Source organism: Schistocerca gregaria, chromosome 1, assembly GCF_023897955.1.
Source record: "Schistocerca gregaria isolate iqSchGreg1 chromosome 1, iqSchGreg1.2, whole genome shotgun sequence".
Lineage (NCBI taxonomy): Eukaryota > Metazoa > Arthropoda > Insecta > Orthoptera > Acrididae > Schistocerca > Schistocerca gregaria.
The window spans coordinates 793,039,688-793,183,866 of record NC_064920.1 but is presented as its reverse complement, the minus strand read 5'-3'; the positions used below and the strand labels follow the sequence as shown (position 1 = coordinate 793,183,866).

Below are 144,179 nucleotides of genomic sequence, written 5' to 3'. Positions count from 1 at the left end.
TTCTCTAAGTCTACAAATGCTAGAAACGTAGGTTTGCCTTTTCTTAATCTTTCTTCTAAGATAAGTCGTAAGGTCAGTATTGCCTCACGTGTTCCAACATTTCTACGGAATCCAAACTGATCCTCCCCGAGGTCTGCATCTACCAGTTTTTCCATTCGTCTGTAAAGAATTCGCGTTAGTATTTTGCAGCCGTGGCTTATTAAACTGATAGTTCGGTAATTTTCACATCTGTCAGCACCTGCTTTCTTTGGGATTGGAATTATTATATTCTTCTTGAAGTCTGAGGGTATTTCGCCTGTCTCATACATCTTGCTCACCAGCTGGTAGAGTTTTGTCATGATTGGCTCTCCCAAGGCCGTCAGTAGTTCTAATGGAATGTTGTCTACTCCGGGGGCCTTGTTTCGACTCAGGTCTTTCAGTGCTCTGTCAAACTCTTCACGCAGTATCGTATCTCCCATTTCGTCTTCATCTACATCCTCTTCCATTTCCATAATATTGTCCTCAAGTACATCGCCCTTGTATAAACCTTCTATATACTCCATCCACCTTTCTGCCTTCCCTTCTTTGCTTAGAACTGGGCTGCCATCTGAGCTCTTGATATTCATACACGTGGTTCTCTTCTCTCCAAAGGTCTCTTTAATTTTCCTGTAGGCAGTATCTATCTTACCCCTAGTGAGATAAGCTTCTACATCCTTACATTTGTCCTCTAGCCATCCCTGTTTAGCCATTTTGCACTTCCTGTCGATCTCATTTTTGAGACGTTTGTATTCCTTTTTGCCTGCTTCATTTACTGCATTTTTATATTTTCTCCTTTCATCAATTAAATTCAATATTTCTTCTGTTACCCAAGGATTTCTAGCAGCCCTCGTCTTTGTACCTACTTTATCCTCTGCTGCCTTCACTACTACATCCCTCAGAGCTACCCATTCTTCTTCTACTGTATTTCTTTCCCCTATTCCTGTCAATTGTTCCCTTATGCTCTCTCTGAAACTCTGTACAACCTCTGGTTCTTTCAGTTTATCCAGGTCCCATCTCCTTAATTTCCCACATTTTTGCAGTTTCTTCAGTTTTAATCTACAGGTCATAACCAATAGATTGTGGTCAGAGTCCACATCTGCCCCTGGAAATGTCTTACAACTTAAAACCTGGTTCCTAAATCTCTGTTTTACCATTATATAATCTATCTGATACCTTTTAGTATCTCCAGGGTTCTTCCACGTATACAACCTTCTTTCATGATTCTTAAACCAAGTGTTAGCTATGATTAAGTTGTGCTCTGTGCAAAATTCTACTAGGCGGCTTCCTCTTTCATTTCTTAGCCCCAATCCATATTCACCTACTATGTTTCCTTCTCTCCCTTTTCCTACACTCGAATTCCAGTCACCCATTACTATTAAATTTTCGTCTCCCTTCACTATCTGAATAATTTCTTTTATTTCATCGTACCTTTCTTCAATTTCTTCATCATCTGCAGAGCTAGTTGGCATATAAACTTGTACTACTGTAGTAGGTGTGGGCTTCGTATCTATCTTGGCCACAATAATGCGTTCACTATGCTGTTTGTAGTAGCTTACCCGCATTCCTATTTTCCTATTCATTATTAAACCTACTCCTGCATTACCCCTATTTGATTTTGTGTTTATAACCCTGTAGTCACCTGACCAGAAGTCTTGTTCCTCCTGCCACCGAACTTCACTAATTCCCACTATATCTAACTTTAACCTATCCATTTCCCTTTTTAAATTTTCTAACCTACCTGCCCGATTAAGGGATCTGACATTCCACGCTCCGATCCGAAGAACGCCAGTTTTCTTTCTCCTGATAACGACATCCTCCTGAGTAGTCCCCGCCCGGAGATCCGAATGGGGGACTATTTTACCTCCGGAATATTTTACCCAAGAGGATGCCATCATCATTTAATCATACAGTAAAGCTGCATGTCCTCGGGAAAAATTACGGCTGTAGTTTCCCCTTGCTTTCAGCCGTTCGCAGTACCAGCACAGCAAGGCCGTTTTGGTTAATGTTGCAAGGCCAGATCAGTCAACCATCCAGACTGTTGCCCCTGCAACTACTGAAAAGGCTGCTGCCCCTCTTCAGGAACCACACGTTTGTCTGGCCTCTCAACAGATACCCCTCCGTTGTGGTTGCACCTACGGTACGGCCATCTGTATCGCTGAGGCACGCAAGCCTCCCCACCAACGGCAAGGTCCATGGTTCATGGGGGGGAGTTTACGAGTAAGACATCGAAATATGGGTCGGTAGCTTAACTAATTACCTAAAGACAAGAAGAGAGGAGAAAATTTGTCAGTGTATTCATAACCCTTGAATATTCACTTGAGTGGTAATTCAGAAAATGACAGTACAGTTCGACAAAAGTATTAAATTTCAAGTGCATAACACTTACAAGTGAGGTAAAGCACCGAACATTTAAGAACTAATTAATGAATTTCCTTTACGTTACGTCTTTGGTGACAATTTTGTCACCAGACAACCGGTTTCGGTTTAGATTAACCATCTTCAGGTCTGCTTAATGAAGCAGATTTATAAAACGGATCTGAAGATGGTCTTTATAGACCGAAACAGTTAGTGTAATGACAAAAAATTTGTGACCATAGACGTAAAGTAAAGGAAATTTATTCTGTATTCGCGTCACTGTTTTATTCGCGACCGTCACGCAGCTTGTGTGAGAACTATTTGTGTCTTACGTCAAAAGTGACTACAATTTTCCTGATTTGCAGTTTTGACTTTAAACATAAGGCGCAAGGCACCAGAAATAACGTGCAAGACAAGATTTAAGTCAATAGCTTCTAACATAGATTACATGGATGTACATGTTGCCAATAGTTCCGCAGATTACGCATTTGGTAATTTGCATTTCAATCACAAATAGAAATTAACTACGACGAAATCCAAATGCAAAATCATTCCAGGAATAGAGCCCAATCTGCATGTAAAATTTTAGACATTAAATGCAGTGCTGTAGAATTACAAAAAACACATGAATAACAAAATTCGTGAAACTCGAATAGCAGAATTAGATGTGGTTAAAGCGAAACATGTCATAATTTAATAAAAGAACTACAAGGTACTCGCCCCCCCCCCCCCCCACCACCCTCCAAGAGATTCTAGTCGGTATGTAAAACTGTAAAGCTTCAGTTTTAACGGCGAGCAAGCCTAAAAGCTTACACCAAGAACAAACTGAACAGACAAATATAGCAAATTAACAGGATAAATATCAATTTGACAAAATGGATCAAATAAAACAGGCACTCAGCAAATCATAATAAGACATACTTTACTCAGCTGGTCAGCTACACAAATCAATGAACAAATACGCCTAATGATCGATTGCCTTCAAGCTTATCAAACTGGCTCTTCAACATGAATAGCACCAACTTGGTACAGACAGGATATATTATACATGTACAACTCATTCATTATAATGATTCTGCAACAAACTTCGTTAATTCATGTACCACTCACATAACTTTGTGTATCACGTAACTTAAGCAGATTTAAAAAAAAAAAAAAAAAAAAAAAAAAAAGCGAAAACCAAATGAAGCAGATTTTACTAGTGAAAATTTTGATAAATAGGCACCAGCGATCTATATACCTGACACAGATCATAACAACCGCTCTGTAGCAGCATTAAACGGAAAATGAGATCAGCGCATCCTATGGGCAAATAGCACAAATACCGGCTTGGCGGTGCTCCTGAAATATGAAGTGACAACTGCCCACTAGGGTACTTCTAACGGACAACGCAACCGCATACTAAGAGAAACAAGGACTAGAGACTTACCACAGGCTAAAACGAAGATCACCACACGGTATAGCAATCGCGGATATAGCGCACCATTCAGGAGATCTAAAAATAGAAACTCACTACTAGTTGCTACCGGTGGACACACCACACAAATAAGCATCACAAAACAACGGACGTTACGTAAGCCGTGATAGATGACCATTCGGTATGGTTAACTTGACGTTTAAGTACTTTGCACAGGCACACAACTATTCACGTGGTTTCAAAAAATACAGCATAAAAACGTTTCTCAACGCAAGTAGCTACACACCACGGCCAGATAGCACAAATCGCACGTAACTAACAAGGGAATATTCCCAAGTGTCAGTAAACAATCTTGATGAAACTTGTCGAGTGTGTAGGGGGGCAAAATAGCAAAATACATATTTTTTTGTTTGTGCCAACTTTCAGTTTTAAAGGGTAAAACATAGAGGGGATGTCTTCGAAACGATGCTATATAAAAAGTTTTCTCATGAAAGTTTATATGTAATTAATGTTCTTGAAAACTGTACTACTAAGTTTTGTAATAATTTGAAATTTTGCAAAGTACCCCACCACCATTAATTAATTTTGAGAAATGAAAACTTTTGTTTCAACATAAACTCAAGTTTTCGAGAAACGTACAGACCTGTGTAATAATGCTGGTTTCTGAAATTCTGATTTTGAAAAATAGGGTGTACACAATGATTTTTAATATCTCATTAAAATACCTGCACATTCGTTACTATTCTGATTGAGTTTACTCATATTTTTTAAATTTTAAATTGTTATTTTACATTCATGTTTTTGTTTTTTAGTTCACTGTTTTACATACGTGTGTATCGTTAATTGAAAATATTATGGAAAACAGTTGCAATAATGATAATCAGTGAGGAAATGCTTAAAACCTAATGATTTTGCACCATCCACATAAAATGAATCAAATTTCTGCACGTAATATAAAACAAAATTCGATTGGATTTCAAATTGTCACGGGTGATCCTCTAAATATCCCTATTTGCATCAGGCTTATTTCAGTACATTAGTAAGGTTTGGCGAAGAGAACTAATTATATATAGTGACTATATTGTTTCTCAAGTGGAGATTGTCACCGTGATCATTCAACAGAACTAGAGCTGAAAGACTCACAAAGTTCTTCCAACATCGAAAATCTGTACACGCCCTACGGCTGTACCTATGCTGTCAAGCCCGTTGGAATCACAAGATGATGAGGTTCCTTGTCCTCAGGCACGATACTTAAAACGGTTCTTTCACAAAGACCGCCACAAGAGTCTAATAATAATATACAGGGTGAGTCACTAACTAGTGCCACCTAGAATAACTCCGAAAATATAGTAGCTGAAAGGTTTGTTGGACGAATGTTGCATGGGACAACGGGGGCCATAATATGACTGATTTTTTTGTTGCTAGGTGGAATTGCGTCAGAGATATGGCCAGCTTTGTTTTTGTAAATGGGGTACTCTAGTTTGGTACTTATTTTCTGATATCGGCTATCGAGACGAATCCAATGATGTGTAACATAAAGGTCTTTGAAAGTCAACGAAGGTCACAAAGCTGGCATGAACGTCCATTTACAGAAGGTATTCGAAGTGATGACCCTTGGTATCAATGCAGTGCTGCAGTCTTTTTATCATGGATTGAGTGGTATTCCTTATCACATCGACACTTCTCGAAGCACATGCGCTGACAGCTCTCTCTCGTACATCGTGCAGATAGTAAATATTCGTCTAATACGGTATATCCATCTAACGTCCCATTGACATGTAAAAAGCATTCAATGGTTTCGTAACACAACACTAATAGGAATGGTAAGACTACTATCGTCGAGTCAAGCGAATGTGAATGATGTATTCCTTCGAAGAACAAGTCCATATGCTTCTCATGTACGGATAATGTCAATGAAATTCAGTGAGAGCTAGATACTTACACGCTGAAAGATATCCTGAACTTACTCACCCTACACGTCGTACGTTTAAATATATGTGTGATAAATTGAGAGCTGGATCTTTAACGTATCGGAAACATATCTGGCAAAGGACAATTATTAACGAGGAAACGGAAATTGGTACTCTTGTCACTGTGGTTCGAGATCCTTGTTAGTTCGCGTCAAATCGCAAGGGAATCTGGCATGAGCCAGAGTAGTGTTGTTCGCGTTCTGCATCGTCATAAATATCATCCTTACTGTATCAGTCTCCACCAAGAATTAACTGGTACGGATTGTATGCGTCGCATTGAATTCTGCCGATGGTCTAAACTTCAGATTCAGAAGAATGACGCGTTTATTAATTTGATTTTATTTGCTGACGAGGCTACATTCACGAACGATGGAAGTGTTAATTTGCATAACATGAATTATTGGGGAACTGAAAATCCATGTTGGCTGCGGCAAGTTGCACATCAAAAATCATAATCGGTGAATGTACGGTGTGGGATTGTAGAGGTCAGAATTATAGGCCCTTATTTCATCGAAGGAAATCTTAAGTGTAGGAAGTACACCACATTCCTGCTAGAAACATTAGGTGTGTTATTGGAAGAAATGAGTTGCAGAGACAATTCCCAAATCGTTGGATTCGACACGGAGGAGATGTGGTGGCCGGCTCGTTCGCCAGACTTGACGCCTCTGGATTTTTTCTTGTGGGGATTCGGAAAAGACATTGTTTATAAAGACGTTCCAACTGCGCCTGAAGATATGCGAGAGAGAATTGTTAGAGCATGTGCTTCGATAAGTTCCGATGTGATAAGGAATACTACTCAATCCATGATAAGAAGATTGCAGCACTGCATTGATACCAATGGTCATCACTTCGAACACCTTCCTAAATGGACGTTCATATCCAGCTTTGTGACCTTCGTTGACCTTCAACGACCTTACTGATACACAACATTGGATTCGTCTCGGTAGCCGCTATCAGAAAATACGTACCAAACTATAGCATGCCATTTAAAAAAACAAAGTTGACGTTCATATCTCTAAGGTGCCCCTACCTATCAACAAAAAACAAACAGCGTATTATGGCCCCCGTTGCATACAACTTTTGTAACAAAAACTTTTCAGCTCCTATCATACTTTCGTAGTTACTCTTGCTGGCAGTAGGTAGTGACTCATGCTGTATATATTTGTCCCTCAGTTTCAAAGAAAACATCTGTCTAATATCTTATGACCTCGTCGCCGTTTGTTTACCAGATTTCGAAACTTTCAGAAGGACTTTTTGGGATTCAAAAGGAGACTCTTGAATTCTCTGTTCAAATTCATCACTAGTTTCTTTTAAAAATATGAAAAGGAGGGAGATCAACGTGAAAAAACAAAAGAATAATTTTGAGCATCGTACAAGAGGACAAGAAACTGATGTAATCAAAGTTCAAAATATTATGATTGTGGTTTATAATTTGGAGCTTGTGTAACTTGTTATAGTAAAGTCGAGATTGTTGCTTTTTTTATAACAGTGATCATGTGCATATTTCAGAGAACTGGCTATACACTAATTTTTCAACTGACAATAGAACTGATTACATGTGGGAGAAGGTTCTCATACAGTACAGCCAATGAAACTTACATCGGTCTGTGCAAGCGACGTCGATCAATGGCCGCCTGCTCCAATGGATAAATACCTGCATGTTTCATAGGATCCCCACATATGCTCGATGATGGCACGTAGCTGGTATTCGTTTTTGATATATCGCAAGAGAGGTGCGGTAAAAATCTATCGGATGAAATTAAGGGAGCTTTTACATTTCGTAATTTTTCTCTGCTGGATGGTGAATAATAACGATGATGAATGTTTGGGTGATGGACGTGAATGGATCCTGAGGGACGTGCATATGTTTCAATATTGAGTCTTCCTAATTTTCTCAACAAGAGACACAACTGTAACTGTTCGTACTGTCGTCGTGTTGCAGGAGCAGGCTTCATTTGGCACTGACGTTACAAATTGTACACGGATGCCGGAGCAACGTCAGCACATTCCCATTTCCACTGAGCGGTCAAAACACGGTCCTATAGCATTAACTCAGCTCACTCTGTTTCGACACAGATTGCAGAATGTGGTAGACACTGCTCTCTCCAACTTTTGGGTAAAATTGATCTCGCTATCAATTGCTGTGTGTATTACAGCACATCGCCCCATATCAATGGTACCTTTCCCATCCCGACCATCCACTGGGTACGCTGTTGATTACCGCACAGTGATTGACGGAGACCACTCCGTTGAGATGGAGAGAACCTTGGCAGAACACTGGGTATCTGCTACTTGTCGCTGTGGAACATGGGATTAAATGTAGAGGTCATCAACTTATTACAGTTGTTTGGAAGCGGTCCTATTGCTACAGACTCGGCCTATTTCCATATGCTGCGACGCCCTCAACATGTCTTTTTTTTTTACCAATAAAATAACAGTACCTCTTTTTATTTGTGCTGCCTCATGTTGTGAACAGCACCTTCCGGCGATGGTCAACACCAGAACAGTAATCATGTAGACTGCTAGATGAAGGAACAATTCTTTTCGAAGCCGAGCACCGAGACGTCTGCTACCCTGTCGATGGGAAGATGAGATTAACTGTACAGATCATCACGTTCGAATAGCTATTGGAAGCACTCTCCAATACCGCAAACTCTTCCAGTTTCCATATGTTGAAATGTCTTCCACAATTTTGTCAATGAGAAACAACGCCTCTGTGATATATTTTTATAAACTTGTGTTGCGGTAGCTGTATAGTCCATGCCATACGATGTTCAGTTGTCTATGAGAGCCAGAGGATCGAAACTTGTTAATGGCGGTTTATCAGCAGCTGACACAGATCTCTGAGTCATCATAGAAAAAACAAAGTGTATGGGGGTGTACACCGACTGGGTGTGTTACAACCGAAAGAAACAATGTATTTAACTGCTTATGAAGGAACAATACAGGAACCTCTCGTGTGATTGACAGTCTGTTGGACATGGTCATCCTATAGTACAGGCGATGAAACTTTACACCAGTCTGTGAAAGCGACTTCGATCACGAACCACCTGCTCCAATGACCCAATAGCTGTATATTTAATAGGATCGCCACGTACGTTTGGATGATAGGCGCGTATTCACCCCAAGAGCCACAGATCTCCTTTGGACTACCTGTATGTAGTTTGGAGACGTGCTGCAATGCAGTAGAAAATATTCGTCCTTCCTCCATGCCATTTATGATGCGTACTCTCCCTAATTTTCCCAACAAGAAACACCACCATAACTGCTCATACTATCTCTTATATTACCTCGTGTTGCAGAGGAAATCTTCTTTTGGCGCTGGCCTTACACACTGTACACGGTTGGTGGTGCTATGACCCCATGTTCCCACCTCCACCGATTGGTCAAAACGCGCTCCTGCCGCATTAACTCAGCTCATCCCGTTGCGCCGCAGGATGCAGAAGGTCTTCGATACAGCACTCTTCGTCTTCTGTACAGGTCAGAATTAAATCGGGACGATCACATAGACTAAGCTGCAAGGAGGACAGGGAAGAGACTTAGGAGCAGTTACAAGATGCAGAGGGACTGTATAAAAAACAGCGCTGGACTTCTTGGTGTATGCGATCCTTAGCAAAGAGGTTCGGAAAAGAAACAGTGACTCGTTTTCAGATACGAGAGTGGCATGAAATGATTCACCAGTGACTGTAATCATTAAGACATCTCTACAGGATCCAATGCAAATATATGGTTGAATGGATAGGCTTGATTCCAAATTGCAGACAGCATTTCTGCCTGAAAGCGCAACACTGTCAGTGAGCTGTGTGGTCCTGTAGACTCAAGACCACTTTTTATGCAGAATGATGGCAACATAGGCGCTATGTTCGTATTTTTTAACAGCGCAGTCCTTACGTGAAATGTATGTTGTGGGTTGTAGAATCCCTCTGTGGTCAGCTTCAGATGTTATTTCTCAATAGTGTTCCTCGAAAAGAGCATCGTGTTCCGTCTACGGATTCCCAGTTGTCCTTCTTGGCGAGTGAAATCCGACTGCTGAAAAAAAATTACTCGCCATACAAAGTGACTCTCATAACCAATTTAATTAATTAGCCTATCAAATTGATTTCAGTGACGTGCCGCCTGGCGGGTGGAAGAATGGAAGAGGTGGCTAGGCCCCCACGGAATGAGTCTTGGCCAGTGTTTCCTTTTTTTTCCGTTTAACGAAATTTCAGTCTCCCATCTACACAGGACGAGACAGGCTCTCCCGATTTGTTTTGTAAACGCTGGTATTATATAGCATCACATTGGTAGAAGACGACCTGTCATAGTGTACAAAACAGCAACGTTCTTTTGAATTATAGCTTCTTGTTGTCAAACATAACATGATTGTGTTTCTTTTGACATGTGAGCCAAAGACGAGAAAGAATGTATTCCCTAACGTTATTTCATGTGCACGACAGTTAACTTACAGACACCGAACGCAAGAGACGCTCTCAGATGGTGTAATTTGTCCAACAGGCTGAAAGAAATTGCTTAATATAGATTTTTTCTCTTTAGAGTTTAAATTATCGCTTTTTCTTTTCTCTGATGACGGTTTCGAAACATCTGGACTTTTTGAGTGTTGGGGGTGCACTTGGGCTTTCCATCCAGTAGAATCAGGATTTGAATCTCAGAAAAGTTACAGCCCTTTTTAATTTCCCGTCAATCCCAAGTGCCTCTGGTGGTTTAATTGTGTTAGGGGGGTACACTTGGGCTTTCTGCACAGGGAGGCCAAGGTTTGAGTCCCGGAAAGGGCACTGACAATCTTAATTTCCCGTCAATTCCCTAGTGTGGGGTGGGGTGTTAGCACAGCCCTGGGACAAAGAAATTCCCACCAACATTAGAAATTCCCGCCAAAATCAAAAATTTTCATCAATGGGCAAGTTGGGGGAGGTGGTGAGGCGGGATGAGGAGAAGGGGGGGGGGGCAGCAGGGGCACACATGCAGCTGAGAAAAACACATAACGTCATCTGGAGGCGGGGGTGGGCGTGACTGTATGCGGTGGTGGGGGGCGTGGAGGCGGTGAACGGGAGTCATTCATTGATCAATTTGATTAATTCACATGTCAATTTGATCTCAAAATTGCACTCGTAGCTACTCTATGCTACAACTAATAGCTCATGTGCCACCATACGGGACAAAATGGCGCTATCCAAATCCACCAGCGAGGCAGCTGATGTGCACCAGGCCATAGATGCCAGGGATGAACGACGGCTGTGGAGATGTGTATGTGCGAACAGACATGCAACTGACCACCCAGATAAGTCAAGGTGCTACCAGCAGTGGTTCCTCAACGACCGTTCAGTGAATGTTGCTGCTTATGGACATCAACGGTAGGCATCTGGCTCATGCACCATGCTGTCGTTCATCAGCGACGAAGGCTAGAACTTGCGCGCCAGTACCGACCTCTACTGGACGTCCATTGAGTGGCAACAGGTGGCATTTTCAGGTGAATACGTTCTATGATCCATAAGACAGATGGCCGTTAGTGTGGAAGACGTGACACATCTGAAAGCAAACACTCTACAATATCCATCGGAAGATTTCACTCCAGAGGTGAGAGCGTTATGGTCTGGGGAATATTTTTATCGTATTCCCTGAGTGGTCTCGTCATTTTGGAAGGCATGATGGATCAGCGCAATTATGAATCTATTCTTTGGGACCATATCCATCCCCATATGCAGTTTGTTTTTCTTCGTGCACGATGGCCTCTTCCAGCAGGACAATGCAATGTGTTATACAGCTCGCAAAGTTAGTGTGTCGTTTGAGGAGCACCAGGATGAATTTACCGTACTCCCCTGGCCACTAAACTCCTTCGAAACCTATCGCAGCTGACCATGGCTTTGGAGCCGGCATGGCAACACATCCCTGTTGGTACCTTCCAGATCCTCACTGATTCGCTTCCTGCACCTCTTGAAGCGGTTCACAATGGAAAAGATGGTTATTCAGACTTTTGACACGCGGTGAAATGCCTGGTCTAGCAGGCCAGAGCGGATTAGGTTGTGGAAAGGGGCCAAAATTAAGTTGTTGTCAGACCTGAGTTTCTCCTGGCGTATACAACTTTCAAATAACTTCCGGGAATTCAGCCAGGTAACACTTACAGCGACCGCCGATACTTCGGAGGGAGAACACCAACACCCCGCCATTTTCAAGGCAAACTGCAACGGACAGGCGACGTACATGCAAATTTAAAACCTCGGTTCTCGGACTGAAGCAGGAAAGATAACACACACACTGAACACTAGTGCCACCAAAGATGACCAAAGTAAGATCTACCGATAGTGAGACTATGAATTCGCAGGTCAGGTAGCATTGACCCTCTGTTTTTTGACAAGGGAGAGAGCCGGATTCCAAACAGAGTTTAAACAGAAACCTCCATCCCTGTTAACAATGTTGCTCGCTAATTTAATCTCAACTGCCTCCCTAATAATACTGTCCCAATAGCTGGACGTGCATGCCAATATCTCGGTGTTATTATATAACATGGGGTGACCAGTATCCAAGCAATGTTCGGCAATATCAGATCTACTTGACTGCTGTAATCGTGTGTGCCGTTTATGCTCAGTACATCCGTCCTCCACGGTCCTGGACCGATGTACTGAGCATAAACGGCACACACGATTACAGCAGCCAAGTAGATCTGCTATTGCCGAACATGGATTGGGTACTGGTCACCCCATGTTATATAATAACACCGAGATATTGGCATGCACGTCCAGCTATTGGGACAGTGTTATTAGGGAGGCCGTTGAGATTAAATTAGCGAGCAACACGTGTAAAGGTAATCTCAGGAGTACTAAAGGAAGTGTGATAGGGCCCTTATTGTTTATGACATACTGTATGTTGTCGCTATAAGTGCAGATATTTGTATTGATGACTGAGGACAGCGTACTGAACAACATTAGATCAGAATTAACTTTATTTGCAGAATAATGATAGCAGCTATTACGAGAGGGCAGCAGATCAGATATTTTAGGGTGGACAATGGCTCTAAGTACTATGGGACTTAACAACTGAGGTCATCAGTCCGCTAGACTTCGAACTACTTAAATCTAACTAACCTAAGGACAACACACACATCCATGCCCGAGACGGGATTCGAACCTGCGACCGTAGAAGCAGTGCGGTTCCGGACTTAAGCGCCTAGAACCGCTCGGCCACAGCGGCCGACTTATTTTGGACATATAGACGCAAAACGCACAGTCTATACTGACAGGCATAGTCTTCCATTTTCACTGATGATTCACCTACATAGCTGGTCAGATTCCAAATCTGACTTTAAAAACCCACGCTACGCGAATTTCGTCGATGCTTACGAGCCATATGTCATCTCTTACAGGAAACATGGGCTGGATCGAGTGTCGTCTTAGACACAACAATAGTGCAGGGGGCGGGGGGTACACAAGCACTTAAGACGAAACACTAAGCTGGCCTTTCGTTGTTCATCAGAGTCTTCTCGGCGGGCCACAATGTCTGGTACCCTGATATCTGCTCACATTAAAAGCAGTTGTTATGAGATAGAAATGCAACCAGTGTTGCACATATCCAGAAAATCGTTCGATAAAAGATAAAAATTATTCAGATAGTTACGGAGAGGAAAGTTTAATTGTGGCTGGAGAGAAGAATACAAAAATGGTACGTTCCCTCTATCTTGATGCGTGTATCAACGCATTTGTAAAGCAAGCTGAGGTAGTACGTATATCTGTTATTTCAGCACGTGTATAATGTGAATAACCACTCTCTTCAAATTCATGAAATAAATAAGAAAAACACAGAATTTTATTTACTGGACATTACAGTATTTTGATACGGAATGTGCATTTTTCCGGAACAGGTCACTGGACTTTAACGTGCCTCCTGTCGTTCATTACGAGCACGAACAGTTTTACAGCACTCACTTTAACCAACGAAGAAAATTGCTTTAACGTTCTTGTGGTAATTACTAGCGCCAGGCTCACAAGCGCTAATTCCTCCAGTTACTAAAAGAAACCGACGAAATTTAAAGTACAGTGCCAAATTCTTGCACTGAGAGGATGCCAAAGCAGACTCACTTTACCGTAACTTGTTTAGAGAATGTTACCAAATTTGCGTTTTCACTTTGCCGATTATGGACACAGCATTTAACACTGTCTTAAAAATAAAATATAAAACTATTTTGGAACTCTCTATCATTTTTTTGGTAGTATTTCGCAAACACATACCACTACACGTTCTACCTTGCTCTCTAACAATGAATTTTCGAAGTGCTTACCAATGTATTGAACGAAATGTTGCAGTAATTAGACAACGGGACTCGCATTAGTTATCAGAAGGGCCTAGATACCCATCTGGCAATCCTGATTTACGTTTTTCGCGGCTTCTCTAAACGAGATGAGGTAAATAGTGAGATAGCCTATCTAATGGAAAAAATGAATACAGAAGACAAGCTCGGATGTCACTGTAATTTCGTACACGTATACATCGTCAGCAGGTATGTAAATTATGCCAACGACCTCGTCACAATGGTAGCACCTGTTCCTGTCAGATCACCGAAGTTAAGCGCTGTCGCACTTGACTCGCACTTGGATGGGTCACCTTCCGTGTCGTCCGACTGATGTTGGCAAGCGAGGTGCACACAGCCCTTGTGAGGCCAATTGAGGAACTACTTGACAGAGAAGTACCGACGCCGGTCACAAAAATTGACAACTGCCGGGAGAGAGATTTGCTGAGCACAAGCCATTCCGTATCCGCATCCGGTGACGCCTAAGGGCTGGGGACGGCACGGTGGCCGATCGGTACAGTTGAGCCTTCAAGAACTGTTTGGACGGTGTTTGTTAGTGTATGTAAATGATTAGTTAAAATTCTCTGTGACGCGTAGAACGGCCATCAGAGTGCATTAGTGTCTCCGTGTTTGGTATTGTTACCAAGACTGGTAGGATATACAAAGAAGAGCCAAAGAAACTGGCACAACTGCCTAATATCGTGAATGGTCCACGCGAGCACGCAGAAGTGCAGAAACACGACATGGAATGGACTCGTGTGAAGTAGCACTGGAAGCAATTGACATAATGAATCCTGCAGGGCTGTCCATAAATCCGTAAGAGTACGAGGAGGTGGAGATCACTTTCTAACAGCACGTTGCAAGGCATCACAGATATGCTCAATAATGTTCATGTCTGGGGAGTTTGGTGGCCAGCGGAAGCGTTTAAACTCAGAAGAGTGTTCCTGGCGACACTCCGTAGCAATTCTGGACGTGTGGTGTGTCGCTTTGTCCTGCTGGAATCGTCCAAGTCCGTCGGAATGCACAAGGGACATGAAGGATGCAAGTGATCAGGTAGCATGCTTACATATGTGTGTCCTGTCAGAGTCATATCTAGACATATAAGGGATCTCATGTTGTTGTTGTTGTTGTTGTGGTCTTCAGTCCTGAGACTGGTTTGATGCAGCTCTCCATGCTACTCTATCCTGTGCAAGCTTCTTCATCTCACAGTACCTACTGCAACCTACATCCTTCTGAATCTGTTTAGGGTATTCATCTCCTCGTCTCCCTCTACCATTTTTACCCTCCTCGCTGCCCTCCAATACTAAATTGGTGATCCCTTGATGCCTCAGAACATGTCCTACCAACCGATCTCTTCTTCTGGTCAAGTTGTGCCACAAACTCCTCTTCTCCCCAATCCTGTTCAATACCTCCTCATTAGTTATATGATATACCCATCTAATCTTCAGCATTATTCTGTAGCACCACATTTCGAAAGCTTCTATTCTCTTCTTGTCCAAACTATTTATCGTCCATGCTTCACTTCCATACATGGCTACACTCCATACAAATACTATCAGAAATGACTTCCTGACACTTAAATCTAGACTCGATGTTAACAAATTTCTCTTCTTCAGAAACGCTTTCCTTGCCGTTGCCAGTCTACTTTTTACATCCTCTCTACTTCGACCATCATCAGTTATTTTGCTCCCCAAATAGCAAAACCCCTTTACTACATTAAGTGTCACATTTCCTAATCTAATTCCCCCGCATCACCCGACTTAATTGTACTACATTCCATTATCCTCGTTTTGCTTTTGTTGATGTTCATCTTATATACTCCTCTCAAGACACTGTCCATTCCGTTCAACTGCTCTTCCAAGTCCTTTGCTGTCTCTGACAGAATTACAATGTCTTCGGCGAACCTTTAAGTTTTTATTTCTGCTCCATGGATTTTAATACCTACTCCGAATTTTTCTTTTGTTTCCTTCACTGCTTGCTCAATATACACAATAATAAAAGGGATCTCATGTCACTCCCATTGAACATGCCCCACACCATTACAGAGCCTTCACCAGCTGAAATGCAGGGCCCATGGATTCATGAGGTTGTCTCCATACCCGTACACCTCCATCCGCTCGATACAATTTGAAACGAGACGCGTCCGACCAGGCAACATGTTTCCAGTCATCAATAGTCTAAAGCCGGTGTTGATGGGCCCAGGAGAGGCGTAAAGCTTTGTGTTGTGTAGTCATAAAGGTTACACGAATGGGCTTTCAGCTCCGAAAGTCCATATCGATGAGGTTTCGTTGAATGGTTCCCACGCTGACACCTGTTGACAGCCCAGCATTGAAATATACAGCAGTTTGCGGAAGGGTTGCACTTCTGTCACGCTGAGCGATTCTCCTCAGTCGTCGTTGGTCCCGTTCTTGCAGGATCTTTTTCCAGCCAGAGTGATGTCGTAGATTTGATGTTTTACAGGATTCCTCATATTCACAGTACACCCGTAAATGGTCGTACGGGAAAATCCCCACTTCATCGCTATCTCGGAGATACTGTGTCGCATCGCTCGTGCGCCGACTATAACACTACGTTCAAACTCACTTAAATCTTAATAACCAGTCATTGTAGCAGCAGTAACCGATCTACGATAATTGCACCGGGCACTTGTTGTCTTATATGGGCGTTGCAGATCGCAGCGTCGTATTCTGCCTGTTTACATTTATCTGTATTTGAATACGCATGCCTGTACCAGTTTCCTTGGCGTTTCAGTGTATAAGGGGCGTGAGCAGCGCCAGCTGTTGAGTGATTACTGTGAGGCACATGGAAATGCCGTGTACTCGTGTGAGACAGCGTTACCAGCACCTTACAGAGTTTGAAATTTGAATTTTGGCCGGTTGGCCGAGTCGAGCAATATCCAGGTTTATGGGGAATTCGGACATCACAGTGACCCGGTATTGGACTTCGTGGGAAATGAGGGGCAGCGTACTCGTCGTAAAGGTCCCGGTCGACCACGTTCGACCACCTGAATGAAGGATCGCTGTGCTGTGCACTAAATACACAGCCATGCCTGCCACCCGAGAACAAATACGAGGTGCATTCAAGTTCTAAGGCCTCCGATTTTTTTTCTAATTAACTACTCACCCGAAATCGATGAAACTGGCGTTACTTCTCGACGTAATCGCCCTGCAGACGTACACATTTTTCACAACGCTGACGCCATGATTCCATGGCTGCGGGATACGGCTTCTTTAGGAGTCTGTTTTGACCACTGGAAAATCGTTGTGGCAATAGCAGCACGGCTGGTGAATGTGCGGCCACGGAGAGTGTCTTTCATTGTTGGAAAAAGCCAAAAGTCACTAGGAGCCAGGTCAGGTGAGTAGGGAGCATGAGGAATCACTTCAAAGTTGTTATCACGAAGAAACTGTTGCGTAACGTTAGCTCGATGTGCGGGTGCGTTGTCTTGGTGAAACAGCACACGCGCAGCCCTTCCCGGGCGATTTTGTTTGCAGTGCCGGAAGGAATTTGTTCTTCAAAACATTTTCGTAGGATGCAACTGTTACCGTAGTGCCCTTTGGAACGCAATGGGTAAGGATTACGCCCTCGCTGTCCCAGAACGTGGACGCCATCATTTTTTCAGCCCTGGTGGTTACCCAAAATTTTTTTTGGTGGCGGTGAATCTGTGTGCTTCCATTGAGCTGACTGGCGCTGTGTTTCTGGACTGAAAAATGGCAGCCACGTCTCATCCATTGCCACAACCGACGAAAAGAAAGTCCCTTTCATGCTGTCGTTGCGCGTCAACATTGCTTGGCAACATGCCACACGGGCAGCCATGTTGTCGTCCGTCAGCATTCGTGACACCCACCTGGATGACACTTTTCGCATTTTCAGGTCGTCATGCAGGATTGTGTGCACAGAACCCACAGAAATGCCAACTCTGGAGGCGATCTGTTCAACAGTCATTCGGCGATCCCCCAAAACAATTCTCTCCACTTTCTCGATCATGTCGTCAGACCGGCTTGTGCGAGCCCGAGGTTGTTTCGATTTGTTGTCACACGATTTTCTGCCTTCATTAAACTGTCACACCCATGAACGCACTTTCGACACATCCATAACTCAATCACCACATGTCTCCTTCAACTGTCGATGAATTTCAATTGGTTTCACACCACGCAAATTCAGAAAACGAATGATTGCACGCTGTTCAAGTAAGGAAAACGTCGCAATTTTAAGTATTTAAGACAGTTCTCATTCTCGCCGCTGGTGGTAAAATCCATCTGCCGTACGGTGCTGCCATCTCTGGGACGTATTGACAATGAACGCGGCCTCATTTTGAAACAATGCGCATGTTTCTATCTCTTTCCAGCCCAGAGAAAAAAAATCGGAGGCCTTAGAACTTGAATGCACCTCGTAATGGACTCAGTGTCACGTTATGTGTCACCCCGCACGATTGGTCGAATGCTAGCAGCAGATGGGCTAGAGAATTAGAGAATTACTGCCCCGTGCGTAAGCTGCCGTTAACACTGCAACACAAACGACTGCGTTGTTTTTGGTGCCGTGACCGGGAAGCATGCAATGTTAAAGAGTGACTTCGAATTGTTCAGCGATGAATGGAGGTTCTGCACTATCCTGGATGACTATCGTCGGCGAGTGTGTCAGCAGCTGGAGAGAGCTCCCATTCTTCCAACATTTTGGAGAGGCACAGTGATGTTACTCCTGCCGTCATGGTGTAGGGAACAATCAATCGGGAGTGACTACAGGCCGCGGCTAGTAATGATGGAGCGAACTCTGACGGTGCAAAGGTACGTCACACACACCCTGCGTCCCCCTGTATTACTTCTCATGCGACAGTATCGTGGTGGAATTCGTGAACAGGGCAGTGCTCGTCTAACGTGGCATGTATCTCAATTAACCGTCCGCGTCATGCTGAAGTAATCCTGTTGCCTGTAAGATCTTCAGACATGTCCTCGATAGAACGTTTGTGGGACCAATAAGGACGTCAGCTCCGTCCTGGTGTCAGTATCCATGATATCAAGGACCATTAACAGTAATTGTAGGCCAGCGAGCCTTAGGCGAGGATACAACGGCTTTATGGCACCCTTCCCAACCGTATCAGTTCATGCATCAAGGCCGGGGGAGGAGGGGGGGGGGGGGGGGGAGCGGCACAACGTTACACAAATAAGTGCCAGCGGGAGTGGCCGAGCGGTTCTAAGCGCTACAGTCTGGAACCGCGAGACCGCTACGGTCGCAGGTTCGAATCCTGCCTCGGTCATGGATGTGTGTGACGTCCTTAGGTTAGTTAGGTTTAAGTAGTTCTAAGTTCTATGGGATTGATGACCTTAGAAGTTCAGTCCCATAATGCTCAGAGCCATTTATCCTCTAAACAAATAAGTGAGCTCATATTGTCAAGTTCTTTGTAAATTCGAATCGATTTTGTTATCACTAAAATAGCCCTACATATTCTCTCAACCCGTGATGTTTCATTTCTTTTTTTTTCTCCCCTTAGGGTGCATCTTTTTTTTTTTTTTGTCAGGTAGTGTATTTCAGAAAATAAGACAAGAGCCATTTTCTTTTTCGTTGCGTGCCAGTACAACCTCTTTGTTCGAAATATAGCGCTTACTTGAATGCGCGATGCTTTTAATAACTTACACAACGGAATTCTGTCTCGAAATCTGGCAGAAAACCCAAAGAGATTCTGGTCATACATAATGCACACCAGTGGCAAGACGCAATCAATACCTTCACTGCGCGATAACAACGGTGAAGTCACTGAGGAAAGTGCACTAAAGCAGAGTTATTAAACACGGTTTTCCAAAACTCCTTCACCAAAGAAGACGAAGTAAATATTGCCGAATTCTAATCAAGAACAACTGCCAAGATGAGAAACATAGAAGTAGATATCCTCGGTGTAACAAAGCAGCTTAAATCACTTAATAAAGGCAAGACCTCCGGTCCAGATTGTATACCAGTCAGGTTCCTCTCAGAGTATGCTAATAAAATAGCTCCATATTTAGCAATTATATACAACCACTCGCTCACAGAATGATCCGTACCTAAAGACTGGAAAATTGGTCAAGTCAGACCAATACCCAAAAGGGGAAGTAGGAGTAATCCGCTGAATTACAGGCCTATATCACTAACGTCGATTTGCAGTAGGCTTTTAGAACATATACTGTATTTGAACGTTATGAAGTACCTCGAAGATGATTTATTGACATATAGTCAGCACAGTCACAGGAAATATCGTTCTTGTGAAACACGACTAGCTCTTTATACTCATGAAGTAATAAGTGCTATCGACAGGGGATGTCAAATTAATTCCATATTTTTAGATTTCCAGAAGGCTTTCTCACAAGCGTCTTCTAACCAAACTGCGTCCCTACGGAGTATCGCCTCAGTTGTGAGACTGGATTCGTGATTTCCTGCCAGAAAGGTCACAGTTCGTAGTAACAGACGGAAACTTATGGAGTAAAACAGAAGTAATATCCGGCGTTCCCCAAGAAGTGCTATAGGCTCTCTATTATTCCTGGTCTATATTACCAACATAGGAGACAATCTGAGTAACCGTCTTAGATTGTTTGTAGATGATGCTGTTATTTACCGTCCTGTAAAGTCATCAGATGATCAAAACGACTTGCAAAATTATTTAGATAAGATATCTGTGTGGTGCGAAAAGTGTCAATTGACCTTGAATAAAGAAAAGTGTGAAGTTATTCACATGAGTACTAAAAGAAATCAGCTAAGTTTCGATTACGCGATAAGTCACACAAATCTGAGGGCTGTTAAGTTCAACTCAATAATTAGGGATTACAATTACAAATAACCTAAATTGGAACGATCACATACATATTGTGGGTAGAGCAAACCAAAGATTGCGATTCATTGGCTGAACACTTAGAAGGTGCAACAGGTCTACCAAAGAGACTGCTTACACTACGCTTGTCCGTCCTATTCTGGAGTGTTGCTGTACGGTGTGAACCCGCATCAGGTGGTACAAAAAATGGCTCTGAGCACTATGGGACTTAACATCTGTGGTCATCAGTCCCCTAGAACTTAGAACTACTTAAACCTAACTAACCTAAGGACTTCACACACATCCATGCCCGAGGCAGGATTCGAACCTGCGACCGTAGCAGTCACGCGGTTCCGGACTGAGCGCCTTAACCGCGAGACCACCGCGGCCGGCGCATCAGGTGGGACTGACAGATGACATCGATGAAGTACTAAGAAGGGCAGATCGTTTTGTATTATCGCGAAATAGGGGAGATAGTGTCACAGACATAATACGTGAATTGGAGTGGCAATCATTAAAACAAAGGCGAGTTTCGTTGCGACGGGATCTTCTCGTGAAATTTCGATCACCAGTTTTCTCCTCTGATTGCGAAAACATTCTGTTTGCACCCACCTACACAGGGAGAAATGATCATCACGATAAAGTAAGAGAAATCAGAAGTCGCACGGAAAAATTTAAGTGCTCGTTTTTCGAGAGTGGAACGGTAGAGAGACAGCATGAGGGTGGTTCATTGAACCCTCCGCCAGGCACTTTATTGTGAATAACAGAGTAATCACGTAGAGTAGATGTTGTAGACTGTCCGCAGAAACTCTAATCTTCACTGAGTCGTTCCACAATGGTGAAACTCTGGGTTTGCATTGAGGAAGACGTCGGTTCAAATCTCCATCTGGTCATCCAGACATGTGTTCTACGGTTTCTCTAAATACCTTTGAGTAGAAACGTGGATAATGACGATACGACCGATTTTCGTTCCCATCCTTCCCTAACCCTAGCTTGTGCTTCGTCTCTAATGATGTTGTCGTCGAAGGGACACCAAACACTTCCTTCCTTTCGTTTCGTCTCTTTGCGTTCACAACCAACTTCAAACTAAATTTTCGTTCATATATCATAGCTTCTGAGCGTTTTCATTGGAGAGTACCGTTTGAAATTTAACTTCGTTATACAAACTGTAGTATTATGGTCAGGAATAACATTATTCGGATACAAATAAAGATTGCTTTCACGCCACCTTTGCGAAGCCGTTGAGTACAGAACATTGGTATATGACTACCACGAGGACATTATTTCATTATTTTTTGTGAAATTTCATTTAAGTCGTTCTCAAACATTTTACACTACAATGAAGGGAGAACCGATATAGGTACTCAAGGTACCCTCCGCCACACACCGTCAGGTGGCTTGCGGAGCATGGATGTAGATGTAGATGTAAAAATTAATCACATACACCCAATTCATTTTAAACTGTCTCTGATCGAAAGAATATTTCTTATAATTTGCACTGAAATTTTGTTTGTTTTTATTCAACATAAACATTTGTTTACAAAGTATCAGATTCTCAAACCAGCTATGAACTACTCCATTGTATATTCTCGATAAATTAAAAAACAAAGAAGAATTACTTCTACGTCCAGGCAATGCTTTACAAGTAATCAGACAGCGCATAAATGAGGGTTTGAAGACTACGTCCGTCTCGGCCCAGATACGTTCACTTACGATGAATTAATGTGTTCCTTGGAAGTCTGTCAGCATCACGTGTAGTGTTTAGGTGCTGCAATTTCATATTGATAAGACACTGGATTTATATTCGATACATGTCCAAACATTGCTCACTTTCAAACTATCTAGATTTAACTTGATGGTCTCCGTAGATTACTCTTGGAAAATATGGACTGCTTACAGCCTCAGCTTTGTAACTACTCGATAAGAGCTCGATATCTTATGATTAGCGGCTCTAAAGCAAACGGTAAAATAGACGTCAATAGCTGAAATACTGAATTCGGTTACAAAATGTTCACACACAAAGTAACATAAAGGAAAGGGTCAATATTCATTACTGACTATTACGGCGGTAAGTGACAGTAATGTCATAAATTGTATTGAAATGTGGCTGAAATCTTCGAATCTCAACAGTGGACCTCAGTACGCAATTAGAAATTGGTCAGCTAGATTGTATTTAAAAAATACATTAAATACAAAAGCGAAACGTATCAGAATCAGCATCTTGTATCAATTAAAACAATCATGTAAGCTCAGTATGAGGTAAAACAAGTAGCAGGAATTATTTCAGTGCTAACATAGTGGGAAAATGAAGTTTCTATAAGAAAAACATTTATACGGCCTACAACTCAAGTTGACCGCAACACTATCTTTGGAAATTCTGATGGTGTCATAGATAAAATATAGAGAGCGAAAAGTTATCCACAGCTCGTACAGAAACCAGACAATGATTATAAGAGGCGAAGGACATGAAAGGATAGCAGTACTTAAGAAAAGAGTGAGACAGGGTTCTAGCCTCTCCTCGATGGTATTCAATGTGTACACTGAGCAAGCAGTGAAGGATACCAACGAGAAATTTCGAGAGGAAATTGAAGTTCAGGGTAAAGAAATCAAAATTAGGGGGTATACTAAAGACAGTATAACTCTGTCACAGAGGACAAAGGGCTTGGATAATCAGCAGACTGGAATGGATAATGCCTTGTGCAGAAATGAAACATGAACGGTAAACATCGCAGACAAGAAGAGGTAGAAGCTTTTTAAATATGATGATATACAAGAAAAGCGAAGGTTAGATGAGTAGATCGAATAACTAATAAGAAGGTACGAAATCAAATTGGAAAAAAAGAGTCATGAAGAAATCGTCAGTTTAGCAATGAAGAAAGTGTGTGTGTGGGGGGGGGGGGGGGGGGAGGGAGGAGGAAGAGGAGGATGCTTGAGTATAGTCAGAAGGTAGTGTGGAGAACTGCGTCATACCAATCTTTGAAATGAAGACCAAAACAACAACAAAACATCTCAAGTGTGCTAGATTCATATCAGTATGGCCTTAAAGAGGAACTCAACTTAGATAACGCGCAAAAGGCCATGGTCCTATTTGACGGCAGAGGAAATATAAATACTGTAAAATGTGAACTGACAGGCACTTGATGAAAGAAGATCATCCTGTGAAATCCTATTTACAAAATTACAAAAACGGATTTTAATTAAATCCAGGATCATTTCTTAGGTTTGTAGTTGTTATGGTCTTCAGTCCAGAGACCGGTTTGATGCTGCTCTATCCTGTGCAAGCATCTTCATCTCCGAATAACTACTGAAACTTCATACATCCCTCTGAGTCTGCTTAGCTTATTCATCTCTTGGTCTCCCTCTAAGATTTTTATCTTCCACGCTTCCATGCAGAAGTAAATTGGTGATCGCTTGATGCCTCAGAACGTGATCTACCAACCAATCCCTTCTTCTAGTCAGGTTGTGCCACAAATTCTTCTTCTCCCCAATTATATTCAGTATCTCCTCATTAGTTACGTGATCTACCCATCCAGTCTTCAGCATTCTTCTTCAGTACCACATTTCGAAAGCTTCTATTGTCTTCTTGTCCAACATGGCTGCACTCCATATAAATACTTTCAGAAACGACTTCCTGACATTTAAATCTATACTCGATCATATTAACAAATTTCTCATCTTCAGAAACGTTTTTCTTACCATAGCCAGTCTACTTTTTATACCCTCTCTACTTCGGCTATCATCAGTTATTTTGCTCCCCAAATAGCTAAACTCATTTACTAGTTTAAGAGTCTCATTTCCTAATCTAATTTAATTCGCCTACATTCCATTCTCCTCGTTTTGGTTTTGTTGGTGTTCATCTTATATCCTCCTTTCAAGACATTGTCCATTCCATGCCGCTCTTCCAGGTCCTTTGCTGTCTCTGGCAGGATTGCTACGTCGTCGGCAAACCTCAAAGTTTTTGTTTCTTCCCCATGGACTGTAATTCGTACTCCAAATTTTTCTTTGTTTGCTTTTCTGCTTGCTCAGTATACAGATTGAGTAACATCGGAGATGTGCTACAGTCCTGTCTCACTCCCTTCTCAACCACTGGTTCCCTTTCGTGCTCCTCGACTCTTAAAATTGCAACCTGGTTCCTGTACAATTTTGTAAATAGCCCTTTACTCCCTGTATTTTACCCCTGCCACCTTCAGAAAATTTCTTAGAGACTTCCGTATAAATCATTCTCACATGGAGTACGACTATAAAATACCACAGTAACTGCGTGCACAGAGGCAAAAGGCTTGTCGTACTCCTGTGCTCTGTCCGCCGATGGAATGTGAGGGTACCATCATGTAATGGATATACCGATAACACTTGGACAGATTTTGGGAATATGTTCCTAATATTACAACGAGAAAGATATGATATGTAAAAGTATTGTAGAAATTGTATGTCAGTTATAGAAAGAGTATTGCAATATGTCAAAACATGCATTGACAGTTGTCAACACGCATATGAACACGCTGGATTGCTGTTGCATGCCTCTCCAAGACCCTCACACGATGTTGAAAGCTTTCGTAGCTTTTCGTGACCCTCCGATTACATCTATCATCATTTCACAACTGCGACACCAGATCAAATACTTCTAGCACTTTGGATTTACGTTTGCAAAACAGTAAACCTTTCTCGATCTCCTCAAGTTCAGCGATACCGCTGAGGAACAAATTACTCTGTAGCCTGCGTCTTATCCATATCACTCTCCATTCAAGAGTCAACAGTTATCAGTGGCGTAGCTTTGCTCTCGGCATAACCCAGCCGTTTTACTGCTGTCTAGGAGACGCACTGTAAACTATCTAGGCTTTCCTCATCCCTCTTCATTTTTGTTTCCTTCTTTCCATCTCATCTGCTAACCTTATCATGCTGTTTCTCGCTCCTCTGAGCAGTCAACTTCTTCTCCATATTTATTCTTTCTGTAGTGTTGTCACATGTTTTTGTTAGATATTGCCACACACGTTCGACAACAACGCGATGAGGAAATTGCGTAATGTTAATAATACTGATATTTCTTAAACTCTACATATTCATTATGAGACATATTATCGTTTATTATTATTATTATTATTATTATTATTATTATTATTATTATTAAGGTTTTATGCCACCCACGTAAGGTACGATTTGTATTACGTACTCGCTAAAGAAGTATGTTCAGATGTAAGGAAGGTCCTGAAGCCCCTAATATTTCCAGATGAAATAAATACGGTGATAAAGGAAAAAAATAAACTGATTAAGTATCTATGCGATTAGAGTGTACATTGCATAAACTAATTGTTTTACGTATCTTCGCAAAGCGCAGAGAAACTGGTTCACCATTATCCCTCTTTCTTCCATGATAAATACGAGCCAGTACACCTCAAATAACGCAACTTCAGTGTGCTGGCGTGACCCATCATACATAAACCGCTAGATTATTATCATTACCTTGTCAGTAGTCGCTCTGTAGAAATTGTTCGTATGTAAGAATTGTTCGAACATACGAAACTTCTAGGTAACAACTGAGCTTTAGTTGCTCCTAGTGTCCAAGTTGATTAAATACGTCTAGGGTTTTATTCCAGGCCGGCGCTACAGTCTGGAACCGCGCGACCGCTACGGTCGCAGGTCCGAATCCTGCCTCGGGCATAGATGTGTGTGATGTCCTTAGGTTAGTTAGATTTAGGTAGTTCTAAGTTCTAGGGGACTGATGACCTCAGAAGTTAAGTCCCATAGTGCTCAGAGTCATTTTGTTATTCCAGAAGTGTTCTTAGTGAAAATTTACTAGAAAAGAAAATTTGCTATAACATCTCTTCCAAATATTGCACGTATTAACAAGACGGAGAACCCAAACGATGTACTGTGTTTAATTTCAATAACTTTTACTCGGAATTTAATTTCTGCAGTAAAAGCTCACATACTTTCCTCTCTTTTCGTATTGATATTGAATAACTGCGAACTGAATAAAAATGACGATTGGGCACTTAAACACAACGTCTTTATTGAAACCAAAACATATGTTTAAAATAGGTGGCGCACGTCATCACGCCGTTAACAGAAACAGTATTTATACAAACGTTTGTCCTTTTATTCATTATATACTTGGGCCATAGCGCTAGAAAATTTGAACAATAACTGAGTGGGCCGTCTGCAAGAAAAGAAAATTCACGCCAGTATTTGCAATGTGACATGTTACTTAGTGAAGTAATAATAAAATAACAATAGAGTAAATTGTAACTAGTCGTTAGTCTAAGAGAACTAGCTGGACGATGTGCGTTCCGAAAACGCAGTTATGCATCTCACTTGCAAGCATTTGACACAAAATTTTATTTCTCTTTCTTCAAAATTATGATTCTTCAAAACAGTGTAATACCAACTACCAAGCAACACTCGAATACCCTGTTGAAAGATATCCATAACATCAAGTGCAACAACTAATTGAAAACAATGAGAAATATAATGATCTCTCTTCATGACCTGTTGTTGTTGTTGTGGTCTTCAGTCCTGAGACTGGTTTGATGCAGCTCTCCATGTTACTCTATCCTGTGGAAGTTTCTTCATCTCCCAGAACCCACTGCAACCCACATCCTTCTGGATCTGCTTAGTGTATTCATCTCTTGGTCTCCCTCTACGATTTTTACTCTCTACGCTGCCCTCCAATACCAAATTTGTGATCCCTTGATGCCTCAGAACATGTCCTACCAACCGATCTCTTCTTCTGGTCAAGTTGTTCCACAAACTTCTCTTCTCCCCAATCCTATTCAATACTTCCTCATTAGTTATGTGATCTACCCATCTAATCTTCTGCATTATTCTGTAGCACCATATTTCGAAAGCTTCTATTCTCTTCTTGTCCAAACTATTTATCGTCCATGTTTCACTTCCATACATGGCTACACTCCATACAAATACTTTAAGAAATGACTTCCTGACACTTAAATCTAGACTCGATGTTAACAAATTTCTCTTCTTCAGAAACGCTTCCTTGCCATTGCCAATCTACATTTTATATCCTCTCTACTTCGACCATCATCAGTTATTTTGCCCCCCAAATAGCAAAGCTCCTTTACTACTTTAAGTGTCTCATTTCCTAAAATAATTCCCTCAGCCTCACCAGACTTAATTCGACTACATTCCATTATAATCGTTTTGCTTTTGTTGATGTTCATCTTATATCCTCCTTTCAAGACACTATCCATTCCGATCAGCTGCTCTTCCAACTCCTTTGCTGTCTCTGACAAAATTACAATGTCATCGGCGAACCTCAAAGTTTTTATTTCTTCTCCACGAATTTTAATACCTACTCCAAATTTTTCTTTTGTTTCCTTTACTGCTTGCTCAATATACAGATTGAATGACATCGGGGAGAGACTACAACCCTGTCTCACTCTCTTCCCAACCACTGCTTCCCTTTCATGTCCCTCGACTCTTATAACTGCCTTCTAGTTTCTGTACAAATTGTAAATAGCCTTTCGCTCCCTATATTTTACCACTGCCACCTTCAGAATTTGAAAGAGTGTATTCCAGTCACCATTGTCGAAAGCTTCTCTAAGTCTACAAATGCTAGAAACGTAGGTTTGCCCTTCCTTAATCAAGCTTCTAAGATAAGTCGTAGGGAGAGTATTGCCTCACGTGTTCCAACATTTCTACGGAATCCAAACTTATCTTCCCCGAGGTCGGCTTCTACTAGTTTTTCCATTCGTCTGTAAAGAATTCGCGTTAGTATTGAGCAGCTGTGACTTATTAAACTGAGAGTTCGGTAATTTTCACATCTGTCAACACCTGCTTTCTTTGGGATTGGAATTATTATATTCTTCTTGAAGTCTGAGAGTATTTTACCTGTCTCATACATCTTGCTCACCAGGTGGTAGAGTTTTGTCAGGATTGGCTCTCCCAATGCCGTCAGTAGTTCCAATGGAATGTTGTCTACTCCGGGGGCTTTGTTTCGACTCAGGTCATTCAGTGCTCTGTCAAACTCTACACGCAGTATCGTATCTCCCATTTCGTCTTCATCTACATCCTCTTCCATTTCCATAATAATGACCTCAAGTACATCGCCCTTGCATAGACCCTCTATATATTCCTTCCACCTTTCTGCTTTCCCTTCTTTGCTTAGAACTGGTATTCCATCTGAGCTCTTGATGCTCATACAAGTGGTTCTCTTATCTCCAAAGGTCTCTTTAATTTGCCTGTAGGCAGTATCTGTCTTACCAATAGTGAGATAAGCCTCTACATCGTTACATTTGTCCTCTAGCCATCCCTGCTTAGCCATTTTGCACTTCCTGTCGATTTCATTTTTGAGACATTTGTATTCCTTCTTGCCTGCTTCATTTACTGCATTTTTATATTTTCTCCTTTCATTAATTAAATTCAATATTTCTTCTGTTACCCAAAGACTTCTACTAGCCCTCGTCTTTTTACCTACTTGATCTTGAACCAAGTGTTACCTATGATTAAGTTGCGCTCTGTGCAAAATTCTACCAGGCGGCTTCCTCTTTCATTTCTTTGCCCCAGTCCATAATCACCTACTGCGTTTCCTTCACTGCCTTTTCCTATTAACGAATTCCAGTCACCCATGACTATTAAATTTTCATCTCCCTTCACTATCTGAATAATTTCTTTTTTTTTTTCATCATACATTTCTTCAATTTCTTCGTCAACTGCAGAGCTAGTTGGCATATAATCTTGTACTACTGTAGTAGGTGTGGGCTTCGTATCTATCTTGGCCACAATAATGGGTTCACTATGCTGTTTGTAGTAGCTTACCCGCATTCCTATTTTCCTATTTATTATTAAACCTACTCCTGCATTACCCCTATTTGATTTTGTGTTTATAACCCTGTAGTCACCTGACCGGAAGTCTTGTTTCTCCTGCCACCGAACTTCACTAATTCCCACTATATCTAACGTTAACCTATCCATTTCCCTTTTTAAATTTTCTAACCTACCTGCCCGATTAAGGGATCTGACATTCCACGCTCCGATCCGTAGAACGCCAGTTTTCTTTCTCCTGATAACGACATCCTTTTGAGTAGTCCCCGCCCGGAGATCCGAATCGGGGTCTATTTTAACTCTGGAATATTTTACCCAAGAGGACGCCATCATCATTTAGTCATACAGTAAAGCTGCATGCCCTCGGGAAAAATTACGGCCGTAGTTTCCCCTTGCATTCAGCCGTTCGCAGTACTAGCACAGCAAGGCCGTTTTGGTTAATATTACAAGGCCAGATCAGTCAATCATCCAGACTGTTGCTCCTGCAACTACTGAAAAGGCTGCTGCCCCTCTTCAGGAGGCCTCTCAACAGATACCCCTCCGTTGTGGTTGCACCTACGGTACGGCTATCTGTATCGCTGAGGCACGCAAGCCTCCCCACCAAATGCAAGGCCCATGGTTCACCGGGGGATGCTTCATGAACTATTAAAGTTCAAATGATAATTAAATCGTAACCCTTAGCTGCCGATAGGTGTTGTTGATATACATCAATGGGGACAGGTGGATAGAGCGTCCGCCAAGTAATCTGGAGATCTCGGGTTCGAGTCCCGGTCGTGGCACACATTTTAGCTGTCTCCATTGATGTATATAAACAACACCTGTCGGCAGCTAAGAGTTTCGAGTTAATTATCATTTCATTCTAGATTAGCTGCACGGTCAAACCTGGCCTCGACATTAATCCGCCGGGCGGATTCTTGCAAGGGACCGGCACGCCTTGCCGCCCAGAAACCAGTGCGTCAGACAGCACGGCTAACAGGGCTGGCACCGGAAATAGATTAGTGTTGATGTCCTGTCGAAGGTAAAATTATTAGAGATAGGTAGCAAGATCGGATAGGACAAGGGTGGCAAAGAAATCTGTTTCCGAAGAAACCACGACAGTACGTACCGTATGAGAGAGGCGAAATACCCTCAGGCTTCAAGAAGAATATAATAATTCCAATCCCAAAGAAAGCAGGTGTTGACAGATGTGAAAATTACCGAACTATCAGTTTAATTAGTCATGGCTGCAAAATACTAACGCGAATTCTCTACAGACGAATGGAGAAACTAGTAGAAGCCGACCTCGGGGAAGATCAGTTTAGATTCCGTAGAAATATTGGAACACGTGAGGCAATACTAACCCTACGACTTACCTTAGAAGCTAGATTAAGGAAAGGCAAACCTACGTTTCTAGCATATGTAGACTTAGGGAAAGCTTTTGACAATGTTGACTGGAATACCCTCTTTCGAATTCTGAAGGTGGCACGGGTAAAATACAGGGAGCGAAACACTATTTACAATTTGTATAGAAACCAAATGGCAGTTATAAGAGTTGAGGGGCATGAAAGGGAAACAGTGGTTGGGAAGGGAGTGAGACAGGTCTGTAGCCTCTCCCCGATGTTATTCAATCTGTATATTGAGCAAGCAGTGGAGGAAACAAAAGAAAAATTTGGAGTAGGTATTAAAATCCATGGAGAAGAAATAAAAACTTTGAGGTTCGCCGATGACATTGTAATTCTGTCAGAGACAGGAAAGGGCTTGGAAGAGCAGTTGAACGGAATGGATAGTGTCTTGAAAGGAGGATATAAGATGAACATCAACAAAAGCAAAACGAGGATTATGGAATGTAGTCGAATTAAGTCGGGTGATGCTCAGGGAATTATTTTAGGAAATGAGACACTTAAAGTAGTAAAGGAGTTTTGCTATTTGGGGAGCAAAATAACTGATGATGGTCGAAGTAGAGAGGATATAAAATGTAGACTAGCAATGGCAAGGAAAGCGTTTCTGAAGAAGAGAAATTTTTAATATTGCGTATAGATTTAAGTGTCAGGAAGTCGTTTCTGAAAGTATTTGTATGGAGTGTAGCCATGTATGGAAGTGAAACATGGACAATAAATAGTTAGGACAAGAAGAGAATAGAAGCTTTCGAAATGTGGTGCTACAGAATAATGCTGAAGATTAGATGGGTAGATCACATAACTAATGAAGAGGTATTGAATAGAGTTGGGGAGAAGAGGAGCTTGTGGCACAACTTGACTAGAAGAAGGGCTCGGTTGGTAGGACATGTTCTGAGGCATCAAGGGATCACCAATTTAGTATTGGAGGGCAGCGTGGAGGGTAAAAATCGTAGAGGGAGACCAAGAGATGAATACACCAAGCAGATTCAGAAGGATGTAGGTTGCAGTAGGTACCGGGAGATGAAGAAGCTTGTACAGGATAGAGTAGCATGGAGAGCTGCATCAAACCAGTCTCAGGACTGAAGACCACAACAACAACAACAAAATATTTTCCGTAATCGGCTTAGGGGAACCACAATAAAGTTAAATCTGGTTGTCCTGACGGTGAATCCCGCTACCTCCAGACCCTTAACCACTGCTCCACTACACTTGATTTTTCAGGTTCAGAAAATTTTGTAAGAGACATGGGCTTAGACACGGGCGTAAGGGCTTCAGTGAAATAAAGAGACTGAAAAAATTATTGCAATAAATTTTAAGAAATGCCTAATTTCTCTCCCGGACATGAATATTTCTTTCTGAGACTGAGATGCTCCACCCTTTTATGTAAAAAGGTTTTGTGTCACTTAAAACTTCCCTTTTCCGTAGTTCGAAATAATAAAATATATTTGTCCAGTTTAAGCTTCAATTGTTCGCCTTCTAAGATGACCAGTTCAATTAAATTACCATTCGATTAATTCGATTTACTCAGTAATTAAACCAGTTCAGTCTTCAATGTGATAACTGTGGGTGCGTGTGCGTTATTGATACGTATCCTTAGGCAGGTACTAGATGTAATAAAGTCAGAGGTTTTTTGTGAGCTTACACAACTGCCACATATTTTTCCTGTTTCATTTCTTGCGTTCTGACCTTTTATTTTTCTTATAGAGTTAATAAACAACGTTACGTCACTAGAGATAATCGTTTCGCAACTTAGTGATGGACGTAGAAGTGATATTTTGTTTCTGTCATGTAGCAGTAAGATCACCATCTTATCACAACTGAACCGTAGGCAGCATAAAGCCATGTTGTGCAAGCAGTGGAATAAAAAACTTTAACTGCCACATCGCAATCATACGTCACTCCCTCCCCCCCCCCCCTCCGCCAGTGACCAAAAACCTCATCCAATGAGCTACAGTCCAGAATATAACAGCTAAGGCTTCAGACTTCCTCACTTTTTGGCCAACGGTACGATCATCCACGGTGACATCTCTGGAGGTTCAAGTCGTAAGCTGAGGAGTGCAACCTGCCATTATAAGAGAGAAAGCTCTAGGTATGTACACTGTAACGTGTATATTTACATCTGTATCGCCTTTAGTATCCGTCGAAATCATATCTACAATATTTATGAGAGTGTTTAGTCAGCCACCACAGGACTTTAAAAAAAATGGTTCAAATGACTCTGAGTACTATGGGACTTAACATCTATGGTCATCAGTCCCCTAGAACTTAGAACTACTTAAACCTAACTAACCTAAGGACATCACACAACACCCAGCCGTCACGAGACAGAGAAAATCCCTGACCCCGCCGGGAATCGAACCCGGGAACCCGTGCGTGGGAAGCGAGAACGCTACCGCACGACCTTAGGACTTTAAATAGGAAAGCAACTCCTTGACGTGCTAACAGGTAGTTTCCTCTAGACACAGCAGAAGAAACAAACATAACTACATTTCCTGTATTCTTTTCAAGTCTGTGACGGTGACCGTTAACATTCCGTTCTCTGGCCCCGCATTAGTCTTTCGATTAATTCTGTTATGTCCAGACGGTAACAAGCATAGAATGAAATTTATTTTCAATGTACTTAATACGTTTCGGCATGGCATGTGACGTGTCTTATGTACAATATTGCACGAATTTTTAGATAAATTTTTACTTCAGACACAAATTTAAGCATTTGTTCCTTTAGTTCAATAAAATAATAAAAGTAATGAGAATTACAATTCGTTTTGCGCAATGAAAGCTTAATAAAGGCACGAAGTAAAATTTATATTTATCACGCCCATGAGAAGTGACTTTGTTAATAATTTTAAGAGATTCTGCTATAACAGGCGGAATATTCGGGTTACTCTTTAAAAACGTGTTATACTAGTAGCGAAATGTTAAGCATAACCCGGAAAAGAGAAAAATGGGAAGAAAAAACAGCAAGATTTCCGCACGGGGAGAAGTGCTCCGTGCTCCGAATTGGCACTAGATTGAAGGATAAAGAAAAAAATGTGGTTAAAGCAATGTTCCACAGTCTTTGAACGCAGAGATTACTTCTTTAGTGAGCTTTAAATAGTAAACCACGAAGACTTCATTAGTATTATATATTGCAAAGTAGAATCATAGGACGCGTCGAAGCAGGCCAGGCACAGACATCAATCTCAGCGTCGTTGAATACGTCACAATGTCATTTAAATGCCTTAGCGACAATTCCCAGACACACGAAATGTTCCTCTTTCTCCGTGACAAGACAGTTACCTGGCTGTGCAAGAGAATTATGAAATACAACGATGCCTGCTTTGTGTACAGCTGCCTCAGCAGTTAAGAATTTCCCGGAAAACTGTGTATCGAAGGCTCACAGCAGTTCCGTTGGATTTCAGAGATTCGGCACTGTGTGTTTCTCTCAGTAGAGTACAGAACAGGCACCCTTATTATGGAGTCAGCAACGTAGAGATCCCTGGATGAACATACTTATCGCATATATTGGCTAACTGAATCCTGTATAACAGGACTAAGATACATAGGGAAGGCGTATTTCAGCCCAATTGCTGTAACTAAAGGCTCTTACAGATCTAATAGTAGATTCAACTGCAAATAGATCTCTTGATATTCTGAAGCATGCCACCTTTTCTTAAATCGGTCATCAGATTATCATTTGCTCTCCTTATTGACCCGAGAGTACAGTCACTGTGATACACCGTCTGAAGATTACGCCAGATGGCGAACTGTACGCCATGCCGTCACCGTACAGCGGTTCAAAAAGATGTTGTCGCAAAAGATGACTGGCTATTTCATGCTTAGTTTATTTATAACGTTTAGGTATTAACAACGTACATGGGATATTTTTTAACATAATGAATGAAAATTTAATATGGAGGTCGGTGTTTTATAGAATCACGAAATCGTAAGTATCGATGTTTATCTTAATTAATGACAATGAATTTTAAAGGTTTGTTGGCGTATTATGGTTCGATTAATTCATCGAGCGAGGCGGCGCAGTGGTTAGCACACTGGGCTCGTATTCACGATGGCGACAGTTCGAATCCCCATCCGACTATCCACATTTGGCCTCTGATTTCTTTACAAAAGGCGCAGCCGACATTCTTCCCCGTCCTTTCGTAATCGGGGCTTGTAGTCCGTCTTTAACGATCTTGCTGTCGGTGGGACGTTAAACTCCCTTGCTTTTCTTCGATTAGTTTATTTATTGTACTTTTTCCGCGGCAAAGACTGTTGACGAATGTATGTGCTGCCATAAATACAAATGATTTTCTTTTGTTTAGGCAAATAAATTTTTATCATTTCCTTCTGGAGAAACTGAAACTGAAGATAACAAAGCAGAAGCACTAACGTTTAACTCCGTTTTTAAATGTTCCTTCATATTGGAAAACCCAGCTGTAATGCCCCACTTTAATTATTGTATAACTGCAGAGTTGAATTAAATTGATATTAGTGCCAATGGCGTTGAGAAACAGCTGAAGTCGTGAAAACTGAACAGAGCTCTAGGGCCTAAATGACTCCCTATCAGATTCTATAGCGAATTTGAGTCTGAGTTAGCTCCTCTTTTATCAGTAATATACCGAAGATCCTCTGAACAGAAACAGTGGCCGGTGGTTGGAAGAAACCACAGGTCACACCCATCTACAGGAAGGGCAGCAGAAATGATCCGCGGAACTACCGCCCAATACGCTTGACAACCATTTGTTGTAGAGTCTTACAACATACTCTGAGCTCCCACGTCAACCAGCATGAGCTCCGAAAGTATCGATCACGTGAAACCCAACTTGCGATTTTCTCATATGACGACATGACATCCATGGATAAGGCAGTCAGATAGATGCAGTGTTTCTTGACTTCCAAAAAGCAATCACTCAGTACCAAACCTACGGTTATCATCAAAAGTACGGTAATAACGGGTGTCAAGCGAGATTTGTGGATTTCTCGGTGGGGAGCATACAGTAGGTTGTCTTGGTTGGAGACTCTTCGATATGTGTAGAAGTAACTTTAGGTGTTCCCCTGGGATCTTGCTGTTCAATTTCTAAATTAGTGACCATGCCGACAATATTAATTCTAACCTCAAACATTTTGCAGACTATGCAGTTATGTGTAATGAAGCTACACAGATATTCAGTCTGATCTCGACAATATTTCAAATTCAGTCTGATCTCGATAACATTTCAAAGTGGTGCAAAGATGTCGATTTGTTTCAAATGCCCAGAAATATACAAAACGAAAAAGGAGATGGCATCAGTGAGTCATAGTTGGAACCTGTCAATTCACACAAATACTGGAGTGTAACATATTGTAGAGATATGAAATGGAACGATCACATCCTCTCCATTGTAGGTGAAGCTGGTGACAGACTACGGTTCATCGATAAAATAACAGCGAAATGAAGTCGATCTACAAAAGAGACTGCAGACGAAACAGTCGTGCAATCCATCTTAGAATGTTTCTCAAGTACGTGGGACCCGTACCAAATAAGACTAACGGGGATGTACAACGTTTACAAAGAAGGGCAGCAGGACTGGTCAGACGTCTGTTTGTCCCATGGAAGAGTGTGAGGAAGATGCAGCAAGAACGCAATTGGCAAACCTTTAAGATAGTAGAAAACTATCCTGTGAAAGCCTAGTTATGTAGTTTCGAGAACCAACTTTAAAGTGATGAATCTAGGAATGTACTACAACCCCCAAAGTATCACTCTCGTAGGGATCGCAAAATCAACACCAGACTAATTGTAGCGCGTACAGAGCCGTTTAAGCAGTCATTCGTGAATGGAAAGTCCTAATAACTAGTACAGTGGGACGTTCCCTCTGCCACACAATTGACAGGTCTTTGAAGAGTGTGGATATAGATGATGTAGACATAGAATGATTATTTTTCAAGAGTTACTTGAATGAAAAAATTATAACAAGTTTTAGCTCGTACCTGACTTTCCAGCAATCTGGTTTATTACGATTTGACAAGTTCATGTAGTTGATGATCAGTTGTCGTTGATACTACAATTTTTAATTAAGTTCACAAAAGTGACCGATGAAATCCATAAGGAATTGTAAATCACACATGCAGTCTCAATCTCCTGTTTTTGTATCAGATTATGAAACTCTTTTAACATTTCACATACCCTTTACTTCACAACAATAAGACATATCTTAATAATTGGGAAAATCATTTCTGTCAAGTACTACTTAAATTTGGCGGGTGGGGGAGGGGGGGGGGTAGGAGAATTTGGAACACATGACTTGCTAAATTCAATATTTTTATCTACAAAATTTGTCAATATAATTTACTTTGTACACAGCTGTTGTTGGTGAATAGTGCAGTAAAAATTTCATGAATATTACGGGTTGGTCTTTCGAGAAATGTTGGAATTATCTCCTCCCCTATTACTGGGGCCCTATGCATATATCACAGGCCTATAGTGAATTTCATTTAAGCCCAGATCTTTTGAAAACTATATTGGTTCTCAAATAAAACTTCACTTCAGTGAGATAAAAATATTTATCGGCTTATCGAAAAAATAGTCCTGGTTGTGCTGTATCAGAGGCATAAACATTGTAATCAAATCCGTATATAACATACTTAAGAACAGTCTCTTTGTTCGTAGCTAACGTAATTGAATGATGGTCATAAAACAAACGCGTGATGCCGTTAAACTTAATAACGGACACAATCAGTATTGACATCATCTAGTGATGTTATCATTTTAAGCAAGATTTTAACTATGTGTGAAGCCGTAACTGCACCAACACTAATCAAGAATGTTTTGTGATATGATAACGGCTAGATTGTTAGCCGAAACCAGTAACCTAACCAAATAAGGAAGATTCCACGTGCGAGCCTGACTTCATGGGTTCTGAACTCCTAACATAAATAACAAATTTACAGCAGATCGCATATCTCATGATTGACCATGTCAACAATCTTAATTAATAATTTATCGTGGTAAAGTGCTGTTGTCTATGTATTTCTATACTGTAACTACTGTTGCTAATTAAATAAAATGATGATGTTGAGTGAAAGTTTACGTGATATTATGTGTAAAGTGTGACAACTATTGGAAGAAACATATACATGTATGTTCGCTTGACAGCTGACCTGATCTTATTTGTCAGTTCCTAGAAGTGCTACAAGTAAAATAAACATTTCCTCTTACTGCCGCAATGGCGTCATCTTCAATTTCCTCTGCAATTGTAGACAATGAGGTATCTGTCGTTTTCCTGATGAATCAGAAACTTCATTTCTTCAAAGTACCACGTGGCACTACCTCCTGATCTTCTGTCATTTACTTCTTTCAGTTCCTTGTGGAAATTCGTTCGGAGTGAACTGAACTGAACTGAATATCTTTCGGTCTTAGCAGGAACTGATGTGTATTGCGCAATGCCGCCCTCACTGGGCACATTATACTGCACAATATGTAGAACGCACTTCAGTATTTTTAAAGTCTTCCACCATCCTTCAGTCTATTGCGCAAACTGTCAATATCGATCTCAGATAATGGATATTGATTAGTAATATTGAACAGTATTACTCATCAATACTTATTACTGCGCAATACATATTGAGCGTGCAAAGGGCTCTTAACACGTGACATACGATCAGCGACCCTGGACACTTTACTGAGGAATCTTGCTGCTTGCAGTTGCGTGAACGTCTATAAAGCATTAACAGTTGTTGCTAGAGATGCAATGAGGAGCAATTAGCCGACCATATCTACTGCAGCCGTGTTCCATGAGCGATACGTCAGGTATACGCTCACGTAAGAGATCCAGTAGTACCCACAGTTCTATGAAAAAAGGCCATCACTTCCTCGTCACTTGAAGAGAAGCTTGTCATGCTGAAGCATGGCATGTGGAGTGGTTCAAGTACCTCCGCCTCCAAAACCTTCCTGACGTAACGGATGTTGTTCAGACTGCCCTCAATAAACATAAGTCGAGGCTGCATTTCGAACCTAATGGCTTCCGAAACCATTTATCTGCTGTGGCTTTAATAGATGCAGGCCGTCAGAGTGCGGCCACTCCTGCAGAGTGTAACAAGCATGTGGCCACATCCGCGATCCTGACTGAAGTGACACACCCAACTTTAAATGTTACTGGTTAACAAGCCATTCACGGCCACGGCATTCATGTATCCAGCGCAGAATGACACTTTTTGTGGTTTCTTTACAATAAGTCCGAGACAAGCATGCTTATTACTATGATCAAAATTTCGATTTGTGACAGTTAAATATTCTGCCGGCAGATCCCAAAAACGGCCTACGTGTGTACATCGTACTACTCGAAAAGTGCAAGGGAACTGACGCTGGGTTTTGCAACGGTGGACATTCCGCTTGTGACCTTTCGAGCGCTGATTGGAGAAACTAATTTTCAAAGTATGAAGTATCAAACGACGAGCAATATCAATCAGACTGTAGCAATAGGAGCCGCCGATTCACAGTCTTCTACAGGTCCTCCCAACCAATGCGACACTCCAGAGTCAAGAGAATACTGTGGTCGAATAATATAGTGATTTATGGTCGTGGGGACAAGATGGCGGTCATCCCGCGTCCTGATCACATTACGTGGTCAACTACCTCCTCATCGATAACTCCGTCACAACATCACATCCTGAACGAGCTGCAGTGACAAGATATGAGAAACACGTTTTCCGAATCGATCACCCTGCCCTGTTGTAATTCACTCTCATGATGGTTTCGACGAGCCATCGTTGCATCCGCTTTCGCATTTACACTTGGTTTGATGGCCGTTCACAGAATGAGTTTCAAGTAACACGGGCCTTTCCAGTCACGCAAAGGAGAGACGTTGTAGTCCTCCATGCCATTCACATGAAGTCTGAATCGCTTATTGCTGGCACCGCTACGAGTTCTGATGAATTTTGTTTATAGGTATTGCAATTTTCCCCCTAATAAATAAAAATACCCTAATGTAAATTCTTAACCCTACACGAAGGCAGAAGTCTTCAGTGTGACTTGAAAATTAAAATTTGATTAAGTGCCGGTATTAAACAAGCCATAATGCATTTCAGGACCACCGTTTCTATTGCTATCGCTAAGTTGTACAGTAACGTGATGCAGACTCGCCGGAGATTACTCCTTCAAAGATTGTATCCGTATCTAGAGCTGCTGCAGTATTTTTTCTGTATGCATAAGATAACTTGTACACCATCGGGGCTGTCATCTTAATAGGATATTTCGACATCGCACGCTACAAGGCTGTGGCAGACGTGCGACAACTGCTCAAAAAAGATTCAACTTAAGTTTCGATGTTCCTTGCCACTGACTCTTCATATTTTTTGATAGTTTTTCTGCTTTTAGTTCGCTTAATCTTCGGTTTGCACAACTGCGTAGGTCATTGGATGAATTAAAACAAGAAATTCAAAACGAAATTCGAGGTGTCCTAGCTGAGACGTCGCAGCAAGTAATGGGAAATATCGACGACAGGTTACAAGAATGCTTATGGAGAAAGACTCAGTTTATAACCGTGACAGTGTCCTTGATGTCTTTTATAAGACGTGTTGATAACTGGCACTGTTTCAGTTTTAGTCAGTGGAGTGCTTATAAAGTTATATCGCTAATACTCTGTTGATTGCAGATCCATATTTCAACCGTTATGCGGCTATCATCTGTGAGGGAAGATGCAAGTCAAATCAGTTTTTATCGCTTGTCTATACGATCAGCGATAATGATAATCTGACTTGCACCTTACCGCACTGATGACAGCCATACAATGGTTGATATCTAGATCTGCAACAAACAGATTATTAGTGACTGTTTGCTGCACATTTTCTCAGCTACAAACACACACACTCGCTGAACATACCCCTACCATAAGGCAGAGAACCTGTCAACACGTCTATTCGATTTATTTATAATAAAGTATATTATGGAATTAATAATTGCATCTCTTCATTGATCATAAGCCATTCTGCAAACTGAACTGTTTCCTTCATTAAAAGCTCCATAATGTGCATTTACACTTGGAGGCAAATCGATTCTCCTGTGTGTTATGACCTACCAATTATGGTCTTTAACATTCGAAAGCTGAAAAACTTTTCCTTCGTCGCCAGTTGATTTGCATCTAATGAACTTACTATACCAAAAAACCAATTCATTTTCAGGTACCTGGAGGTCTGATGTCTGGGAAGACTATGCCTCTAAACGGCCACACTGTGATGGACGAAACACAGGTAATTCTTTCTGCTGTTCTATTCCGTCTTGGATTACCCGCCCATTTTGTTCATCGTTTGTTCTGAACGACTGTTTTCCCAGGGGAAGACAACCTCTCGCGGAATTATTTAAATATGCTTCTGCCAGGTATTTCAGTGCGATTTTCAGAATATCCATGCAGACGTAGATGTAGAGAATCATTACTAACAAAACGATCGAATTTCGTAAATACTTTTTTGAAATACAGTAACATACCAGAAGATTGAGAAAAGCTGTTGTTATTCCATTATTTAAAAAATGGGATCGCAGAAAATGTGACAATCATCTAGGTATTAGTCTTCTGAACTGTGGATAAAAGATATACCCAAAACTAATAACAAATACACTTAAGATACTTTGGGAAAAGTTTCTTACTGGAGAACAGAATGGGTTTCGGATGGGAAGATCTTTTTAGATACTGTTTTTTCCATTCTGCGAAATTACTGAAAAACACGTAGAACACAATCATCCCTCATATATAGCCTTTATTGACTATGAGAAAGCTTTTGATAAAATTAACAGAGTTCAATTATGGTAAATTTTAGAAAGAGTTGTATACCCTAGCATCTAACAAATGTAATTCAAAGTATGTATACACACAATAAAATTAAAGTACAAAAAGACAGTTCATTTGCGAGAAACATACGTCAAGGAGTGAGACAAGTGTTCCTTCATCACCCACGGTATTTAATATATACATAAATGACGTCGTAATGACATGGAACAATAAAGTAGTGCACCATTATAAGCTTAGTAATAACGTTATAAATAACTTTTTGAAAACACCCACAATTAGCACTTTGTATTTTTTACTTACCGCTTTCCTTCTTCAGATGATGAATTTCATCTTTGTCGCTGTCGATGTCATCGTATGCTACTGTACTTTAAACGTAAATTTAAGTAATATAGTATGGCCAGGTTAATCTTTAGAGCTGCCGGTCAACTTTAAACGCAGTCGTTAATGCTGTCAGGCGACTTCAAACTATAAATTCTTGTGATGCTCTTGTTTATTTGAAGAGCGAAACATGTAAATAAGAAATACAATGAGTGATTTGCGGCGGTTTTGAAAAACTTATTTTTAAAAGTCGCTGCCCCTGGAGTCAATGCCTGGTCTTGCTTAAGTTATAAACACACTTATGTTTCAAGATAATCAAATAATCTTAGCGGACACAGAAGATAAATTACAGAGAGCAATTTGGCTCTTGCACAAGATGGCAGACAATTATAAAATGATAATATCTAAACGTAAAACTAAGATAATGGAATTCCATGGTGTAGAGCAATTAAGACCATAAATAATAACTGATGATAATCTATTAGAAAAATAAATACTTTTAAAGACCTGGGATTTAAGGTCTAATATAGTATGAACAATGATCAAGAATACATACTGAAAAAGTTCCAGCAGTTGGTAGGTACTCCAAATCGCACTCTCCTCAAAGAAGCTAGAAAAGAGACAGTACATTTTTTTTAATGTGATGGCAGTACCAATTGTACCATACGGGTCAGAGACTTGGACCCTAACCGCCAGTCAAAGGAGGAGGGTTGAGACAGCAGAGATGAGATCGTATCTGGTTGCAAACTTATAGATCAGATAAAAAATATTGAAATAAGGAATGAAATGGGTGTCAAAAGCACACTTCAAAAAATAGAGGCGTACAGAAAGAAACGCATCAGCTCATTCACAAGATGTCAGAAGAACGAATACCTAAAATAGTATTCAAATACATACCTGAAGGTAAAATGAATGTTGGGTGTCCTAAGAAGAGATGGAAAGATCAGCTGCAGTCTACTTGGAATTGGAACAAGCGGGATATGATGATGATGATGATGATGTTTCAGTACATTAGGATACATACGCATCATTCGTTATGAAAGTTGCATTTTTGTGTATTCAACGTTCCTCAACTTTAGACCTGAAAACGCCGTATATTCTTACTCTCGGACACGACGCCGTATGTTCTCACTCTCGGATACGAGATATCATTTCGTCCTTGTGTATGAGTAGCGTGTATATGTTTGTATCTGTCGTTTTTGTCTTTAATGCTCTACTATACTGTGGGATTTTGCTATGGAGATCAACTATCTGCACTTCGTATGTTTACGTGTCATTTTATAGTACGCATGCGGATATACACTAATTGTATGATGATAAGAAGCCAACGACGTCAATCCACAAACTTAACGAATTACTAACTCATCACTGCAGTAATATTCAGTTATAATTTTACAAAAAGAAACCTCTGATGGAACGACTATCAACTAGCTATTAATGGAGGAAAATGCAAGATACGGACAAGCAGCGTATCTTTTGACTGCAGGATTGATGGATCAGATTAAAGTCTGTCTTCTCATTCAGATATTTCGAAGTAGATGTGCAGAGACACGAAATTTGACGATCACATAGAATCCGGTGTAGCTAAAAGACTCATCAGTCCTCACTTCATCCTTGAGACTCTGTAAAACAATAGTACGTCCTTTAAAGAGGTTGTACACACGACAATTGTACGGACTGTAATTGAATGCATCTCAAATGCAGGGAACCTATGTCAGGCCAGACTAACTGAAACTATCAAGAAAATATGAACAAGAGATATGCGAATGTTAAGGTTAGAGAGGCTAACAGAATATTGAAAAATCTAAGGTGACAGACACATCGCAAGAACCTGTTAGAAAACTCGAAAATCGAGTTTCCAGTGCGGAAACTTCCATTATTCTCCAGTCCCTCACGATCTGTCCCGCAAAGAGTTAGCAAATAAATCTAGGAAATAACAGTTGGCATAGAAGAGTACAAACGGTCATTCCCAACACGGTCCATCTGTGAATAGTAAAGTAAGAAACAATATAGACCTTATAATTCAGCTTAAATGGAGGTGTAGATACTATCTGCTCAAGAATCTCAGTAACACGTGAAAAGCTGACATCGCAGTTGCAACTTCTTTCACGCGCTGACACTGGATAGCAGAGCAGAACTCATCATGTCAGTTTCACTTTACAGTTCTTCCCAAGAGTTATCGGATATAATTAAAAAGTATCTGAATATAAATTTGAAATACTATATCTGTTTCAAAATCTCGGTAAATGAAAACTTAATAAGAACCGGTTTTGTGTACTAACGTTGAAAGTCCAGTTTCGACATCTTTAAGTCTCCAGGATACACAGAGAGAGGATACAAATATGGGAATACGAAAAACTCGGCACTTTATCATGCCCAATATGGCGCAGAAAACCCGTTGGCATTCAATACAGCTTCCAGTCGTCTCAGAGTGAACAGCTGCAGGTCCTAAATGGTTTTCAAAGAAATCTTATACCAACCTTCCAGCAACGTAGCGGCAACTTCGGGTAACTATGATGGAAGTGGACAGCGATCACACATCCATCTCTCGAAAGCGAATCATAAAGATTCGATAATACTGAGATCTGGTGACTGTGATGATTAGAAGAGATATGACGATTCATCCTCGTGCTCATAAAACCACTCCTGGACGACACAGTATTGGTGAACAGGAGCTGTATCGTCTTGAAACACACCATCACCATGGGGGAACAAACGCTTGACCGTGGGATAGACCTGAGTAGCCGAAATGATCACATAATTTTTGGCAGTAATGCGACCTTGCGGACTAACCATGAGAACCACAAAATAGCGTCATACGGCTGCTTAAATCTTAACTGAAGCCCACTCTAGGGACGTAAACTAGGTCAGAAGTTGAAAACAATGTGAATATTCGTAAGACACATACGACCAAATGACTTTCTACCGCTGCTTCACAGACCTGGTCTTATGATTTTGGCTCCACGTTTCCCCGTTACGGGCATTACCATCACTGCTGAATGGTTTCGGAAATCCAGCTCGCCCTGCATTTCGCTCCTTATGGAGCTCTCTTCGTATTGTTTTGGTGCTGACAGTGTTTGCGAGTGCGACATTCAGTTCTGCAGTGGCTTCTACAGCTGTCGTCCACGTATTTTTAGTCGCAGTTCTCTTCAATGACCGTCTGTCAAGATCCAGCAACAAATACTTTGCTCCGCGTTGTGACTTAGCGGATAATGCATCTTTTCGTTTGCCATGTAAGCGGTATAAATTTTCGATAAGATGCCTCTTGAAACACCAAACACTTCAGCTCTCTGGGTGACGGAAACACCTACCATACGAACACCAACAATTTGCCCTCGAATTCACTTAGCTCCAACATCATGCACTCACAACAGTATAGGACACTGCTCTGGCCATGACTGACAGTTACAATGTATTGAGGACCTTGCACTGGTGACTTTCGTCGTCAAATACAGCAGCGCAAAGTGCAGGCCCGGCTAACGTCTCCATTTATATTTAAGGAAGCATTTCTCGCGGTGTTTCCATATTTTCGTCCAATCCCTGTATCTGATACAGATTACAGAACTCACCCTGTATACAGTGTAGTTCGCAAGATTTTTTACGGGCTATGTCAAAGAGTAGTTTGTAAACATCTCTGCCACAGCTCGCGAATATTACAACGGAAAATTGTGTCACTGTGTTTCTTTGCACGCAATCATACGAGGAAAAGATCAAACATTCTCGCTATGAGAGTGAAAAATAGTATTTTCTTGCGCAAAAACGCCCTAGCCATTTGCAGCGCAGTCTTCTTTTGGGTCAATACGCTTTTTTCATTGTTTTTCAGTAAGAATTTTGCATCCCTCAAGTGCGCTCTGGAAGACCTTGCAAGTTGACTACATTACGTTAAAAACGTTACACCTGTTCACACTTTATATTCTCAGCAAAAATGAATAAAAAACGCAAACACCTTAAATACGAGTCAACATAAATCATGTCTTATGATGTCGGTAGAATATTAATACTGACGTAAAAATAAATTTAAAAAAAAACACTTCATTCCTTGTTCTTGGTATAATGACACATAAATCCATGCAGTAATCACACATGCAGTTGTATGTAAATTCGGTCCACAGACCGATGAACACTGAGTGTCTGAGGTCAACTTAAGAAGACTCGTGAGATGAGTTCGCGCAGTCACGTGCATGTAGCGCTACAATACAAACGTAACGATACAAATATGCATTAGGTGGTGGTGAAAGTATAGTCCATTTCATTTAAGTTTGGGTAAAACCTACAGCTGATTCAGTGATTTACTGGGAAACGCTCTTCAATTGAAAAATGTATCAGTAATCTTTGCAGGACGAAACAGTGTCTAAAACTAAACATTATTTCATTGCAGAATTACATTATAACTTTATTTTATCATATTAGCGAACGTAAGAAAAGCAGAATTCCATCAACTCATTAACACAATCGTCCGCGTAACCCCCTTCACTTCATTGGCTGAAGCGAACGAGCACCGGTACTTTGATAATCCTGACACAGGCGAAACTTTAAGCAGTATAAGGAACCCACTTAGGCCTTATAATTTAAAACATTATTCTGTGAATTAGAGGTAAAAACTGGATATTTATATTGACCACTGAGAATGCTCTGCAATAAAGTGGAAACTATATGATGAAATAGCGTACATTTATCACAGTTGCAAAGGATGTCTTCCTCGAGACGATATGTGCGTTTGGATGTAAAAATATTTAGAGTACAATGCACGTTTGGATGCAATTAGTTATATTCATTCAAGTGCTAGAATATGTGTGCCAATATTTTACTTACCTACAACCAACAGTCTAGGTCTGAAGTTATACTTACAATTGTCCCGTCTATTCCGTTTTCATAGCCCATGAAGATGTTGAGTATATAACGCAATTAGTTGCAGATGTGATAAATGAGCATTCCCATAGTGTGAGTTTACCTTTTCTTCCACATGGGACTTCTGGAATGCGATTCAAGTGACATTGATCCTAATAACACGGAAGTCATGACAATAGTTTGTTTTGGGACATGGAACTACGATCTAGTCACCAATATTTTGAAGTTTGGTACCTTCGAAACTGTATAAAGTATCTCGTTTTGTTTAAAAATACAGTGGGCACAAACGTACACTGTGGTATGTAAGTCGGTCATAATAAGCAAACATTTTATCGCAGTCAATAGGTTCATATGTAGGCCTAATCCTTTTGTTTTTATCAGAGCGCAAAACCCTGTCGACAATGAGTTCGCTAGACGCAGTCAATCTCACTTCTGACAAGATCTTCATCTACGTCTACATCAACATGACTGCTCTGCAATTCACAAATAAGTGCTGGCAGAGATTTCATTCAACCACCTTCAGCCTAGTTCTCCACAATTCTACTCTTATAGAGTGCGCTGGAGAAACAAATACTTAAATCTTGCCGTGAGAGCTCTGGTTTCTCTTATTTTTAATACAACGATCATTTGTCCCTATGTAGGTGGGCGCCGAGGAAATATTTTCGCATTTGGAGGAGAAAGTTGGTGGCATAAATTTCGTGAAAAGATTCTGCCGCAACGAAAAATGCCTTTGTTTTAATGATTACTACTCCAACTCGCCTATCATAACCATGACACTCTCTCGCGTATTTCGCAATAGTACAAAACGAGTTGCCCTTTTATGAATTTTTCGATATCCACCGTTAATCCTATATGGTATGGGTCCCATACAGGGCAGCAATACTCAGAAAGAGGAAGAACAAGTGTAGTGCACGCAGTCTCCAGAGAAGACGTGTTTCATTTTCTAAGTGTTATACCAATAAAAAGCAGTCTTTTATTCGCCTTCCTCACAATATTTTCTGTGTACTCGTTCTAATTTAAATTATTTGTAACCGTAAGCCATAGGTATTTTGTTGAACTGACTGCCTTTTGATTTGTGTGATTGTCGTGTAACCGAAATTTAACGGATTTCTTTTAGTACTCATATGAAAGACTTCACTCATTTCATTATTTAGAGTCAATTGCCTCTTTTTGTACCACAGAGATATCTTGTCTAAATTATTTTGCATTTGCTTTTGACCATCTGATGACTTAACGAGACGACAAATGACATCATCTGCCATCTAAGATGGCTGATCAGGTTGTATCCTAAATAATTTTTACAGATTGGGAACAACAGAGGGCCTGTAGCACTTGGGAAACGGCAGGTATCACTTGTACTTTAGTCGATGAGTTTACGTCTGTTACTACGAACTATGTATGGCTTTTCTGAGAGGATATCATGAATCCAGTCGCATAACTGAGACGATACGCTGTACCCACTCAATGTGATTAAAAGTAAGTTTTGAGGAATTGTGTCAAAAGCTTTCTAGAAATTTAGAAATATGGAATCAGTTTGAGATCCCTTGCCGATAACAGTCATTACTTCATGTGGATAAAGAGCTAGTTTTGTTTCGCAAGAACGATATTTTCTGGGTCCGTGATGTTTTACAGTAAATTGTTTTCTTCGAGGTAATTCATAACGTTCGAACAAGATCGAGGAAAGCTTGCAAATGGCGATTCATGTATGCTTTTAAACTTCTACACTGTATTGTAAAATCTGTTTCTGGAGCATTTTCATCAATAAGCTAAAGAGTTTTCCATCCAAAAGTTGATTTGAACATAAACACACTCTTATTGGTGTTGGTATGTCCCTGCCATCCGAACTCAATCATTTTGTAACACAAAGAGAATTTTGACCACTGTGAACACAGCATTTTTCCAAGTGCATAGTAAGATTGTAGTGGCGAAAATGAAAGTATGAGAAAAATGTTAGGACGGACCGGTGATCGAGACCGAACTTTTGATTTGCAGCCTAACAGTTGTACAGACAGATGACGCAACACTGTCTCAACTTGTTCAACGTAGAGTTTGTCATCCAGTTTTGATTATAGCCCATTACTATCAGAAGGAGGTCTTCGGAGTAATCTATTGCCCATACGACTGACTGGTCATGCTGCAAGAATATGATCAGCGGTTCCGTATTTACATCCCAAACTATAGGCCTACTTGTCGGCCTGTGAGGCAACCATTAGTATTTTCGCAACTGATGCAGCTTGGGATGACAGTTCACCATTTGTGCTTTCAGACAATCATGCAGTAACTGCGCGCATTTTATTTTTCGAGAAAGGAAAGATTGGCAAAGATAATCAGTGAATTTTCTATTTTGATCTGTACTGTTGTTTTTTTAGGTTGACGAATTGAACTTTCAAGTTAATAACGTCTTCCACCGATTTACCTTTACGAAATTGGAACTGTTACTCTCTTTTACTTCGTACAGTGTGCGCTACCATGTAAATCTGCGACATGATTTCTCCCGGCGTCTTGCTCATTACATCAGTTAAACAGATGGGATAGCTTGACGTATTAATAATTGGGTTGTTCTCTGATCTCTTCTTTAATGTCACCATTTCTGTCCGCTTCCAAATACTGGGAAATCTGTCCAGCATAATGATTCATCGTTACTCCTGTTTATAATATATGCTAAATTACTTTATAATCCATGAATAACTACAGTAGGGCTTTGGACCACGACTCCTCTCAGTTACCGTGGATAGCATCTCATGCTCTAATCGGTTAAGGTTTCCCTTGTTATGTCTTTGCACCTTAGGGCCCTAATTGCTGCAATTACCGACGACCACATTTTATTAGTATCCTAGCGGTTCCTCAACAGGTTGTAGATGCTATCACAGGCCTTGATCGATGTATAAAACTTTTTTCTAATGTTTCCTCTCTGATTGCGGGAGACATCTGCAGAGGTGAAGCGGCGAACTGCAAGCAGACCTCCAGGGAGGGCCGAATATGTGGGCAGTGAGGATGGTATCACAGTCCATTACTTGACTTCGTCAACGAGATTATCTTTGGTAACTCCAAAATTCGCGACTGAAGGTAGCCGACCGTCACTCTTACGTTGCAACGCTGACATCCAAATTTTATCTACACTTTTCTGTTGAAATTATTGCGGTGTTAATGCTATACATGCGCACACGATAATGCGACGTTTCCGATATGACGTTCGTCTCACTTTATCTTATTTCATGATCATACTCGTGATAAAATTGTTCCGCTACGGCCCATTTATCCGTATGTCATACGCGCCATTCCTCTTGTGTTCAACCAGACGGGTGTTAACACTTCTTTTCGTGGTACCAAAAACAGTCCACAACTGCAAGTAATTTTATATACACCAGGTGCAGCCAAATGATGTCGTTTATCTTTTACCGATCTTAAACATTCTTTTATCTTCCAGGTAGATCTGAAACTATTTTCCACACCACACTTCTCAACACTTCCGCAACGCAATCTGCAATCTTGTTGACGAACGGGAGGAACGCATTCCCCTTGGGCGACCGTTGTTCCTCTTCGATCCTTATTCTCTTCGCAAAGTGGTCGATCTTTCTCATTGTTAGAACAACTATTCCTCTTGAATGTCGACCATAGATGTTAAATTTCGTATTTTAAATAAATCGATTCACAAATTATGTACGTCTTATCGTCCAAGGTTTTAATGACGCCTCTTTCTTCTCTGATGTGGTGGCTAGATTCCTATCTAAGACAACGGAATCTACGTGGCTTTTCTATACACCCTACGTCGCAAGGTCCTATCCCCTCGTTTGATAACAGACGCATCCAAAAACATTTAGTTGGTGATTATTCTGCTTCTCCATCGTACACTGTATGGATGTATCAGGAAGACATCCAACTCCTCTACAACGTGTGCTCGTACTACGAAGAGATCATCGCAAAAGCGGTACCACCAGGCTGGTCTTTTACTGGCAGACTGCAGCGCCCATTGTTCAAAGGTCTCTACGTATAAGAAAATTGACAATAGCCGTACTAAGAGGACTGCCCCTAGCCTGTCAGTCAGTTCATAAAAATCATTATTGTATTGAAAACAGGTTATGGTGAGGCAGTGTTCGAGCCATTCCACAATATCTGCTGGATACACGAGATAGCTTCGTTCACCGGAATCCCGGTTAATAATTACACAGCATGAAAACTAACAATGATATTACCTGGACCAATAGGCATTTCTTTTAATCTGTCAATGAAACGATATAAATTTTTAATATGACAGTTTTGTTCCACCAATGTAAGGTTGCATCAATAAGCCAAGGTGTCTAGCAAATCAACACCGACAACGGTAGTTCAGGTACACACACCAACGTCGCAAGATGAAGATGAAGAGATAGAGAAGGTATATGAGGATATTGAAAGGGTAGTACAGTACGTAATGGGAGATGAAAATCTAATAGTCATGGGGGACTGGAAAACAGTGGTACGCGTAGGACCGGATGAAATGGTTACAGAAGAATAACGGATTGGGACAAAGAATGAGGGAGGAGAAAGACTAATTGGGTTCTGTAATAAGTGTCAGCTAGTAACAGCAAATACTCTGTTCAAGAATCACAAGAGGAGGAGGTATGCTGGGAAAAGACCGGGTGATGCGGGAAGATTTCCGTCAGGTTACATCATGGTCAGACAGAGATTCCGAAACCAGATACTGGATTGTAAGGTGTCCCCAGCGGCAGATATAGTCTCAGATCACAATGTAGCAGTTTTGAAGAGTAGGCTGAAGTTTAACACATTAGTCAGGAAGAATTAACACGCGAAGAAGAGGGATACAGAAGTACTACGGAACGACGAGATACGCTTGAAGTTCTCTAAGGCTATAGATACAGCAATGAGGAATATCTTCGTGGGCAGCTGTTTGAAGAGGAATGGAAATCTTTAAAAGGGGCAATCACAGAAATTGGAAAGAAAAACATGGATACAAAGAAGGTAACTGCTGCAAAGAAACCATGGATAACGGAAGAAATACTTCTACTGATTGGTGAAAGAAGAAAGTACAAAAATGTTCAGGGAAATTCAAGAATACAGAAATACAATCCACTGAGCCATGAAATAAACAGGAAGTGCAGGGAAGCTAAGACGAAGTGGCTGCATGAAAAATGTGAAGAAATCGAAAAAGAAATGATTTTCGGAAGGACTGACTCAGAATATAGGAAAGTCAAAACAGCCTTCGGTGAATTTGAAAGCAAGGATGGGACATTAAGAGTGCAACGGGAATTCCACTGTTAAATGCAGAGGAGACTGCGGATAGGTAGAAAGAGTAGATTGAAGGCCTCTATCATGGGGAAGATTTGTCTGATGCGATAGAAGGGAAACAGGAGTCGATAGGAGATCCAGTATTAGAATCAGAATGTAAAGCAGCTTTGAAGGAATTAACATCAAATAACGCAGAAGGGAGAAATAACATTCCAACATAATTTCTGAAGTCATTAGGGGAAGTGACAACAAAACGAATATTTACGTTGGTCTGTAGAATGTATGAATCTGGCGACATACTATCTGACTTTTGGAAAAATATCATCCACACTATTCCGAAGACTGTAATAGCTGACTAGTGGGAAAATTATCTCACCATCAGCTTAACAGCTCATGCGTCCAAGTTTCTGTCAAGAATGATATAAAGAAGAATGGTAAAAAATTGAGGATTTGTTGGATGACGATCAGTTTGGCTTTAGAAAACGTAAAGGCACCAGAGAGGCAATTCCGACGTTGTGGTTGATAATGGAAGCAAGACTGAAGAAAAATCAAGACACGTTCATAGGACTTGTAGACCAGGAAAAAGCGTTCACAATTTAAAATGGTGCAAAATGTTCGAAAGTTTGAGAAAAATAGGGGTAAGCTATAGCGAGAGACGGGTAATACACAATATGTACGAGAGCCAAGAGGCAATAATAAGAGTGGCAGTGGACGGATTAAAAAGGATGTAAGACAGGGATGTAGTCTTTCGCCCCTACTGTTCAATCTGTAGGTCGAAAAAGCAATGATAGAAAGAAAAGTAAGGTTTAGGAGTGGAATTAAAATTCAGAATGAAAGGACGTCAATGATCCGATTTGCTGTTGAGATTGCTATTCTCAGTGCAAGTGAAGAGGAGTTGCAACATCTGTTGAATGGAATTAACAACCTAATGAGTACAGAATATGGACTGAGAGTACATTGAAGAAAGACGAGAGTAATGACAAGTAGCAGAAATTAGAACCACGAAAAAATTTACATCAGGACTGAAGGTCATGAAGTGGAGGAAGTTAAGGAATTCGGCTACCAACGCAGCAAAATAACGAATAATGGAAGGAGCAAGTTGGACATCAAAAGCAGACAAGCACTGGCAAAAAGGGCATCCTGGCCAAGAGAGGTCTACTAGTATCAAAACATAGGCTCTAATTTTAGGAAAAATTTCTTAGAATAAACTTTTGGAGCACAGCATTGTATGATAGTGAAACGTGGACTGCGAGAAGACCGGGACAGAAGAGTATCGAAGCATTTGAGATGTGGTGCTACAGACGAATGTTGAAAATTAAGTGGACTCTAAAAGTAAGGAATTAAGAGGTTCGGCACAGAATCGGCGAGGAAAGGAATATGAGGAAAACAGTGACAAGGAGAAGGGACAGGATGATAGGACATCTGTTAAGACATCAGAGAATGGCATCCATGGTCCTAGAGGAAGATGTAGAGGGCTAAAGCTGTAGAGGAAGACAGAGATTTGAATACATCCAGCAAATAAATGAGGACGTGGGTTGTAAGTGCTGCTCTGAGACGAAGAGGTCTGCACAGGAGAGGAGTTCATTCCGCGTCAAACCAGTCAGAAGAAGACTGATGACTCATATACTACTGGTCTTTAAAATTGCTACACCACGAAGATGACGTGCTACATAAGCGAAATTTAACCGACAAGAAGACGATGCTGTGATATACAAATGATTATCTTTTCAGAGAATTCACACAAGATTGGCGCCGGTGGCGACATCTACAACTTACTGACATGAGGAAAGTTTCCAACCGATTTCTCATACACAAACAGCAGGTGACCGGCGTTGCCTGGTGAAACGTTCTTGTCATGTGTACCATCACGTTTCCGACTTTGATAAAGGTCGGATTGTAGCCTATCGCGATTGCGGTTTATCATATCGCGACATTGCTGCTCGCGTTGGTCGAGATTCAATGACTGTTAGCAGAATATGGAATCGGTGGGTTCAGGGGGGTAATATGGAACGCTGTGCTGGATCCCAACGGCCTCGTATAACTAGCAGTCGAGATTACAGGCATCTTACCCGCATGGTTGTAACGGATCGTGCAGCCACGTCTCGATCCCTGAGTCAACAGATGGGGACGTCTGCAAGACGACAACCAGCTGCAGATACAGTTCGACGACGTTTCTAGCAGCATGGACTATCAGCTGCGGTTACCCTTGCCGCTGCATCACAGACAGGAGCACGTGCGATGGTGTCCTCAACGACGAACCTGGGTGCAAGAATGGCAAAACGTCATTTTTTCGGATGAATCCAGGTTCTGTTTACAGCATCATGATGGTCGCATCCGTGTTTGACGACATCGCGGTGAACGCACATTGGAAGCGTGTATTCGTCATCGCCATACTGGCGTATCAACCGCCGTGATGGTATGGGGTGGCATTGGTTACACTTCTCCGTCACCTCTTGCTCGGATTGACGGCACTTTGAACAGTGGACGTTACATATCAGATGTGTTAGGACCCGTGGCTCTCCCCTTGATTCGATCCCTGTGAAACCCTAACATTTCTGCAGTATAATGCACGACCGCATGTTGCAAGTCCTGTACGGGCCTTTCTGGATACAGAAAATATTCGACCGCTACCCTGGCCAGCACATTCTCCAGATCTCTCACCATTTGAAAATGTCTGGTCAATGGTGGCTGAGCAACTGGCTCGTGACAATACGCCAGTCACTACTCTTGAGGAACTGTGGTATCGTGTTGAAGCTTCATGGGCAGCTGTACCTGTACACGCCATCCAAGCTCTGTTTGACTGAATGCCCAGGCGTATCAAGGCCGTTATTACGGCCAGAGGTGGTTGTTCTGGGTACTGATTTCCCAGGATCTATGCACCGAAATTGCGTGAAGTTTATTAGCCGCTCGTTGCTATTGCATAATGGACTGACGGTGGAGGTCGGTTCACAAACCGCGTCCGCCTTATCTGGACTATTTCCGTTCCTGCTGACGGCCAGTAGCGAAAGTCTTGAACACGCGGCGAGGGCGTCCCTGGGCGGCAGCGGTGACCTGCGCGCTGACCCAGGCCGGCCGCCGTGATAAGCGCGGCGGTGAGCGCGCCTCGCGCCACTCCAGCACAGCACCACGGCGCGCACAGACCTCGCTACCTCCCCGCACCCACCCACACGCCAGCAGACATGTACGGCCGGCGCCAGCACCTCGCCACAGAGCAGCAGCTCGATACGGTGAGTCTCTAGTGGCGGAACACTACACTGGTCTAACAGTCGACTGGTCAATGGATAGCTCGTTCTGTCACCCGGATTTTTCAGTTGAATGGAACCACCGATAGTATTTAATGTTTGCGGCCATGTCGACTATATGAATGTATTCACTACTATCTAGGTTTCACTGATTCCACTCAATATGGTAATATGACACAAATGGTTCAAATGGCTCTGAGCACTATGGGACTTAACATCTATGGTCATCAGTCCCCTAGAACTTAGAACTACTTAAAACTAACTAACCTAAGGACATCACACACATCCATGTCCGAGGCAGGATTCGAACCTGCGACCGTAGCAGCCCTGCGGTTCCGGACTGCAGCGCCTGAACCGCACGGCCACCGCGGCCGGCTCCGTCTTGACTCTTGTAGATATTGTGTTACGTGTATTTCCTAACCGACGGCATCCGATCTATTTTCTCCGTACTATCTACCTATCTACTTATAAGAAATACTATCTACTCTCTACCTACGTCAGATGTATGAATGTTTTAACTCAGTTTCCGGGTTTGAGACGTTTAAGTTACTTTACTTTTTCTCGCTTCTCTTCCGTGAACCATTAATAGGGTTCCCATTTATCTTGAGACAAATAACATATCTTATTTCAAGGATTTTATTTCAAGGAGAGCTGAATAAATAGTCTAAATTGGAAATTTGTGGTAAGTAAAACTGAAGTGATACCAGGTGTTCCCCAGGGAAGCGTCCTGGGACCTCTGCTGTTCCTGATCTATATAAATGACCTGGGTGACAATCTGAGCAGTTCTCTTAGACTGTTCGCAGATGATGCTGTAATTTACCGTCTAGTAAGGTCATCGGAAGACCAGTATCAGCTGCAAAGCGATTTAGAAAAGATTGCTGTATGGTGTGTCAGGTGGCAGTTGACGCTAAATAACGAAAAGTGTGAGATGATCCACATGAGTTCCAAAAGAAATCCGTTGGAATTCGATTACTCGATAAATAGTACAATTCTCAAGGCTGTCAATTCAACTAAGTACCTGGCTGTTAAAATTACGAACAACTTCAGTTGGAAGGACCACATAGATAATATTGTCGGGAAGGCGAGCCAAAGGTTGCGTTTCATTGGCAGGACACTTAGCAGATGCAACAAGTCCACTAAAGAGACAGCTTACACTACACTCGTTCGTCCTCTGTTAGAATATTGCTGCGCGGTGTGGGATCCTTACCAGGTGGGATTGACGGAGGACATCGAAAGGGTGCAAAAAAGGGCAGCTCGTTTTGTATTATCGCGTTATGGGGGAGAGAGTGTGGCAGATATGATACATGATTTGGGATGGAAGTCATTACAGCATAGACGTTTTTCGTCGCGGCGAGACCTTTTTACGAAATTTCAGTCACCAACTTTCTCTTCCGAATGCGAAAATATTTTGTTGAGCCCAACCTACATAGGTAGGAATGATCATCAAAATAAAATAAGAGAAATCAGAGCTCGAACAGAAAGGTTTAGGTGTTCGTTTTTCCCTATCGCTGTTCGGGAGTGGAATAGTAGAGAGATAGTATGATTGTGGTTCGATGAACCCTCTGCCAAGCACTTAAATGTGAATTGCAGAGTAGTCATGTAGATGTAGATGTAGATGTAGGACTATGGGACCAAACTGCTGAGGTTATCGGTCTCTATGAATACGCACTACTTAATCTAACTTAAACTGACTTACGCTAAGGACAACACACACACACACACACACAAACACAAACACACACACACACACACACACACACACACACACACACACATGGCCGAAGGAAGACTCGAACCTCCGACCGGGGGAGCCGCGCGAACCGTGACGAGACGCTTGAGACCGCACGGCATCCCCAAACGGCAATAAATAGTCCTTAGGGATAGCATACGGCCACACTGTACCACTGATCTTGCCAAATACAGATTAACATGTCGACACCGTGTAGATGAATCTAGGCAAAGGAAGAAATTTCTTCCAAGCCACGATCCTGAATCGTCAAAGACTTTTTTTTCAACATCGAGGTCGTTCGGAGAATGCACATTATTCATGAACAAACAATAATGGTGCAGGCCATTTACTAAATTGAAGTTGTTCACAAGTAGCTTTACGTTGAGTTACGTCCATTTGAAAATAGCCTTAGCGGCCTTTGCTGTGATGCGTTCTGTGCCATGCCTAATGCGCAACTCGAATAACTCATAAAGAACTGGTTGAAAAAAACTATGTTCTTTAATACAAAATGGTCCTCACTGTGTTATGTAAGTGAGTGGCAGAAGTGACGACGAACGTACTCCACGCCACTGCGCCGCACACTTCGTAAATCTGACTTAAGATGTTATAAGCAGTTCATAACGCCTTTCTGAACTGAGAGAGTGCACGATAGTAGTTATAAATAAAGATTTAGTCGGCACTTTGCAATAAAAATCGACTGGCTCCCCTTCTTCTTCTCTGAGAACACATTTAAAGTGTATATTGACATGTTGTAGCCGTTTATTGTCCTCCGGTTTACTTGTATGTCGATGGGATGTTATTTTCTTAACAAGACGCTGCCCCACCCTCACTGGAGGTGTAAAGCCTGGTGCCTGTCTCGATGTTCCTAATATGCGACTCTGTTTTACAGGCATAATTGGTCCCTTCTACGGCGTTAGCTAATTCATAGATTCAAATTGGATGTTGACTGTATGTGGTGTTTGAGTTTGGAGCAATTTGAGGCCAACGAAATGGTCCTGATGTCTATTTATGAAACACTCACTTTGAAACCTGATTATCAAACACATGTACAACTTAAACTGTGACGAACTAAAATAGATCCAAAATTGTCGCACCGAAAGGCATACGTTTAGCTGAACAAAAACTGTACTGTACTAAACGATACTTGGATGTCAGTTTATTATCAGAACTGTCTACACTGTTTTTGTTTGTCTTCAGTCCAAAAACGTGTTTGAAACAGCTCTCCATGCTAGTCTATTCCGTGCAAGCCTCTGCATCTCCGAAAAACTACTACAACCTAACTACTCCAATATTCCTCCTATTGAATCTGATTACTGTATTCATCTCTTGGTCTCTCTCTACAATTTTTACTCCCCCCTCCCGCCGGTGTGGCCGAGCGGTTCTAGGCGCTTCAGTCTGAAACCGCGCGACCGCTCCGGTCGCAAGTTCTAATCCTGCCTCGGGCATGGATGTGTGTGATATCCTTAGGTTGGTTAGGTTTGTTAAGTCCCATAGCGCTCAGAGCCATTTCAACCCCCCCCCCCCCCCCGCCCTCCCCGTACTTCACTCCAATATTAAATTGGTGAGTCTTTGATGTCTCAGAATGAGTTCTATCTACCTGTCCCTTCTTTTAGCCATGTAGTGCCACAAATTTGTTGTCTCCTCAATTATATTCAGTACCTCCTCCTTAGTTATGTGATCTATCCTTCTAATCTTCAACATTCTTATGTAGCACAAGATTTCAAAAGCTTCTGTTTTCTTCTTGTCTGAACCTTTTTAGCGTCCACGTTTCACTTCCATACATGGCTACACTCTAGACAAATACCTTCAGAAAAGATTTCCTAACACTTACATCTATGTTCGATATTAATAAATTTTTCTCCTTCGGAAATGCATTTCATAAGTTATTTTTCCGCCCAAATGCAAAACTCACCTACTACTTTAAACGTCTCGTTTCCTAATCCAGTTTCCTCAGCTTCAACAAATTTACTTCGACTACATTCAATAATCCTTGTCTCGCTTTTGTTGATGTTCATTTTATATCCTCCCTTCAAGACACTGTTCATTCCGTTTAACTGCTTCTCCAAGTCCTTTACTGTCTCTGACAGAATTACAATGTCATAGGCAAACCTCAAAGTTTTTATTTGTTCTTCCTGAACTTTAATTCCTACTCCAAATTTTTCTTGGGTTTTCTTTACAACTCGCTCAGTGTACAGAATGAATAACATCGGGAATAGGCTACAACCCTGTCCCACTCTCTTCTCAACCGCTGCTTTCCTTTCATGATCTTCGACTATTTTACCTGTGTTCTGATTTCTGTACAACTTGTAAATAGCCTTTCGCTTCCTGTATTATACACCTACTACCTTCAGAATTTCAAAGAGGATATGCCACCCAACACCGTCAAAAGTTTTCTCTAAGTCTAAAAATGCTATAAACATGATTTGCCCTTCCATAACTTATCTTCTGCGAAAAGTCATGGGTCAGTATTGCCTCGCGTGTTCCGACATTTCTCCGAAATCCAAACATCTTCCACGAGTTCAGCTGTCTACACTACCTGATGCAGCTGACGATTTCACTATATTACCACTGTTATAGTTTTGTGGTGCTTTTGTCACATTATTGGTATCTCAGAAAGACTGAAAAGTGAGACTGAAGTCAGCAATAGAGAGCGACACTGTGGAGCACACGTTAGACAGTATTCATACATCCTTTTCAGCTGGAGTGAATCTCTCGAGAAAGTAGCATAGAAGAAGCGTCCACTGGAAGACACACTGATACCAAGTTGCAGGATCATTGTAACTATAAGCAAAGGTGTCTGTTAGCAAATCCAAGCCAGCAAGACGAATGAAAAACAGCAAATTTTATTTATATAAATATTCAAATACAATACTTGTCCAGACAATCTGTCTTAAAATAGTAGTATCAAGTAATCCCATTAGCTAATTGATAAATGCCTACCCCTCACACCACTGAAGCTACTTACAATAACTTCGTTCTCTTAAAACATCGCCTTCAATACTGGTCGAAGCAAACATAGGATGTGTAAGGGCTTCCCAGCGAAACTTGAGCAGTGTACTCGAAACAACAGGCACGCTAGCTCTGGGAAAGTCATTATGACCTTTTTCTTTGACTGGAGGGATCGGCTGTTCATTGACTTTCTGGAACACGGCGCCACAGTTAAAGCACAGCGGTACTTGGACACTTTGCAAAAAATGAAGAGAGCAGTCAACTCCAAACGCTGTAATATTCACGGACGGCATCATTCTGTTGCAGGATGATGTCAGTCCACATCTTGGCAAGCTCTTACGCATTCCACACAGTACCGATTTCTGCCCAACCGATTCCCATATTTTTGGAGCGCCCAAGAAAGGCTTTTATGGCCTTCGATTTACTTCGGACAAAGAGGTGCACGCCTGGATACATTCATGGTTCCGTTGGCAACCACAAACATTTTTCCATGAAGGCACTGACCGTTTTGTCTCACAGAAGGATAAATGTATTAAGAGTTACGACGATTTCTATTGAAATAATAAACAGATTACTTTCTTTTTTGCCGTCTGTCTCGTTTCCATTTGACTGCACTTCACAATTACTTTGCAGAGCTCTGTAGCACATGGAGGTCACAAAAACTTTATGTACCATTTTGAGAATCCTGTCGACCGACTCCCTCATAGCGGATCATTAACCAAACCCTAAGAGTGGCAATCGGAGGAAGCCAGACCTAAGTAAGAAAGGCACACGATAATTTCTGAGACATATTTGTCTGTTTGTAGCATGAGGTCGAGCATGGATGTAATGAATGGTGGACCTAGTAGAGCGGCTGCGAGTAGCGCTCATCACTGACGCTACCCCTGTTTGTCGTAATCACTCCTTTACCCATTCCAGGTTCCTGTAGTTTGGAAGTGAGGACAGGCATCCAAACGGCAATCTCCGGCAATAGTATCCTTAACATGTTTTATATGCCTCTACACGAATTTCAACCATCGTATGATCGCCAAACTTACTCTACAGCGACGATAACGCAGAAGCTCTTTTCTGTAAATTTAGATCAGTCACATTTTGCTGTCGAACAATTGCAACTGTGTTTGCAGGAATTTTCTTACACTACTTGCTGTGCACCTGTATTTCATCATCAGTTCAGTACGTCAAAACAGTTCTGATCATACAGACACCATCAAATTATCAAGGATAGAACGGTAGCTTCAGTTCGACTTCCGTATTTTTAGTATTATTTGACATGTATTATTTTGATAACTCGAGCTATAAAGATTAAAATACTAACTTCCGATTTAAATTGAGTTATTTTAAGAACAGAGAAATTTCATACTCACTGGATATATATTTTGGTGTATTCTTCTAGCCAGAGCTATAGCGTAATGCTTGTTTTCACAACATTTTGTATTTCATGTAATACTATGTTGCATTACGTAAGCAGGATGTAGCGAATTTGTCCGTGTATCGGATATTACAGTACTGTTTAGCCACGTATCGGATATTATATTAATGTTTGCAATGTATCGGATATTAAAATACCGTTTTGTACTCACAAACATCCAAAAACAAACATGTAGATGAAGAAGTAGAAAGGAGGTTACTACCTTGTGGAATTATATAACCTCAAGCTAATGAATTCGTGTGTTGAAAAAGGAAACAAAGTTTCTGACATACGGTCATTACATACGTGTTTGCGACCATTTGCATATCTAAATGTGATATCTTGAGAAGTAATTTGTGGCAGACACTTGACTCACTTCAGCAGACCACGTCTCCTGTAAGAAAATGGATAGTCAATGAGACCATTAGAAAGTACAAACTGATACATAACCTGATGAAACACCTTTAAAGTTTACGTATTTTTAAAAAGTTACAACCCTTCGACTATTTATGTTTGAGTGAAGACCTTAGAGGACAGGGCAAACACAATGCATTTTAGAGTATGTCAAAACTGTTGAACTGGGCTAAAATTCAAATATCAATTGTGTACATTGCATCTCAAATAGAAATTCTGAAAAATGCTGAATTCCCATAAACATTGGAACTACCATCATGTTTCAGTATTTATAACACCGAAAAAATATTTAAAACTTGAATAGTCGTGTTCAGAAAGAAGACACTTAAATTGTAATTTTGTCGTTAGGAGAATCAACAGCAATCACCGTGCTCAACTTCCTTTGGCCATTGAGAACGGGAACGCTACAGTGATTTTATATAGAATGTGATCATCACGAAGAAGAGGAGATACTAGGGGCGTTCAAAAAGTAATGACTGAGAGAGGTAGCGCAGTGTTTAGCACACTGGACTCGCATTCGGGAGGACGACGGTTCAAACCAGCGTCCGGCCATCCAGATTTAGGTTTTCCGCAATTTTCCTACATCTATTCAAGCATATACCTGAATTGTTACTTTGAAAGGGCACGGCTAATTTCCTTCCCCATCCTTCCTTAATCTGAGTTCGCTCTCCGTCTGTAATGACCTTGTTGTTGACGGGACATTAATCGCTAGTCTCCTCCTCCTCTAATAAATAATGCAACACGTTTTTCTGAAAGCAAGTTGGTTTCATTCAGGATTTCAATACACTAGTCTATTCTCCATTGTTCTAGTTAGGATAACCTTATTTTTCAATATAAACACCGTTCCATGTGACGACCATACGCCACCTTACTGGGAGGGTCTGTGTGCCCGCCATGGTACAACTCTACTGGTCGACGCCAGAGCCAACTTCTTGCTGCATCAATAATTCCCCATCTCCCAAATACTGCTTCCCGCGGAGTGCATCCTTCATTGGGCCTAACAGATGGAATGTGCAAGATCCCGACTGCAAGACAGATAAGGAAGAAGAGTCCAAGAAAGGTTTGGTGAACTACTCGAGAATTTTATTTGCATTTTTGTGGCAACGAGCAGGCTGAAGTCGTTTCTTGAACTTGCTGAAAGTAGAACAATACACTTCACCGTTGATCGTTGCACCCACCGTGAGGGAGGACATAAAACATAATAACCGCTTCAGAGTCCCAGAAGACCATCGTAGTGACTTTACCGGCTGAGGGTGCAGCTTCGAACTTTTTCTTCGGAGAAGGTTTGGTGTGAGGCCACTCAATGGATTGCCGTTTCGTCTCCGGTTCGAAGTCATGAACGCATGTTTCATCGCATGTGATGATGTTCAATAAAAATTGTCACGATCAGCCTTCTGTTAGGGGGCGAGAAATCCAGCGGACACACACCTTTGGGTACCCCAATTGTTGGACGAGTGTGTCAGCACTACCAACAGAGATGCACAGTTGAGCAGCGGGATGTCTAACATCTTGAATGAGAGTGTCGGAACGTTCCAACATTTTATCAGTCACAGCTGTGTACGCCTGATAGGGACGCAGCAGGAAGGACAGGTTTGCGCGTTCGTGTTGCGATGATGACAGACGCCTCGCCCAACGACTCACTGTGCTTTTGTTCACTGACAGATGTCCGTAGACATTCGCAAGCGCCTGCGAATACCTGCCATGCTCTGGTTTTCCGCCAAAAGAAACTCAATGACGTCTGTCTGCTTGGAACGCAGCTCCGTTACAGACGCCATTTTGAAGGCTATGTATATCGCCGCCACAAATCGGATCTTCATTAAGTATATGAGCTGAACCGTGAATGTTCCACGGTGTCCGACAGAAAATTCTGCATTTTTATCAACTAAAATTGGCAGAGAAATAAAAGTGTTGCATTACCTATTGAATGTCCTTCGTATTACGTTAAAGTTACGAACATCCGTTTAATACATTGGTGTCCAAAATTTGAGGACGAAAGTAAGTGCCAACTAGATTGCTCGATGAAACTTGATCACTACATAGAAAAAGCTGCTACGGTATAGTACAAGAGGTAACTGAAACCAGTACAAATGTACATTTTCAGTCAAAGATTATAACTGCATTGAAATCACCGCGTTGTATGATGGTCCCCTGGATATCACAAAAGGTGAAACACGGTTCTTAAAAGAAAGTGTGATCACCATGGACGGCAGCGCCTGCTCAGTAGCGAGCTCCCTCTCTGGCCATGAGGGTGGTAAGGACTTCTTGAGGTACGGCTCCCCATTGCTTCACCAGCCGCATTCGAGAACTGCTGGACGGTCCTTCCTGCAAGTGGGCATGCTGCCATACGGCTGCCAAACGTACACTCATTGACGAGAGGTGGGAACACGTAAGGCACCCAAGGACATGGTCGAACATGATCGGTTTGGTGGTTCAGGTGTTGTGCTGTGGATAGGCATAATGAAACGTGAGCGTACTGACCTCCATATCACTGGACACTGTGCAGCCACCGGTTAACGTTTTTGTGTCACTGTACTTCTTCCCCGTGTGCGTCCTTCCAGGCCTTCATTCGACCCTGACTTTATTTTGTGGATGACAACCCACGACAGTCTCGAATTGCGCAAGTGGAGGAGCTCTTCGACCGAGAGGATATTCGGCGAATGGGCTGACTTCCCCATCCCCCTGCCGTAAATTTCATCGAGCACGTCTGGGATGCGTTGGGGAGATGACCTTCAGCACGATAAAGGGCACCAGTGACCGTACAGCAGCTACTGATGACGCTGATGGAGGACTCTAACCCTCTACCACAAGAACTCCTTCCCAACCTTGTGACCAGGATGGGAGCACGTTACGGTTCCTGGTGACAAAACACCCGCCTTTTGCAATGCCCAAGGGGACCATTATGAATCGCGGTGAATTAGTGTAATTACTGTCTTTGAATCAGAGTGTCGTTTCTGTTCATCTCGTTGCGTATTTCTTTCAGTTACCTACAGTAGTTATTTCTATGTATGGGCAAAGTTTCATCGAGCTATGTTACTTAGTAGTGATACATCATTTGAAAGTTACTTTCATCTTCAAGTTTTGCACGGCAGTGTATCTAACCTAAATCTGAACAATTATGAATCTACATAAGGAAGTCCTCGTGAAAAATTGTTTTGAATTTCAAGCTTCAAATGGCTCTAAGAACTATGGGACTTAGCATCTGAGGTCATCAGTCCCCTACACTTAGAACTACTTAAACCTAACTAACCTAAGGACATCACACACATCCATTCCCGAGACAGGACTCGAACCCGCGATCGTAGCGGTCGAGCGGTTCCAGACTGAAGAGCCTAGAACGGCTCGGCCACAGCGGCCGGTGGCTTTCAGGAGTGCCTCGTGTTTGGCACGGGAAAACGGAGAAAGTAGTTGCTTGTCAGAAAGACGTGTCTCGTAATAACTAGGCATGTTAAAGTGTCGCCCAGTGTAGTGGCCATGATGACACTTTAATATATCTGATACATAAGTGGAATAAGAATCGACAAATGAATATTACTAAAATCTCGTAATTACCTTTTCTTAATTTGTTGCAGTTAACATTAAAAATCATTACGTAAATTTGTACAAATCTGCTATTTCGAACCTGGAGATACTAACCAAGCAATTTCGACTTCTACGAGATCATCGACAACAAAACCAAGAATATTGCGGTCCCTCATTTTCTTGGGTGAAAAAGGGGTCGTGCTGAACTCGCGTCAAATGTGGCGACACACTCAAATTCTGTCCAAGATACAGAAGTATGACAATATCACCGTCGCACAGTGACAGAGTTATTAGAACTGTTACGATAAAATTTTGTTCCTCATGGAAGTGGCAGATGCACTTTGTTTGTATGACAACGGCGCAAAAATGTCAATACCAATTGTCTTCAGTCGACACAGTGTTTCATTTTCACTTCGAAATGCGTAGGAATCTTTTAATTCTTCTCCTTCATAGTCTTATTTTTCTTCTGATTTTTCGTCTTCTTTCACCACAAATATAACTTTTCTTTACCTTCGATGTGTTATTGAGGAAATACAGTCAAGATATTTCTTAATGTTAGTGATGTTCTTTCACTATTCTCGAAAGAAAATGCAATGGCGATTCTTCAAACGGCAGAGTGTTGATGATCTCAAAAAAACGGTTCAAATGGCTCTCAGCACTATGGGACTTAACTTCTGATGTCATCAGTCACCTAGAACTTAGAACTACTTAAACCTAACTAACTTAAGAACATCATACACATCCATGCTCGAGGCAGGATTCGAACCTGCGACCGTAGCGGTCGCGTGGTTCCAGATCGCTCGGCCACCCCAGCCGGCCTGATAATCTCATCACCTCTTTCCATAGAAGCAACAAATAGAAGACAGATTTCACCTCTCCTTCCACATGATGTGACGCAGCAATGTAAATTCTAAATAGAGCTTCCTCTGTTTACTTTCTCTTCAACACAAAAATGGTTCAAATGGCTCGGAGCACTACGGGACTTAACATCTATGGTCATCAGTCCCCTAGAACTTAGAACTACTTAAATCTAACTAACCTAAGGACATCACACACATCCATGCCCGCGGCAGGATTCGAACCTGTGACCGTAGCAGTCGCGCGGCTCCGGACTGAGCGCCTAGAACCGCTAGACCACCGTGGCCGGCTCTTCAACACACTTTAACCCTGAAGTCAGCGGCGGAATCGTCCAAATTGGATTGCTTCTTTATCCTATGCCTGAAGCGTAACTGGGAGGGAGTTTGCGAGAGACATGAATGAAAGAACACATCATTCATACCGGCAGTAAATTTGTGTTTCGAAGTCATCGCACTCCCTCCTAGTAGCTCCTTGTCCTCACTCATCACTTCACTGCAGCTCTCTTACCAATGAAAAATCGCTTCCATGATTAGGTATCGAACCTGGATCCTTCGAGTGTGCGGTAAGACACACTAACCTCTGAGACACGACGGGCGATCTCAATAACCAGTTTCAAATTTGCTACTGGAGAGCGTAGTTCTGAAGGCCTGTTGTCGACATCTTGGGTCTTCTACCTTTTGCAGACAAGATGTCATCGGTAATATCAGTTACGCAATAATTAAGTAGCAATTCGTCGTAGTCAGTGAACAGAGGCCGAGTTAAGCAGTAAATTTCTTGATCGTGAGGGTCAAGCAGATCGCCTTGTTCCAAATGGGTCAGTAATTAGAACACGACGCGCCGGTCAATAACGTTCTCCTTGGCCTGGGTGATGCCTGTGCACACACACCCGCGGAGCTGTTCCTCGTAAGAGTACTGTGTACAGACTGCAAACCAAACTCTGACTGCGTTTACTCTCACGGAATAGTGTGCCGTGTTTGAAGACGCAAAAGCTGGCTGCATACGAGTGTTGGCGAGGTGCACAAACACAGCGCGTGGGCCGCCCACGTGCATGCAGACATACGTCTCGGTTAACGATCACCTCGTTCGCGGCTTCAGCACCCCTGGGGCGCTCACTGCGTTATTCGCCGCGGACGGCGTCGTTACTGCCAAGAGCCTGGGCTCGGCTCGTTACGTGACGGCCGGCCGGCGAGAAGGTCAGGAGCACGCGTGAGCTGGCCGCCCAGTGGCGAAATCGCCGCCGACTCGCATCGCGCGCTCGCCGCTAGATAAGGCGCTCTTTATCCTGCGTTACATACGGCGCTAATGTTTACAAATGCGTCTGATGATGGGGCAAGACTGCGTGTTTACGGGATCGGCGACCCTCATTAGGTCCTCTAAACGCCCAGAGGCAGACTGCCGAAATCACGCGTGTCGACCTCGCGATTATGTGACCTCGCGACCCGGCTCGCAGATAGGAGGCGCCGTTTCGTCACAGCGACTAGCCAGCGGCACACTGAGACGCACATTACGCACGAAACGAACCGGTCTCGACAGCTGAAAATAGCTCTTCACCCTCGAGACATTTTTTCCTTTTATAGTTCGAGTGCGTGCGTGTCCGTTATCGACAGCAACTCGTCCGCAGCACAGCGTTCCTTGTGGCAAGTGTTTTGGACCCGGCCTCGGCGGTGTCATAGGAACAGCTAAACTGCTAAAATATTCTGACTAGGCATGTATTATCCATATTTTTCTTACATTCTGACCGAAAGAAACCTGTTATTGCTGAAATCGATAGCTGCATCTTCAACACGTGAGAAACGCTCTACTCTATTACAGTAGATGTACATGCAGAGTACCTCTGCAACTTACGTCTGTGTCCTCCAAAGTTGCATATGCACGAAACACTCGCCTATCCACATTTTCCTAAGTTCAAAAATGGTTCAAATGGCTCTGAGCACTATGGGACTTAACATCCATGGTCATCAGTCCCCTAGAACTTAGAACTACTTAAACCTAGTCATCATGAGGCAGAGAAAATCCCTGACCCCCCCGAACCCGGGAACCCGGGCGCGGAAAGTGAGAATGCTACCGCACGACCACGAGCTGCGGACTTTCCTAAGTTACGTAACACTAATGCTGGTATATGTAAATAAAGAATGACCGTCTTATTCTTTCACTACAATCAGTGCTCTATAGATCTCATCGTCGACGAAACATCTTAAACCCTATCCGTTACAGCTGACTGTTACTCCCATCTGTGATTCGTCAATTGACTGCCTCGCCAATTCATAACCTATTGTCGTTACTCAACACTCCTTTCGTGCCTTCGCGAGTATTAACGGGACGTGACTCAATACTGGAGTGAGTTGGCCATAACGCTCAGCGAGGTATCATTTTGAAAGAAAAAGTGGACCAACGGCTCTTGTACAGATTTCCTTGGTGAATCGTTTCAGTCTGTCAGAGTATACGGTAGCAAATTCAGTCAGCCCTTAGCACTATTCAAGTGCCTGGCAATTCGACGTATTCGGTTTTGGAATCTGTAGCAGAATCGACAACTCGTGGGACAGGCTCACGCAATGCAACTTGCGTCTGTGTCCTCCGGACTGCCCATTCGCATTTCTCACTTAATGATGAGTGTATCATTTGGAAAAGAGATATAGCACATTTCCACTCGCAGCTTGTGACCACTGTGCGTACTGACGTTTCTGAGAAATTCCCGCTTGTGCTGTTCTTACACTGACTACCACGTCCAGTTGATGGGGTGCTGCTGTGTACATCAAATACGCAACTGTAGGTTGTAGGTAATGATGTCACGTGCAGGTTAATTTTCAGTATGACATGTTCGAGCTTATGTGGGAATCGAACAAGCATGGAGCACTATACCAACTCTAGTTAAAAAATCCCATAAAATGGCTCTGAGCACTATGGGACTTAACATCTGTGGTCATCAGTCCCCTAGAACTAAGAACTACTTAAACCTAACTAACCTAAGGACATCACACACATCCATGCCCGAGGCAGAATTCGAATCTGCGACCGTAGCAGTCGCGCGGTTCCGGACTGAGCGCCTAGAACCGCTAGACGACCGCGGCCGGAAAAATCCCATAGTGCCTTCTAATTTGATGCTGCGATCCGATGACCGATTCTTCGACAGTTGCTTACCACTTCCAAAACTTTACATAGTAGTCTGCCACATAAACTAGCGATCAGGAGATATGTGGGAATTCTTTGCTACTGTCACTTCCCAAGTGAAATTTCGATCGTTTTTGTGCAATGATCAGATTAGTCGTGATTTTGGTCTGGCTGGCACTGTCTCGTTCCTAGAGCAACACATGACAACTTTTGTCTACCAAATTTAGAACATTTATTTTTCTCTTATAATATTTCTGTAAGGAAGTTCCACTTAAGTTTGATTACGTAATCTCAAATAACTACATCTCACACCACTGACTACAGAAAAAATAGTGGAGTTATGCAGGTATGCTTAAATGAGCTATACGTTACGAAATTCAAACAACAAAACTTAATTTTTAGTCTATTAACAAGCAGCAGCGGCCAACGCATACGTTCGTTCTAACGAACAGGAACAAAAAGTACGTTTCTGTTATTGTAATGATGAAAACGCCTTTTTTTCTTTTTTATTGACTCGTTCGGATAGATCACAAGCAGCACAAGTGGCCCATTCTTCTGTGCAACCTTGAACTATCAGAAAAATAGAGAAACAATACAAAATGAACTTCTAACTCCGTAGTATGCTGAAATGAGACTTCTGCGTGTTTTTGTATGTATGTATGTGTGTGTGTGTGTGTGTGTGTGTGTGTGTGTGTGTGTGTGTATGTGTGTGCTACCCAGGATTCGGCCCTTGACATTCTCATTCAGTGTTGTACCGACGGAATTATCCAGCCACTCCAAGTGGGTCGCCTCAAAACTTTAGTTTTTCACTGTGACTTTGCACAGTCCCCATTGCGTACCTAGAAAGTACAGCGCCGCTTTGGGAGTGGATACGATGGAGCATGTATTTGACACAGCCTATGGTTGTTTCAACAATATTTCACTGTGCAGTTGAGCATACCCTGATATGAAACTTCCTGAGAAGCTAAAACTGTGAGCTGGACCGTGACTCGAGACCGGGATCATGTGTTTCCCTAGAGATGCTTTTACCAGCAATCAGGTTCACACGGAAGAGCACTACTGCGACTCCATGTGCAACCTCAACTCGCTAAAAATGGTCAACACAGTTGTGTTTCGCCAAGAATAAAAGAAATAATTTCTTTGCTGTGTATGTAGGCTGTTAAGGTTTTTTTATTGGTAACGCCACGTAGCGCTCTGTATGAAAATCACTGGCTGTGCTGTGTGCAGTCTGTGGCCGGGTGGCATTGTTGTAATATTCGCTATTGTAGTGTTGGGCAGCTGGATGTCAACAGCGCGTAGCGTTGCGCAGTCGGAGGTGAGCCGCCAGCAGTGGTGGATGTGGGGAGAGAGATGGCGAAGTTTTGAAATTTGTAAGACTGGATGTCATGAACTGCTATATATATTATGACTATTAAGGTAAATACATTGTTTGTTGTCTATTAAAATCTTTCATTTGCTAACCAAGCATATCAGTAGTTAGTGCCTTCTGTAGTTTGAATCTTTTATTTAGCTGGCAATAGTGGCGCTCGCTGTATTGCAGTAGTTCGAGTAACCAAGATTTTTGTGAGGTAAGTGATATGTGAAACGTATAGGTTAATGTTAGTCAGGGCCATTCTTTTGTAGGGATTATTGAAAGTCATATTGGGTTGCGCTAAAAATATTGTGTGTCAGTTTAAGCACAGTTATGTATAATTTTTCTGAGGGTACGTTTCATAGCTGTAGTTCTGAGGCTCTGGATAAGACAAACTCCCCACTGTATCAGTTCTTTCAGGGGCCCCTCGACCCACAACAATTTTGCAAATTTTGGTGGTATTGAGGCAGAGGCGGCAGCAGGTTAAATCAGTGGGTGACGCAAGCGGAGGAACACCGCCATTAGAGGCGGGTGTCCAGATGCAAGTCCTGAACGACGTTTAGGTTTGGCAGTAGTAATCAAAACTTACTAAGTTACATATACAAAATGATCTGACGACGCTAATATCTTGGTGAACATATATTACTTTATTTTAGTTTTGTGTGAAAAATTTGCACTTTTAAATGAAATTTCGTATTTTATACTATAGCTTTCATTGGAACTGTATTTATTCTTTTTTTCCCTTTATCAATAGCATATCTCCCGGTACTGCATAAAGTACTGACACTTGCACTAACATCTGATTGACAACAGTGCTTTCTATCTTTCAAATCCAGTTTTAGTACCTTTTTACTTTTGTTTTATTTTTTAGTCTTCCAGCTTCTACTCTGGCAATATACACCTTTGCAGTTTAAATTATTTTCTCTCCTAATGGAATTTTAGCCATTGTTTGCATGTAAAAACATTTACTTTTTATTTTAGCTTTCTTTTATATGATTTCTTATTCACATCTTTCTTCATTAATTAGGTTTCAAGTTTTCTTTTTCTACGTAACTCATTGAAACCGATTGTCATATGCTTAGGTGTGCCAGGAATGTTCATTGACCATGTCATATACTCATCATCTGCTGGAATTTTAGAGTGGTCTACATTCTCTGTCTGCCACAGAACGAGTCAATTTTTTCAACATCCCTGTCGTAAGTTTGAACATGTTTACTTTAAATAAATTTTAAAATTTTCTTGTTGCAATTCATCTTTGACAGACGAGAGAGATCGACATCCGTAAGCTCTGTAAAATGCGTAAGATTTAGAAAAATGGGTGGTATCCGCTAATATGTAATATGATCAACGGAAGAGCAAATAATTTTAATTTTAACCTCATCAGAAAAGGTTCGATTGCAAATCATAGAAATTAAAAGAGCAGAACTATTTATCTAACGTCAGAAAAGTTTTGCCCTTTTTTAATGTTACCACATTTTCTTTCGGAATTTTCAACAATAACAGTTCAACTGCCCTTGAAACAGTTACTGTGCAAACTGAAATTTCTCTCTCATGTTCTAAGTCATTTAAGATTCGGAGCCATTCTAACAGCAATATTCGGCTTGCCACTTGAAACATGCAGTACTCGTGACAGAAAAAACTCTTAAAAAATAAGGCAGATAACATCCACGAAACGGTTGGGGCACCTTGCTGACTTGTCAGCTCTTCAGTCTGGAACCGCGTGACCGCTACGGCGCAGGTTCGAATCCTCCTCGGGCATGGATGTGTGTGATGCCCTTAGGTTAGTTAGGTTTAAGTCGTTCTACGTTCTAGGGGAGTGATGACTTCCGCTGTTAAGTCCCATTGCGCTCAGAGCGATTTTTTGACTTTGTCGCTACATTGTCAGAGAAAATCGAATCAGAGACAACAGTATGTCTGATTGTAAGTCGTGTCGTTTTCCAAAATAAAATTTATATTGAAGCAATATCTTCATAGAACAGCGACAAAGACAGACGTCTTTATGGAGAAGTGACAGCTGAAAAATATATTTACGAAGTTAGTTTCAGAAGTACAACAGTTCTTTTCACGTTAAACAAAAGTAAAGCAGTAGGTTTTGAAACCAAGCGATGATAGGCCGTTGCCTTTATCTGACCTGAGACCTGTCTCTGCAAATTATCAGAGGAATACCAAACACAGTGTGGATCGATATTTACCACATATAAGAAGAATTTGCAGGGATTAAAAATTTTTAGGTGCCATAAGATGTAAAGCCAAACTCAAGATGTCTAAACGCTGCTAAGCCGACATACATCCAATGTAGAACCGAATCATACTTACCACTTCTTAAAAGTTCAAAACTCCCAACACATGGGAACACGTACACGGACGAAGGAACACACACACACAACGTAAGTGGCTTCATGCCTGGTGCAGGAAGCCTGCCAAGGTTCTGAAAGCCACACACGGACGTCTACGTATCAGGCGGTTAGCGCTCTGGGTCTGCGGCCAAGGTGAGGAGTCGCCTACGGATATGGGAAATGACGTAAAACGAAATACCCGCTCGCCTTTACTTCCGGCAACAGGAAAGGAAAAACTTGATTATCTGTTTCCCTAGTAGTTTGCAGGAACTTAAGCTGTAGTCATCTTTCCTGCCAACTCGCTTCCGCCTTGCGCCACATACGGAGATTTCCCCGATGAAGCGTATCTGAAGACTCCTTGCACTGCAATCACACTGTCTCGATATGAGGAGTATATCACTAAAGCGGTGGTGGCTTGTGGCTGAGGAAGGAAACAAAGCTTAGACATCAAGGCCATTAGAAAGTAAATTAGAAATTCGCAACTCGTTACCATCGAGGTCGTTAGAGATAGATCACTTGCTTCGTAAAACAAACGACGGAGAAGGAAAGTTATCGTTTTAAGCTTTCGCCTCGACATTCTGCTGAAGTGATCTAGGAATATCGAGGAAAACTTAACTCAGGAAGGCAGAGCGAACATTTGAAGCGTTCGTCGCGAACGCAAGGTCATTAGAAACGAAGTAGACGATCAAGCAAGCAATGAAAAGTCACCGTGGCCTCGCCGGGAAAAATTCCCTCTTTATGCGGTTGAAGCGTTTTAAGGAAACTACTGTTACGGACTACAGTCCGGTTATTGTTGTGATGCAACGCTGCACGCTAATCTGCCCCGTGCACGTCTTTTTCTTTCCGGCTAAGTACTGCGGCCTAAATTTATTTGCACAAGGGGGCCTGTGGGAAACTTTCGCACCTATACAGTTTTAAATTATGACAATATCTGGGATAAGTGTAGTCGTTTGGGTAGGAGTAGTTGTGGAAATGAAAACCGAACGACGTGGAATAACGATTATGTGATACATCCTTGTTTATATATTTTCATGCACATAATTTTGAACAAAGTTATTTACAGTGCATTACAATACTTCGGTGTAAACAATATTTGAGGAAAGAATGTATTCTTTGTGTGCTTTTTGGTTTTCTTACACAAAAATGTTATGTATTGTAATCTTCTTTTGAAAACCAATTTATTTCCCAAGACCTATATGTTAACACAGTTGTTGGATTCCTAGTGACGGCAATATGTTCCGCCACACTCAGATCTGTAAAAACTAAATATGTCGAAATTATAGGCTTACATAAAAAAAATTTACTGGGGCATACACAAAAGCAAAATAACAAAAATTACATACTAATAAAACCGTGTAGTGGCAGTTCATCATAGAATGCTTAGAGAACCCTGTCACGGGAGGACTGAACAATGTACTGTAAAATAACAACTCATGAAATTGTGCTCATATGGACGGATGCAATCCAAAGTCAACACATAAACATGGATACTTGTAATAAATAAAAATTAACACTAATACCATTATAAGGTCGAGGCCTAACAGCGACATGCCAGGTTTTATGACTGAACACTATTCGTCTGAAACTATGGAGGAGCATGTGCTGCTTGGGTAGCTTTATACATTAGTGTATGCATTTATTAATTTATAGACCACTGCGCTTAAACACTAGATAAATACGGTTTACCATTATATTAGGGTCACATTAAGCTTATATTTTCAATTAAAGATAATCAGTTGAGCAAGGAGTTTGCAAAAAACCATACGTTTTACAACGTTCACTATGTATCGTATTGTTAAGTTAACAGAAATAGGTGGCCTTGAAAAATGCGACAGCGCTGGTGGCAGTAATTCTTAATCCAATAGATGACACTACCACATTAATAGTAGCCTATGACAGCCACTGAGAAAAGTCCAAATTTTGATTTTATATTAAAAAACGAGCGCATTCATTTGAAAATGTACTTATTGTCTTCTCTTTTTTTAATGACGTTTGAAAATTACGAGCGGTTTCCCTTGTTTTGTTTCGATCTTAACATCTCTCCTAAACAAACATTCAAGTATTGACCAGTCAGTGATTTAGTATTGACCGTCTCAGCAATTCCCTGGTCGAAAACCAACAAAATACTCTTTTGTGTTTTGCTTTGTATTATGAATTGCCTTCTTTCACGTAAACTCGCTGGAATAATGTCAGTGATTAATGTAAAGCTCCGATCATATCACGAATACAATTTAGCTTTAATTTATTACTATATTTCACTACCTGTGATTGCTATTTTGCCAATTATTGCAAAGAATAACTCTGAAGGTGAGTTAATTCGTGAACACCAATGCTTCGTCAAAACACATTATTTTTCGTTTTTAATTACTTTTTGATTTTTTATTGCTTCTTTTCACCGTCTCTGGCTCCATCAGACACGGTAGCTTCTCTCCTTCTACCGAATCTTTCTCTCTCTGAAGCAGTATGTAACGGTACACTATGCAATCATATCCGTACTTCTTAATTGCACACTGCCTGTAATTCGATCCGTAATCAGTTGAAGCGACACATAATCCGCAACGCAGTGTGCAAAATTATTTTTGCACGTTACAACGGCATGCTCCTTCCACACTCTTAACGAAGGCGTCATATCGATGTTCGTGGCTGTACTTAAGAGTTTATCTTCTTGCGCTAGTGTTGGAAGAACATATATTACGCGTTTTCTATCCATTGCTTATACAACCAGCATATTTGACTGTATGACGGATATGCAGTGGATATAGTAACGTTTTAGTCTCTCATACTAATCATTTTTACAGATATTGTTAGTATGTCTTCATAATGCTGTAGCTAATTGTATGGTATATGCCTTTTATTTTCTTATGTTTGGTTCAAACGCTTCTGTTGTGCACAGGCCACCGAGAAAGAGTCACACGTTTTGTTATTGGTAATCTTAATCCAAACATATGCTTTAAAATTCCGTTCATAAATTCAAAGGTTGTCACCACATGTGAACTGTTTGAATTGTGAATAACTAGCAAGACTGACGATACGCATCTCTTCCTCGAGTGCCGTGGAAAATCCACCTTTTTTTGGCGGCTACTAACTGTAATAAATTTCCTCTGTATTCACCACGTGGGCTTTAAAGTGGTTATTCTAAGCACGGTTTTCTTCGGAAGTGTCGCTGCCTCCGGGGGAAGGAGCTTTCCAGAAAAGAATGAAAATATTGTCGGCTCTATGTGTCAACATCGGTCCACGCAGACAGTCCGCTTGAGCACACAATCACACATTTACACCCAGGTGACCACAAACCACGGTAAAACGCTTTTACCAGAAAATACGTTAAAGGACCTATTAGAAACGACTGATTCAATTACATAATACACTTTATGCTCGGCTGTTTCAGAGGACAATAATGTTCTCTTTAGGAATAGACATGGGTTCTTCAGATAGTGAACTTGTGAAATTCAGCTGACTCTCTTCGTTCATAAAATCCAGAGCGTCGAACGCCATCTAGGTTGATGCCCTGTTCCCTAAACTTCCGCATGTTATTCATACAGTTCCTATCTGATGCTTACAGAACAAAACACGAGCAAGTATCGGGCCAGCTTTGTGGCTGGACTCGGGACTTCCCAGCAGAGAGAACTCAACACGTCGTCCGTGAGGGGCCAAGATCGTCCGACGTAAAAGTAACCTCGAGAACATTCGAAAGGAGTGTTATAGGGCGGTTAGTGTTCACGAAATATGTAGACGATCTACTGATTAATGTCGAAACTCCATAAGGCTGTTCACGACCGATGTTGTTGTTGATAAGACAACTCCTGTGACAGAAAATTGTGATGAAATGCAGGAAGACGTAGAGGATCGACGCTTCGTACAAGGAGTTACAATGGACTGTCTACAAAAATGAATGTAGCCTTTTACGCTTAAATAGGCAGAGAGACGCAATGCTGTTTGGCTACACTGATTGCGAAAAGGCACTGGAAACAGCAACAAAAGCAAATAGCTCTGAGCACTATGCGACTTAACTTCTGAGGTCATTAGTCGCCTAGAACTTAGAACTAATTACACCTAATTAACCTAAGGACATCACACACATCCACGCCCGAGGGAGGATTCGAACCTGCGACCGTAGCGGTCGCTCGGTTCCAGATTGTAGCGCCTAGAACCGCACGGCCACTCCGGCCGGCACAGCAACAATTATAAAACTTTTGGAAGAAACCGTCTGGGGCGACCTACAGTGGTGCAACCATGTAAAACTAGTTGCAGGAAAAGCAGGCTGACATTCACGGAAAGAGTCATTAGAAAATGGTGATTCATCCATGATTGAAGTGGCTTACAAAATACTTGATCGATCTATTGATCCTTGAATGCTGCCCGGCCACCTGGGGCTCTTACGAGGTACGTTTGCTAGAGGAAATAGAGAAGATTCAAAGAAACGGTGGGAGCTCCGTCAGGAATTAGTTTAGAAAACATTAGATCGGTACGTTATTGCTCATCAAACATCTGTGGCATGCACTTAGTGAGGAGCGTTGTGCATCAAGAAAATGTTTCCTTTGGAATTCTTAGTGTGTACGTTCCAAGAAGACTTGCACAACTTATTGCTTCCTACCACACGCATCCCGATAAATGACCAGGACGGGAAAATAAGGAAACCGGAGCTCGTGCAGAGGTTTACCGAAAGCCGTTCTTACTGAGTAGCGTCCGCTAGTGGAACAGTGAGAGCGGTACCAGAAGTACGCTCCACCACACACCGTAAGGTGGTTTACGGTGTGTAGATGTAGTTATAGTTACGACTGAAATGCCAAAATAACTTTAAGGCGATTAAGTTTCACACAAAACAACATTCTGGTCATGTCAGCCCCAAGGCAAAACACAACGACCGATATTTGGAACAGGATATAAATCTGTAGTGTTATGTTGCTGTGGTAATAGCGGCAATCGTGACGGTCAGAGTACAGTTCAACCAGCATCATGCAACTACGAGGCCGGTCCAGAAACTAAGTTACGATTGATCGTGAAATGGAAACCACAGTGGATATCAGAAATGTTTTATTTGTAACAGTTAGCTAAACCTTCCATCTAATTCGCTACGTAGTCGCCGTTCTGACCTAGACATTTGTCGTAGCGTTGTACCAACGTTTCAAGACCCTCATCATAGAAGGCAGCCGCCAGTGCTTTCCGCCAATTCTCCACGCTGGCCTACAGCTCGTTGTCCGTGCCAAAATGATGTCTTCATAGCCAGCGGTTCATGTGAGCAGAGATGAAACTCGGAGGGAGACAATTACTGGCTGTATTGTGAATAATCAAACATTTCCAATTGAGAACGATGCAGGAGCAACTTCATTGCCCCTGCAGAATGCGGCTGAGAATTATCTTGAAGAAGAAACAGCACGACAGTCATGTAATGTTGGCTGCATAGCTTCAGGCGCAATTTGTCACCAGGACCTCGTACTTGGCGGGAGACACTATTTTCTAGACATCTTTACGCGCTAACTGTGAGCTCAAAAATGAGAAGAGCGACGTGATGCTGTGTGAGGTCATACTAGAGACACTGCCCAACACATCTGTGCAGAGCTTTATCTGTTTTTCATAGTCGTTTCCATTTCTCGAGTGATGGGAACTTACTTTCTGGACGCCCTTCGTATTTTCCAAAAGCAGCACTACTCAAACCTTGCCGTACAGTCGTTAACACTGTTAAATGATTGGCAGCAATCGTAGCAGTTGGGACTGTTCGCGCTTGACGAAACACCCACTGCATTTCTCAAACAGTGATTTATGGGGGACATTCAGATTTTCACGTGGACTGACAACTGACACACGATCGGAGTGCCGCACTCTACAGTGGAATGGCCTTCCATACTCTGCTGGTCCCACGATACAACTTAACACTGAGCGTGTCTCCGTATCTTGTATCTCGGTTATATCGTGGCGCGCAGGATGACGGTGGGAGAGGAAAGTGGCTGGGGGCTGCGGAAGCGCTGACTCGCGACCAAATGCAAAACAACTTTATTAAATACCTGAGCAATATAAAAGTGCATGTTGAGAAAGCACGAACCAAGAGTTGTCGTTAAGGTTATCAGATGACCTTGATACCTGGTATAATACAGTAATACTTATGACACTCTTGACCCACTGGAGTAACCAGCCTTGTAAGGCACAAACATGTAAAAAAAAAAAAAGATATCTGATACACAGCATCAGATATCAATATAGGACAGAAAGAAAGTCGTCATGCCATCTGTCTTTTTTATTGTATTGCAGATACAGGTTTCAGCTGACAGTGTAGCTATCAGCATTGCGTAATAAATAGTGATACAGAGTTAAAACACACTGCTGATGACAGCGCTATCAGCTGAAACCTAGATCTGCAATGCAATAGAAAAGACAGATGACATGGCGACCGATGCTGACCTTCTTTCTGTCGCGCATCACATCATGATAGTGAGTCATAGTGATTCCCATGAAATCGAACGTGATGAATATGAATATCTCGTCCTTCTGAGATCGAAACCTTACAATAAAGGGCACACGAATTAGCACATAAAGGAGCAACATACCCATCAACACGATAACACAAAGACACCCAACCAAGGATCTTGTTCCAGAACCCAATAATAAATGCGTCCAACAAAGGTCGACACCTTAAGCAAACATCAGACAGACGACACTAACAGACACAGTTTGCAGTAAAGCATAAATCATACACTGACCGAAAACAATCACAACAACAAAAAGTAATTAATGCTAGTAATGAAATTTGGGGAATATATTTGTCTAGATGAGCTATGTGATTTACTTCGCAGGATCACAAATTCATGTAAGTGCAAGGTAGGCCATTGCACAAGTAAAACGCTGGAACATTAATAACCAGTGTAACTGCCAGAATGTTGAATGTAAGCACGTAAAAGAACATGCATTGTGTTGTACTGGCGCCGGATGACAGTTTGTGGGATGGAGTTCCATGCCTGTTGCACTTGGCCGGTCTTTACAGGGACGATTATAGCTGTTTGTGGATGACGCTGGAGCTATCCTCCAATGATGTCCCATATGTGCTCGATTGGAGACAAATCTGGTGATCGAACAGGCCAAGGCACCATTCCGTCACTGTGTAGAGCATATGGGTTACGACATTGGAACGTGGGAGGGTGTTATCCTGATGGAAAACAGCCCCTGGAATGTTGTTCACTAATGGAAGTGCAACAGGTCGGGTCAGCAGACAGAGGTACAGAGTTGCAGTCTGTGCGTGTGGTAACCACTGTCCTACGAAGTCGCATCTAGCGCGCGCACAAATTGGTTGTAGGTCCTCGACTGGCCTCCTTCTAAGCAACACACTGCCGTGACTGACACCAAGGCAGAACCAGTTTCCATCAGAAAACACAACAGACCTTCACACTGCCCTCCAATGAGCTCTCGCTCGACACCACTGAGGTCGCAAACGGCGATAGTTTGGAATCAATGGAATACACGCTACAGAGACTCTAGGTCGGAGATGTCCTTGAAATAACCGATTTGTAACAGTTCGTTGTGTGGCTGTGCTGGCTCCAGTTGTTGCTCCAGATGCAGTACGATGCGTCAGAGCCATACGTCAGAGACGATAATCTTCCCTCACGAAAGTGCCATGTGGCACACCAGCCTGGTCTTCATGCGACCGTACATTCGTATGATCACAGCTGCCAGCAATGACAAACAATGGTAACATTCCTGCCAAGTCTTTCTGCAGTATTGTAGTAAAGAAAAGTTCTTCCGTAACTAAAGCGGTTGCCATTGGTCCGAAGAGACCAGTGTGTTGGCGGAAAGATTCAGAAACATTGATGATAAAATCTCATGAGTCCCTAGATTGCATCATACTCCTCTTCAGATTTCTTCAATGATCGACGCTTCGATCGGTCTGTTGCACTCTTCTTAGTGAAGTGTTGATAATGACATCTTTATCGCCTTAAGGAAATTCTTGACTGACATCAACTTACCACGTACAGTCTCATAGGTAACGAACCCTCACGAGCCGGCCGGAGTGGCCGTGCGGTTCTAGGCGCTACAGTCTGGAACCGCGCGACCGCTACGGTCGCAGGTTCTAATCCTGCCTCGGGCATGGATGTGTGTGATGTAATTAGGTTAGTTAGGTGTAAGTAGTTTTAAGTTATAGGGGACTGATGACCTCAGATGTTAAGTCCCATAGTTCTCAGAGCCATTTGAACCATTTTGAACCCTCACTACCGGTACAAGTGTCTTTAAAGCAAACCTGATTTGTATCCTCATAGCAGCGCTACTAGCACCACTCTTATGTGGCTGGGCGCGAAATCTGGACAGACATCATGTTTCAGAAGTAGAAACACACCTACCATCTTTCATTTATGTCGGACAACTCCTTCTCGAAGTTGCGATTTTTTTTTCGACAGTGTATGTACATTCTATAGAAGGATGTAAAGAAAAGCAACATTAATAACACGCAACTTGTCCCTAAAATGCAATTCGGTCAGGTATAGTACTGTTCTTGAAATTATAGTCCTAACAGTGGATTTGCTGAGTTTAACCAACGGCATTCCATGGTTACTTAAGCATGCTACCACGAGCTGAACGGTTTGCACGACAATATAGCAGAAGACACTACATTCTGCCTTACACTTGTAATAAATGAAACCACGCTTCAGCTAGCACTTCCCTGCTCTCAGCTGCTCCGTGTCTGCTGGATATAGGTAGGCAAACACCGCCCACTGCTCCAGTAAGAACCATGCCTCGTGTTGACAGCAAGTTGGACCAAGTCTTGGCAGTCCGCCAGCCCAACTGCCTTGCTGCTCTACCCTGATTCCAACTCGACATTCAGGTGTCCGCCCTCGAGCTCCAGCTTGCTGTTTCCGCTTTCTCTGGCTGGCACGAACTCATACTCTTCACCACCTCAGCCTCATCACCCCAACAGTGACAGCCGCTGCCCATCTTCTGTCTATACGGAACTGCGCTGAAACTGGCACATACAGGGTCAGCTACGCCAATATCCAAACCAGCTCGGGTGTCGCGCCATGCATCGGCCCGGCCCGGCGATGTTCTGAAGACTTGTCGGCCGGCCTTCACCCACAGTGGTCCGACACTGGCACCAAGTTGAAGTTGCCACTTCAGTTCCGTTCGTCAGACTCCAGCTCACTTTGAAAGCGCGCTACTACTCGCCCCGCTGTGGCGCTGCACTCGGCAACGGGCACATACCTGAAACCCCTGGCGAATGAGGAAAGTAGGAGCAACGCTTGTGCGACTGTCAGGTGGGGCGACAATTCAAGCGTAAACGTGAAATTGATAATTCGCGGCACCTTACCTAACTCCTAACAGTAAAAGCTATATGACAACAACATCATCGTGAGAGGGACTCATTGGCATGTCTAATAGAGTAAAACTTACCCGTCATTTCAAATTAAAATTTAGCGTTTAATATTTCGTCGACGATGAGATTAGTGAAGACTTAGCACAAGCTCGGGTTGGACAAGGATGGGTCTGTAAATCTGCCAGCAGTGACTTAGAAAAACCCAGGGAAATCTTACTGAGTGCGGTCGGGCATTTTAGTCCTACTACTGCAGAACGGGAGCCGACAGCTCCCTTTATTGTTGCGTGATTCACAGCCGGTCGCAGGCCTCTTTATTCGTCTCCACCTCGGCAGTTGGCGTGTCAATGTCACTGCTTATTCAAGCTGATCTTCAATTGACTTCACGAGGCTTTCTGGCTCCTGTCCCAGACCATCTGTAAGCGGAAAAGTCCGAACAGTTAACCTTGCACGGATAGCAAATGACACTACTCACTAGACCGCATAAACGGTTGTTAACGATATTAATACAAAAACAAACAAAAAAATGGTTCAAATGGCTCTGAGCACTATGGGACTTAACTTCTGAGGTCATCAGTCCCCTAGAACTTAGAACTACTTAAACCTAACTAACCTAAGGACATCACACACATCCATGCCCGAGGCAGGATTCGAACCTACGGCCGTAGCGATCGCGCGGTTCCAGACTGTAGCGCCTAGAACCGCTCGGCCACTCCGGCCGTCAAAAACAAACACTGTGGTAATATTTGCAATATTAGCACGATCATATTTTGATCATGTATGCAAGAATGAGTGACTCACAGCTATCATTAGCAGCATTAGCAGTTATACTAGAAAAATACGGGGCAAAGTAGCTAACGCAAAAGCTTCACTAAACTATTTACATATCCTTTGGTGTAAAACAAACACAATTGAGTAGATAGTTGCATTAAAGGTTATATGCACGTGTGATGGGAAACTAAATAAATAATAAATTTCTGGATACCTTTATTTGCTGACGATGTATTGTAAGAAAGTATTTCGTTTGAACACAATATATAGATAAAATTTGTTTATTCTTACATTTCTATTGTTATCTTGCGTTTCCTTAAGGAATATTATTTACTTACAGCTCCAATACGACGAGGCACAACTCTTTGTTGTTGTTTCTTAATCAATATCGCCATTCAAAGTGATTTTAGTAAATCTTTAATGAGTTCAATTATTTTCATTTTTAAATGAATTTTTTTCATTAATTTGTACAAGGTTAGAGTGAGTCCTGGCGAGGATGGTCAAGGGTGTAGACATCTAAAGGGAGCTACTGTAGTAAAATAGTTCTTTAAAAATTAAGATGATGTTTTCTCGTGACGGTATCCTGTATGGGCGCTAGTTAGCCAGTCAAAGTGATGTTGAAAGAAAGTTATTTTTATTTAGTGTCGAAACAAAGTTCTGAAAATTCACGTAATTGCTAGCTGAAAGCCGGTGCCACAGACACCGTCCAATGCAGCAACAGACAGTAGTCAGCACGTCATTTCTCTCATTCCCTCGCTAGTGGCTACTCACAGCGGTGAATGGTGGCTTGTTTCTACATCCACATGCGTACGCTACAAGCAATAGTACGGTGCGTGGCGGAGGGTACACTGTACCACTATTTGTCGTTTCCTTTCCTGTTCCACTAGCAGATAGAGCGAGGGAAAAACGACTCTTTATGCCTCTCTGTATGAGTCCTGATTACTCGGACCTTATCTTAGTAGTCCTTACGTGAAACGTATGTTGGTGGCAGTAGGATTATTCTGCAGCCAACTTTAAATGCCGATTCTCAAAGTTTTCTCTATAACGTTTATCGAAAACAGCGTCGCTTTCCTTGCAGGGATTCCATTTGAGTTCTCGAAGTATCTCCGAAACACTTGTGTGTTGTTCGAACCTACCGATAATAAATGTAGCAGCCCGCCTCTGGATTGCTTCGATGCCTTCCTTTAACCCGACCTGGCGCGGATCCCAAACACCCTAGTAGTACTCAAGAATAGGTCGCACAAGCATTCTATACCAACGTCACCTAGGTGGCGTTGCCTATACGCGCACGTCAGCACGCTCAACAGGAACGAACAATCTCGATGAAGCGGCGATCCTACTCGCCATGTAGGCCACAATGAATTATACTTGAGCATCGCAGATGAAAATTTAAGTGAAAAATTTGTCATAAGAAATACAAATTTGTAATGTCCCTTAGACCGTCTAGGCGACTTTTACAAAGTCGTTAAACCAAAAATTGTGTAGCGAAATTTTATAGAGTTAAGTTATGAACCTAAAATGCTACCGTTATAGGCTTTTCATTCAATAACTTCTATAAAATAGTATTTTTGCGAAATAGTTAAAATTAAATTTCGTCTGGTAGGGTTTCCTAGGCGATCTATTGATCCCAAATACAGCCTGCACACAAAAGGGAGTACTCTCCTACATTGTACAGCGACACAGAGACACGAGGCTGCCCGCATTACTAAGGAACCATTTCATCTACATCTACATCTACATGGATTCTCTGCAAATCACATTTAAGTGCCTGGCAGAGGGTTCATCGAACCACCTTCACAATTCTCTATTATTCCAATCTCATATAGCGCACGGAAAGAATGAACACCTATATTTACCGTACGAGCTCCGATTTCACTTCTTTTATCATCGTGATCGTTCCTCCCTATGTTGGTCGGTGTCAACAAAAGATTTTCGTGCAATCGGAGAAGAAAGGTGGTGATTGGAATTTCGTGAGAAGTTTCCGTCGCAACGAAAACCACCTTTCTTTTAACGATTTCCAGCCCAAATTCTGTATCATTTCTGTGATACTCTCTCCCATATTTCTCGATAATACAAAACGTGATGCCTTTCTTTGAACTTTTTCGATGTACACCGTCAGTCCTACCTGGTAAGGATCCCACACCGCGCAGCAGTATTCTAAAAGAGGACGGACAAGCTTAGTGAGGCAGTCTCCTTGGTAGGTCTGTTACATTTTCTAAGTATCCTGCCAGTAAAACGCAGTCTTTGGTTAGCCTTACCCACAACATTTTCTGTGTGTTGCTTCCAATTTACTTCGTTCGTAATTGTAGAACCTAGGTATTTAGTTGAATTTACGGCCTTTAGATTTGATTGATTTATCGTGTAACCGAAGTTCAACGAATTCCTTTTAGCACTCATGTGGATGTCCTCACATATTTCATTATTTAGGGTCAACTGCCAGTTTTCGCACCATTCAGATATTTTTTCTAAATCGTTTTATAGTTTGTTTTGATCTTCTGATGACTTAATTAGACGATAAACGACAGCGTCATCTGCAAACAACCGAAGACGGCTGCTCAGATTGTCCCTCGAATCATTTATTTGTTGTGAAACGAGACTGTTTTCTGACCTTTGACGGTGTCCTTAACCTCTTTGCCTCAAAATAGATCACCTCAGTGATAACGAACGAGGAGTATGGTACAGACACGCTCTTGATCCCGCGTGACAATGTTTTGGTAGAGGTAAAACAACATCGTGTGCGGGGTAAAAGACAAGAGACTGAAGCTGCAAATTTGTGTACTTAAAAAGAATGTTGAAATAACGGTGGTCTCCTTTAAAGTAGAACTCATTTAAGTCCACACACAAGTATATTTCTTCGTTTTGCTTCTGATGTCATTTCTGCACCTCGTCTTCCGCGAAAGTGTTCGGGAGATCTGCCTTCTGGCGGAAAACAAAAGCACGCCCGCAATAAAGTCTCTCGCTAGTGCCTCTGAGTTGAGCCATTTTTATTACTGTTTCACACTACAAGCAAAAATTTCACTATGGAAGAGAAGCTGCGCAAAAATACGTCACGCAAAGAGTTCCTTAGCGAGTAACCCCTAATCCGCGACTAGTTAAGGAACCGAACTCCAGTGAGAAACAGATTCAAACGTCTGAATTACTTCGCAAATGAGTTAATATGTTGAATATTTGACGACGCGCTCCGTTTTAGAAAAGCTAGTTTTTCACGTGTTTCTCACTATCGTACAAAGACATATTCTACATCTACATGATGCACATTTTAGTGCTTGGCAGAGGGTTCATCGAACCACAATCATACTATCTCCCTACCATTCCACTCCCGAACAGCGCGCGGGAAAAACGAACACCTAAACCTTTCTGTTCGAGCTCTGATTTCTCTTATTTTATTTTGATGATCATTCCTACCTATGTAGGTTGGGCTCAACAAAATATTTTCGCATTCGCAAGAGAAAGTTGGTGACTGAAATTTCGTAAATAGATGTCGCAGCGACGGAAAACATATTTGCTTTAATGACTTCCATCCCAACTCGCGTATCAAATCGGCCACACTCTCTCCCCTATTACGTGACAATACAAAGCGAGCTGCCCTTTTTTTTGCACCCTTTCGATGTCCTCCGTCAATCCCACCTCGTAAGGATCCCACACCGCGCAGCAATATTCCAACAGAGGACGAACGAGTGTAGTGTAAGCTGTCTCTTTAGTGGACTTGTTGCATCTTCTAAATGTCCTGCTAATGAAACGCAACCTTTGGCTCGCCTTCCCCACAATATGCAGGTAAATTCAGTGGTAGATATGGATACTGACTGCAAAATGTGTTGTAAATAGAGTTAGTAGCGTAGAAGTAATAAATTAAAACGTCATGCTTAATGCTGAAGTTTTACAATACGTACAGCGCAAAGAATGTATTCTCCCCTAGCCGGCTGGATACTTGCAGTGAAAATTTCATCCACGTCCACGACTTGAAGCGGCGTGCCTCCCACTGGAGCACTCGACCTCGGCTACGGTAGCGGGTAGGTCAGTTGGATTATCGACATTTGCGTCTAAAATTTACCAACTGGTTACAATCATTTCCAGTGTGCTGGAAACTGACTGAAACGAACGCTGTTCTTCGACAGCACACCATGCTCACTTGGGTAGAGAATGAACCACTCAAAAAGTAAAATAAAATCTGTTTACATGATTAAGTGTAATTACCTATCAATGAGGAAGAGGAATTTAGGAAGTTGCTATATGATAGCATATCTGAGGCACAAATTTTGAAAGACGAGCCTGGGAAAGACTTTAATTTAACGAGCTGTAGATAGTGAAGAATTCGTAACAGGTGGTCTACGTGGAGCGAAGACAGAAACTATAGCGTCTGGACGTTCCCATGATAACGCCGTGTATTTGGTTACCGCTTTTTTTTTTACCTTGGTGTGTCGATGCGAGGTGCTATTGTGTCTACAAGGAATGGTGTACCACTCTCAGCCGTGTAACGGCGGCGTTGTATTAAGATGACACTGCCAATGACTGTCGATTTCAAACCCGACAGGACTACTGCTGTCAGTTAATGCAAGTCCATCTCAACCAGTTTCCGAGCGAAAGTTGTGCCAGGAATTGCTCGCAGTGAAAAGTTGGCGGCTACGTCGCAAAACGCCGTTGCTCACAGCGACATATGAAGTTGCACAGCTTCTGTGAGTCAAGCAACACAGAACCTGGACAGTAGCTGACTAGCTTGCAGCATGGTCCGAAAAACTGAGATTTTGCCTGCTATCAAATTAGGCAAGGGTCGAATGCAGCGGCGGCCCATTGATGCGTTTCACCTACTCTGTATGTCTGCTGTAATTCATGGCGGAGGCTGTTCTATGATGTTTTGACGGCGTTTATCTTACCATGACTAAAGACCCAATCATTCAGAATACGTACAAGAAGTAGGATTAACTCAATGTTCTCGGTAACAAAGTGATGCTCTTTCTTCTCCACCTTCATGATGAGAATATTCCGCACACTCCAAGAGTGACAACAACCTTCTTCACAGGGCTGCATGCTTACTTTCACGGTTTGACAAATATTCAGCCACCGCCGCTAGCCCGCTAAGTCACTTTACATTAGCCACAGAAAATGTCTTGGACTGTTTGGAACAGCAGATGAAACGTAACAACCCACATTCCCACAATTTAACATCTCTACGGTATCCAATCATCAATGAGTATATTCATCTGCATATGCCGTACCTGAAGAAACCTGTGGACTCTTGTTTCCTGGGCGGCGACTAATTTTTTTGCCCGGTGTGCCTACATCCAGAGTCCCAGCGATGTCTACGCTGTTTCCGGTAGTGCTTGACTGTCCGGTCGAAAGAACAACTGAAGGGCAAAGTACTGAAAGCTACGATTCCGTTGTGACAGCGAGTATGCGCAATCGCCGCCGGCCAATCACTGCCGGGAGCAGGAACAATTGGCGGTGACTAGCGGTGGGGCAACTCGGCTCTCCGGTTACGTCAGCCGCAGTGCGGCCAGGTGGTTCCGCCTGGACTGGTTGCCGGTTCATCATCTGCACACTCCGGGAATGCGGCGGAACCTGTCATCCGACACTTTCAAGGGCAAACAGAAAACACTCGCCCCTTTCAGTGTCGTTTATTTTAAGGCACTTTGCTGCATCAGTTATGATTAGCAACGTACACCAAATTCACCAGTAGTGCATTTTGTGTAACGGGATTAGTAAACTTCCACAGACGATCTCTTTTCTTATCTCAAATTTTTCGTATTTTTTCGTATGATAATATGTGCAGCAGGAATCAGTTTCAGCCTGCAGTAGTGTAGCGAAACTGTGAATATCCTAAATTAATATAGCTGGACGGAGGCTTGAATCCTGTTCCTCACGGCTACGAGGACTGTATCTCAACCACTCTACCACTACCGTCGGACTATACATTTCTAGCAGATTCTTCTGCAAAACCGCATTGATGTCTGATCCCATATAGTTTCTAAAAATTATAACAAAAATTTGGAGTCTGTCTCGTCAGCGTTGAAACTGTTGGGATACTGAAGAAGGACGGGGGAGGAGGGAGGGAAGTAATATGTTGTGGCTCATTTAAAGAGCCGATAAAGCAGTTTATCAAATGATTTAGGGAAACCACATAAAATGGGAACCATGATTCCAGGATCTCCCAGGCATTGATCCAGTGGCTTGAGTATTGCACTCTCTCGTTTTGCCTTTAAAAACAAAAAGTTATGAGTTGCTTACGAATGTTGTATTTGTGGTTACTATGACTATAATGAAATTAAAATTCATCGGTCACAATTGTAGCATTGCATATCAGGGATAATTAATGCACTTAATAATACTAAACATATATATCGCCGTACGGGACGCAAGGGAACCATGAGTCATGAAAGTCGTGGATCATTTAGGAGTAAACTATTCTTATGATGGATCAGCAGTTCGAGTGTCATATACCTTCACCATATAGATGTATGATCCATTTAACGCGGAAAAATTATAACGTTATTTTAAATACTTACTATATACTTACATAACCGAGACTAAGAAGGAACGGTGACTCGAAGCTAGTCGAACAGTTGCCTAAGAAACGTGCGGAAGACCAGAAAATCGGAATTTTAATAGAAAAATATTTTTCCACCATTTAACTCAAGGAAGATGTGAAAGAAATGACTACCGTGAAGGAGATGCTACTGACAAAACATTGTAGAGATAATACAGATGAACGTACGTGGGAAAAACGTTAAAGACTGATATATGTTTTGGCCCTTGGGATGTATCCTATAGTCGGCGAAGTAAATAAAATGTTTAATAAGGCACCATGTAACTGCTCTCCACAGGCCTGTAAAGACTGATTCAGATTCCAGACAAATGTTGCCTGTTTTAGTAACTGTGGACAGCCCACTTTGTAGATTTTCAAAACCGTCGTTTTCCACCTCGATCGGTCTGTCTGAGACTCACTCAGATCTTTAGAGCCTCATTGCCGCACATTTTGCTGTCTCATGGAGAACGACTGCCCGAAACCCTCAACAAAAAACGCGAAACTTTATGGTGGAGGCACCAAGGACCAGACCTGTACAGTACAGCCTTTTATCGACTCGTAAACCTACTATCGATAGCAGTCTTCGCTCTATTGTACTTTTGCACTTTTTAGCCTACTAGTGGGCAGTAGGTGCTCTAAAACCATTTTCATTGGGTTTTCATAAAATTGTGATGTAAACATGGTTTAACTTGCTGTAACTTTGTTTCGTTAATTTTATAAGTAAAGATACATCCTTACTTTATAAACCTCCATTACTGTGGAACCGGTGGGCTGTTAATACTCCATTTACTTAATTCCATAAGCCTTTATGATTTTATAAATTATTTAAAATTCTGACTGTATGTTTACATTTTTTCTGTTTTTTATTAGATATGGTCAGATTTTATGGCTCTATAAACTGTTTTTCAGAATTCTGATAGTCGGTTTTCATATCCATTTCTATTGTGTTTGTGTTATCTGTTTCCACGTTTTACGAGAGTTTTTTCAAATACTTCAGTTGTCTTTTGGTGATAGTTTAATGCCCTGGGAAAACTATAAAGTTGCGTCATCTTACCAGGTGGTGTGCATGTCAAGATTATCGGGGACAGGGGGTAGTCGTCTATTGTAAATTGGGTGTTTTATTGCGTGTTTTGTAAATCCTTTTAGTGCCTGTGGAGCACGTGTTGCTCATGTACTCGTGTTAAACCTGACGGTAATAAACTTATAAAAATTTTATTTTTTTCTAAGGAGCAGTGCTGAGCTTGAGTCAAACGTAATAATTTCGATTTTTTGGATAAATGAACTTCTATTGGCACTTTCTACTACCAGCTCCTCGCTCTTTACCTTTCCATGTTCCATTTACGTTTTACACGCTTTATAAATCGCATATGTTCAACATTTCCACACCACAATATGTATATATGGCGTACTGCTAGCAAAATTTCAAAACATGCAAACAAAACCGCCGCGCGGGATTAGCCTAGCGGTCTCAGGCGCTACAGTCATGGACTGTGCGGCTGATACCGGCGGAGATTCGAGTCCTTCCTCGGGCATGGGTGTGTGTATGTGTGTTTGTCCTTAGGATAATTTAGGTTAAGTAGTGTGTAAGTTTACCGACTGATGACCTTAGCTTTTAAGACCCATAAGATTTCACACACATTTGAACATTTTTGAACTAACAAAACCAGTAAATAGACCCTCAATACATCTTCATGGACAGCAGATGACCTGAACATAGATCATATAAACGGAACCAATAAAATATAACCAAAAATAAGCAAACTATCGAATGATTCATTATATAATCAAGGCTCAAGTTATTAGACCAAAACAGTGACAAAAAATTTAAGTTTCACAAAATAGTATTTTCATATGAAAGACAGCTAAAATACATTGAAAACATGCACTACGAATGTGGAAATAATAAGCAGGTAAAAAACCGTAGAAGGCCTACAAGCCGTCAGTCTTCTGTTTTCATGCGACTCGCCGCGACTTTCTCTTCAGTGCTAACCTCTTCGTCTTCTAGTAGCACTTACAACGAATATCTTTGGTGGATATATTCCACTCTGTTTCTCCCCCTTCGGTTTTTAGTCTTTGCGTCTCACTCTGGTACCATGGAGGTTATTCCCTGACGTCTTAACACATCTCCTGTCATCCTGTATCTTCTTTTTGTCAGTGTTTGGCACATATTTCTTTCCTCTACAATTCTGCGGGTAACCTTCTCATTTCTTATTTTATGCCAAGCTAATTTTTAACATCCAATAACAATGTCTCAAATACTTCGACACTCTTTTACAGTTTCTCAACAGTCCACGGTTGACTTCCGTACATTACAAAACGTACATTCTCAAAAATTTCTTCCTCAAATCAAGGCCAATGGTTGATACCTGCAGACATCTTTTGACCAAGATGTGTTAATCTGGTTCTTTTATGTCCTTCTTGCTTCATCCGTCATATGTTATTTCGCTTCCGACGCAGCATAATTCCTTTACTTCGTCCCTTTAGTGGTTCCCGATTTACATTTGCTTTTATCATTAATCACATTTCCGCTAGTCGTCTTATCCGATTTGCTGTCAGTCCACATTCGAACCTCACTGTTTCCTATAATTCTTCATCGCTGAGGATAACAGTCACCAACGAATCTTATCATTGATATTCTTTAACCCTTAATTTTTATTCCAACCTGAACCTTTTATTTCTGACGTTGCTCCTTCCATGCACAGAATGGACAGTGGAAGGAAAGACTGCTTTCCTGCTTTACACCCTTTTTAATAGTTGACTTCGTTGTTTGTGTTTCATTCTTATTGTTCCCTTCCTTACAAACAGCTAGTAAAGAGAATCTCATACCCGTACCAAACAAGTGTAAAACAAACTACAAACGATGGCAGTGCTACCAAACCACATACGTTGGTACAAAAGGAGAAGTATCAGTCAGTACCTTTTATGATTCACTTATTTTCAATATAGTCTTGATCTATAGCAACGCTTTTTAACTCGAAGCTATGTATATCTTTCAATAATCTTATGTATGTTTTCAGGTGGGTGCATTCAACCGCCAAATAATTGTTAAAATTCGTGGTGAAACTTTCGGCTGTCCTTTATTTTTCACAATTTTCAAGTGGCCATTATCAAGTTAAGCTGCCGTTTATGCCAACTTAGCTTGATAATGGTCATTTGACCGAAACTAGTAGAGAATTGTGCAAAATGAAGGACAGACAAAGGTTTCACCTTGAATTTTAACAATTTCAATAAACTGATTGGAGATTTGTATAACTTATACAGCTGCTGTAAAATATCGTCCTGTTCAAACACGCTACCCAAATTTGAGACGTGCTTTACGACAGAGATAAAACGTATTTTCAGTACTCAGGAATTCAGTGAACTGTAAACCGAGCTAAGGGCGTTGATTGAATTTTCGTGTCTAATGAGTGTTTCTGATTTGTAGGTCTATTTTCTAAAACTTGAATGGCATTTTGAGTGGCGAAAATTGTGAGAAGTATGTACGAAGAAACGAAGTGGCCTCCAAGAGATCTTCCTGCACTGCATCCTTGTTCGGATCTCTGGAAACAAGGGCCGGCGTTGAGAAACAACTGTCCGTCAGACCGCAGCAGGAAATGAACAGAACTGTGACATCAGAGGCGGAAGTCCCGTACATAACCGTATCAGAAGATAACACACATTTTACTAGAAATAAATCTTCCAGAAACTTATTAAAATTGACGGAGAGAAGGAAGTAAGTAAGAGCTTAGGATAACGAACTCCTATACTCAGAATTGTGTTTCGGAATTGGTGACAGTCAGTGCATACAGAGAAGTATAGAAAGTCCTTCGAGGCTTACTTGAATCTGTTAACCACAACGATGAAAGAAAACTGGTAGCGACAAAGTGATATAAATTTAAAAGACAACATACGAAGTTTCAGTTAAATTGAAGTAACGAAACATTTCAATTTTTGGAAAGAAAGAGAGAGATAGAGTTTACTGTCTCTCTGAACTCGAGATTATTAGAGAAGTACCAGTGGAGACTGACAACAGATACAGAAAATGCAAACTCCTGATAAGCAGCGGTAACAGAGGTATGGCAAAACGGGACACTAGACAGATTGTACTGCATGAATTTCAGAACACGTGAGGACGCGTCGCCTATCGTAAAACGTTTTCCTGGCATTCATTTTCCACGATACGTCCTATGCCTTGCAGTGTCGTCCACTGGGAGTGACATGAATTGTAGGTGAATGCGCAGTTCAGGCGGAAGCCTATGCAGAGATTGTTGTGTGGTAGGGTTTCCTTAGAAATGCAAGATATTCATCTCTTAAAAAGAAAAAATAAGTAAGGAACAAGACCAAAAAAGCTCTTCGTTTTTCTGCCTGGGGAATATGCCAACATGCCATTTAAGTCTAGCGCCGTACTGCCCCCCCCCCCCCCCTCCCTCAAGACTAATATGCGTACCATTTGGCATAGAATGAAATGAGTGGCACTATCGCTGGTTGTTGAAGGCCTACTGTAACACATGATTTCTTCACTCCCACTGCTCTCCCCAACTGTAAGAAGGGAAGTTGAGATGTTTCAACTAAAGTAGAAGACTACAAAAGACATAGCGTGCTCTGACACCCTGTGATTAAATCTACCGAATTCTCAATTCTTTTTGTAAATCGAATATAGATTGCAAGCACTCGAACCATATACCTACCGATGCTTTAGAAGGAAAACCTATTGTTCTTCAGAGGCTTCGCGCAGTAAAAATTGGTTCTGATGTAACATATGAGACACTTTCGGCTACTACATAAAATTTCTTGAAATTACCCGTCACCTTCCGTAACGGTCTTTTTACTTATATTTACTTTATCCTCTTCTTCGTGCGATTCGACTTTTCGTTTTTGGTTTCCCTTGTATAAATTATACCCAGCGTTACTAACATTTACTGCAAGTCAGAACCACCTCTTATACGCTATGGCATAGTAAATTTTGTGGAGGATGCTTTTTCGAAAAACGTTCTGAAGTATAGTTGTCGATGTACACAGTCAAAATTTCTCGATACAACTAATTTATTTAATCCAAAAGAAGATTTTTTAAAATTAGTATTGATTACGTAAAACATCGATTCAAGTGCAAAGACAACATATGAAATACTTTGCCTTCGAAAAATTGAAAACCAGATTTGTAATCTACGATTAAAATGCAATCTTTTGAACCACATTCTGTTTGGTTTTGATTCTGACTGTTTTGTAGTGATTTTCGTTTTTGTATGTTTTAGTCCTTATATCTTCACGTAAAAACGGTTAAATCAAAGTATTATGAACATGGTTTACATACAAACAGAGTCGGCAATCTATGAGGGACCATGAACTCTATTTTGGCCCACTAAATCATACCGAAAATTGGCCTTCAGCGTTACTGGAAACTGCATAAATGATCTTTTTGTTCATAAGACACTTCGAATTTCTGGTGTAGGGCTTGGCTGACGCCGTGTGCGCGACTTCATAAACCACCAAAATAAAAAATAAAAAAAGACTGCCTCACCTGGTGGATGGGCAGTTGTGGAGAGTTTTCAGTGAGTTACGCCAGTTACTACCAGAGTGACTGGAGGTACAGTTTCAGATGATTCGACTGTAATAAAAAGCACTGTGAAAAAGTAACGAAGCTATGCTGAAATGGAGCAACGCGCTTTTTTGCGTTTGTTCTGAACTATAATAAACAAATATTACTCACAATAATACAATGCACGCTTTGACGGCTGGTATTTGCGTTATTGCTGCTATTTGATTTGTGGACATAAGGCCGTGGTCCAAGGCATAATTCTCAGCCTAACGTTTCGTCTTCTACACATAAATAAAACAAATACCGTAGCCCCAACTCTTCCCCACTACATGCTCCAATGCATACGTCGGCGCGACTGCGTGAGCTCAGGCAGCGGCCTGATGACAACACAAAGCGACCGTTGCATCGATATGTACACTGACAGTTCGGCTTCCTGAGCTTTTTTTCAGTCTATAACAACTTTCTGAGTCGTTAAAGCATCTGATGAGGTCTCCAGCAATGGAAGACGAAACGTTAGGCTGAGAATTGTGCTTTAGACCACGGCTTTCTGACCATAAATCAAATGTCAGCAATTACCCAAAATGTCTGCCTATTTTTCAACATTTCAAATCACTCAAGACATGTGAAGCCCTGGAAGTGCACGATGGCTGTGGGAATGAGAATATACTGAGAAGTTCCGACCGTTATGCCAAAAGAACGAATCGTAGGTAGATCTCAATCGACTGCTCGAATATCTACAATCTGTGCTTAAGTTTGCGGTGCCGAAGCAGTCACCAAACAGTATTGCCGGTCTAATAAGCCGTCCCGCAACAGACAAGATGAGAAAATGTTCTTGAAGACAGCACAACAGGGCAAAATTCTCCAGATAACTCCCTGCTGGATCCGGGCGGCGCCAGACCTTTTTGGAAAAGTTCTGAATCAACTAGGCGCTAACGCGACTAGGTCAAGTTTTAAAGTTGGCAACCGAAATAAAATGTTCAAACGTACCTACGTTCTATATTATAATTTAAAAACCTACCTGTTACTAACTGTTCGTCTAAAATTGTGAGCGATATGTTTGTGACTATTACAGCGCCATCTATCACAAAGCGAAAAAAGTGGTCCAACTAAAACATTCATATTTCTTTACGTACTACACGAAAATGTAATAGAAATTGGGGGTTCCTATTTTTTTTTAAAAAAACGCAATTGATATCCGTTTGACCTATGGCAGCGCCATCTAGCGGGCCAACCGTAGCACCATCTGGTTTCCCCATTCAAGCTAGATAAGTTTCGTTCTTTGTAATTTTTTCATTTGCCGCTTATTTCGTGAGATATTTAGGCCGGTCACGATCAATGGACCACCCTGTATCAATTTACAGGCGCCGCCGCCTATAGTTTTGACGGTCCGTAGCGTCGTTGGATGACGTTGCCGGACATGAGTTCCTACGTAAAACTTGATCTACTAAGTCCACTCTAGAACCTCTGGAAATGTGTAACATTAATTGTGAAATGCCCTGTATATCAATCGCAATTCAGAATGTTTTCGAGAAATGCGTAAGCAGGTATGGTACTGTATTTTCGTAAGAAGAAATGATGCATAAAAATACTGTGATGGTCCGAACAGGGAACCACACGCTGTCAAGGTTAAGCGCTGTGGTTTCTGCATCCGCGCTCTCCGCGGAGAAGGAGGCGGCAGGGCCGGTGCTGTCCTGTGAGGCTTCTGTCCTCTCCTTGTTTTGTGTCTGCAAAAAGTGCAGAGGCGTAATAGACTGGAACTGGCGACAGGGAGGAAGGAGGGGGGGGGGGGGGGGGTTTGGAGACCGCCAATGCAGCGTAATTTGGGGATCTCCAGCTGTGGCTCCCGCGTAACTGGCTGACGTAACTCTGGGGCAGGTTGCACTACGTCCGTCTTTTGCAGACAGCGGCGGGAAATTGCGCCCGCGTCTGGGAAGGGTAAAAACCACTGCGGGGAACGCTGATCGGATCTAGTTTACCGGCCGGACGGGACCGGCCTCGCTGTAGGAGAGGGGGGCCGTGCGTGCCGGCGCTCTGTCGTATATATAACTGGGTGAGCGCGCCGGCGTCGTAGACAGCACGGAGCCGGTCCGCAGTAGGTCCACTTCACAACAGCAGCTCGCGCGCCAGACACTCTCGCTGACCATGGGGCTCTCCGAGCTGCCGCACACTCCGGAAGAGATCATCGATGATGTAAGTTACAACTACGAGGTACTCGTCTAGTGTCTTCCAAACGATGTCCACAGCTACTTCAGGAAAGACCGTATAAAGAACGCTCTGAAGGCACGATCTACTTCAGAATTCCGGAAGCCATCGTACTGTGTTTAACAGAGTGTAGACCAGTATCACTTTCTTCTGTGTTTATTACATCCAACGGTCGTCGGTATCCAACTACAGCTCCGAGTTGCTTTTTATTTGCTCTCATGGTCATTACTTGAAACGCTACCGGAAATAATTCAGTTGTAGTGGAGCGTGGGACCTTACAGTTTTGACAGAAAGGTTCTCCACTATTCACAATTTCTTTCTAGTAGTGTCTATTTGTGTCGCTCTAGGACAGTCTCGTCGGCCACGGTGGCAGAGCGATTCTAGGCGCTTCAGTCCGGAACCGCGCGACTGCTACGGCTGCAGGTTCGAATCCTGCCTCGAGCACGGATGTGTGTGATGTCAAATGGCTCTGAGCACTATGGGACTTAACATCTGAGATCATCAGTCCCCTAGAACTTAGAACTAGTTAAACCTAACTAACCTAAGGACATCACACACACCGATGCCCGAGGTAGGATTCTAACCTGCGACCATAGCGGTCGCGCGGTTCCAGACTGAAGCGCCTAGAAACGCTCGGCCACACCGACCGGCTGTGTGATGTCCTTAGGTTAGTTAGGTTTAATTATGTCTCAGTTCTAGGGGACTGATGACCTCAGATGTAAGTCCCATAGTGCTCAGAGCCATTTGAACCTAGGACAGTCCAGATAAACTCGTGATGAATAGCGCAGTCCTTACATGAATCATCCCCATCTCATTTGTTAATTCAACTTCATAACGGTCCAAGATCGACAAAGAATACTGAAATCTTGGTCAGACGAGTTTTTGTGTAGTACGTCGAGGGGAAGACTTTCTGCTTCTTCATGAAATTATTATGGAAATTTTGAGATTTTCCAAACGAAATTAATCACATATGTTTCCCAAGGTGTCTTCAAACTAAAGACCGAAGTGTGTGATATAACCATAACTTTCGTGTCCCTTAGTAATTTTTTGGTACAGGTTAGACTACTAGACATCCAACCCCGAAGACCGGCGTAAAATGGCAATATAAATGTGATAACATCTGCAATTTTATTAGATACTTTATCGCCAAGTAGTACAAAGCAAAAGGTTGTATTTCAATTACCGAGCGTTCTGCGGCTAATATGTACTGTTTTGAGCACAGTCGTTACACGCGTCTGCTTCATCTGTGCGTATTTGTGCAGCCACTTCTTAGAGTGAACGCACTGAATCCGGCTCACATACTTTCCGCTTTTTTCTAGTAGTTTATTTCACACACAATACAGTCGTTGTCCTCGTTTAGTGACTGGAGAACGTTTTTTGGATCAGTCCTTTTTTGTTGCGCTGCTTTTAAACTTGTAGGTTTTCCTGATCTGTCAGCACCGATGCAATTTTCTTCCTCCTTTTCCCCGGTATTTCCAAAATTGGTATCGGTGCAATCTACTGAAACGAGGTACACGTTCCTGCTTTAGCTGCAACATGTTTGGATGCAATTTCTGCGCTTACAGATTCATTAGAAGAATTGGATTCTGAATTTCCAGATCCACCAAGAATGTTGGTCCCGTTAGGACGCGTCTTCGTAATCCCAAAGCATCATCTGCAGACACATAAATGAACAAAATAGGTACACGAGTGTCCATCTTACCCCAAAGACAATATGGCGCCTTACCCAGGTATCAGGATGAAATACCTCTTCCAGTATGAGAGCGAACTAGAAGTAAATGGACGCACACGTTTTTAAGTATTCCTGCGACTATTTTACACCTTAAATATTAGTACATAGTGCAGTTTTTTGTCTCCCAAAGAGGAAAAATATCCATTACAACAGCACCGACCGCTTGCCTCTAGAGACTTTGACTCTAGGAAGCAGTGAACCATTGGGTGTTGTGCTCTCTTGAGGCAGTGAAGTAACAGCAGAAAATAGGCATCATTCCCCGATACCATCCCCCCCCCCCCCCCCCCCCGATACTCTCTGAATGATTCAATCTTGAAGACTTTTCTGGTGTCTCTGATTGTCAGTCTGCCAATGTCAGTCTGATTGTCATATGCCAGTTGTATTTCGTCATTTCGCATAATCTTTCGCCAAAAATATAATGTTGTGTGCTGCGCTTTTGACATGAAATAAAAAAAAATCATCTTCTTTCGAGCAGATATTTGACGATTTGATGGCGCCCACTGACTAATCGTGGATTACATAATCAACCAATATGTGGTCTTTTCGCCTATTTGTGTACAATAGATTTACTTACGTTGAAACGTCCCCTTAGAAAACTTAATGAATCACTGTGCTGATAAACCTCTTACATTATTTGATTTTCAAACAGCTGAGCAGAACTGAACGTACTCGGACATTTCGCTCTTTACCTATTCTGATCAACACTAAACTGACACACAATATTTTTAGTGCAACGCAATCTGACTTTCAATAATCCCTACAAAAGAAAGGCCCTGACTAACATTAACCTATACCTTTCACAAATCACTTACCTCACAAAAATCTTCGTTACTCGAACTACTGCAATACAGCGAGCGCCACTACTGCCAGCTAAATAAAAGATTCAAACTACTGAAGGCACTAACTACTGATAGGCATAGTTAGCAAATGATAAATTTTGATAAAGAACAAACAATGTATTTACCTTAATAGTGTTCAAAAGTCATAATATATATAGCAGTTCATGTCATCCAGTCTTACAAATTTACTGCCTCTGGTGGACACACGTCCAGATCATCCGCTCTCAAAACTCCGCCGTTTCTCTCCCCACATCCAGCACTGCTGGCAGCTCACCTCCAATTGCGCGCTGATAACAGCCAATCGCCCAACACTACAATGGCGAATATTACTCCAACAATGCAAACCAACCACAGCCTTCACACAGAACAGTCAGTGATTTTCATATAGAGCGCTACGTGGCGTTACCAACATAAAAAACTAAAGAGCCTACTTACAATGTTGATGGGCAGCTGCCAGTCTTTGCACAAGCGCTTGTGTTCTTCAAGTTTTCCTGTAACTCGGAACAATTTGCTAATGATCTGATCTCTATATTCTTTGGAATAGTTTCAGAGAGCCAAAGATATCGTCTGCGAGGTAATTTACATATATGCAAACTTTAAAAGAACTGCCACACTTGCCGAAGGGATGGCGATAATTACTTTTACGTTTGACGCTCTCTCTCCACCAAGAACGACATACCTTTCCTGTTTAACAAGTCTTCAGTCGAACTGCTTATCTGATCCAATATTCAACAAGCACTCTTTTTGTTATCTCCCAAACGCCGAAATACATAAACACATTCCCCTATTCTAAAAGATAACTGGCGATAGTGGCGTAGTAATGTAATACTTGCTGCATATGTTCTGTGACCCTCATAGGCTGTAACAGCCGATTCGTATTTTCAAACACACTGGGCGTTCACTCATTCCAATGGCCTACCGTGGACTGCAGGTAGAAGAGGAGTCATCTCTTCTTCGGTACTTTCGATACAGAATCTAAAAGGTGCTCCATCAGGTACACTGACCTTTCCTCTATCAAAAGTCTTCAGTTGCTTTTCAATTTCAGATTCATTTATTTCTGTATCTACTATTTTTTGCCCTTGAGACGCTGAAAGATGGGAACCACGATGGGATTTTATTGGCTGAACTAATTTCGGAAGACAGAATGTTGTATTTCAGCCTTCTTTTTATCATCTCCTGCTATGGTGCGATCATGATCAATTAATATCTATACACAGTCCATGAGTACCGATTTTACGAAGTACTTAAAAGTTTTCTGGATTTCTTAATAACTCGGTAGATAGTCTCTTTATTGAATGCTTCTTGCATCACTGTTTATACGCTTTTATGAGTTGGTTTAGTTTTTGTGGCTATATGCCGTGGCTGAATGTATCAAACTTTGTATCAAATCCTGGTGTTGCAAAGACGTCCCTTCCTAGGGAACCTGACAAAGTGAAGAGCCTAACTGCTGTATGGGGTTGCGAAGACCATATAGTGCATCGCTGCCTTGCTGCCATGGCTTAGCTTCCGAACTTTTCGCAATATTTTATGACTTGAGTACAGCACACTGTTGATGGGAAATTATCCTTCAATACCCACTTTGAATTCTGTGATCGGGAACGTAGTTTTTAAAATACCTAGTAACTTAGCTGACCAAGAGCCACTTTAGCGAGGCAAAGATACGTTACTGCTTCCATTCGATACTATGACTTCCTTTCGGACAGTTACAATAACTGGCATGAAAGTATTTTTGATAAGTATTCATGATGTGAAATAAGGCAAAGCAAACCGTGCTTCAGGTTTCTTGATAACCTGTCGGCGCAAACCCTTCTCCCTCTGCCTTCTCAATACATCGGTTCATTTAAGAGATTGTAGAATATCAGAACGCGTAGAGCTCTGTGGTTTTCGATTCGGTATTCGGATTGTGGCTGCTTCAAGTGCTAAGCTGTATGTTAGCCTTATTCTGCAGAACAGGCTTATTTTCTTGTCGAGTTTGGGTGGTGGTGGCAAGTTCCCATGGTACGAAACTGCTGAGGTCATCAATCCCTAGGCCTACACGCTTCTTAATCTAACTTAAACTAACTTACACTAAGGACGACACACACACCCATGCCCAAGGGAGGACTCGAACCTCCGACGGGGGGAGCCGCGCGAACCGTGGGAAGACGCCGTCGACCGCGGGGCTACCCCGCGCGGTTCGAGTTTGGGAAAGACAAGCTTAACTAACGTTTTTATACGTCAACCAAGTCATTAATAGTGTGTTTCGCATCCTCTCTATAAAACGTTGACAGAAGACTCGGTATTCAACTCAGAAATTTCGTGTACAATCTGAACATAGCAAATGTGCTCGTTATCTGTGTTGCCAATAAAGTAACGGTCGTGTACATTTTTCTTACGTTCGAACTCAGATCAACTCAGTTTGTTCGTGCCGTGACAAAAATAGGATGTGTATATACTCAGAGATAAATATGAGCAAACTGCAGGTTATTATTGTCCCAGTTTGGCGTGAGAAATGCGTAAATCTGAAAGTGACATCAGCTTCAGAATATAAATAAGTTACTAGTAAGCTATGCATTTCACTCTTTATCACTGCCTTATTTTATTGTACTTGGAGGTTGATTTTGAATATACAGTGCTTTATTAGGCATTGTCCGTTAGAGACAATATGTTCTTATTATTCGCCTGCGTGTGTTAGTACCTGTGTGTGTGTGTGTGTGTGTGTGTGTGTGTGTGTGTGTGTGTGTGTTTTCTAGTAACGTTATTCACGGAGAAGATTAACGTTTAGAGACAGCATTGTTCGTGTGTTACAACGTTTTTATTTAACAGAGTAAAAAAATCCGCATCAATTGCTAGTGATTTCTTGTTTAATGTAAGACTTATTTCAAGGCCCAGAGTTTCATCTTCATCGCCAAACATTTATGTTTCCGTAATTATTTTACGGAACCTGAAGATGAAGCTGTAGGCTTCGAAACCGGTCGTGCAATAAACGAGACATTAGTGGCAACTGATTCGGATATTTTACTCTTAATATGTTCTTTAGCTGCAGATGTTCGCCTGATCAAATCTTTTGATTTAGTTCAAATTCGTCATTTGATTACTGATTTGCATGAACAGCTTGGTGGAATTGTAAAGTTTGCGGTGTGTTTTGTGTTGTAGCCGATGCTAATGACGGGAGGCAACTACATCAAGGAGGGCCTTGACTCCGCCAAGAGCATCTGCCTCATCTTCTCGCCGGGAGAAAAGGACCAGGTCGGCGGGCTCGCCAAATGCCTCAAGCTCTTCGAGGTGAGTCCTTCTCCAATTGTTTTCTTTTTTCACGTAAAGTACTTCTGATTTGCTCAGCGCGCCATATTGTAATCCGAACAAACGTTTCATTCACTATTACAAGTGCTCTTCATAAGAGTATGTCACATAATGAAGACCACTAGCTGCAGTGTCCGTAACACTGGTTCGTTTTATGAAACGTCGCAATCACATATTCAGAAGAATTTTAAGTAAACTCAGTGCGGCAGCGAAAGCGTTCATATACAGGGTGATTCCGTGAAGATGTTACAAACTTTCAGGGATGCAGGAGAAGGGTAAATGTATCAATGTGAGATAAGCGACCTTACTCGGGTAAAGCGAAAATCTACTCAAGTTCCGTCTTAGCCTCGCGCAGTCCTCAGACTAAGGGCCCCAGCCACCGAACCCTGATTATGAACAGAATTCCCGCTGAATACTCACCGGTAACATCAGATAGTTTCCCCTGTTGATGGATTTGTAAGGTGCAAGAAGTAGCTTACTGTCAGAGAGACCGAAAATTCTAAGTCTACAGTACAGCGATAAGGAATTCCATTTGTCTGCACAAGTTTCAGAAGCCGCTACGTTTATAACAGTTGTTCAAAATGGCGCCCCAGCGTCAATGCAGGCACGGCATCGTCGCACATTCTGTCGTATCCCTTCTAATATCCCCGGTGTCGTTTGAACAACGTCGCATGCAGCGAGAATTCTTACCAGGACGTTCGCTTCAGTCTCGACTGGCATCTCATACACAAGGCTTTTCATTTGGCCGCACAAGAAGAAATCAAGTTAGATCAGGTAGGTGGACGTTCTCGTCACTACCTACCCACATTTCAGGAACTGTCATATCCACGAACCCTCAGTTTAACTTGAAGTTGAGCTTTATCGTGTTGGAACCACATACGTTGACGAATAACAAATGAATACGTTCCAGCGATTTGAGTAGTAAACACTGTGTGCACCGGAGCATTTAAGCGAGGAGGAAGAAGAAACAGACCTAATATGTAATCATTGCCTGCGCCTTCCCATCCGTTGACAGATAATCTGTGTTGATGGCTCTTCACAGGTGTACGTGTGCATTCTCATCGGCCTAAACATGACAGCTGCCACTATTTGGCCCTCCGTTTCTGGTGAAACAAGCTTCTACCATGAAAAGCATATACACAGGAAAGTGAGGATCGACTACATCTATATACAGGGTGTTTCAAAAATGACCGGTATATTTGAAACGGCAATACAAACTAAACGAGCAGCGATAGAAATACACCGTTTGTTGCAATATGCTTGGGCCAACATTACATTTTCAGGCAGACAAACTTTCGAAATTACAGTAGTTACAATTGTCAACAACAGATGGCGCTGCGGTCTGGGAAACACTATAGTACGATATTTTCCACATATCCACCATGCGTAGCAATAATATGGCGTAGTCTCTGAATGAAATTACCCGAAACCTTTGACAACGTGTCTGGCTGAATGGCTTCACATGCAGATGAGATGTACTGCTTCAGCTGTTCAATTGTTTCTGGATTCTGGCGGTACACCTGGTCTTTCAAGTGTCCCCACAGAAAGAAGTCACAGGGTTTCATGTCTGGCGAATAGGGAGGCCAATCCACGCCGCCTCCTGTATGTTTCGGATAGCCCAAAGCAATCACACGATCATCGAAATATTCATTCAGGAAATTAAAGACGTCGGCCGTGCGATGTGGCCGGGCACCATCTTGCATAAACCACGAGATGTTCGCAGTGTCGTCTAAGGCAGTTTGTACCGCCACAAATTCACGAAGAATGTCCAGATAGCGTGATGGATCTGAAAAATGGGCCAATGATTCCTTTGGAAGAAATGGCGGCCCAGACCAGTACTTTTTGAGGATGCAGGGACGATGGGACTGCAACATCGGTCTTTTCGGTTCCCCATATGCGCCAGTTCTGTTTATTGATGAAGCCGTCCTGGTAAAAATAAGCTTCGTCAGTAAACCAAATGCTGCCCACATGCATATCGCCGTCATCAATCCTGTGCACTATATCGTTAGCGAATGTCTCTCGTGCAGCAATGGTAGCGGCGCTGAGGGGTTGCCGCGTTTGAATTTTGTATGGATAGAGGTGTAAACTCTGGAGCATGAGACGATACGTGGACGTTGATGTCATTTGGACCGCAGCTGCAACACGGCGAACGGAAACCCGAGGCCGCTGTTGGATCACCTGCTGCACTAGCTGCACGTTGCCCTCTGTGGTTGCCGTACGCGGTCGCCCTACCTTTCCAGCACGTTCATCCGTCACGTTCCCAGCCCGTTGAAATTTTTCAAACAGATCCTTTATTGTATCGCTTTTCGGTCCTTTGGTTACATTAAACCTCCGTTGAAAACTTCGTCTTGTTGAAACAACACTGTGTTCTAGGCGGTGGAATTCCAACACCAGAAAAATCCTCTGTTCTAAGAAATAAACCATGTTGTCCACAGCACACTTGCACGTTTTGAACAGCACACGCTTACAGCCGAAAGACGACATACAGAATGGCGCACCCACAGGCTGCGTTGTCTTCTATATCTTTCACATCACTTGCAGCGCCAGCTGTTGTTGAAAATTGTAACTACTGTAATTTCGAAAGTTTGCCCGCCTGAAAATGTACTGTTGTCCCAAGCATATTGCAACAAACGGTGTATTTCTATCGCTGCTCGTTTAGTTTTTATTGCCGTTTCAAATATACCGGTCATTTTTGAAACACCCTGTATATACTCCGCTAGCCACCAAGCGGTGTGCGGCGGAAGGCACTATTCGCACCAAAGTCATATTCCCCCTCCCCTCTGTTCCACTAACGGAACGCGAGAGGAACAAGCGACTGTCCGAACGCCTCAGTACGATCACTAATTTTCCTTATCTTTGAATGGTGATCATTGCGCGATATGAAAGTTGGTGGTAATAATAGATGCTCTACATCCTCGGCGAAGATCGGATTTTGAAATTTAGTGAGCAGCCCCTTCCGTTTAGCGCGTCGTCTATCTACAAGTTTGTCCCACTTCAAACTTTTTATGGGATTTGTAGGGCTCTCGCGATGGCTAAATGTACCAGTCACGAATCTTGCCGCTCTTCTTTGGACCTTCTCAGTCTCTTGAATCAAACCCAACTGGTAAGGGCCCCATACAGACGAACAATACTCTAAGACAGGACGAACTAAAGCATTGTAAGCAATTTCCTTTGTTGAAGGGCTGCATCGCTTCAGGAATCTACCAATAAAGGCGCTGCACAGCCATTGGCTGAAAACAACACGAGGTCAGGAGTCAGCAGAAATCAAAGCACGCACTTCCTGTGGACGATAGAGATGTAGCTGAATTTTCCGTAATACTCGCCACACAGTACTCTGCGAAACATTTATTTCACGTGCAACTGATAGAGTGCTGATTGCAGGCGTCTCACCCACTCAGGCAAGCACTGCACCTTCGAAGTCGCGAGTCGGTGTAGTTCGTCATCCTCCCTGGTCCTTGTGCTGTGGTACCAACTGATCTGTTTCACGTAATCACTGGAACAGACTTGGAAACATGGTGTGCGCAGGATGTCTTGCAGGCCGGTGTTTGGTCCTACACAAATATTCGCTTCTCTGCTGCTTTCACTTGCTTCCACATACACGAAGATCATGTCTGCAAGTTCCGTCACCGGGTACAATTACGTTTGGTTAGGGCTGATCAACGATATTATTCAACTTGTAGACATGTACTGGAGTCTACTACAGTATACCATGATTGATCATATCCATAAAACGTACGCCACCTACAATGGATTAGTTGATCATCCCAACATCTACACATAAATGTTCGTCAGGATTCCCCATCCCTATAATCTTAGAAAAACTGTTCCGGTACACATCTTCTACTGCCAGAGGTGCCAGAAAGATATTGGCTTATAATTTTACACTCGATTATTTCCGAACCAGGAACAACTTACCTCTAATTGATATCTTTACCCTTCTCCATCATCCACGAAAATTTATGCCGTCATTACGGAATCACGCTGTATATCAGTTCTCGAAATTGTTTAACAACCCATTAAGTGTTGTAGAAACCGACAAGTTACTTACAGATAACTTCAACACCCATTAATTCGAGACACACACAGTAGAAGAGACGGCAAAGGTCTTCACTTCAGTTTTATTGTTTGCTGTGTCCCTAGACAACAGAAATTCACCCCTCTAAACCCAAAGCCGGTGATAAGAACTATATGCGTACTATGCACAGAAAATTGCTTATATGTAGGCCACTCACAAACAAAATAGCAATTTATTCCTATCTGTCTCCCTTGACGAATTGGACTTTTCTGTGGGGTTTTCGACTGCTACGACAGCTTGCGATAAATTTACTTAGTCTGTTTTTTCAGTCACCATATAATCAGCAAATCACGAGGCGCAACGGCAGCTCGTATCAATCTCAAGTATCTCGTTCTTGCCTTGTATTAGCTATTCGCGTCTCCATAGCAAACTAATTTCTTTTCCGTCATTCTGGTAAGTCTCCACTGCCAGTTACATAGACACGCGAAAACATGTTTGCTCACTTTCACTCCCTTAGGCTTCAAGGTTATGTAGTAGCGTGCTTTCCTAAAGGATGTTCTTTGCCCAGTGAGGGCTACCAGAACAGTTTACACTGATAGTTCGCGAACTTCATGTAGGCCGCTGTTCGAGGGTCTAATAAGATTTACGCCACACTTATTCCAGTTCATACACTTCCTCACATTGCTTTCAGTTGTAAACACTGGCTCAATTAAACGTAGTTCAGCATTTCTCAGTGAACACTAGCAGCACTTAGGCAACATTTTCTTAAAGATAGCACAGAAAATTTGTGCACTGAAATGAAAGATACTGGCAGATTGAAACTGTGTGCTGGACCGAGACTCGAAATTGGGACCTTTGCCTTCCGCGGACAAGTGCTCTACCATTTGAGCTACCCAAGCACGACTAACGTCCCGTCCTCACAGCTTTACTTCCGCCAGTATCACGTCGCCTACTATCCAAACTTCACAGAAGCTCTCGTGCGAACTTTGCAGAACTATCACTCCTGGAAGAAAGGATATTGCGGAGACATGGCTTAGCCACAGCCTGAGGGATGTTTCCAGAATGAGATTTTCACTCTGCAGCGGAGCGAAAAACTCATTTTGGAATTTGTGCACTATTCTGCAGGCTCCATTTACAACTACCCTCCAACATAAATTCAAAGCGTGAGCGATGAACTTCAGGGCTGTAAAGAAAATTAGAACGATTTTTTCGTTGGACATTCAGTGCATTATTTCCGGTATTGTCTCAGTAGTCTCAGACATTGCGGTAAAAAATAGTACTCTTTTACATGTTCACCAAAAAATTTCTTGTTTTGTGTGTGTATTCTATATAAATATTGCATGAACCCATGTATATAGCGGCTCTCCCGTTTACAAACAGCTTTAACTTAAATGGTGTCAAGTCATCTGAGAAAATAAATAAAATTTCGAATGTAAGTGTTTTTTTGCAACATGTGAAAGAATGAACAGGCACCACACAATTAACCCTCGGGAACTACCTCCCGTTTACTACACACCTGTTAAGTAGCAAAGAATAACACGAAAAGAGGCTGGTTTATTATAATCTTCTCAACACAGCTTAGGGCGAAGACTTCAGTGAGAATAAAAGACTGATAACAACTTTGTGTGGCTCAGTGGTCTGGTGCGAGTCTTTCAATTCAACGCCAGTTTCATGACTTGCGTGCCACTAACACCTACCGGGAAAAGAACACCTACGAACCACATGCAATTACTGCCGTATCTTCGTATCATTGAGAGGTGAAGGCTAATCCTGTGAACGACGGTGAGTCGAGACCGCTATCTTCCCGTTTCATGGCACGCGGTTTGCCACTGAACCACTAAGCCCGACGACGGCATTTTTTGCTGTGGTTTGATGCAGCTCTCCATGCTACTCTATCCTGTACAAGCTTCTTTATCTACGAGTAACTATTGCACCCTACATCCTTCAGAATCTGTTAAGTGTATTCATCTCTTGGTCCCCTTCTACGAATTTAACCCTCCACGTGCCCTCCAATACTAAGATGGTGATCCCTTGATGCCTCAGAACACGTCCTACCGACCAATCCCTTCTTCTGGTCAAGTTGTGCCACAAATTCCTCTTCCCCCAATTCTATTCAGTACCTCCTCATTAGTTACGTTATCTACCCATATAATCTTCAGCATTCTTTTCTAGCACCATATTTCGAAAGCTTCTATTCCCTTCTTGTCTAAATTGTTTATCGTCCATGTTTCACATCCATACATGGCTACACTCCATACAAATACTTTTAGAAAAGACTTCCTGACACTTAAATCTGTACTCGATGTTAACAAATTTCTCTTCTTCAGAAACGCTTTCCATGTCATTGCCAATCTACATTTTATATCCTCTCTACTTCGACCATCATCAGTTATTTTGCTCCCCAAATAGCAAAACTCATCTGCTACTTTAAGTGTCTCATTTCCTGATCTAATTGCCAGAGAATCACCTGATTTAATTAGACTACATTCCATTATCCCCCTTTTGCTTTTGTTGATGTTCATCTTATATGCTCCTTTCAGACACTGTACATTCCGCTGAACTGCTCTTCCAGGTCCTTTTCTATCTCTGACAGAATTGCGAAGTCACCGGCAAACCACAAAGTTTTATTTCTTCTCCACGGATTTTAATTCCTACTCCAAATTTTTCTTTTGTTTTCTCTGCTGCTAGTTCAATATACAGATATACAGATTGAATAACATCGGAGAGAGGCTACAGCCCTCTCTCACTCCCTTGTCAACCACTGTTTACCTGTTATAACTGTCATCTGGTTTCTGTACGAATTGTAAATAGGCTTTCGCTCCGTGTATTTGACCCCTTCCACCTTCAGACTTTGAAAGAGAGTTTTTCAGTCAACATTGTCAAGAGCTTTCTCTAAGTATACAAATGCTAGAAACGTAGGTTTGCCTTTCCTTAGTCTATCTTCTAAGATAAGTCGTAGGGTCAGTATTGCCTCACGTGTCTCAATATTTCTGCGAAATCCAAAAGATCTTTCCCGAGGTCAGCTTCTACCAGTTTTTCCATTCGTTTGTAAAGAATTCGCGTTAGTATTTTGCAACCGTGACTTATTAAACTGATAATTCGGTATAATTTTTGCATCTGTCAACACCTGCTTGCTTTGCGATTGAAATTATTATATTCTTCTTGAGGTCTGAGGGTATTTCGCCTGCCTCATACGTCTTGCTCATAAGATGGTAGAGTTTTGTCAGGGCTGGCTCTCCCAAGACTATCAGTTGTTCAAATGGAATGTTATCTACTCCCGGGGCCTTGTTTCGACTTAGGTCTTTCAGTGCTCTGTCAAACTCATCACGCAGTATCATATCTCCCATTGCATCTTCGTCTACATCCTCTTCCATTTCCATAATATTGCCCTCAAGTACATCGCCCTTGTATAGACCCTCTATATACTCCTTCCACCTTTCTGCTTTCCCTTCTTTGCTTGGAACTGGTTTCCCATCTGAGCTCTTGATATTCATACAAGTGATTCTCTTTTCTCCAAAGGTCTCTTTAATATTCCTGTAGGCAGTATCTTATCTTACCACTAGTGATATATGCCTCTACATTGTTACATTTGTCTTCTAGCCATCCCTGCTTAGCCAAGCTATGACAAGCTACAACATAAAAGGGATCTGTAAATTTCACATTCATCAAATGTAAAGTGCAAAATAAAAAGGAAACCCACTGATGATGGCACAGTGGTGCCGAAACATGTTTGGGTGTTAAAGAAAAACGGTGTTTTGCATAACTGGCGGACCTCAAATCCAAAATATTTTTTCCTGCTTAGCCATTTTGCACTTCCTGTCGCTCTCATTTTTGAGACGTTTGTATTCCTTTTTGCCTGCTTCATTATCTGCATTTTGTATGAATTGCAAAAACTATTGTTCTTTTGCTTGCTGGTTTTTCTAAAATATTTCATACGACATCATCTTTGTGTATTGCACAATGCTGTAACCCATTCGACCAACAACTGGTAGTCTTTAGATTGTCAATGGTTAAAAAGAGACAAATAATTATTTTTGAATCTATAAAATCTGCTAAGTTACTATGTACGTAATGACAAAAAAAGAATAAAATTATACGTAAACGCACGTACTGTAAGCGGTAATGTAACGTTCCCGTTGCGTTATCAACAGTACTAAAGGAAACAAAAGAAGTCGAGGGTTTTCGTAGGTATAGCGAAATCCTCTTTTTGTCTATGAATTGCAAAAACTATTGTTCTTTTGCTTGCTGGTTTTTCTAAAATATTTCATACGACATCATCTTTGTGTATTGCACAATGCTGTAACCGATTCGACCAACAACTGGTAGTCTTTAGATTGTCAGTGGTTAAAAAGAGACACATAATTATTTTTGAATCTATAAAATCTGCTAAGTTACTATGTACGTAATGACAAAAAAGAATAAAATTATACTTAAACGCACGTACTGTAAGCGGTAATGTAACGTTTCCGTTGCGTTATCAACAGTACTAAAGGAAACAAAAGAAGTCGAGGGTTTTCGTAGGTATAGCGAAATCCTCTTTTTGTCTATCATACATTTGAATTAACGAATAGCTTCTTCGTCAGGTTTTATAGTCGCATCCAGTAGAACAATGTGACATGATTTTTTAAGCACATTAAGAGTTCAGAATTTGTAAAAATGGTGTTAGTGGTTCACTGTGACATGATGACGAGCATGCATTAAACAAGGAAATCATTGAATAGAAGTAGTAATTAAGAATACTAAAGCAATGTAGTGCAGATGGAAGAACAATTAGTTGGCTCATTTCAGGCCAAACGAGGACTCTTTCATTTCAAACTTCGAAGCGCAGCTTCAAATGTGATAGTTTTCTGCTGTCTTGTTTGTGTTATTTCAAGGCAGGGTGGTGTCTGTACCATATTATAACATTGCTAACAAAGATATTTTCTTGGGATAGGTTCATTTTAGCAGAAAGTGATGAGGAATGAAGGTAAGGCTTTAACGTCTGGTCGAGGACGAAACGTTAGTGACGTAGCGCTAACTCGTACTGGAGAGAAGGAAATCGGCCGTGTCTTCTTCAAGGCAACTACCCCGGTATTTTTATTAAGCGATTCAGGAAGACCACGGAAAATATTGATGTTGGTGGCAGAGTGGGGATTTGAACTGCTTTTCTGTAAAATGCGTGATCAGTTTCGTACTCACTGAATCACCGCGCTCGGTTCCCCAATATGAGTCCATTGCATTAATCACTGTATCGCCCTCACTTGCTTGGTCTAAGACTGAGCAGACATGAAAGGCTGTCCGATGTGATGGACATCAGCGTGACAGCCAGGCTGCGACTTTCACCGACTACCAGGTTCCAAAGGACGGCCCTCAATCAGGGAAAACTTAGCTCTCGCAGCGTGGTCGTTCTTCTTAGTCACACAGCAGTTGGGAACCCCATAAACCTGGCGACACCAACACACCGAAATGATTGTACCCAGCTTTAATTCGTTGTTTGTGGAAGGTTTAATGCAGCTACACTTACTGGAAATTTCGTATCATAATCGGACAGCTTTTAGGTTCCGTACCTCACTAGCTTAAAACTCAATGCATTCAAAAGTTACGGCTATTATTTGTCATACATTTTTATACTCGCGAACTCACTCTTCAAAACCTATACCGTACTTTCCGTTAACCTATAATCATGAAATTCGGCAAGTAGTAAGGTTTCAAAATATAAATAAAGGAAAAAACTCTAAGATTGTTAATTTGTAAGTATACCACATGAAAAAAAAATTGTCAATGTTGTCTGCAAACACACATTTTCTCAGGAACGAGTAAGAATATCAAGTTGAAATTTATGTCACGTACGAAGGTCTATCGTCCCTTCTTAGGATAAAAACGTAAGCTTCTAAGTCAATGTAACAAAAAGATAGGGACATTTATGTCAGACATTTGGTACTCGTAAACTCACTCATCAAAACCTGCAGGGTACTTCTCGTTGACCTAGAACTATGAAAGTGGGCAAGAAGCAAGATTTCTCAGTAAAAGTAAATGAAATATTCAGAAAGTCGTTAGTTTGTAAGCTTATCGCACAAAACATATTTCTTTTGTCATTTGTATCCGACTTCAAATTCAAAATTAAAACATTCTCCAAAGCCTTCTAATCATCAGTGTAGGTAGCAGACAAAACTGGTCAAGATTCTCGTTTCTCGGGATGGGTGAATTGTTTATATAGATAATTAAGTTCGTAAGGAACTATCAGAGAGCGATTCCTACTCGTGCCTGGCTTTTTTTCTTTTACGTAGCCAATGATGCTAATATTTTACATTCCTAGTGAGAGCTTGTGTTCCAGAAAAACTGTTACAGAACTGAACCCTCTGCTCCAAATTTTCATGCTAAACCTCAGCAATGATTTTGATTTCACGTGAAAAAGGGTTTAAAATGTGAAATTCTGGAAGCTGTTCATCTTTTAGAATTTACATCGCTGTGATTTTGGATCTAAATTTAAATTGGTCAAGGCCATGTGCTGCGTCAGATGACGCCGGCTCTAACGCCAGTGACTGGTTTCATCACGTTATACAATTCAGCATCCTAATAACAGATGCATACTTAAGCTAAAACCATATTTGCTGTGTAATCACGCCAGATAACGTCGCAATAAACAGCCTGAAATGGGGGATGAGGCAATTTCAGAAGACATTGGTCAACATTAAAGCAATACAACTGTAGCTGTTACGAATGTCTGTTTGCCTGAATGCAGCGATTTTCGATTCAGGCTGTAATATTTATGAAGACCTGTTCTTACTCAGACACCTAGTTACGGCTTGCATAGTTATCAAGTGTTTCCCAAACGTAAGGTGTCACAGGCAATGAAATGCCAGCGAACACACAAAATGTGCTACCATTTATAAGCTAAACTAGAAATTCTCCGATTCGAGATGGTTTACAAAGAATCGGAGCACTTGAGATAGGAAACAAGTAAGTGCAATGGTATTTCCAGCCTCAAGTGCTTCGTAATAGAATAAAAATCGGCTGCAGTTGCCAGTAATTTCTTATTTATTACATCACCGGTTTCGAAACCTAAATCATCCTCAGATGTCACCAAACAATTATCGCAATGTGAATGTGTCGGCTGTCGACGCAGGCGCCCCAGTTGGTGGTCCTACGCTCCATTTCGTTTGTTTTGCGGGGGTGTGACCCATCGCGGCCGACTGTCCGACTGCCACACAATTAATTATGTTGCCATAATTATGTCCTGGCACCAGAAGATGAAGCTTTAGGTTTCGAAACTGGTGATATTATAAATAAGAAATTACCACCAACTGAAGGGGATTTTTATTCTGTTAATATGTTCCTCAATTGCGGCTGTTCGCCTGATCAAATATTTTGTATTAAGTGCATTGACTGTGTGTAAGCCATCAGGAGCGGCAATATTTTTAATATAGTTAATACGTAAAACAATATGAACAATAGCGCGGCAGATGAATTCTCTGTGATCTTATGCCTGTGGCAGTTTACTTCGGGTAACCGCTCGAAAATAGCGATATAAGCCGCAACTAAGTCTGAGGTTTACAAAGAATATGTAAACAATAAGAAGAGGTCTTAATAAATAAAAATAAAACTGTCACCTTCACTCAATATATTTATAGCTGTGGTTCCCACAACGAAGAAGATGCAAGAACGACACATTCTCGCAACATGTTCTGTATCATTTGCGAACAAGGCAAACTAAGCGCAGGTCGTTACCGGTGCTGTGGTTAATATTTGATCCGACGTTTCCTCAAGTGGTTCGTAATTTGTTGTCATTGACGTCAGCAGCCTGTCATTCTGTAATTGTTCCTCTATCTCAGTTGGTTTCCTGGAGTTCTCATATTTCAGAAATTTATGAGAGGTGTATAATTTTAGAGGATTTCTTACATTTATTTCTCCGATTATTCCTATAATTTTTCTATTTATTTAAGGGAAATGAAATTATTATTATTAGAATTTTTATTGTTATATTACAGATCTAATACTTACAAAGCCATTCACAAATTTCGATTCCTCCAAAGTTGCTTCGAATAGCCCTTTCTAGTGAAATTTTCCATTAAGTTCTCGAAATTGCCTACTAAGGTTTCTGTTATTGTTTTTCAGTGTGTTTAGTTTGAGAGAGATTAGTTGACTGCAGTACTGTAAACAAACGTATTTTAAGGTAGTTTCTGTTCTGATCATTATCGTGGAAGATGGCTTCTATGCGTTGTTCCTGTAAAAGAGAAATTGTTTCTGGCTTATCGTAGCAGGTGGCGAAACAACTGGGCAGCAGGTCATGTTTTATGCGGTAATCGTCGAAATATGAAAGCAGTTGCCACAGATGTAAAGTCTCTGGATAGACAATTAATAATGAAAGATTCGTTCAGTCAACCTGAATTTTACGATCTTCCAGCGAAATTTGAATTCTGAGGATTTATTTTGCGAGGAACAGTGAACAGGGAGGCATCAAATAGCGACTATACGATAGTCAAAAGTGTGAATGTTGTTCAGTCAGTGATCAAGAACTTATTTTGAACTGTGGGTTCCTTGTTGAGAAACTTTTCTAAGCCTCCGCTATGAGTAAATAAAAAGTGTACCGTGCACTACAGATTCAGTGCATGTTTTACAGGTGGAACGAGTGTGAACAACAACAAATTGGTTCAAATGGCTCTGAGCACTAAGGGACTTAGAATCTGAGGTCATCAGTCCCCTAGAACTTAGAACCACTTAAACCTAACTAACCTAAGGAGATCACACACATCCATGCCCGAGGCAGGATTCGAACCAGCGACCGCAGTGGTCGCGCGGTTCCGGACTGAAGGGCCTAGAACCGCTTGGCCACACCAGCCGGCGAACAACAAATGACCTTAACTAAATTCCTTAATAATACATCAGCGACCGTAATTTCCAGAAAATCTATTTAAAAACAGGTTTTTACTTCAATTTCGTGAAGAATAATAGGAAACATTACAGTATATTGGGAATCTTATTTTTAAGCTTACTCCAGTTTAAGAGGTTTTATCACCAAATCGTTTCACTTTATTTGTAAAGCATCGTAAATGGTGGATCAGTACGGTTTTACGTTATATAGAGTTAAAAACTGTTTTGCTTACGAATATGGTGTGTGCACGTTATTTACGGACCTTACTGCTACTATTCACATGTTTTGAAAAACAATTGGCTTTTCCTTCCATTGACAGCAGCTCTTGCAGACGAAAACAGCTTGAATTCCCTTTCACTGGGGAAAGTAGACGTCCCACTTTCAGGGTATGCTATTGCTGTAGCACATGCGCTACGTGTTTATAATGAATTTACGTATACTTCAGCTTGACTACGTAGTCGATATGATGACACACACTAATGCGTCAGGACACAGAACTAACATTGAAGCTCGAATCCTAATTGTCTAATAAAATTTCAGTGTCAGCATCTCACCAGTAGCAAGATATACAGTTTCTAATCGTCAGACTGCATCATCTCAATCTGCGACCATGAACCTCGATGGCGGAGTTAGTTTTGGTTGTAGAAGTCTGCGTTTTGCTTGTTCAAGTAACGTTCTACCTTGAAAAGCAGCTCATCGTCATTTTTGAAATGCCTGAAACGCAATTGTTTCCTCATCCGTAGAAATGGGAGGGAGTCACTGGGTGTCACGTCAGGATAACACAAGAGGCAAGGCAAAATTTGACAGCCCAAAGATCACTGGGTGTCACGTCAGGATAATACAAGAGGCAAGGCAAAATTTGACAGCCCGAAGAGGCGGCATTTGTAGCTATCCTGTGCAGAGGGAGCTGGGCCGTTTTAGTGTCGCAAAAACTACCTCCTCGGACAGCTTCCCGCAACGCTTTGCCTTGGCAGACTCCCTCAATCTCGTCAGCATGCTTAGTTAGTATGTTTCTGTGACGGTTTGCCCCTTACAAATATAATCTATTAGAACAACACCATGGCAGTTCCAAAAAAAAGCATCACATTCCACAATAGGGTATGAGCCTTCACCTTTTTCGTCGATGGTGGATCCACAGGTTTTCCTGCTGCTTTTTTCCTTCGATTTGGGGTTATAGCGTTCAGCCAGCAGTCGTCCATAGTCATAAGGCGTATAAAGAAGTGATCTGCATTAGCCTTACACAGCAGAAACATCCCCGCTGTTGCATCGTTTCGTCAGGCTTCGTGAATGGGTGTTTTCAGTCGCGACACGTCAGCGAGCGGCGACCTTTGTCATCGAAATATCTTGCAAGACTTTGGAAACTTATATGTCCCTTCTAGCCGTGGTTGTAATACACCGGTCTTCCAGCACACCGGCCTAAACTCCTACTGCTATTCAGAACGCTTCACTGAGAGATGGCCCTCCATTCTTCTTCACTGAAATTTATTTGACCATTTAGGTAGTGTCAGAAACACCTCATTACTGTGTCTGTTGTAGCACGGTTCCCTTTCCACTTTATGAGCGGTTTGTACCATTTTGTTTTGGCTCCTCCAGCGACGTTCCGTGATTCTGGGACGCGCGTGTGTCAGTGTGTACCATGACTGCAGAGATGTAGCCACAAAGAAACAAGAAATTGATTAGATAACTCTATTTTTTCGAGTTGATCATTTGACTGACCCTTTTATTGAGTCACACCCCAAACCTCTTTACAGTCCACAGTGGTGCCTCTGTTAACGTGGAAGTGAGGTTCTGCTGTCATCTTGGCGGTATTCTAGATAGGATACACTTTGAGCCAGTACACTCTGTGTTCCTTTCAGCTTCATAAACACCCTTTAGGCTAAACTGTGTAAGTATTCATCAGTCATCCAAATGATACAGATACGCGCTTAACACACTATGCCAGAGAACGAAGACAGAGCCAGTTTGGTGCATTCAACAAACGGACATTGCAGTGCGTCGTGGCGTCCGTGTTTCTAGTAACGACTAGGAAACGCATTGGGATAATTTACAGCAATAACATTTGAGTTTCCTTAAGCATTGGCAACGGTTCTGCTCTGCCTGCAGAAACACTCGGTGAACCTGATGCACATCGAGTCGCGGTCGTCGCAGCGGTTCCCCAGCCAGTATGAGTTCATGGTGGAGTGCGCGCCGGGCGGTGACATCGGCGGCGCCGTGACCAACCTGCGGCAGAGCTCCGCCTACTTCCAGATCATCTCGCGCAACCACAAGGACAACAGAGGTCAGTTGCCCGCCAAGTGCCTTCTTAAAGTAAAGCTCTGGCTCAGTCCCATACTTGGAAATCCAATTATTTGCCGACTTGTGCCTACATAAAACAGCGTGCTTGACTGTGATTCGAACTCGGGTTCCTACCTTTTGCGGACCAACTACTAAAAATACTTTTCTGTATGTGTAACTTGTTGCAATTTTAGACCCATTGGGCAAAACATTCAAACATAGCACAGATACCTAAATCGTCAAAAATGTTCCGTCAAACACGAGGGTCACTTCAAAAGAAATGCACACTATTTTTTTTAAATCCATCTTTTATTCTACATGTTTGAAAGATTTACAGTGTGTAGATACATCCTTTAGGATCAATATTTTCATTTCTCCACATAATTTCCATTCCTCTCAGCTGCCTTACGCCATCTTGGAACCAGCGCCTGTATAAATGCACGGTAAAATTCTGGACCAACCTGTTGGAGCCACTGTTCACCAGCGTGCACAAGGGAGTCATCATCTTCAAACTTTGTTCCGCGAAGAGAGTCTTTCAGTTTCCCAAAGAGATGATAGTCACATGGAGCCAGGTCAGGACTGTAAGGCGGGTGTTTCAGTGTTGTCCATCCGAGTTTTGCGATCGCTTCCATGGTTTTTTGACTGACATGTGGCCGTGCATTGTCGTGCAGCAGCAAAACATCCTTCTTTCGCCGATGTGGTCGAACACGACTCAGTCGAGCTTGAAGTTTCTTCAGTGTCGTCATATATGCACCAGAATTTATGGTCGTTTCACTTGGCATGATGTCCACAATCAAGAGTCCTTCGGAATCGAAAATACCATAGCCATAACATTTCCAGCAGAAGGTGTGGTTTGGAAATTTTTTTTTTTCCTTGGGTAAATTTGCATGATGCCACGCCATTGATTGCCTCTTCGTCTGGTGAAAAATGATGGAACCATGTTTCATCACCTGTCACAATTTTTCCAAGAAATTTATCTCCACCAATCTCGTAGTGTTCCAAGAGTTCGCTGCATACCGTTTTTTTTGTTTCTTTGTGAGCCACTGTCAACATTCTGGGAACCCACCTGGCACAAACCTTTTTTAACGCCAACACTTTCAGTATTCTGCAAATACTTCCTTCCCCTATCCCACCCTAGCGTGACAATTCGTTCACTGTGATGCGTCTGTCAGCAGTCACCAATTCGTTAACTCTCTGCACATTGTCTGGAGTGTGTGCAGTACGAGGCCTGCCGCTGCGAGGACAATCCTCAATATTGCCGTGCCCGCTTTCATCATGTAACCTGCTTGCCTACCGACTAACTGTACTGCGGTCGACACCAGCATCTCCATACACATTTTTCAACCTCTTGTGGATGTTTCCCACTGTCTCGTTTTCACAGCACAGAAATTCTATGACAGCACGTTACTTCTGACGAATGTCAAGTGTAGCAGCCATCTTGAAGACATGCTGTGACGGCGCCTCTCACGGGAACAGGTTGAACTAAGTTTGAAAACAAGTGGGAAGGATGTATTTACACACTGTAAAACTTTCATACATGCAGAATGAAAACTGTATTTTTACAAAAAATAGTGTACATTTCTTTTTCAGTGACCCTCGTACATTTGAATTTACATGGTTAACAGTTTGAGACCCTCTATTCACACTACAGATCAGAAACGAGGCGAGTACAAGCGTGATGTTGAGGGTTGCATACACTAGAAATCAAGGCGTCGCTGTTACGTCAGTGCTACACGGCTCCCTTCCTTCCCGCTGTAATTCCGCGAGTATGAAAAGCCTTAGAACGGTGGCGCTGCCGTCGGTTCCTGGTCGTCGATTCGTTACTGAAGTATGCAAGTGAGTAGGGCTACTCGTTACGTAGAGTATGGAAGCTGAGTGCAAGGTCGTACTGTTGTAAAATAGCACTGACGTGATTGACCGATTGTCGTGATCGGATAGCGTTTAACGAAGCCATGTTTTGTTAGACTGTGGAAGGTGTAAGATGAAAATAAAACACTGCAGTGTATAGATTACAAATAAAATGCCCTCTATGTGTGTGTGTAGAAATCCTTTCATGGAACAGAAGGAGCTCTCACGGAGAATCTTTCTCACTTTGTTTTCGAATTTTACTTTGCTGTCTATCAGGCATTTTGTATCACTCGTTAAGTGAAGAAAAATTTTCATTGCACCATTGTCCACCCCTTTCGATGCTAATGACAACCTTAATGTGGAGTAATGAATGTCATTTTATCTTCTGGCATAGTAATTACGTAAATAATTGTACCTTCTGAACTGCAGTGGATTATTTACAACAAATGTCACGAGGGACTAAATGTACTGTGAAGCAGTAGCCAAAAAGCATAATTCCTTAAACAGATGTGTATAAGATGATCGTGGGTGAGCACCACATATTGTTCTCACAGCAAGTTTTTGCGCAATGAAGAGCCTCTTTCTTAAACATGAGTTACCTCATTACATTATTCCATATGACATATTGAACGAAAACATGCAAAATATGTCAACTTACTGATTTTTCTCTCCCTAAGACATGCAATCTGATTTGTCTCTCCCTAAGATATGTAATGATTCTAAGTGTAAATGTGGCTGAACTAAGTTGTTTTAGGAGTTCCAAAATGTGTTTTTTTTTCAATTTAAATTCTCATCAGTTTGGACACCTGAGAATTTTGAAGTTTCCACCCTATTTACTATTTCCTAGCCATGTGTTAGTTACACTTTTCATTGATGTAGTATCCCTAGATGTGTGTGCGTGTGCGCTCAAATGACTACATATATTATATACATACATAATACTTATTTACTTCGTAAATTTCGATTCGCTAAAACCAAACTCTCCCTCTCTCCCCATAGGGTAGGGTTTGAGAGAGAAGAATTAGGATTTTGCAAATGTTGACCCAAATACTGTATTAATTTTTTTCGCAAATTCGGATAAGTTTTGTTTGTTTCGTGGTCATGAGCACACACAACTTTTAATTATCAAACCCCATCCTATGGGGAGAGTGGAGAGTTTTAGTTTTAGCGAATCAAAATTTACGAAGTAAATAAGTATTTTTTATTTATCCGTAACCATTATCCACGCAAAAATGAGAACATGGATTTTCATGAATTACAGGGCAAACTACCAAGAATCAAAACAATTTTAAGACACAACTTACGTAGTTTTTTATGTGGAATCTGGTTCTGCAATAAAAAATGGGGGTTCCCACTTGAAATTTTAAAGTTGCCTCACACCCCACCCCCAGGGGGCAGGGGTGGCGGGCTAATTTTAGCGCCAGCAGATGTCCCCCTCGAAAATAATCAGCTTTGGATTCTACACAGTTTTTTCGTGTGATGTTTATTTTTCGAGTTATTCTGGTTTGTAAACTTAAAATTTACACACTGTATATAAATATTACAACGTTTACAGCTAATCAGTCAGGCATTATACTGGTATATAATATAATAATCACGTTCCCGAACGGTTGCGTATGCAGTACCAGTGCCGTAAGTTCTCTGATGAACTTGTTAACTCGTGTTCTCGCTCTCCTTTCTACGCTGGTTTTTGTCCACTTGTACCCGACAACGGGCTCAAGTGACAAGTTTCCGGTTAAAGGGGCTCCGAGCATACAGAGATGGGAGTCTGGAGACACCGCTAGCGAGTTTAAAGCTACTACACGGAGGTAACTTATGATCTCTAATTCATACAACTTTTCTACTTAGAAAAGGATACAAAAAGAAAATAAATAATGAAGTGATTACGCTGACACGGATAGCACGTGATGTAGTAACACAAGTGTTTCAGCAGTCTATGTTGCCAGTCAGTATTCATACTTACAAGTTGCAGACTTTGTGTTCTGGTTTGAGTTCCAGTAAAATTTGAACCTATTCCTTCACGTGAATTTCTTTTTTGGACATATTACCAAAATTCTGCAGGTCATCTTTTCAGAGATGGATGTGACAATCGGTTCCTTCATTCACTATTATGACGACACAAAAGAACAGCACTGAAGATTTTGCAAACTGTCTTCAGCACTGCCCCTATGTCAGCGAACAAAGCGTCACAGAGGCTGAGACAAAGGAACTCGAAACTCTCACGCTAAAGGAGCAGGTTTAGATTCCACTCTAGCTATTTAATTATTTCATCAGCATGTTGGCGAGCTTTCTTCAACACTGCCATGGACATTCTCTCACTCACCATAGTCTAACTGAGCTACTGCTCCGTTTGTAGCGTCAGTATCTAAGGATCTCATCATCAGAGGGACGTTAGAGCCTGATCTTCATTTTCTTCGTTTGTAAAGATCAGAACAAAACGGGATACTAAACCTTACCCTCGCTTCGCACTTATGTTAACATTTCATTCCATGTCATAACTGTTGTCCCAATTTTCGACATAGTTACTGATAATCATTTGAAATGTGAGATCAGGCTTCATAGGGTTGCTGCAAAGCAGACAGCGCCTTTCGTCTATTCTCGCTCCTCTCCCCACTGCCCACCACCTCTACTGACACACACACACACACACACACACACACACACACACACACACACACACACACACACAGAGAGAGAGAGAGAGAGAGAGAGAGAGAGAGAGAGAGAGAGAGACAGACAGAGAGAGAGAGAGAGAGAGAGACATTTCAGTCCCTCCTCTTACTCTCCTTTTCTCTCGACTTTCCTAAAGTACGAAGCACAACAAATGCTTGCAAGATCGATACAAACTTCAGGTGGCGAACTTACTTGATTCTAAATAATGAAGTCGAAGCACAACAGTAACAATTTGGAACCAAAAGTAAACGAATATCAGTCGTAAACTAATTCGAAGTTGAGTCATGTATCCATCTCACGTTGTGTCCTCTAGTATAGGTTGATGCATCTTTCAAGTTATAACAGCTTCACTCTCGCTGATATACCCTTAGACAGGTAGGTAAACGTAGCACATTCCACATATTATGTTGTCATGAGTTGCCATAAGGTGAATGACTCTGTAATCTCGCTCAAAGTCGGTGTTGTAAAACGTCCCGTAGTTCTCCTCTAGCGTTCAAATCACGATGTTGAGAAGCCCAGTGCATATAGATGGCAAGACTAGTTTTGTGCCGCGCAGGATTAGCCGAGCGGTCTGGGGAGCTGCAGTCATGGCCTGTGCGGCTGGTCCCGGCGGAGGTTCGAGTCCTCCCTCGGGCATGGGTGTGTGTGTTTGTCCTTAGGATAATTTAGGTTAAGTAGTGTGTAAGCTTAGGGACTGATGACCTTAGCAGTTAAGTCCCATAAGATATCACAGACATTTGAACATTTTTTGAACTAGTTTTGTTGCGAAATCTCTCCTTCTTTATACAACGCAACACGAAGAAACGCCCTTCTCTGAACTGTTCTCCTAAAATGGATCGCATGTAATCTATTCAAATGTCATTTTTGGTAACTAATGGAATTTTCCACGTAGAACACCACGAACCCTAAGTTCTCTCCATGGGAAGTAGAACGACACAGCTCTCTTCCCAAAAATTTCGATATAACCACTAAGCAGGCTCTCTGTTTCCGTACTCGTCATCGAAAGACAACTGCAGTAAAGGCATTTGCAATTTTCTGCGCTCTTCCGCGGCGTGTTATACATCATTTGTTGTAGGGTCTAGCATTTGCCGAAACACTATGTGACTACAAAGCCGTGTAGGAACGGCGTAATAAACTAATAACAGCAGACAGAGTTCTGTGATGATTTTGGAAGTCGAGATAAAAATAAAATGTTTGTGGAGCTTTTGGGATATGGAATAGTTTCATGTGCCTATCTCGCCATACCGCTGTGGAACAGCAAGGAGTATTCATGTTTTTCCATGAGGATTGAGGTTAGTAGATACGATGCTCTCTGATAGCATCTGTATACTTTTGGTGTTATACTGAATGTGTAACAAACTTCTTAAAGGTTAACCTACAAAGTGACCCAGTGCTTAGGGCGCTGTACTCAAATTCGAGAGAATCAGTGTTCAAAGTTTCGCCCGACTGTACAGGTATAGATTTCTTGTAATTCCTCAAAACAGTTCATACGAATGCTGTCACTGGTTCTTAAAAACTACCACAGCCCATTTCTTCCACCATCCTTGTCCCACTTCGCCAGCACTCCCTCCTTGGCAACTCTGATGCCGTCTGTACTTCAAACCTTGACTTTTTTTCTACGTTATTATTATTTTGTCGGAGAGCCTTTACAATAAGGTCTTCATAACAATCACGAGCACACAGACTGAAAGTGTTTTCAAACCTAATCCCCAAAGTTTGAAAAGTGCTACAACAATCTTGTTGTCCAAAACATCTCTACACTGAAGCCACCCGTTGACATTCCGAGCAACTTCCCTGGCGAGTAAATGGTATGCTGATAGCTTATATAAACAATAAGAAGCGTGGATTAATATCAGACTACAGTACTTGAACTATTTACGGGGATAATTAGTTGGTCAGAATTAATAATGGAGCGTCGCCTTTTCCATTCACTTCCTTGCGCACTCCTTCGGGATTATGCAGCAGAAACGCTGCAGCAAATAAAAGTACGTTAACCGAGGATTATGCTTGGTTTCAGATACTGTTCCTTGGTTTCCACGCCGTATCCGCGACTTGGACAAATTTGCCAACCAGATATTGTCTTACGGAGCCGAACTGGACGCAGACCATCCTGGTTTCACTGACCCAGTGTACAGAGCACGAAGGAAATATTTCGCCGATATTGCCTACAACTACAAACAGTAAGTAACTTTCGTCAGCGCAGTGCAGGCCTTAAAGTACAACATTCATTAGAAAAATGTTAAAGTATATCTTTTAAGACACAGATTCAAATCAGCAGATACTGTAATCAGCGGAGACTTCCAGTTGTGAAAACAGCTTCCAACTCGCAGAACTGCAACTCAATATCTGACTTCAAGTTTCAAATACCTATTTCAGTTGCAACTTCCAAACACACCCTCTTTTCGTATAGCTGAAACGCTTTGTGAACCTCGACCTGTTTGTCAGGTTGAAGATATGGTAATACGTATCAACCGACGTTGCATCTAATTATCTGCTCTGATTGTCTCCAGAGCAAGCGTGGAGGCAGAACGAAACACTTCTCGTCAACCGAAAAAATTCAGATTTATTTCTAATCATATCCATGAATATATGTGACAAAATAGCAAGCTGATTTCGTCGTATATATTCTCACTCATTTAAGGACAAAAAACATTTCGTTAAAAGACTTTGTCTTGATTTCCTAGCCGGTTTTAGCTATAACAAGTGTATAAAAATGTTTATTTTATAATGCAGAGAATTGGTAGACAGTATGCTGCTTGATATTTTATTTTGGTATATAAGATTATTTCGGCTTTACTGCCTTCATCAGTACATGTCCTGACGTTGTAGACGGACATATGTCAACTTGGAGTAAACTGTTATAGCCGTCTGTGGTTGTTGGATGCAATTTCAGTGACATTTTAAAGTTGTTCGATAATTTTCTGTTGCACATATATTATAATACGTTTTTTATTGTTTGATAGAGGTAGAAATTTGAGTTTGACAGCTAGTTGTTTATTCAAAGATACTTATCAAATATGTATGAGTAAACAGCTAGCTGTAAAACTTGAATTTCTACGACTGTCAAGTAATGAAAAGCGTATTGTAATATACGTCAACAGCAAATTATCGAACAACTTCGAAATGTCACTGAAAAAAATATTGCATCTAACATGTACAGACAGCAATAATAGTTCACTCAGTGTTGACATATGTTCATCTACAACGTCAGGACATGTCCTGATGAAGGCAGTAAAGCCGAAATAAGCTTACATACTAAAATAAAATATCAAGCAGCATACTTCCTTGGCCTACCAGTTCTCTGCATAATGTCCAACTGTGATATAATATATGCTCCAGGTCACACAGCAAAGAAATATTTATTTCCATTCCTGTCAGCGTAAAACTTAAAGACTTTTGCCAACAATAATAAGCTACTGAAATAAACTGTTATTACTCATCTGCTATGGTTTAACTTACTGATCCTCATTTTAAGCTTCTGCCTCTTCCTCCGTTCATGTATCTCAAAAGTTCTGTATACAGAAGAAGCAGTGTGATGTGGTAGCTCGCAGAACGATGTTTAACGTCCGATCCTCACCCGGTCCTATGACTGTCTCGGCTGTTTACGTACATTTAGCACTACTTTGGGATGATTCCAATTACACATTGGTCGTGTTTCTTCATAACTAAGTTGCATAATTGATTTTCAGGCAAGAATGTGTTATCACAAATACATTCCTGGAAATGGAAAAAAGAACACATTGACATCGTTGTGTCAGACCCACCATATTTGCTCCGGACACTGCGAGAGGGCTGTACAAGCAATGATCACACGCACGGCACAGCGGACACACCAGGAACCGCGGTGTTGGCCGTCGAATGGCGCTAGCTGCGCAGCATTTGTGCACCGCCGCCGTCAGTGTCAGCCAGTTTGCCGTGGCATACGGAGCTCCATCGCAGTCTTTAACACTGGTAGCATGCCGCGACAGCGTGGACGTGAACCGTATGTGCAGTTGACGGACTTTGAGCGAGGGCGTATAGTGGGCATGCGGGAGGCCGGGTGGACGTACCGCTGAATTGCTCAACACGTGGGGCGTGAGGTCTCCACAGTACATCGATGTTGTCGCCAGTGGTCGGCGGAAGGTGCACGTGCCCAACGACCTGGGACCGGACCGCAGCGACGCACGGATGCACGCCAAGACCGTAGGATCCTACGCAGTGCCGTAGGGGACCGCACCGCCACTTCCCAGCAAATTAGGGACACTGTTGCTCCTGGGGTATCGGCGAGGACCATTCGTAACCGTCTCCATGAAGCTGGACTACGGTCCCGCACACCGTTAGGCCGTCTTCCGCTCACGCCCCAACATCGTGCAGCCCGCCTCCAGTGGTGTCGCGACAGGCGTGAATGGAGGGACGAATGGAGACGTGTCGTCTTCAGCGATGAGAGTCGCTTCTGCCTTGGTGCCAATGATGGTCGTATGCGTGTTTGGCGCCGTGCAGGTGAGCGCCACAATCAGGACTGCATACGACCGAGGCACACAGGGCCAACACCCGGCATCATGGTGTGGGGAGCGATCTCCTACACTGGCCGTACACCTCTGGTGACCGTCGAGGGGACACTGAATAGTGCACGGTACATCCAAACCGTCATCGAACCCATCGTTCTACCATTCCTAGACCGGCAAGGGAACTTGCTGTTCCAACAGGACAATGCACGTCCGCATGTATCCCGTGCCACCCAACGTGCTCTAGAAGGTGTAAGTCAACTACCCTGGCCAGCAAGATCTCCGGATCTGTCACCCATTGAGCATGTTTGGGACTGGATGAAGCGTCGTCTCACGCTGTATGCACGTCCAGCACGAACGCTGGTCCAACTGAGGCGCCAGGTGGAAATGGCATGGCACGCCGTTCCACAGGACTACATCCAGCATCTCTACGATCGTCTCCTTGGGAGAATAGCAGCCTGCATTGCTGCGAAAGGTGGATATACACTGTACTAGTGCCGACATTGTGCATGCTCTGTTGCCTGTGTCTATGTGCCTGTGGTTCTGTCAGTGTGATCATGTGATGTATCTGACCCCAGGAATGTGTCATAAAGTTTCCGCTTCCTGGGACAATGAATTCACGGTGTTCTTATTTCAATTTCCAGGAGTGTATAACCGCGTATAATACTATAATGTGGCTTTCAGACCAAATTCCAAGTTAATGATACCAACACTTTTTATAGTTGGTTATTGGAACAATTTCTGATATTTTGACACTTACTTAAGATCCCATATACCTTGACGTGTGTTGTGGTCGAGCATACAGCCGTCACTGATATTCCTTCCAGTGGCGAACCTCTTCCTCACGTGGATTACACCAAGGAGGAGACCGAGACCTGGGGGAAGGTGTTCCGCGAGCTGACCAAGTTGTACCCGACACACGCGTGTCGTGAGCACAACCACGTCTTCCCGCTTCTCATTGAGAATTGCGGTTACCGCGAGGACAACATTCCTCAGCTCGAAGATGTCTCCAACTTCCTCAAAGGTAAGCAGCTCATTCTGTGCATTATTCTCTAAGCTGCGAATAATTTCATCAAAATATACTCAGTGTTTCACTTTCGATGACTAGGAAAGAGATACTCAAGGAAAGAAGTCACTAAACATCCGCTCTGGCCTATACAGTCAAGCTCGTACCCTAAACATTTTCGTTGTAGGTGCACTGCCGCAAGCTCTGAGTCACAACGGAGTTATACAGATAACATACAATTATAGACCTCATTTATGTATCAGGTGTGTCTTCTTCAAGCCAAAGACAGCAGACCTGTACTCTAGTGACAGTGTGATCGGAATTATAGCTCAGTCGTACTTTTACTGTGAAATATTGCTACATCACTGCACTAGCATTTTCTTGCCACTTGAGCTGTAATGGAAATAACACATCGCTCCTCTTTCTTACTTATTTTAAGGGCCCATATGACAAAGCTCATTTGCAGTGCGTTAGTGACGCGAAGATTACTATTTGACGATGTTAGGTATAGATATTTTGCTTGAAATTGTACCGCTTCTAGCGAGTTTTGAATGCTGTAGTTATGAGTCCATGCAATACGGGATATTTCTGGCATGTTCTATTCAGAACATTATGCGGTTTAACTTCATTTCATTTGAATTGCACTATTTGATGACGTTATGTACTGATGTTTTGTCAGAAAAAAACCTCATAATCAGGTTTATTTGACTCACAGGACTATTGGGCGTCTTTGGCTCTAACGAGAAACTACAGTCATATGGAGGAGAACTGAGGCTATGTGGACAGAATTATGATTTCGGGATTTTCTTTGTGCTACTGTACAGGGCCACTTACAGATTTGGAAGGCACTCTTGGCCGATTTTGTTATGAACCCACCTTTAGGTGTCACGTTTACCGGAAATTATGATTGCGTTTTTGTGTAACATGGGGCATTTCAGCAAGATAATTTTGTGACCTGACTATAAATGTCAGCAAATGACGAAGAACGTGGTCTACACTACGTTTCAAAACACTTTGCTCACCTTTAAATTTTCCAGAAATAATTCCAGCTGAATGTCTGTAGGATCCCTCAATCCAAGGAATACCACGATCAATTACTGGCACGATTTTGGTTGCTCAATCGAGCCGACTTGCTAGTTGCATTTTTTCGGCACGGTATTTTGACAACCAGCCCAGAACTATTTATTATGTGCGTCGCTATCTGAATTCCTCTCAGAAGTTGAAACATTGTGGCTGAAATCCACGAAGGGATTGTGCATAACAATACAGATCGCAGCACCTGAAGAAATTATTAACCTTAATTCAGTTTATTGGTGGTGCGTTTCGAGCTGCTAGTGCCTATCTTCAGGCATTGAGGCTATAACATATCATTTGTGACACTAAAACTAGTACCTAGATTATGCATATTTTTTGTGTTGGCAGGATATTCATTAGGTCAGATTGTATGCCTTCCTACATAGAAATAGAAAAAGTAAATGGTCTATTTCTAACCACAAATACGTGCGGATTAGCAAATATTTTTCTTCATAATTGTGCTGGTGACTGTGCAAGCACAGATTACATTTCTCAACCCTACAGCGTAGGACTGCAGTTCAAATGGTTCAAATGACTCTGAGCACTACGGGACTTAACATCTGAGGTCATCAGTCCCCTAGAACTAAGAACTACTTAAACCTAACTAAACTTAAGGACATCACACACATCCATGCACGAGGCAGGAAGGATTCGAACCTGCGACCGTAGCGGTCTCGCGGTTCCAGACTGAAGCGCCTAGAACCGCTCGGCCACCTCGGCCGGCTAGGACTGCAGTGCTGAATTAATATACAGTTGTAAAACTACTGTAGACTATCAGAAACAAATGTATATTACGGTAGTTTTCCTAGTAGCCTTGATCACTTAATGTTATAACTGCATTATCTGTATTTTAGGTGTGTTGCATATCTATCGGGCGTTACTCCGTTTGAGTCGCATAGTTCGTGTATGTGATCAATGTCTTACGGAATTCCGCTAGAAACCAGAAGTGTCTCGAAACTGACTGAGGATGTATAAAGGGTGCACAACCTATGGAACATTTTTATTCTACATAATGATCCTGCTGTCTGTTATTTAAAAATAAACATTATTTGTAGAAATTGTCAATATTTAATTCAGGCTTTACTGGAAAATTGTTTATTCGTAAACTAAAGCAGAGGGAAGTTGTAGTTAAATATGAAAAAAATATATAAATGTTATCATACAGCGCTAGAAAAGGTTATTTCTTCAACAACAACAAAAACGTAAACTAAAAAACTTACCACAAAAGAAAAGCACAAACACTGCTTCAATATTTCATTGAGCTTACATAAAATATACTATTATTCATAAACGACATTCACATTTATCAATAATAACAGGGAGTGCTTGCCTTTGATCATGATGGAGATTTTATATCTGTGCACGTTAACTGTACTACTATCGACAGTAACTGCTTTGGTTACGTAAAACTGCAGAAGTTACGCGATCAACTAATTTATATTACTTATGAAACTCAATTTATATTTTGTAAGGATATAAAATGCACAGTGAACTAACGCTGAAAAATGTGCGTTATGATTATGCGCAAAAAAACAAACAAAAAACAAAGACAAGTCGTCGGCTACCGGTTTGTCTCTCACACATTCATTTATGTGTGTTTTCCTACCAATGCTACCAATACTACCGATAAACCTACAATTTACTACATCTTTTGTGTAATGTACATAGACTAACGAACCGTAGTTTTGGTAGGGCGCAACTCTAGTTAGGCGTGACGTGTGGCATTTGTCGGCAGACTGCACGGGCTTCACACTGCGGCCGGTAGCCGGCCTGCTGTCTTCGCGGGACTTCCTGGCCGGGCTGGCGTTCCGCGTCTTCCACTCGACGCAGTACATCCGACACGCCAGCTGCCCGCTGTACACCCCCGAACCCGACGTGTGCCACGAGCTGCTGGGCCACGCGCCGCTCTTCGCAGACCCCGCGTTTGCGCAGTTCTCGCAGGAGATTGGCCTCGCCTCCCTCGGTGCACCTGACGACTACATCGAGAAGCTTGCAACAGTGAGTACTGTAGCTATCTCACTGGCGCCAAGTTTGGTATTCTGTGTGGGACGGGCAAAACTACGGATATACCAAAAATACAACACATTACCATGCCTCGCCTCGTATGGTGTAAGAAAACCTTGGGCATTCAAAACCACTTCCAGTCCTCTCGCAATGGATTACAGGTCCTGTATGGTTTTCAAGAGATTTTTGTTCCATTCTTCCTGCAAAATAGTGGTAATCTCAGGTAACGATGGTGGAGGTGGATAGGAATCACGCACCCTTTTCTCCAAACTAGATCATAAAGGCTCAATAATTTTGAGATCTGGCGATTGTTGTGGCCATCGGAGATGCGACAATTCATCCTCGTGCTCACGAAACCAGTCCTGAGCGATGTGAGCTGTGTGAACAGGGCCCATGCCGTCTTGGAACACAGCATCACCGTTGAGAAACAAACATTTTACCATGAGATGGACATGATCTGCCAAAATGCTCACAGAATCCTGGACAGTAATGCAACCTTGCAGAATAACCATTGGACCCATGAAATACCGTGATATGGCTGCCAAAATCGTCACTGAGCTCCTGCCAAGTTTCGCTCTTGCTACTGGACCAGAATCTGTAAATAGTGTGAAACTCATCCGACCAAATATAATTTCTCCATTGCTTCATATCCAGGTTTTACACCTTTGACACCAAGTTTTCTCAGTACCGGCATTTGAGTCACTGATGTGGAATTCTGGAATTCCAGCTTGTCCTGCAATTCACGCCTGAAGGAGCTCACTTCGTTTTAATCATACAATGTAGGCTTTCACGGCCTGTGTTGTCTTCAGTTGAAACTTCCGGGCTGACAGGCCGTGGTCGATGTATAAAATTTCCACCTTAACGTTTCGTCTCCATCTGCAGGAGACATCTTCTGAGGTCATCCGGCTACTGCCACTGAAGCTCCAGGTACTCTTGCATTTATAGAGCGCATAGAGGGCACCACCATTCGTCACGTGATGCCGACGGTATGCCTATCTTTGAAAGGCGTCATCATTCTCGATTAAGAGTAATCGATTGTAATTCTGCTGGCGCAACGTCGACATCCATATTTTGTCTAACTTTAAAACTTCCTCTTTTCTATTAAAATTGTTATGGTGTTTGTGAATCTCTATTGCTTCTCTATACATGCGCACATGATAATGGGATGTTTGTGCTAGAACGCTTGTCTCTTCGTTTTGTTTTGGTGTTGAATCAAGAATGCGGCATTCAGTTCTGCAGTGACTTTTGTACCTGTCGTCCTCTTCAGTGACAATCTGTCACGATCCCTCAATACGGCTTTCGTCAGCGTTGTGGCACAACAGATGTTTTTCTGCTATGCCTGTGCGTGGTATGTCTTTGATACGGTGCCTCTCGGAACACCAAACACTTTGACTCCACTGGTTACCGACACACCAACCATACGAGCACCAATAATTTGCCCACGTTCGAAATGACTTAGCTCGGACATAATGCACTCACAACTGCACAGAATACTGTTCTGACCACGACCGACAGTTGCAACGTGCTGAGGACTCTGCACAGGTGTCGTTGGTAGCCAAGTAAAACAGCGCATTCTGCAGGCTTGGCTAGCATTTGCATTGACGTTCAATTTCTCGCTGTGTTCTCCTACTTTTGTCCAACCCCTTTATATTCAACGTTTCAGCTTCTGTCTCGGAACAGTGAATGGTCCACATGGTTCATACTGTTGTTTCTCTAATATCCACTTCTTTTCCTGTTTACACTATTCTCAGCTTCATGTTTAAAGCGTGGTTTAGAGTTTCATCAAAGCACGTCGTAAGAGTATAAAATTTGACCTACACTAACAGGTGGTACATCTACATGTAATCTCGACAAACCACTATGAGGAGCATGTCGTCGGGTATTTCCCATTGTACTGCATATTAAGGTGTCTTCCCGTTCTACTGTTGTTTACAGCACAGGAAGAATGACTACTTAAACGTCTGTGTGCGCCCTGTAATTAGTCTTACCTTGTCTTCGTCCCTGCTATGGGACCAATATTTTGGGGGCTCCAGTACATTCCCAGACTGCACACTTAAGTCTTGAAGCTTTGTAATTGGGCTTTCACGGGGACATGCCTTCAAGCGTCTGCCAATTCAGGTTTCTCAGAATGTCTGTGACGCTCTCTCATGAGTCACCTCTGTCGTTTCTCTGTCAATCATGTTTAATATAGGTCCCAAAGACTTGAGCAGTACCCTAGGATGGGTCACATGAGTGTTTATGAAGTAGTCTCCTTTACAGTCTGACTGTATGCTACACATGAGCTGGAGTGTGCCACATGGTTTGTTTACGGCTGAGCCTATAGGATCGTTCCATTTCGTATCTTGAGAGACTGTTGCGTCTATGTATTGTCTGCTGCCGAAAGAATTTGAGTGGGCTGTATGCGGCAACTGGCCAGATATACACTGTGTTGTTTTCTAGAACGGTATAGCGCACGTGATTCTATAAATATCGTCATGTCTCAACCAGAAAAAATTCCGAATACGAAAGCAGGGCCTTCAATGAAGTACAAACTTAAGAATACACGAACATTACAAAGACAGAAAATTTCCACAGCCTTCCAGGACCGATAAATGCTAAATGACAAACAACTGCAGATGATGTTTGAACTGGAGACCTGCAGCACGTCATCTAGAGATGCTAACCACTAAGCCACATTCTATGCAGCACAGCTCACGGCATTTCTCCCTCTCCTGGAGAAACAGCGACTCGCCATTTCGTAAGTTCTTACTGGTGCCGACTACATACCCTGAATTTATATCTTACCAGTAGTCCTCAGTATGGCAGTGCTACCGGCTCCTCGCATTTTGGTTGTGTTGTCACATCCTTTTTGTTATGCTGAGCATCAGAGGTAGCCGCTCCTGTCGATGTTTTGAGATCACTGGGAAAGTCTTCTGTTTCCTTGAACAAGAAGTCCACGTCATCCCTCTGCGCCCTAGGACTGTACATACAGAGGGCATGGATAATGTCTCTGCACTTTTGCCTCTCTGATGAAGGGTCATAAACTTTGACTTCATATGCGACGTCCAACAAGTGACGGAGGATATAATCTAAAGTACCGAAATCCAATAGTCTCACTTTCCGCACAGGCATAAAAATCCATTTCAAGTCTTCAGGGATGTATCTCAATGCCCAGTCCTTGGCATTTTAGTGCTCTTGGTCTTTCTCCTTGTCATCCGGGATCTGTATGCAAGTCAGTAGGTCTTACTTCTCCAGTTCTGGTGATGAATTATTAAACCATTGCATAAAAAAGGGGATAGATCTGATGCCAACAACTACCGCCCAATCTCACCTCTGACAGCTTTATCTAAAATTCTTGAAAAAGTAATGTATTCAAGAGGAGCTTCACATATTTGTAAAAATGAAGTGCCAGTACTAACAAAATTTCAGTTTGGTTTTCAGAAAGAGACAATTGGAAAGGAATGTTTACACGCAAAAACAAATGAAAATGACCTGCTGTTAATTAGTTCTTCGTTAAGTCAGACTCTTGTGGTTAGCTCAACATCTCCCCCCCCCCCCCCCAACAAACAGATCCACAAAGGCACCTGGGTTTCCAAAGATGGTAGCACTATCAATAAGATAAATCATATGCTGATAGATGAGAGGCACAAGAAGTGTGTGATGGATGTGAGATCGTATCGAGGAGCAGATGCGGACACAGACCACTTCCTAGTCATAGCCAAATTATGGTTACAGCTGTGCTACAAAATAAAACAGAACATACCCAAGAGCCAGTTTGATATTGAGAAGCTTAAGGATCCAGAGATATGCCAGCAATATAACATTAAAGTGCATAACAAGTTTGAAGTATTGGCAACAGACCATGCTGATGAAATAAGTGTTAACAAGCAATGGGAAGAAATAAGGCCCTCTATAACTGAAGCAGCTGAAGAAATTCTAGGAGAGAAAAAGCTAAGAATGAAGAAGAAATGGTTCAATGAGACATGTGAACAAGCTGTGAAGGGCAGGAAGAGATCAAAGGCCAGTGAACATGCTGGACAGATAATGTGCGATACAACAGGAAGCACTGAAGACTGTAAGAAAAGAAACAAATAGGATTCTGAGAACAAATAAAGTTCATGAACAATATGAAAAGGGAAATACAATATCAGACAGCAGGAAAATATTTCAGATGTTGAAACATGTGAGGAATGGCAACAGAAACAAAGCTTTAGTCATTAATGTTACGGATGGAAATAGGCTAACAGACAAGAAAAAAATCTGAATAGGCGGAGAGAATATTTTGAAGAGTTGTTAAAAGCTGAAGATCCAAAGAGCGTCTTTCCAACTGAGAATAATACAGACTGTGAAGGAGAAACCTCAAACATCCAAGTGATTCAACAAGATGTAGAAAGAGCAATGAGGAAACTAAAGAATAATAAGGCACCAGAGAGAATAGGATAATGGCAGAAATGTTGAAGGCAGGAGAAGAAACACTCCAGAAAGAGTAATGCTATCTCATAAAAGAAATATGGGGAGAAATGGAAATCCCAGAAGAGTGGAAATCACCCGTCATTCTCCCACTGCGTAAAAAGAACAGTAATATTAATTGTAACAACTACATAGGCATTTATGTCCTAGGTGAACCTTATACATTTCTATCTTTAGTAGTACTTGAAAACCTTTAGCCATTTGCAAAAGATATTGTAGGAGAGCACCAGGCAGGCTTCCAGGAAGGACGGTCGACAACTAATCAAATTTTCACCATGAGGTAAATCTGGGAAAAGTGCTGGGAATTCAACCACAGGTTTCTGGTGACATTCGTGGACTTCTCAAAGGCTTATGACAGTATCTACAGATTAAGTATGTACAACATCCTGAGAGAGCTTGGTATACCAATGAAGTTAATAAATGTGGTCAAGGTGTTCACAATGGAGACAATAGCCAAAGTCAAATATCAAGGCTGTGGGAGGAATTCCATATCAGAATGGATGTGAAACAAGGTGATGTTATTTCACCACTGTTATTTAATCTGGTCCTAGAGGAAGCAATCTGAGAAATGACAAGAGAAAACAAAGGGGTGATGGTCAATGGTAGGACAGATTTATTGGGTTATGCAGACGTCATCACAGTTCTAGCAGAATCAGAGGAAGAGACAGAAGAAACTGCAGAGGACCTAGTGCAAAATGCAAGTAAGATCGGGTTACAGATTAATGCGGAAAAGATTGAGGTAATGGAGATATCAAGAGAAGGCCCTAATGACATCCCATTACAGGTAGGGATATGGAAATTTGCTAAAGTGGAAAGTTTTAAATATCTTGGTACATGGTTCAACAGGCAAACTAATTTAAAACAGGAAAGAAACCAATACATTTGAAAGGGTCGAAAACTTATTTCAGTCTAAAGCAGATAATGTCATCCAAGAATCTGTCAATTATGACCAAACAAAAAGCATACAATTTCGTGATAGTGCCAATATTGTTTTATTGGACAGAAACCCTAAGCACAACAAAGAAGGTTGAAGGAAACTTGCTGGTCTTCAAAAGAAAAATTATGACAAGGATATTTGGACCTGGCCATGAAGGGAGCTCATGGAGATGTAGGAAAAACCAAGAATTATATGAGGTTATGAGGCAACCAAACATCATTCAAAAACTGAAAGTGCGCAGAATAAGCTTGGCAGGCCACATTGCTAGGAGAACAGCCACCTCTCAGGCAAAAGCCGTACTTATGGGAAGTTCTGATGGTACCCGTCCAATCGGAAGACACGGGAAGTGATAGGATGAGCTACAGAAAAACCTCTGCCGACTAGGAGTCCATGACAACTGGATCCAAAGTGCACAAGATCGCCATCTGTGGAGGAGCATTGTGAGGTCAGTGCATGATCTACAGGGTCCTCGGTCACAGATTTGATGATGATGATGATAAAGAACAAGAATTAGATGAGGAAATTGTAAATAATGTATTTTAGAAAATTATTAAGTGGTTTTTTGTAAATGTACTCTCACTAAAGTTTGAGGAAAAACTGTATATACAGTTCTGTACAGTAAAAAGCCTAACACAATCAATAAATATAGAATTTGAACAGAAATCTGTTGTTAAGGCAGAATAGTCCAAATTTTTGGTCGTGTCCATTGATCAGAAATTGAATTAGAAGAAAATGATCTTCTTATACTAGTAGGGTTATTGCAAATTTTAGCGATAAACATACCAGTAAATTAGCCTACTATGCCTGTTTTAGTTCACTGTGTTCATATAGCATCATATTTTGGGTTAAATCTGACTGTGGGCACAGAAAGAGGTGAATTAAGTTGCCACAAAAGCCTTTGGTGATCTACCAAATAGAATTAAGTCTGACAGATAGCCAACTAGAATTTGAAAACAAATTAAAAGAATTTGTGAATGACAACTCCTTCTACTTAATAGATGAATTTTTAGATATGAAGTATTAATTATTTAAAAAAAGTCTTGTAAAGAAACTTAAGTTAAACTGACATGTTCCACATCATTACAAAGTGTTGTATTCATGATCTATGGAATAAATATTAATGTAATGTAATACAGTCATCCTGAGCGTTTTCCGGTTGAAAGGGAAATTGCATATCAATTGAACAAGTAGTCACCAATTCAGTGGAACATACTGCTAAAGGTAGACTTGATACCAGATGTCCTCAAGGTAATTGTGGCAAGTGCTTTCATCACTGGCATTCCTAACAGTAGCTCACATAGTAGCTCTTTGTAGAGCCTTCATGAATTCAGATGACCAGACGTTGGAGCATCATGGTAAAACTTCAGGATACCTCACTGTAAATGAGCTGGGATGACAAGCAAACATTTTCACCCCACTGGATCATATTTCCCCTTGTACAAAGTTCTGTTAATTAATTCGAATTCTCCTTTGGTCAGTTCTTCACTCTTCAAGGCTTCTGTGGTTTTCAGCAATGCTAGATCTTCTCTTTGTTCTACGTATCATCATTTAATGGCGCAACTACTGAGATTTTGTCCATGCTGCTGAATACTTTTCAGTATAGTTGTCAGGTGGCTTAAATGTTCTTCAAATGTCTTTGAAAAATGACAGTGTCATCCAGATTGGTAAGACACACAATTCATTTATGCTGCCAAAGCAGATTGTCCATTATATGCTCAAAGGTGGTTGGAATGCTAAATAGTGTAATGGCATAACTTTGAACTCATAGAGTTCATCAGGAGGCATGAAGGACATGTTTGCCTGATGAGCATCATCAACTTTGATTTACCAGTAGCAAGACTCCATGTCCATAGTTGAGAAATACTTTGCACCTATCAAGAAGCTTAGTGTGTTATCAATGCATGGCAGTTAGTAGACATCTTTCTTTGTGATTTTGTTAAGTTGTCGGTGGTTTATGCAGAAATGCCAAGTGTCCTCCTTCTTCTTCACAAGAACCACTGGAGAGGATCAAAGACTACCTAAGATTCAATGATGTCATCTCACAGCATCTTCTCCACTTAATTCCCAGATTATCCATCATTCAGCGAGTGACACCATATTTGAACAGTGGCTAATTTGTGAGTGATCCCCAGTGATGGCATGGTGTTTTGTCAAGAGCTATTTAGTCCATTCTTTCTCCACTCCAGATACGAAAGCATATGACAACTAGACCAGATCTACTAACACTCACTGCTTAATTTTCACACCCTTAAAAGCAGTCACAAATCTGCTAAAGGTAGCTAGAACTGTTGCATGCAGTATCATGACAGCATGTATATTTCATGGACAAACTGCTTCTGCTGTAAGTAATAATGGAAGAAAAATGAAACTTTTTGACTGATGGTAGAAGGTGTAAAGGAAGATTGTTACCTCTAACAGAAATGCCGCTGCCATGAAACTGAGTGTTGACATTAACGTCAGTCAAAAAATTTAAATGACAATGTAAAAATAGCAGAGGAACCAGGTAAATGAAACATTCAGAGTTGTGTTGATACTACAAAAGTTGTAAATTAGGTGAACACAATGAAATCGCTTCAGTTGTGCAAAACCCTGTAGTGTTCAACAGCAGATACATCAAAGTGGACAAATGGTTCCACTTTGACAGCATTCACTTTCACAAGATGCACTTACATGTGAGGAGCAGCAGGAGACTTGAACTATAGACGCTGTATTCTTGTAACAGTGAAACTGTTCAGGATCTGTAATCATCCAAATGGCCATGTCGTGTTTTTAAATATGTTCTATGATCATACTGAAATGAGAATTTAAGTGCTAAGATTTTCATCAGTACATTGGTGTTACGGCTCTTGACATGCTTGTGAAAAGCCACAGTTGCATATCAGTAAAATAACAAAACTTTACAGGTCAAACAAAGTACTTAGAAGCAAAAACTGTTGTGATTTTTTGTCACTAATATGACCCTGCATAAAGTAACTTTATGTGTAATGCATTTCTATATGACAAGGTCAGTAATGCTTAAAGAGGGAGGAGAGGGAGCAACAAGCAAATTAATCCAAAGCATTTAGACTTTACTTGCACTATGTAGTTTTTAGTTCACAGGATGTGTAATTTAGTTATAAATCATGCTATCAACAGTAGTAATCACATGTCATAGCTTCTGTCCATCCTATCTCCTCTATACAGTATTATTTTTCTACATTTCAAAATTTTCATTTAAGGATTAAGAAGTTTACATTATTTTCTGGACAGACAATATTATTTTTACACCATATACATCAACAGAATGTTTCTTTGCATGGCAGTTATAACCCCAAATGCTGCTTTGTGGAAACTGCAACGTTATATGACAAAATGTATATGATGATGATGATGATGATGATATGCCTTTGTTATATTTGACTGTTTGATCAAAATTTCTGTATGTTCCAACATATAACGGTGAATTCCTTCTCTGCCTGAAATCACTCAGTATTATATATTTCACTTTCTATAGAAATGAACATATAGAAGTTTTATGACTGACTTCATCATTAGTGAAACAGACTTCCACAAGTGGTAACTGACACACTGCTATACAACTAGCATGATATTCCTGACTTGTGATGCATAAGGTGTTAAACTACTACCCTGTGTCATATCAGGAGAGAGGGGAAGTGGGGCAGACTAGCTCATGTAATGAGTTACCTGGAAGACTTGTTGAATCTAAACAGTATTCCTTTATTTTTTTGTTTTAGTGTTTCTGGTTCACTGTTGAATTTGGTGTGTGCCGTCAAGATGGTCATCTAAAAGCTTATGGTGCTGGTTTGCTCTCTTCCTTTGGAGAGCTGAAGTACAGCCTGAGTGGAAAACCAGAGCTAAGACCATTTGAACCAGCAAAGACTGCAGAACAGAAATATCCTATAACAGAGTACCAACCTGTCTACTTTGTTGCAGAAAGTTTTGAAGATGCAAAGGAAAAAATGATGTGAGTAAAATAAAATATTCATTGTTAAATTTATAATTACTGGCCACTATTATTATTGAAGGTGAAACTCTGAGTACTGCTGATAGAAACACATAAAATTATGCTGTATGTTTATACTAGAAATATTGAGAATTCCCTGATTCAGGAATTCTTACTAATAATTTTATAGTTTCCTAGATCAAATTTTCCTTCTGATCCATGTATATAGAATTTAATATATTTTCTAGTTACCTATTGTAACACTACTTTTTTTCCCCAGAAAATATGCTCATACTATTCCACGTCCATTTGGAGTGCGCTACAATCCATACACACAAAGTATTGAAATACTGGATTCAAAGCCACAGATCCAAACTCTGGTGGACAATATTAATGAAGAAATGCAGATTCTAATGGATGCACTGCGAAAATTATAAAGCAGCAAACATAGTTCCTGATCTGTATCATACCAAAGCTATAATATATAGATAGGTGTGTTAATATTATCACACAAAGATCGTACATTAAGCATCAGGTTAATTTACAGGTTAATTGTAAAAATGTTACCTCTATGTCATGAATACATCACTATTTTGTAAATACTCACTGCTCATTTCTAATTAAAGATTTTTTTTTTTACAATTTTTGTCTTATTTATATTTTTTTCTAATACAGTTCCTCAAATCGGTGCTTTAGATAACACACCAAATTAAATTAAGTCCAGGCATTTCACAGAGAACACTGTAGCTTACCACACATGAAGTAATCGCAAGGGAAGAGAGAAGACTTCATATCTACAACTGCCTACAAATGCTGTGCTTACCATCCTTTTACCCATAGTGTTTGGCCCATAATTGTCAGTAATCTGCTTATGAATTTTGACCATTTCCACATCTTTTGCACATACAAAATGTGGTTAACACAAAAACTGGATTTTTCAATTAACTGGAACATTTTAAATAAAGATAAACAAATGTAAATGTACAGAAATGCTTCTATTTGGTGTTTGTGGGTAGCCAGAAGATACAGGTATTTGGTGTGCCTGTACAGATTGCCAGCCACAACACTGCACCAGCCATATATAAAAACAATAGTTATTAGTCATATATGAAGATCATAAAGCAACATAGTGAGGCATTTACATCCAGTCTGATTTTGACAGTAGAGACCACACACAATTCTTTTTTCTGCTATCTGAAATGACTTTCATACCTCACAATAACATATTATATGAAAGGTGCCAAGCTACACTGAAATAATGACTCCACGTTAAACTGTAGGTCACCCAATAAAAGGATGTGTGTGCCAGTTCTCGTAATGGAGGTAGACAAGAATGATACCATCTTCAATAGGACTCTGCCTCTGAAAGCTTTGCAGTGTTCCAACTATTCTCCAGGATGATGACTGATTCACATTATTTTCAAATGTTGTTGTATTTGAAAACTTAGCACTCTAATTGCAGGTTTTAATTAAATGATACATACTCACTGCAAAGAATTATTTTATTCTTCATCCATTCATTGTCATGAATCAGACACTCATGAAGGAGAATCTTCAAGGATGTGGCACAAGTGAAGTTATTTACAAACAATGAGAAGCAGTTGTTTTAATCTGCATTAATAATTAACTATCATTTAACTGCTCTAAACTATTAGTGATAAATCAAGCTAAATTTAACATAGAAAAATTATGCCACCATTTGAGAAAATGTGCCACTTCCTCAGTTATTGAAGGTCCTATATAGCTGCCATTTATCTCTTCATTCTATGTTAGTATGTATGATTACTCATGATAGAACAACAGTTACCTACAGTTGTAATACAAATGGTTACTTACAATGACCTTTGCTACTTGTCATACATGAATACAGCTTGAGCTAAGATTGCCAGATAATATGTAAATGGAGTGGCTGATAAGGTACTTTCCAACTTTCTTTTGAGTTCATACAGGTATCAGTTTCTTGCTTGATGTCTAATAGTACTATGTTAGAGGTCATTGCATATTTTCCTAGAGACTGTACCTTCCTGCAAAGTCAGCGTGACAATTTTTTTTCTTACGTTTTTGTTGGGTAAATCACAATTCAACTAAACTGATTTTTAGTTTCAAAAATCAATAAAGAGTGAATGTACTGGGAAGTAAGGATTAAAATTTCAAGTTCTTTGATAAGAACTCTGGTAAATATGCAATTATCAGCTTTACACAATTTTACAATCACTCACATTTACTAAACAAATAATTTATATTCATTCCCTATTTTAACAATACAACATCGATGGAGATCATGCAAAATAAGCTAGCATCCTGATCTTGAAGTCAACTTACTGTGAGGTACTACTAAGTGAAAAACATGCAAAAGTGAGCTTCTTGATTAGATTATCTGACTGTTGCCTTCATTTTAACTGTTTACATAACTGAGTCCAAAGGAAAGTGACAGAAAGGATTTCAGTTCTATAATAAATGTCTATTTGTAGAATATTTTTTATTTATTTTGTTTTTCTAAATACTATTTATTTTTATTCATTTAGAAATATGCAATACCTATGTGAGACATGCATCTGAAATATAGAAGTGGTCTATATGAGTGGGTATGATCAGACATGAATGTATGCATACAACCACTCTCCGTGAAATGCACACTACATGTAGAACAACCACACAATCCACTTCGGTTCAGAGCTTGAGCAGGCTGTGTCATTGTGAGTGGAGCAATGCAAAGGGGACAATGGTACTCACAATGGAGGATCAGGTGTTCATTGTGGAAAGTTAAATGACAACAAAGCCATGGAAATGGTGTGGTCAGCTGTTCTCTGAGTAGTTTAATTGTGTCAAAGTGCCAGCAAAGAGTGCCATGTGTGCCATGCAACACTTAGTCAAAAAATGGGGTGTCTGATAGCATCTGTTTTGAGCAAGTCAAAAAACATTCCAAAATGTGCCCACACAGCAGAAAATGTGGCTCCAGTTCACCAGAAAATGCTTCAGAGTCCTACCAAATCAATGCAATTCATGTTGCAGGAGACATCATTTGTGTGGACGAATACTCCACCTGCAACTACACACACATTCCTACTGACTGACTGTTGTTCATGTATTAAAACCAGCATATACTCCTCAGCGCCTCCAATTTTTGTGTGTGGCTGTTCGCTGAGATAAGAATAAATGGCTTGGGCATTGATCCATTCTTTATGTCTGACAAACACTGCTTTCACCAAAGTGGCTATGCCAGCTCACAGAATCACAAGTTCTGGGCACTAGAGAATCCACGTAACTTCCACCAAACATTGTTGCATGATCAGAAGATTGGGATTTGGTGTGCAGTGTCTGCATGCTGCATTGTTGGACCCATCTTCTTCCATCAGATGCTGACTTCGACGCATTGCATTGCGTACATTTTGAAACCTTTTGTGGCAGCATTGACGGAGAAGGATGGAGCAACTACCCATACAGCTGGCCAAACCTGGAGCACAT

At 41.7% G+C, this 144,179-nt stretch overlaps 1 protein-coding gene across 3 annotated transcripts; it reads left to right on the top strand.

The window, feature by feature from the left end:
• The first annotated feature begins 32,913 nt into the window (after nt 1–32,913).
• On the top strand, nt 32,914–141,350 carry LOC126269845 (protein henna). 3 transcript variants are annotated; one of them, XM_049974022.1, is made up of 9 exons: nt 32,914–33,053; nt 41,099–41,167; nt 103,010–103,138; nt 118,126–118,300; nt 124,835–124,997; nt 128,129–128,325; nt 131,117–131,379; nt 140,506–140,735; nt 140,995–141,350. In XM_049974022.1, the coding sequence occupies exons 2-9, from the start codon at nt 41,114–41,116 to the stop codon at nt 141,149–141,151; spliced, it is 1,368 nt and encodes a 455-aa protein (XP_049829979.1). In that variant the 5' UTR covers nt 32,914–33,053; nt 41,099–41,113; the 3' UTR covers nt 141,152–141,350. The 3 variants fall into 3 exon arrangements, with proteins under 3 accessions (XP_049829979.1, XP_049829980.1, XP_049829981.1); XM_049974023.1 differs by lacking the exons at nt 32,914–33,053; nt 41,099–41,167 and adding an exon at nt 55,188–55,322; XM_049974024.1 differs by lacking the exons at nt 32,914–33,053; nt 41,099–41,167 and adding an exon at nt 97,171–97,291.
• Nucleotides 141,351–144,179: the final 2,829 nt, after the last annotated feature.

Excerpts from the sequence above, each read along its gene's own strand:
- LOC126269845 (XM_049974022.1), top strand. The coding sequence starts at position 41,114 with ATGTCTGGGAAGACTATGCCTCTAAACGGCCACACTGTGATGGACGAA. Across the intron at positions 128,326-131,116 it reads TGTCTCCAACTTCCTCAAAG|ACTGCACGGGCTTCACACTG; the intron begins GTAAGCAGCTCA and ends ATTTGTCGGCAG. Across the intron at positions 140,736-140,994 it reads GATGCAAAGGAAAAAATGAT|AAAATATGCTCATACTATTC; the intron begins GTGAGTAAAATA and ends TTTTTTCCCCAG.